The sequence below is a fragment of the Podarcis pityusensis genome (assembly GCF_964106645.2).
Source record: "Podarcis pityusensis genome assembly, chromosome: 14".
Taxonomy (NCBI): Eukaryota; Metazoa; Chordata; class Lepidosauria; order Squamata; family Lacertidae; genus Podarcis; species Podarcis pityusensis.
In genome coordinates this window covers 18,375,203-18,518,516 of record NC_138039.1, presented here as the reverse complement: position 1 = coordinate 18,518,516, position 143,314 = coordinate 18,375,203, and the positions used below count along the sequence as shown (strand labels likewise).

The 143,314-nt window shown below is 44.3% G+C and overlaps 3 protein-coding genes across 14 annotated transcripts; 2 read left to right on the top strand and 1 right to left on the bottom strand.

Moving 5' to 3' along the window:
* Positions 1–29,502: 29,502 nt before the first annotated feature.
* Positions 29,503–84,253, top strand: CLUAP1 (clusterin associated protein 1). Of its 3 annotated transcripts, none has more exons than XM_080982015.1 (13): positions 29,503–29,690; positions 33,748–33,859; positions 34,957–35,041; positions 39,534–39,713; positions 43,145–43,240; positions 52,549–52,632; positions 56,674–56,807; positions 58,994–59,135; positions 71,898–71,970; positions 77,218–77,325; positions 78,981–79,036; positions 81,989–82,045; positions 82,985–84,253. In XM_080982015.1, exons 1-13 carry the CDS (start codon positions 29,669–29,671, stop codon positions 83,135–83,137), a joined length of 1,302 nt encoding a protein of 433 aa, XP_080838141.1. In that variant the 5' UTR covers positions 29,503–29,668; the 3' UTR covers positions 83,138–84,253. The 3 variants fall into 3 exon arrangements, with proteins under 3 accessions (XP_080838141.1, XP_080838143.1, XP_080838142.1); XM_080982016.1 differs by lacking the exon at positions 29,503–29,690 and adding an exon at positions 29,795–29,850; XM_080982017.1 differs by lacking the exon at positions 81,989–82,045 and having other exon boundaries at positions 29,509–29,690.
* Positions 83,892–109,567, bottom strand: NLRC3 (NLR family CARD domain containing 3). 4 transcript variants are annotated; one of them, XM_080981941.1, is made up of 19 exons: positions 109,004–109,567; positions 105,769–105,830; positions 104,972–105,116; positions 102,645–104,385; positions 101,335–101,421; positions 99,302–99,385; positions 98,011–98,094; positions 97,304–97,387; positions 95,811–95,894; positions 95,170–95,253; positions 94,062–94,145; positions 93,257–93,340; positions 91,721–91,804; positions 91,264–91,347; positions 90,210–90,293; positions 88,166–88,249; positions 87,440–87,523; positions 86,092–86,175; positions 83,892–84,668 (listed from the first exon to the last, which is right to left on the bottom strand). In XM_080981941.1, the coding sequence occupies exons 3-19, from the start codon at positions 104,976–104,978 to the stop codon at positions 84,578–84,580; spliced, it is 3,018 nt and encodes a 1,005-aa protein (XP_080838067.1). In that variant the 5' UTR covers positions 104,979–105,116; positions 105,769–105,830; positions 109,004–109,567; the 3' UTR covers positions 83,892–84,577. The 4 variants fall into 4 exon arrangements, with proteins under 4 accessions (XP_080838067.1, XP_080838069.1, XP_080838068.1 ...); XM_080981943.1 differs by lacking the exon at positions 109,004–109,567 and adding an exon at positions 108,398–108,539; XM_080981942.1 differs by lacking the exon at positions 105,769–105,830.
* A 5,226-nt stretch (positions 109,568–114,793) lies between these two features.
* Positions 114,794–129,124, top strand: DECR2 (2,4-dienoyl-CoA reductase 2). 7 transcript variants are annotated; one of them, XR_013979609.1, is made up of 11 exons: positions 114,859–114,884; positions 118,911–119,024; positions 121,358–121,426; positions 122,098–122,149; positions 123,360–123,495; positions 124,362–124,486; positions 124,747–124,840; positions 126,107–126,211; positions 127,609–127,826; positions 128,379–128,428; positions 128,528–129,124. XR_013979609.1 is itself a non-coding variant. In XM_080982045.1 (10 exons), the coding sequence occupies exons 2-10, from the start codon at positions 118,927–118,929 to the stop codon at positions 128,560–128,562; spliced, it is 903 nt and encodes a 300-aa protein (XP_080838171.1). In that variant the 5' UTR covers positions 114,794–114,938; positions 118,911–118,926; the 3' UTR covers positions 128,563–129,124. The 7 variants fall into 7 exon arrangements, 6 of the variants coding, with proteins under 6 accessions (XP_080838171.1, XP_080838169.1, XP_080838170.1 ...); XM_080982045.1 differs by lacking the exon at positions 128,379–128,428 and having other exon boundaries at positions 114,794–114,938; positions 127,609–127,797; XM_080982043.1 differs by lacking the exon at positions 128,379–128,428 and having other exon boundaries at positions 127,609–127,797.
* The last annotated feature ends 14,190 nt before the right edge of the window (positions 129,125–143,314 follow it).

Sequence of the window (143,314 nt, the reverse complement as noted above, 5' to 3'; positions counted from 1 at the left end):
AGAAGAAGACTCTAGTTCTAGTAGGAGGTACAATCTGATTTCTTTTGTCAATGCATGCACACTCCTGTTCCTTCTGCCACTGTAGCCATGGCATTTGGCTCCACTTAACATTCTGCACCAGAGGTCATATTCAGTCTGTTACTTGTCCTGCCGCTACCCCGCATGCCCTTTGATAAATTAGTGTTCTTGGCTTATTAGGCAATTATTGAATTGAAACATTTAATCAGCAAAACCTATATTGCGTGTCTGAACGCTCCTGGATTGATGAGCTTGGACAGTATCCCTAGCCACCCGTGGACCAGGTCCTGTCTCCCCCTCGTTTCAGGGACGTTCCTCCCCATCTTGGCCCCATAAAACAGGTTAATGGTACAATGAAGCATTTAACAGTTACATTTGTCTGGAAGTAATTTAAATGAACTGCTTGTTCTTCCACTTTGGCCATATCTCCCTTCCTCCACTGAAGGATTTATGGTCCATTGCTGCCCATATGTAAAAGTTGCCAAGCTTTTTTATTTTTAAAAAAATTTAAAAATTTAAAAATTTTATTTTTTATTTTATTTTTTTAAAAATATATATATCGTTTTCTCCAAGGAGTTTGGAGTGGTTAGGAGATCTGGGCCATGGGCAGCATTCTGAGGTGAGTCAGGACCGAAAGCCAGGGCAAAAAGTAAGCTGGAACGAGGGATAGGGGCTAGATTGGATTCAGTTCACATTTACAGGTGAATCTGTCAAATCCACACTTTCACAAAAAAATAAATATGAAAACCAAAACACGGCTATCCTTCGAAATTCACACTTCTCTGAATCTTGAGATGCAGGTTTCCAACCAATGGTTTCCAAAATGCATCTATTATTGGGGAAAATGTGCCTACAAATTACCATACTAGTGGAAAAAACAGGAAAACATAATTGTTATTGTTATAATTTGGCTGTTATTGGGGGGGCTATATTGGAAAACTAATAAAAAAATACAAAAATGAAGAAAATAATATAGGAAAAATGCACTATATTAGGAGAAATTGCTTGCAAAAATGTGTGCTTTGATCAAAACTGCATACAAAAATGTATTAGGAGAAATTTGAACTAAAATGCTGAAGAATTTTCATAAAGATTTTAAAATTTTGTTTTCTATGTTCTATAGTATGATATAGTTATTAGTGACCTTCCTGTTATGGTTCAGCAAAAGGTTCAGTGGCTCACACAAACCCAAAGACCTCGGCAACTTTTCATAGGGGGTACACACCAAGCTAGCCTTGCTAATCTGCACAGCAGTTCCATGTAGTGGTTTTAAGCTGAGAGAGAATGAATTGAGAGAATGCTGTAACTTTTTATACCACAAATGTCCAGGGAGGAGGGGGGTAGCATTTGTGGCAGAGAACAACTAATGAAGCAGAATAAATGCACCACTGATACACTATTATTGTGTCAGAATAATATTGTGCAGAATACGCCCCTTTAGTCCAACCTCTGCATAAGCTTTGTGCAAGCAAATCAAGATGATTGCTTAATAATTTAGGTCTGGAGGAGCCCTTTGTTTTAACTGGAGGGGGGCAGGAGCAATAGAGTTCCCCCTGAAGCACAAACCTCCCCTTTAATCCTGCTTAAACCAGCTGAACTCCTGTTAAGAATGCAAAACAAAGGCTAGAGAGTCAGGCACAGAGGTCGTAGCTCAGCAGCAGCACACCTGCTTCGCAGCCTTAAGTTTCCAGCTTCATTCCTTGCCATCTCCATTTTAAAGCATCTCAGGGGCAGCAGCAGTGTCAGAGTGGCAATTTCAGAAGTGCAGGGTCCCTTCATGATAGTCGCAGGCATACTCACTCAAAGCCACACCCCTCTTCTAAGATATAATAATAATAATAATAATAATAATAATAATAATAATAATAATAATAGATGCATCACAATGATCAGTGCAGATCTCTGTGTGTTTCAGCTACATCTGCTCAACTGCCGGTTGGTGGTCCTCAGCTGGGATGCTCCAGGTTCTCTGCAGGACTTTGGACATGTGGATTGATCCTGGACTGGGGACTTGACATGTTGACTTGCCACCAGGATATCAACTGCTGCCTTCAGCAAGCCTATATGTTTCCTCTACTGAAGAATGAGATTCTGAACAATCTTTGGATCTAGAACTGTTAGGGGAGAGACTTCATCAGGCAAGGCCTTCTTCCACCTGCCTTGCCCCACCCTCCAGTCTCTGCTTCTCAATTTGTATTGTATTGTTTTATGCACTGTGACTTGCCGTTGTTTTATTGATTATAGTTTAGAAATTATTTATTATAATTGTTAAGAGCGGATTTCTGTTTAATTTTTATGGTGATATTTAATATTATTCTATGCTATTCTAATGGATTGCTGAATATTACTTTATTTGATATAAGTTGCTTATTTTAAAGTTATGTTTTATTATCACATTTTTGTATTGGGTTAGATTGTTATAAGGTGTACATTCTTTGTTTCTTCAGCTTGGAAACTGCCTTGGGTATAGTGAAATAGAAAGATGGTATACAAATTAAAAGTGAAATGAAATGAAAAATCTACGATTTTCTGTGCATGTACGCGGGCAAATGATTTGGAGTGTTCCGACATCTTCTTTCAGAGAGACTTAAGGTTTTTCTTTTCTTGAAGGCTGATTGTCTGGAACAGAACTTGCACACCATTTTCTCGAAACTGAAGCCCCTTGTGTTTTCAGTGTTCCTAAAAGCTGAGCTTTGGAGCACGCAGAGCAGCAACTCCTCCGTGTTCTTCCTGAGCACCCTCTCCAGAGTCACTCTGGGAGCCACTTCTCAGTGGCTGACTTACCACCTTTCGCCCTGGTTGGCTCCAGTCAGCACGAAGGGCAAGAAGACTTCTCAGTGCTTAAAAGCTCCACTTTCCTGCTTCTTGGCAGGCTCTAAGACATTGCAAGCGGAGACCCTGCTGCGACGCTGCTGCAGAAATAGTGAAACGTCTTCAAACCACTTCAAACCCCTGCAACTCCAAACTACTACGCCTATGGTAGCAGGGCTAAGAAAGACCCCCCACCCCTAAACCCTGGAGAGCTATTAACGTCCAGAGTAGACAAGGCTGGCTGGCTGAGCTATAGAGAGCAACTTCGTGTGCCTTATCTGCACAGTGCTGTGGGCAAAACTGATTCTAGTTCCCCCAAACTGCCACTTATTCAAACCCTCAGATGTACGTGCAGCGTCTAAGCCATGTAGGGCTTTTTTGGTCTAAATCAGTGCATTGCGTTGTGTTGAGAGAGGACAGAGGGAAAGGCCAGATGCCGAGGAATTGATCGTAACGGAGTAGCCTTTTCAAAGGCTTGAAGTGACAGCGTCTCACATGGCGTGTGAGCTCATCGCTCTGTCTCGATGTACCCTTGGGGTGGCACATAAAAAAATCTGCAGCTGATCAGAGCTGACAGTGCCCTGTAGTTAAGGATGCTGAGAGTTGTTAAAGGTAAAGGGACCCCTGACCGATAGGTCCAGTCGCAGACGACTCTGGGGTTGCGGCGCTCATCTCGCTTTATTGGCCGAGGGAGCCGGTGTACAGCTTATGGGTCATGTGGCCAGCATGACTAAGCTGCTTCTGGCGAACCAGAGCAGTGCACAGAAACGCCGTTTACCTTCCTGCCGGAGCGGTACCTATTTATCTACTTGCACTCTGACGTGCTTTCAACTGCTAGGTTGGGAGGAGCAGGGACCGAGCAACGGGAGCTCACCCCATAGCGGGAATTCGAACTGCCGACCTTTTGATCAGCAAGCACTAGGCTCTGTGGTTTAGAGACCACAGCGCCACCCGCATCCCATTGAGATTTGTTAGGTGACTCCTGTTCTCCTCACAGAGCTGCAATTCCCAGAGTGGCTTAACAGTCAATCCCATTTCTCAGGGAACTCTTGAGAATTGTAGTTCTGTGAAGTGAATAGATGGTCTCACAGCACTTTAAACTAATTACAGGTCCCTGCATGCTTTGGGGCAAGTCCTGACAGTTACAGAAGAAGAAGAGGAGGAGGAGGAGGAGTGTGGACTTGATATCCCGCCTTTCACTCCCCTTAAGGCAGCCTTTCTCAACCTGTGGGTCCCCAAATGTTGTTGAACTGAAACTCCCATCACCCGTAGCTAGCAAGGCTAGCTCAGGGATGATGGGAGTTGTAGTCCAACAACATCTGGAGACCCACAGGTTGAGAACCGCTGCCTTAAGGAATCTCAAAGCAGTTAACAATCTCCTTTCCCTTGTTCCCCCACAACAAATACCCTGTGAGGTGAGTGAGGCTGAGAGACTTCAAAGAAGTGTGACTAGCCCAAGGTCACCGAGCAGCTGCATGTGGATGAGCAGGGACGTGAACCCGGTTCACCAGATTACGAGTCCACTGCTCTTAACCACTACACCAAGCTAGCTCTCTCAAAGTGGGGCAATAGTGCATTACATCTATGGTGCAGTTGTGACTAGAGCACTTTAATTGCGCAAACCTAAATTTCCCAATATGTGCTTAAATCCCTGCCACAAAATCCTGGCAATCTAGAGATGCTGTAACCAGCTCTTTGTACCAAGGCCTCTTGCCCCAGCCTCCAATCAGAATTAAGAGAAGGGACATAGCTCAGTGGCAGAGGATCCATTCTGCAGGCAGAAGGTTCCTATTTCAGTTACTGGCATCTCCAGGTGGCACCAGGAAAGATGCCATACCAGGAACCATGGACTGCCTCTGCCAGTCAGTGTAGAGAATACTGAGCTAGATGGACTAAGGGTCTGATTTTATAAAAGGGAGCTTTCCTATGTTATATTATAATTTAGATGGCTTAAGGTAAACACTGAAATGGAGAGGCAAATTGACCTTATGTGAATATTATTTTGTAGCACCCCCATTTCCTGCACATTTAATTGACTTGACAGAATGCTAACAAGGGGGTGGGGGAGGTAATTTTTGCTCCCTCCCTGTGCTTTAATCTGTGCATATGACCTTAGCTGAGGTGACTGCACTTTGGAAGAGGTTGTGCACACACACACCCGTCATCTGACTTTGTGGTACATTTTGCATTTCCAATTGCCTCTCGCTCAGTATGCGCAAGTTCGATTTTGCAAAGCTCAGCCCTTGGGTGAGTTTGTGCTACTTAGAAGTGATTTTCAAGATAAGGGGAGATTAAGCAAGGTCTCTGGTGATGTGTCCAACAGGGTTCGTTAATGGCAGAGGCAGCAGTGGAAAATTAAAGTCCGCGTGGGGTTTAACCTTCTGTGTCTTGGCCCCGTCAGCTAACACTGCACTGCGGCTGTTTCTTCAGCTAGGAGTCACTGGCTGCTTTCTAGCAAAGCCCCCCCCCCCCAGCTCTGAATGGCAGCTGACCACCTTGGAGTTAAAAATATGAGTTGTGTCCACTCAAGAAGGAGGGGGGTGTGGCTTTCAGCCAAAATGTACTCCGTGGGCCCCCTCCCTGAAAAAGCCCCCCCACTCATCACTATTTTCACTGCTGCCCATTTAGTTATCTGTCTTCAATATTAGTCTTTCATATGAAATACAAATATGCAGTACACAATATTAAAGAGAAAGGAAAATAAAAAGTGAAGGAAAGAAAGAGCAATCATTTTTTTAAAAACCCCACACATATATAATTGTATTGCAGATTTTCCTTTTATCATTCTATACTAAATTCGCACTCAGCTCATTGGGCTGCCTCATAGTCTAACCTACCTGACAGGGTTGTGGTGAGGATAAAAAATGGACAGGGCAATTTGTGTTTGCCACCTTAAGCTTCTTGGAGGAAAGGTGGGATAAAGATCAAACAGCCAAGTTAATAAATCTCTATGTAATTTGTTCAAAGACAATACATAGATTACATTATACCTCTATATAAAGCATATGGATCTACGTTTTTCTACACTTTGCGGTACATTCTGAAGACACTCCACTTTTCCACGAAAATGGCCATAAGACTGTCTGTCCTCTCTGACTTTGACAAAAGTAGTCAATGGGATCATGGTAACTACGCCATTTATGTTCCTTCCTCCAAGGAGCTGAAGGCAATAAAGATGGCGTGCGCACACACGCACGCACACACACACTTTATCTTCACAACAACCCTGTGAGGGAAGTTAGACTGATAGTGATAAAAAGGTAAAGGACCCCTAACAGTTAAGTCCAGTAGCAGACGACTCTGGGGTTGTGGCGCTCATCTAACTTTACAGGCCGTTTGTCCGCAGACAGTTTTTCCGGGTCATGTGGCCAGCATGACTAAGCCGCTTCTGGCAAAACCAGACAGCGCACAGAAACGCCATTTACCTTCCCGCCTGAGCGATACCTATTTATCTACAGTGGTACCTTGGGTTACATACGCTTCAGGTTACAGACTCTGTTAACCCAGAAATAGTATCTCGGGTTAAGAACTTTGCTTCAAGATGAGAACAGAAATCGTGCTCCAGCGGCGCAGCGGCAGCAGGAGGCCCCATTAGCTAAAGTGGTGCTTCAGGTTAAGAACAGTTTCAGGTTAAGAACGGACCTCCGGAATGAATTAAGTACTTAACCCGAGGTACCACTGTACTTGCACTTTTTTGGCATGCTTTCGAACTGTTAGGTTGGCAGGAGCTGGGACTGAGCAATGGGAGCTCACCCTGCCACGGGGATTTGAACTGCCAACCTTCTGATCGGCAAGCCCAAGAGGATCAGTTGTTTAGACCACAGTGCCACCCGCATCCCAGTCACAGTCAATTTATTGATATACCACATTTCCCACAATTAAATCTGTGCTCAAAGTAGTTCATATAAAAATAGTCTAAATATTAGTATATTTAACAGCAATGAATAACAATGAGCAGTATAATATCACTACAACATAGCAGGAAAAGAAAGATCGAACTACAGGAGAAGCGGGTAGAATGATTGTGGCAGGTGTCATTGCTCAGTCTGAAGGCATCTGCTTGGTATGCCGAAGGTCCGTATTCAGTCCCTGGACCCTCCAGGCAGGACTGGTAATGTCCCACTGTTGTTGTTGTTTAGTCGTTTAGTCGTGTCCGACTCTTCGTGACCCCATGGACCAGAACACGCCAGGCACTCCTGTCTTCCACTGCCTCCCGCAGTTTGGTCAAACTCATGCTGGTAGCTTCGAGAACACTATCCAACCATCTCGTCCTCTGTCGTCCCCTTCTGCTTGTGCCCTCCATCTTTCCCAACATCAGGGTCTTTTCCAGGGAGTCTTCTCTTCTCATGAGGTGGCCAAAGTATTGGAGCCTCAGCTTCACGATCTGTCCTTCCAGTGAACACTCAGGGCTGATTTCCTTAAGAATGGTTAGGTTTGATCTTCTTGCAGTCCATGGGACTCTCAAGAGTCTCCTCCAGCACCATAATTCAAAAGCACTTTAAAAAAATGCTCCCGGTTGAGTGACTTGACAGGTAGAGCTCGATGGAAGTGCAAATCTTTGCAACAAAGGACAAGTTCAGGGTATAAATCACTCCTCTAAACAGAGTGTAATTATACCCCACTGCTCTGTTTTTGCAAACATGTAATCTGAGATTTCCATTTTTGGGTCTCTGTCTGCATCGAAAGGGAAAACAAGCTGTGGAAGAGTGATGCTCATATGTGTGGAAATAGAAGACATCTGTTTTCAAGTCTGCAAGGGCTTTTTTATTTTTCAATATTTCAGTTTCAGATACAGGAAGCACAAGAAACATCTTAAGCATCACTTGGAGAAACAGCCTCTGACTGTTGGCCATCCTACGCAAGGCTGGGGGAGGAATAATGTTCCAGCTAAAGCTGTCACCGAGGCGTCATGCAAATTTTATATGCAGATTTGCAAATGAGGACTTTCCCACAACGCCAGAGGACGACAAGCCATTCAGAGTCTCACCAGTCAACCCTTATACTACTGGGTTAGATTTCTGCTATGAGGACTTGCAGAATTGCAAGCTAGGACTCCCCACCAGTTGAGCTGCAGCACTTTCTCACTGTGCACCACCAGACGTATGCACAGGCTGAATTGCGCTCCTCAGTGGCGCCATCTAGGCTGCAATACCAGCCTTAAAAGGTAAAGGTAAAGGGACCCCTGACCATAGGTCCAGTCGTGACCGACTCTGAGGTTGCGGCGCTCATTTCGCTTTATTGGCTGAGGGAGCCGGCGTACAGCTTCTGGGTCATGTGGCCAGCATGACTAAGCCACTTCTGGCGAACCAGAGGAGCGCATGGAAACACCGTTTACCTTCCCGCCGGAGTGGTACCTATTTATCTACTTGCACTTTGACGTGCTTTCGAACTGCTAGGTTGGCAGGAGCAGGGACTGAGCAACGGAAGCTCACCCTGTCGCGGGGATTCGAACCGCCGACCTTCTGATTGGCAAGTCCTAGGTTCTGTGGTTTAACCCACAGCGCCACCCGCGTCCCATAATACCAGCCTTGCCACCTGCCAAAACTCAAGTCAGCTGACACCCCCCACCAAGGACCAATCCAGCTCCACCAGGCCTTATAAAAGCCACAACTCAACACTTGTTCTTTGGTCTGAATAGTGTGTCTTGTGCTACCTACTGCCAGGGAGGAGTCACAGCCCCCTTTATTGGGCAATGGAGGCAAGAATCTGAAGGGCACATAGGGGCACATTAGTGCTGCTGTTAGATGAACCTGCAGGGCCAATGCCCACACCCCTGGCCTGAGGATATAGCACAGCCGTCCTCAGTCCCAGAGGACTCTGCTTGAGAAGATCCTGGAAAACCAGAGCCTCCCCTTCTCTCTTGCAGAAGAAGCTTACTAGAGAAGACTGGGTCCCTTTAAGCAGAACAGCCTTATGAAGCACAGTAAGAATTGGGCTGCACCTGGTGCTGTTATGTTATACTACTATGTTATAGTACTGCAATGCACTCTACGTGGGGCTACCTTTGAAGGTGACCCAGAAACTGCAATTAATCCAGAATGCGGCAGCTAGACTGGTGACTGGGAGCGGCCGCCAGGACCACATAACACCATTCCTGAGAGATCTGCATTGGCTCCCAGTACGTTTCCGAGCACAGTTCAAAGTGTTGGTGCTGACATTTAAAGCCCTAAACAGCCTCGGTCCAGTATATCTGAAGGAGCGTCGCCACCCCCATCGTTCAGGCCGGACACTGAGATCCACCGCCGAGGGCCTTCTGGCGGTTCCCTCATTGCGAGAATTGAGTTTACAGGGAACCAGACAGAGGGCCTTCTCAGTAGTGGCGCCCACCCTGTGGAACGCCCTCCCTTCAGATGTGAAGGAAATAAGCACCTATCTTATCTTTAAAAGACATCTGAAGGCAGCCCTGTTTAGGGAAGTTTTTAATATTTAATGTTGCATTGTTTTTAACACTCGATTGGAAGCCGCCCAGAGTGGCTGGGGAAACTCAGCCAGATGGGTGAGGTATAAATAAATTATTATTATTATTATTATTATTATTATTATATGGTCCAGTAACAGATCCCACAAAGCAGCAGGGCTGGCTAGAGGTTGCAGGACCATGGACAGCTCCAAGAGAACCACTTGCTCAATGGTTGGGAGGAGGCTGACGCCTTTTAAGTTTCTGCCTCCAGACCACCTCTCCTAGGCTCCACCCCCTTAAAGAAAAAAAAATTAATGGCCCAACCCTTTGGCCAGAAGATGGACAAACCTTCTTTGTTGCATAGCCTGCTTCTTAGCGCGCTGCCTGTGCTGCCAGACTGATAATGGGTGAGGTGAGACATCTGGTTCCTCAGCTTCAGGGGCAGGTCCCTGTGAAGGTCTGGACTCTGGCCTTGGTGGTCCAGGAGGTTCTCCTGGGTGCTCTGTCTGACAGTTCTAGTTGCAGGGTTCTCCTGATCTCTGGCAGCTGGCTCAGAGCCCTGAACTTTAGCTGGTGCCTCTGCAGCCTCTGGCTATGTCAGAATTGTTGCTAGATTCAGGAGTTATGACATAAGGGCTTGGTTTTAGTATGTTCCTTCTTGGAGCAACCTGAACCCTGTCTTGTATCCTTCTTGAAATTCACCCCACCTTGCCTGGTGTCTAGCCTGAACCTTGCCTTGTCATACAACCCAACTGAGCTTTGCCTTGCTGCAGTGCACCACAGAGCAGGACGGGACCATCCAATGGAGGAGACCCCACTCCCAAACACACACTGGAGGGTGTTGTACTCAGGACCCACCCAGACTTGGAGCTGGCCCTGGCTGGATTAAACCCACCCAATGGATCCAGGCCACAGGCTGATCCACTAGACAGGCTGATCCGGCAATGCAGCCCATGTGTTCTAATGGAACAAATGGACAAAATTGTGAATGAAATCTTTGATTTCCTCTACAAATCCCGATGCTGGTATTGGTGTCGAGAAGATGTGTACATCAAATCTGGGAGCAGCCAGCTTGGACGCGAGTGGCTCACGTAGCGCACGTTAGAAAGCTCCTTGAACTCTGAACATTATAAATGACAGCAGGAAAAATTGCTGTGCTCCGGGTATACCTTTCTGATAATGTGATCAGAGAACAGTTTTGTGGGGGTGGGGGGGTGGGTTTAAGCGTAATGCTATTAAGAAGAGACATGGGTTGCACGAGGATGTGATGAAGGGTGATAAGAATCATGTTGTTTGGTCTACAGGACCAGAGAGAGATTATACGTGTTTTCTGTACTGAAAAATAAAAGTTCAGAAAATGGTATCAGTTTGTGAATTTCATGTCCTGCATCCCAGTGCGTACAAAACAAGACGGCTTCCTTGCAGGGCTCGCACGTATCTTTTTTGAATGACTTGATTGTGAACATCGTCAACTCTTGGTCACTGGTGACAGCTGAATGTCTGAACTGAGAGCAAGAGTGGTGGTGTGGCGAAGCACAATGGAGGCTGCTCCACTAGGATGAGTGAGGCACTGCCCCATCGACCTCCGTCTGCCCAGAACCAGACACCTGCCTGCCTGCCCTCAACCTTACAAGCAGTCCAGGAGTGGCCCTGACTGTCACTTTCCTCAGCCTTGGCTGCCCTTGTAGAACTCAGAAGGTACCTTTCATCATATGTGGTGGAACTGTAAGGTGATAAAAGCTTTCTGGGATATGATATATAACAAAATGAAAAAAAAATGTTTAAAATAACTTTTGTTAAAAAAACCAGAAGCTTTTTTTATTAGGAATTACAGGTACCGACATTCCAAAGGACCAGAAAAGATTCTTTATGTACGGAACAACAGCCACCCGAATGCTATTAGCCCAGAGATGGAAAGAAGACAAGGTTCCTACCAGAGAGGAATGGCAAACCAAGCTGATGGACTGTGCCAAAATGGCAAAGCTGACTGGCAAACTCAGAAACCAAGAGGACCAAAGCTTTACCAAAGAATGGGGGAAATTATAAGTTATCTAAGAGACCACTGTAAGCAGATGGAAACATTGGCAGGATTTTGATTTCACTTGTAGCGTAACAATTACCATCGACAATATGGATTGATACAAAACTGAGAGTTTGGAAGAAGATGCAGTTTTAAATGCTTAAAATGGAACTCTGTGGAGGGGGTGGGGAGGAGTCCTGAGATGTGAAGAAATCTCTGTATATGGATATATATTTGGATTTTTATAACTTTGTACACTATTGTTAAAATCAAATAAAAATGATTTTTAAAAAGAGAATTCAGTGGGGTAGGGGTGGGGGCAGAACTTGACTGAGTTGGCTCCACCTGTCATTGGCTCTGGCTGTGCCTGTCATTGGATTAAGCTCCGCCTACCCTTGGCCTTCCTGTCTTCCACCAGTTCCAATGGGCATCAGCCACCAGTGGTTGCAATGCATGTTCTCCTTCACCCATTGTTTGATTCCTGCGAGGTTTCACATGGTGTTGCTGCGTAGGGCATCACATTGCAAATGGCCCTAACTTAGCCATGTTTTGCCTTGTTGTGCTCACTTGGGAAAGTGTGTGCCGCACATGCAGAAGGCTTAATCCCTGGCACCTCTCTGGTTAGAAACTCTCCAACCGCGTGGCTAGGAAAGAACTTTTGCCCGTCATGTTGGAGAACTACTGTGAGCTGGAGCAGAAGGTCCTGGATTCACTCCTCAGCATCTCCAGCTAACAAGGGTCTCCCAGAAAGAGCTGCAGAATACATGATCTGGAGTCCTTAGAAAGCTGCTTTCAGCCAGACTAGAAAGTACTCTAATGGGAAATGAGCCTTTGATCGGCTTCACACTGTTAAATTCTCCCCACGTCTCCAAACAGTGAGATGTTCCAGGGGTTGATTTCCTTTGGAAGGAGGTCACTGGAGGCTTACAGGCATTTTCTAAAACTTGCATTAGTTATATACAGTATGTGAAGAGGTGACAAAGAGCAAACAGCGGAAATTTCCCCACCAGACAGCTAAAGTCCACTGCTCCATCAACAAGCTACTAGGGAGACAGACAGCCTACCCTGAGATGCCCACCCCTCTTGTTTCCATTGCAGCCTTTCCTTATAGAGTGACATCTGGAATACAGTGGTACCTTGGTACTTGAACAGCTTGGCTCCTGAATAAATCGACTTCCGAACGCCGCAAACCCAGAAGTAAGTGTTCTGGTTTGCAAACTATTTTTGGAAGCCGAACGTCCAAAGCAGCTTCTACTTGAGTGCAGGAAGCTCTTGCAGCCAATCAGAAGTCGCGCCTTGGTTTTCGCATGGTTTCAGGAGTTGAACAGACTGCCGGAACAGATTAAGTTCGAGAACCAAGGTACCACTGTACAGCATCCTTATCTGGGAGGGGTCAGGGTTTGCATTTTGCCCTGTTTTGGTTATTTCTTAGCTATTCAGAAAAAACGGTCTAACAATTAGCTCCCATTGCCAGGCTATTAACGTTACTTTGTCAAGTCTGGGTATTGCCTCATGATAATCCACCTTGAAATCTCATAGGAAACCCGTACCAATGTTTAAGCAGACCTCATTCTCACGACTATTTGCAACATTTATATCCTATAAATGAGTCCCCAGGGAACTCAGGGCATCCAACATGGCTGCCCCCCTGCCATCCTCCATTTTATCTTCACAATAACCCTGTGAGGTTGTTTCAGTTGCGAGTATGTGACTAGTTCAAGGATACCTTCTGAGCTTTGTGGCTGACTGAGTATTTGAACCTGGGTCTCCCTGGCCATAGTCCAGCCCTCTGACCATTACACCTCACTGCCTCACTCCTGAGTCTTGGGTTGATGAAGAAGACATCCTTTGAAAGTGTCCTTCTTCTACATTAGCTGGTCCTTTAAAGGGTTTTTCTTCCCTTGTTCAAATTTCCATCTGCTTTGCATCGCCCTTCAGGGCTCAAAACTTCTCCCCAGCTGATGCTTTACCTGCCCTTTATCTCATACCATTTTCGTGTACAGGATTAGTACCCCCCCCCAAGAATAATCAAATGTGTAACTGAACTCGGAGCTTTAAAAGTTTATCACAACCTCAATCATGATGTGTAAGTTAATGCTCCAATGCATGTGATAATGCTGCATCCTTCATGTGCATTGAGCAGAAAATGACATCTCCAAGGAGGCGATCCCAAGCTCTTCTGGATGCTTTGAACATTTTCTTTCCGCTGCTTGCAAAGTTTCCTTCAGGTGTTGTGATTGAAGCTGAGCTCCCAGCCCTCCCTGCTCTCATTTATTCAGAACACCTTTCACAAGATGCCAAAATGAATGCTGGTGGCGGGTGGTGCAGGGAAATCAGGTGGTGGAAGCAAATCAGGAGAAAATCAAAGCCGAAACATTTCAAAGATTCAAAAAGCTCACATGGAGAATTGCCAAAATAACGAACATAGAACCCTGTGAATTCTGGAGCAATAGTGGGGCACACGTAAAACTATTTAGGCAAATGGACAACGGAGAACTGTGGCTGGATTGCTTTACATTTTGGTAAGTAGCAGCTGGGGGTGCTACCTAGAATGGGACGCTGCTGCTTTAGGAGGGGAGCTTAACTCTTTCCATCCTGTGCTGCTTTCCTGATCACGGTCTTCCTCCATCACTCAAAGCTTGAAGTTAACACTTGTAGAGGAGGCTGAGGCGCAGGGCAAAAACAATGGTCAGAGAAAGGATTCAGCAGCCCCTTTGTGCCCATAGCATTGCTACTTGAAGTCACCTATCCCTCGCTTTTTACACATTTGATGGCAGCCGGGAATTTGGGAGGGGGAGCAGGGATTTGGTTCAGCTCACATTTACAGGTGAACCTACCAAATTTCACTTTCTGAAACAATATGTGAACCCAAACACAACCATCCTCTGAATTCTGCATTTCTCTGAATTTTGCAATGCAGTTCTTCAGTAATGTAATGTGTACAAAAATGCATATACAGTGGTACCTCAGGTTACATACGCTTCAGGTTACAGACCCCGCTAACCCAGAAATAGTGCTTCAGGTTAAGAACTTTGCTTCAGGATGAGAACAGAAATCGTGCTCTGGCGGCGCGGCGGCAGCAGGAGGTCCCATTAGCTAAAGTGGTGCTTCAGGTTAAGAACGGACCTCCGGAACGAATTAAGTACTTAACCCAAGGTACCACTGTACTAGGATAATGTGTGCATAGAAGGTGAAACCCAGAGTCAGGAGCTGCCTGAGTACTAAGGGAGCTGTCAGTACTGCAGATTTGGATACTGTATATTGGAACTTGAAACAATCTGAGGGTATTGAGACCTTTTAAATTTGAAACATTCTTTTTGGAGATAAATAAGCACTGTCTGCAACAAAGTGACCATTTATAAACTCTGCTAAACATTTGTATTTGAAGGTTCTTGGACATTAAATTAGACTCTGAAAGACAGATCAAGCTCCCTCTAGAGGATTGGATTATAACAGTGATTTTACATACACTTTTTACTTTCGATTCCCTTGCTGTTTGCTTGCTCTGGACCTTTCCATTCCCATGGGAACAACTCAGTGTGACCTTGACTGACAGATAACGTTGGAATGAGTGGCACAAGAAAAAGAGGGAGAGCTAAACAAACAACTCTAACAACTCTAACCTCAGCCTCACAGACACGCAGATCATCTGTGCCTGCTTTGCCCTCAGAAGTGGAGGGAGAGGGCGAAGCAGAGCAGTTACAACTGGAAGATATGGCCTCAGGAGCATCTGTTTCTGTACTAGACAAAATTTTTGAAAAATTGGAAGCTTTGGACAAGAAAGCAGATGCGCAATCAGCAAAGATTGATAAAAACACAGAATGTCTAAATAAATTAACCACACAAGTGGTACAGAATGCACAAGCAATTGGACAGCTAACGGAGGCCTCAGCAGAAAATCGGAAATTGACTGAGGACACCAGACAAAGATTTGAAAATTTAGAGCAAGAGGTAAGACCACTCACTAAACAAGTCGGGGAACACCAGATTTATCTCTCGATGATAGAACTGCGAAACCGTGAGAACAACTTAAGGATTAGATCACTACAAGAGGCAGAAGAAGGACATCTAACTGAGTTTTTGACCAAAGAATTCTCCAAGTTCTGGAACTTGGAAGAAAAGGACTTTAAAATTGTGTCAGCTTTCAGACTTGGAAGATTTATAAAGAAGGAGAGGCCCAGAGACTGTTTGATAACATTGAGATCAAAGGAGGAAAGGGATAAGATCTTGGGACTACACTTTGTAAAATCACTGGAGGTGTTGGATAGAAGAATTGAAATTTATAAAGATATCCCAAGACTACTGCTTGATCTTAGAGCCGCCTATTCTGAACTTGTTAAACTACTAAGGAGCAACGCAATTCCATTCAGGTGGGAATTTCCCCAAGGATTATCTTTTACCTTTAGAGGGAGAAAGGTCAAAGTGAGAACACTGGAAGAGAGAGACAAATTCCTGTCTACATACGGAGAGGACCTTCAAAAAAGAATTGAACTACCTTCTGGGCCTGAGGCAACGCCAGTACCAACATCAGCATCTGTGGAACCTGAAGACCCTGAGAAGATACCACCCCTTGAAAAATAACCAGATAGTTCAGGATGTCTCTGCAACTGTTGAGCTGGAATATTAATGGTTGTAACATTCCGGAAAAAAGGAAGAAAATATTTCATATATTAAAAAAAGAACAATTGGACATTATTTGTTTACAAGAAACACATGTGACGAGGCTCCACAGAAAAGTGTTAATAAATAAAAGATTGGGCCAGGAATTTGTATCTTCGGACAAAGTTAAGAAGAGAGGCGTAGTGATATATGCAAAAGAGAGCCTGTCACCTAAATTCCTATTTAAAGATGAACATGGAAGAATTTTGGCTATTGAGATACAATATCAAGGAGAGAAACTGCTGATATTAGGAATTTATGCACCTAATGAAGGGAAATCGGAATTTTACAAGAAGTTGCAGGAGACAATGCTGGACTATCTAGACTACAACAACATCATAATGATGGGAGATATGAATGGGGTCGTATCAACTAACATGGACAAGTCACAAAGTCAAAATGTTACAAAAGACGGCAGACTACCTAAAACCTTTTCTGAAATGATTGACAATATGGATTTGATTGACATTTGGAGGACAAAGAACCCACTAGGAAGAGAGGGAACATTCTTTTCTGAAGCCCAACTGACCTGGACAAGAATCGACCAAATATGGATTTCTAGAGGCCTGGCACCTAAGGTCAGAAAAGTGGAAATCTGCCCAAAGACCTGCTCCGACCACAATGCAGTAAAGATGGATATGACACTATTACCAACTGGATCCTTTAGATGGAAGATGAATGACAATTTGTTTAGAGATCAGGAAATTACCAAGAAGGCCCAAAAAGTTTTGAAGGACTATTTTGAGATAAACATGAATAATATGGTGGAAAAAAGAATAATCTGGGACGCAAGTAAAGCTGTAATGAGGGGATTCTTGATACAACAGAATGCAGTGAAGAAAAGAACACAAAATGAGAAAAAAGATAAGATCTTGGATAAAATAAAAGAATTAGAGAAGAAATTAAGAGTGAATCCGAAGTCACAGCCAACTCTGAGAGAAATTAAACTTTATCAAACACAATATTCTAAATTGATAAATCAGGAAATTGAATGGAAGGTTAAATTAATGAAACAAAAAACGTTTGAGTCGGCGAATAAATGTGGAAAACTGCTAGCTTGGCAGTTGAAGAGAAGACAAAGATTAAATACTGTTACAAACTTAGAGGTTGATGGAAAAAACATCCAGAATCCAGTGGACATTAGAAAGTGTTTCCAGAGATACTTCAAAAAATTATACACCCAAGGGCCGCAAGATGATGTTGAGATTAAACAATTTTTGGCAAAAAACGGACTATCTAAATTGTCACAAGAAAATAGGACAATCCTGAATTCTAAAATAACACGACAGGAGATCGAACAAGCTATCCAGAACATGCAACTTGGCAAATCTCCAGGACCAGATGGGCTGACCTCCAAGTACTATAAGACATTGAAAGACTATTTGATACAACCTTTGATGGAGGTCAGCAATGAAATTATGGAGGGGAGGAGGGCACCGGAGTCGTGGAAGGAAGCGTTTATCACATTAATACCAAAGTCGGAAGCTGAAAAGACACAACTTAAGAACTACCGTCCCATCTCTCTTTTAAATGTGGATTACAAAATATTTGCAGACATTTTGGCAAATAGATTTAAAAAAGTTTTAAATGAAGTAATTCATAAGGACCAGGCTGGCTTTCTCCCAGGAAGACATCTGTTTGCTAATACAAGGAACATTATTGACATTTTGGAACTTTTGCAAACAGACATAAATACAAAAGCAGTTTTAATTTTTATAGATGCGGAGAAGGCCTTTGACAATATCTCCTGGAAATTTATGATGGGAAATTTAAAAGAGATGGGAGTGGGACGGGGTTTTGAGAATGGGATTGAGGCGATATATTCAGAACAGAAAGCTAAACTGATAGTTAATAATGTGGTTACAGAAGAGTTTAAAATTGAAAAAGGGACACGACAAGGTTGCCCTATTTCCCCTTTGTTATTTATTTCGGTTCTGGAAGTGCTATTGAACATGATTAGAAGGGATCAGTTGGTGGAAGGAATTCAGGTCGGTCAGAAACAATATAAATTAAAAGCTTTCGCAGATGACCTGGTTTTGACCTTGCAGAAGCCAGAGCCCAGTACGAAAAGAGTATTACAACTGATTAATGACTTTGGTCGGGTGGCTGGATTTAAATTAAATAAACAGAAAACTAAGGTTTTGGGGAAAAACTTGACTAATACAGAGTCAGAACGGTTTCAGAATGAGACGGAACTTAATGTGGTTAAAAAAGTAAAATACCTAGGGGTAAACATAACAGCAAAAAATCTAAGTCTATTTAAGGACAATTATGAAAAATGTTGGACAGAAATTAAGAGAGACTTAGATAGTTGGTCAAAATTGAAACTTTCTTTGTTAGGCCAAATTGCTGCTATCAAGATGAATGTATTGCCAAGGATGTTGTTCTTATTTCAAACACTTCAGGTTTTGGACAAAACGGAGTGCTTTCAGAAGTGGCAGAGAGACATTTCTAAGTTTGTCTGGCAGGGCAAAAAGCCCAGAATTAAGTTTAAGATATTAACCGATGCAAAACAAAGAGGGGGCTTTGCCCTGCCAGACTTAAAGTTGTATTATGAAGCCGCAGCGTTCTGCTGGCTAAAAGACTGGCTACTTCTTGAAGACACTGATGTGTTAGATTTGGAAGGGTTTAACAATACCTTTGGATGGCATGCATATTTATGGTATGACAAGGTTAAAGCAAACAAGGCCTTTAAGAACCATATTGTCAGAAAATCATTGTTTAATGTCTGGACAAAATATAAAGACTTGCTGGAAAATAAAACACCAAGGTGGCTTTCACCTTTGGAAGCCAAGGCCCGAAAAAGACCCAATATGGAGGCTAAATGGCCAAAATATTGGGAAATATTAGAAAAGGATGGAGACAATTGGAAATTGCAGAGTCTGGAGAAAATGAAAGACAAAGTGCGAGATTGGTTACATTACGCTCAGATTAAAGAAGTTTTTAAAAATGATAAGAAACTAGGGTTCCAGGTGGAGAAATCGAAATTAGAAACAGAATTGTTAGAACCAAAGATCAAGGTACTTTCAAGGATGTATAACTTGCTGTTGAAATGGAATACACAAGACGAAACGGTTAAATCGGCTATGATAAGGTGGGCACAGGACATTGGGCATAATATCATGTTTGAGGACTGGGAGAGGTTGTGGAGTAATGGATTGAAATTTACTGCATGTAACGCCCTGAAAGAAAATGTAATGAAAATGATTCATAGATGGTATATGACCCCAGTCAAACTTGCTAAAATTTACCACCTGTCTGATAATAAGTGTTGGAAATGCAAAGAGTGTGAGGGAACATTCTTCCACCTCTGGTGGACTTGCCCTAAAGTGAAGGCGTTCTGGGAAATGATTTATAATGAACTGAAAAAGGTATTTAAATATACCTTCACTAAGAAACCAGAGGCTTTCCTTCTGGGTATTGTCGGCCAAGGGGTGGCAAAGAAGGACCAGACATTTTTTATGTATGCAACAACAGCAGCAAGGATACTACTCGCAAAACATTGGAAAACTCAAGATCTACCCACACTGGAAGAATGGCAGATACAACTGATAGACTACATGGAACTGGCTGAAATGACTGGCAGAATCCGTGACCTGGGAGAAGAGAGGATTGAGGAGGACTGGAAGAAATTTAAGAACTATTTACAAAAGTATTGCAATTTGAGTGAATGTTAAATAAGATGCTAGACCAAAATAACTGAGCACCACTAAATTTAGAAGTTTTTAAGAAAATAAGTAAGACTGTGAAATTTAGCTTATTCTGAGAATTATAAGATTAGGAAATATAGAAGGGATATAAGAATTTAAATAAGATGATAAATTGCTGACAAAATGTTTCAACGTTGAAAATGGGAGCGGGAGATGTGAGGAAGTCCAAAGAAAATGTGAAAATATGTTAAGATCAATGTTACATTGTTTATCATGTTTATTTTTATTGTAAAATTTAATAAATTGCTTTAAAAAAAAAAAGGATAATGTGTGCATAAAATGCATATATTAGTGAAAATAGCATACAAGAATGCATTAAATTTGGGGGAAGTACTTGCATATATTAGGAGAAATGTACGCTAAAATGCTGATGAATTTTCATGAGGACTGATTTTTGGTTTTTGGTTTTTAAATTGCACATTGCTATGGAAGTGTGGAGAACTAAACTTTAGACTGGAAAAGTAAGAAACTGAAATGGACAAATTTTTCCATCCCTCGTGGCAACCCGCATTTCAAGATCCTGGCCTGGCAACTTGATGTATTGTTCATCTCAAAAGTTAGCCAGGCAGTTGGGAAACTCAATTGTTCTTGTTCCTGTGGATAGGCTGACAAGACCATTGAGTGCAGAAAAGTTGACACTGCAATCCATGTAGCCACAGGCGCTTCTGAAAGAAAAGTGGAAAAAGCCCAGAAATGTCTGAGAAGCTCAGCAGACACAGAAGGGGAAAAAAATCCTATATATTGGGTTCACTTAAGCTCTCCTGCATAATGCAAAGTGTGTGTGTGTGTGTGTGTGTGTGTGTGTGTAAGTACTGAAACCCTATAAAAGTAGATACAGGGCCATTTTGGATGAAAATGCTGCATTAGGAAGTAGGGGCAAAAAAGTGAGATCTGGTCCCTAGTCCCCTCTGTGTAGGTATCATTGTACTTGTCATGTCACCTTAATAAGACTGAATAAGGTTAGGGGTCCACAGAGTAAGGAACAGAAATGTAGATTGGCATTTTGAAAAAATGGGAAATCAACTGAGCCGTTTCAGAATTAAGGAATTCATTTGTTAGGGACAACCTGGAAACATTCATTGGGCATAATAAAAACAGTAGCTTGGTTTACCCATGTTTAAACAAACCTTAGTTAAGAAACCACCATGGGGGAACCCAAACTGGCACCTAAAGTATGATTTGTTAGTGAAAATCACAGCCATGGCTTATTGTTGGCTTACCGATCTTTAACTATAATACCCCTTACATGTGAACCCAGACATTTTGGACTCTTGCCTGGTCAGAGTCAGTAATGCTTCTGAACAACAGGTGCTGGAAACTATAGAAGGGTGGAACTACGGTGGGGGGAAATAAGTCTCCATTTTATTCTAGAAAAAAATGCTGTAGCTGAGCTGAACTGATGCATCCCATGCTCCTGTAGTTTTCATGGCCAATTTGAGTGAGCATAACAGCTCCAATACTTTGGCCACCTCATGAGAAGAGAAGACTCCCTGGAAAAGACCCTGATGTTGGGAAAAACTGAGGCACAAGGAGAAGGGGACGACAGAGGACAAGACGGTTGGACAGTGTTCTCGAAGCTACCAACATGAGGTTGACTAAACTGCGTGAGGCAGTGGAAGACAGGAGGGCCTGGCTTGCTCTGGTCCACAGGGTCACGAAGAGTCGGATATGACTAAACAACTAAACAACAACAACAGTAGGCTCTTATTCAGCAACCTAAATACCACAATCTTCAGAATGCAGCTAACATGGGGATGAGTAATTGTATGTGAGCTTCCCTGCATGCAGATAATTCCAAGGCCAGGTTGTTTGGATTGTAATTTCCCTAAATGAAGACAAAAGGTTAGGGCTTCCATTATATGCAAAGCTATTCATCAATGTTTCATGTTCAGTAAGTTATTCTAAACAGAGGAGGCCCTCATTCAACAAGCTTCACATCCGCAGAAAAAGCAGCCCTCCCTACGCCTCTTTCACAGCTCAAGTGGAAATTTTCAGCTGAGGATAAACTCTTCAAAAAAGAAGACACCGTGGAGATTTGAATGCTCTTGAAAATCTTAATCCATTCTAACACCAAGAAGTCTTAACAATGAGCTATAGGCTGGGAACGCATGGGGGATGTGGGACAAGAAGGTAACCTTTGCTGCTCTTGGAAGTCAGAGCAACGTGATAGACTTCCATAATGAACTGAAGTTTCTCCAGCTTCTGAACTCTGAGCAAGGAAGAGGGCAGAGTCCCTCACAACTGGCTTGAACAGGGAAGAACAACACAACTGTTGTTTCCACCGTTGCAGGAAGAGTAACAAAACAGGGTTCACTGGGGAGAAAATGAATCACAGATTTGAAAAGTCCTTATAGGTATGGATGTTTAAAAAAACACCCCCCCCCCATTTTCCTTTCCACCCTGTCACAATGCAGCCGTGTTTTGATTCCACTGCAGTTTGTCTTCTGTCAGTGTGGCGTAGTGGTTAGAATGTCAGACTAGGACCTGAGAGAGACCAGGGTTCAAATCCCTACTTGGCCATGAAGCTCACTAGGTGACCTTGGGCTGGTGGTCACTTACTCTCAGCCTACCTCACAGGGTGGTTGTGCGGGTAAAATGAAGAGAACTACATATGCCATTTTGAGCTCCACAGAGGAAAAAGGTAGGATACAAATGCAATGAATGAGTGTTGTTTGCTGTAGTGAACTTACGTAACTTACATAATTTATGTAATTAATTACATAACTTACATTGCCATTGTGTTATTCTGTTGCCTTCATTTCACTACAAAGAAAACTGTGCAAATGGAGGTGTTGATTTAATCAGTTGTGGACTGAAAGTAACAACAACAACAGTAAATATGGATTGAATTCTCTGGATTGATTTCCACTGTGGACATAAACACCGGCAATTTCTGCTGCTGTTTCTGTTGGTGGGCTGGATCCTGGGTTCACCCAATCCTGACAGGCCACTTTGACAAGTAGGTTAAACACCTCACCTTCCCCACTGCTGCTTCGCTGCTGAAAAATGCCACCTTCCCATGTTGATATTATTTGGCAACCACAGGCTTCGGAACTTGTGTTTGCTGACGAAACATGTGCTTTTCACCCTTGGACCAGTATCCTGTTTCCAATCATGCCCAGTCAGATTCTTCTGGGAAACCCACAAGCCTTCCACTGTTGTCTGCCTAGCATTTGATATTCAGAGATGAACTGTCTGTGGGCAGGGAGATTCTGTGTTCTCTAGGCTTAGCTGCTTCCACGTAAAGCTCTGCAAATTCCTGGCTATTCTATATGCTAATAGCAAACTTGTTCTATGAGCGTGGTGCCTTATTTAGCAATGCACGCATGCATAAGAGGGAGATATTAGCAAGGTTGAGAGGAACCATGAGGTTTATAAAGTGCAAAAGATCATTGTTGCGGGTGAATGAAGGGGAGGGGATACTCTGGAAACACTGCAGTGAGAATGGAACATGCTGAAAGAATGTTGGAGGGGGTAAATAAGGAGGGACGTAGAATGGAATGGAGTAACCTGGAGAAGGTCGTGGCTGGCTGGCCAGAATCCAAAACAGGAGCACTCCATCCTGCTTGTCTTTCCTCTTACACAACCAACCCGCTTCCCCAAAATATCTGACCATTTTGTGATAAGGAAAGTGGACAGGGGAAATGCACTGGAAAGTATGACATAGCACTCGCTTTGATGCCACATCATCTACTCTCCCTGCAAACAAATCAGGATGAATGCTCATTAAGTGGCCAACATCATCTAACATCCCCCAAAATACATCAGGACAGTGGGTTGTCTGGAAGCGCCCCATGGTAGAATTAAACATATAGTAAAAGGGAACACTTGATCTATGCAACACATTCCTTGCACCACCCAGGCTGCATATACACCATATATTTAAAACACATTCAGAGCACACTCACAATGCTTTTAGAAATTGGGTGTTCAGGGCACATCGATGGACCAGGGCTGCATACAAGCCATACATTGAAAGCACATTTAAAGTTTATTCCACCACCACATTTCAAGAATACTGGGAACTGCAGTTTGTTAAGGCTGTTGGGAACTGTAGCTCTGAGTTCCCTAGACTACAGTTCCCTGGATTCGGGGAGGAGGGAGGGCTTTAATTGTGCACACAGCCCTAGTAGTCCATTGGTCTGCCTGGAACTGGAACATTTATTTCTTAAAAGCACTTTGAGAGGGAACTTCAGCCACAAAAGTCTCCCAGAGAGGCTTTCCACAATCAATAATAAACTCCTTGCCCTCAGGCTTCCAATCTAAAAGGCACAGCACAAAAGTGACTGGGAGGGGGCTGGAGGGAAGAAAAGCAAACTCAAGCACTTGCTCCTGCTATAAAGTTATTGTAATGTTGTTTCACACAGGGAAAGGGGAAGAAAGATCCCTGCTGCTGCTCGTTCTTTGGGCAAGAGCTGTAAGTCACAGTTAGTCTCCTCACACTCTTTGCCATGATGCTTTCCCTTAGAATCACAGAATTACGGTAGTAAAGTTACAGATAGGTAGCCGTGTTGGTCTGCCATAGTCAAAATAAAAAAAATCCTTCCAGTAGCACCTTTAAGACCAACTAAGTTAGTTCTTGGTATGAGCTTTCGTGTGCAAGCACACTTCTTCAGATATAGTAAAGTTGGAAGGGATCCCAAAGGCCATCCAATCCAACCCCCTGCAATGTAGGAATGATGATGATGATGACCAGATGCAGGAGTGGGAAACATTTGTCAGTCCGAGGGCCGTGTTCCATTTATAGCAGCTTTCTGGGGACCACATGCCAATGGTGGGTGGAGCTAGGGGCAAAAGTGGGTGGAGAAAAAGGTGTGTATTTTACATTTGTACAGTAAAGGTAAAAGGTAAAGGACCCCTGGATGGTTAAATCCAGTCAAAGGCGACTATGGGGTTGTGGCTCTCATCTCGCTTTTCAGGTTGAGGGAGCCGGCATTTGTCCACAGACAGCTTTATGGGTCACGTGGCCAGCATGACTAAACCACTTTTGGCGCATGAAGGACCATGACGGAAGCCAGAGCACACGAAAACGCCGTTTACCTTTCTGCCACAGTGGTACCTATTTATCTACTTGCACTGGTGTGCTTTCAAACTGCTAGGTTGGCAGGACCTGGGACAGAGCAGCGGGAGCTCACCCTGTCGCATGGATTTGAACCGCCGATCTTCCGATCAGCAAGCCCAAGAAGCTTGGTGGTTTAGACCACAGCGCCACCCACATCCCTATTTGTACGGTAGGCTGGCTTCTACACACACACACACACACACACACACACACACAAACACACACCTGTGTTCTCCATCCAGACAAGCAAGAGGCATCACCAGAGTTTAAAGATACACTCCAGCCTTGCAAAACCCCTCAATTAGGCTGCAAAGCAGGGTTGGTGAGGGGTGTGGCTTGGGAGGTTGTGTGACCTGGGGAGGGTCCCAAGGGCCAGACAGGGAGCCCTGGAGGGCCATGAGACTACCCATTTGTGGCCAAATATAAAGGAAGGCAGGACTCCTGTGTCTCTAACTGTTGTGTAGAATTTTAGCTGGTTTTCTTTGCAACCTTGTATGAAAAGCTGCATCTGCTGAAATTCTTTCACCTACATAATTATTAATTTTAAGAGTACACTACCTTTGCATCAGATCACCCCACCTAACAAATCTCTCTGCCAAGCAAAAGAATTCAGGGAAAGAGATTCCAGGGAAGGAGATTTATTTGTTGTTTTCTAGTGGCACAAGACCCCGTCCAGGCAGCTCCAAGAAGTCTTCCCCTCCTCCCTCCAAGGAACCACTCACGTAAATTGCCTATACTGTTCCTCCGGCCTCAGTTCCTTTGGGGTCCATCTGGCAATCTAAATAAGGTCAAGAAATGGCGAAGGGGTACATACTGCCCCCATTTCCCAGTTGTTCATTTGTGCCCTCCAGGCTCTTCACTTTATATAGACAGGACTTGGCACAAATAAGCAGAGAGCCAGGATGGGGAGAGGGTTCCCCTCTGGGCTCTATCCACACCACTGCCCAGAGAGGAGGAGGAGAGACAAGTGAAGGCCGCAAAGCAAGTGGACAGACAGGAGGAACTGTGGGGCAGGTGCCGGATGATGCAAACCTCTGATGACCAAATGGCCCCTCAGTTCGACTCATAACCGAAAAACCAGCCACTGATTGCCCCTCTAATGCCAGAATTTTGCAAGGCTTCCATGATGGAATTGCAGACAGGTTTAAGGTTGACAGCCAAAGCGCTCTGGAGGAAGACTTGGCAAACCAGTGCCTTCATTATATCTAGTTAGAGCTGCTGCTGACATGAGGAGGGAAATGTTTCATTTATGAGCAGAGGCTGCGGCGGCGCCTCACAACGAGCTCTTCTCTCCTTTAGTGTCAAGACGTAAATGCTGGGCAGGTGTTGATCATTATTTTGGTCCTGGCGGGGTGGGTGCATGGGTTTGAGGCCAGGATGAAAAAGGATCCCATCACTTCTTTCTTCTGCAAAGAGGGTTTTGGGGGGAAACGGAAATTGGACAATTGCATAATGTTAGTATAATTAAATAAATTAGTATAATTATATTAATTATAATAATAGCCCTCCCGCTTTCTCTGAGTAGTGATTTGTCCCTGAAGTGCCACATTTACCCAGGTTTGTCTTCCATGGGAAGAATGGTCACCGGAGGTCTATTGGTGTTTTATAAGATTTGCATTCATTTCCATTCACAGCCCCCTCACAGATTATGTCAAACTGTGTCTCCTCACAGGCCAATATTCAGTGTTAAGCACCCAGGCTAAGAAGTGGACCTAGTAACAAAAAAATTAAATAAGATAAATCTGAGGGGTTATGGAAGCTTTTGTACTCATACTTACTGTGATCCTATCCCATACATATCATCTCATAAGTCATGGGGTGGGGGGTTTCTATAGTATTTTTATTCTGAAATTGCATTTTCCTCATTTGTGAAATTGCTCGCTGGGTCTTTTCTGCTCCTGTTGCTGTTTAACACAATACAGTGGTATCTCAGGTTATATACGCTTCAGGTTACAGACTCCACTAACCCAGAAATAGTGCATCAGGTTAAGAACTTTGCTTCAGGATGAGAACAGAACTCGGTATCCGGCGGCGCGGCAGCAGCTGGAGGCCCCATTAGCTAAAGTGGTGCTTCAGGTTAAGAACAGTTTCAGGTTAAGTACGGACCTCCGGAACGAATTAAGTACTTAACCTGAGGTACCATTGTATATAGCCTTAAGAAAGTCATACAAAGCTTTAACATCCCAATTAAGATGTCACCTTATCAATGTTTCAATTTCTTTTTATTCTAGTATACCAAAATGGCCACCAAGCATTTTATACAGAATTCAGTAAGTAAAAGTTCAGTATGGAAGCCCAAGATAATAACTAGTTAGGCAATCCTCCTTTAAAATAAGTAGGTAGACTTCCTTGCTGCCGCCACACACACACCCCGACTTCCATCCTTTAAAATATCCCAACTGAGCATACTGTATGTGGAGGAATTGTGTACATCAGAGCTTCCCAAACTTTTCATGCTGGTGACACACTCCTTAGACATGCATCATTTCATGACACGGTAATTCAGTTTTACTAGCCAACCAGAGATTAAACTAACCCCTTTCCAGCCCTAGGAGGAGTGCGGGGAGCGTTCACATGACACACCTACACACTGCAGCCGACACACTAATGTGTTGTGGCACACAGTTTGGAAATAAATCATTGAAGAAATTCGGAAAGTATCCTGTCATCTTTCAGATTAGCAGCTTCCCTCCATCACTCCAACAAAAGTATCTCAGAAGAGGTTAGTCAAAGGCATCTGTTATGAAACTGTGATGATGTGAGCTGTCACTTTCATTAGATTACTGAAGATAAGGAGGAATGGTGTGCAGAGAAGCAGGGGACTAGGAACGTAATTTCTGGTGCTTAAGTACATAAATGCTTCTAATGATGAAGTGAAAGGCTGGGCTGGATGAATCCCTAGCCGGAATTAAGATTGCTGGAAGAAATATCAACAACCTCAGATATGCAGATGACACAACCTTGATGGCAGAAAGTGAGGAGGAATTAAAGAACCTTTTATTGAGGGTGAAAGAGGAGAGCGCAAAATATGGTCTGAAGCTCAACATCAAAAAACGAAGATCATGGCCACTGGTCCTGAAATATACTCGGAGTCGCAAAGTGATTTCATGCTCTTTATTCAGCTCATAGTGGTGAGGAGGAATGAATGAATGTCCCCTCAAAGTATCTGCTTTATATACATTATTTACACAATGGGCTGCACATGATTGGCTAATTCCGGAATTCTACTGTAAGCCAATCAGGTTGTGGATTCACTTCTATCTGGAGCATGATTGGGTGGTTCCTGCCAACCAATCATACTGCTGCATTGTTCTAGGACCAATCAGACTGCTGCATTCTGAATCCTATTGTTCTAGGACCAATCAGACTGCTGCATTTTGGATCCTATTGTTCTAGGACCAATCAGACTGCTGCAGTTTGGATCTTATTCAACTCAGTACATAACAGGTTCCATCACCTCCTGGCAAATAGAATGGGAAGAAATGGAGGCAATGAGAGATTTTACTTTCTTGGGCTCCATGATCACTGCAGATGGTGACAGCAGCCACGAAATTAAGAGACGCCTGCTTCTTGGGAGGAAAGCAATGACAAACCTAGACAGCATCTTAAAAAGTAGAGACATCACCTTGCCAACAAAGGTCTGTATAGTAAAAGCTATGGTTTTCCCAGTAGTGATGTATGGAAGTGAGAGCTGGACCATAAAGAAGGCTGATCGCCGAAGAATTGATGCTTTTGAATTATGGTGCTGGAGGAGACTCTTGAGAGTCCCATGGACTGCAAGAAGATCAAACGTATCCATTCTGAAGGAAATCAGCCCTGAGTGCTCACTGGAAGGACAGATCGTGAAGCTGAGGCTCCAATACTTTGGCCACCTCATGAGAAGAGAAGACTCCCTGGAAAAGCGCCTGATGTTGGGAAAGATGGAGGGCACAAGAAGAAGGGGACGACAGAGGACGAGATGGTTGGATAGTGTCTTCGAAGCTACCAGCATGAGTTTGACCAAACTGCGGGAGGCAGTGGAAGACAGAAGTGCCTGCCGTGCTCTGGTCCATGGGGTCACGAAGAGTCGGACACGACTAAACGACTAAACAACAACAACAACAACAATACAGTAGTGCAAGGCAGACACTTATTCCTTTGCAAAGATTACCATTAAGGCTACTCCGGCAGAAAACGAATGTGATTCATTCTATGTTGCATGTAGGTGTCAACGCGTACCTTCATAGTGAATGTGTCAGCAGCTGGGGCTCAGAATAAGGCTCCCATGCATTCAAAGTAGTATCATACCACTTTATAGCTTTATAGCTGCTGTCAAACAATGCTGGGAGTTTGTTATGGGTCCCCTCACGTGACTACAATTCCCAGAGTTCTGTAGGAAGAGGGATTGACTGGTAAAGTTTTTATAATTTTTTTTGAAAGGCAGCCAAGGAATATTGCACATAAAGTAAATATTGCAAATCTGGTAGAGATTAAAATAAATAAATGAATGAATGAATGAATGCAGATAAAACGTACGCCATGGCAATAGCCAGGATTTTGTTAGGGGGACAGGCCTTTTGTTAGTGAGGGCAGAACCTCAGTTTGCTATGTATATTTATTGATTTAGGGTTGGGCAGCTGCCCCCCCACCCGCCTACACTCATGACGTATGCAAATAAAAAACTCTGCTTGTATGGCTGTCTCCGACGACCAGCTAAGCCACGCCCCTCTCTTGTCACAGGGCCTCAGAAGCAGCTGCGATTCTAGGCTAGCCCCGCCCATTTCCGCGTCTGTGCCTGGCATTCGATTTATCGCTCGTTTCTTTCAAAGGCGTTTCTTCGTCTTCCTGCGCGGTTTGAGCCCGGCGGCGCGCCGTAGCCTTGTTGTCATAGCGACCAAAGCGCCGCGGCCTGGTCTCGAAAAGCTGCGCGGGGAAGCCTCGGCGAGTGTAGCGTTAGCCGAGTGAGTCAAAACAGCAGAGGATATTTCGCAGCGTTTCCTGGAGCCACCATGTCCTTTCGCGACCTCCGGAGTGAGTCGACTTGCCTTTGTTTCGTTTGGAGTCCCACCCGCCTCCCCGTCCTCTGTCTTCCCGATGTGCCTGAAGGAACGGCTGCCCGCTATATAGCTCCACAGAGATGCAGTGTCCAACATCCGATCTGTTCCCGGGCATCGCTGATCGTACCACCAATGTGGGAGTTAATTATTAATCATTGTTATGATTCCACCTTTCCTGAGGAGCTCAGGGCAGCCTACACGCCCCCATCCCGCGCTCTCGTTTCCTCATTGCAACAACCCTGTGAGGAAGGCTAGTTAGGCTGAGAGACTCTTGACTAGCCAGGGTCACCCAGTGAGCTTCATAGCTAAAGGGGGATTTGAATCTGGGTTTCCTGACCGTAGTCCAGCACGCGTCTGCTCACATTGGCTCGCAAAGTTGATCAGGCCTGTGGTTGACCATGTCTGTAATCCTCTTAGGTAAAGGTAAAGGGACCCCGAGCATTAGGTCCAATCACGGACGACTCTGGGGTTGTGGCGTTCATCTCGCTTTACTGGCCGAGGGAGCCAGCGTTAGTCCGCAGACTAAGCTGCTTCTGGCGAACCAGAGCAGCGCACGGAAACGCCGTTTACCTTCCCGCCGGAGCGGTACCTATTTATCTACTTTCACTTGACGTGCTTTTGAACTGCTAGGTGGGCAGGAGCTGGGACTGAACAACGGGAACTCACCCCGTCGCGGGGATTCGAACCACCGACCTTCCGATCCGCAAGCCCTAGGCTCAATGGTTTACACCACAGCGCCACCCACGTCCCTTGTAATCCTCTTAAATCTGCATAATTTTACACGTGATCCACCCCACTCCGAATTCAAAGCTTATGCTTGTGTCTATAGAATGCATGCTAAAAATTGCATCTTGTGCAGAAGGCTTGCAGAAATGTGGCTCTTATGGGGTCTTAAGTTACATGGGATGCGAACATACCTCAGGTATTATGGTAGTTCAGGAGGATCTGTATTAAATCCTATTGGGTCACACTTTTACCAGACCCTTCAAAACTCGCCTTTGCCATGAAGCCTATTGCTTAACCCAGTGGTTTTCAACCAGTGTGCCGTGGCACCCTGGGTGCCTTGAAGGATGGTCAGGGGTGCCCCCTTTGATGCCTTCTCACGTTTCTGCCACCCAAAGGCTTGCACAGCTGTTTGTTGCAGCAGCCCTGGCTACAAGTTCTGCAGGCAAATGGTGCCTCTGGGGCTGGCCAGGGGGTGCTGGTTGCCAGGAACTGAGGCAGCCTCGGAGTCAGCAAGCCAGTGGGTAAGGGAGCCCAGCCAGCCAGTCTGGACAGACAAGTGGGAGGCCGGGCAGGCACTGTGCTGGCTTTTCTTGTGCTTGCTGTGTACAATCCCTGCCTGGGAGCTGAGTGCCCGGCACTGAAAGGGAGCCTTTTTGCTATGCAGGCCTGGCGGTACCCGCTGCTGCCACTGCTGCCTCCCAAAGTAAGTCCTGGCCTCACATTCACCGGACTCCATTGGGGGCATCATCTTCCAAGGCATCTGTGGGGCAGTGTGAGGAGGCACCTCTCTTTGGGGTGTGTGGGGGAGGTGGCAGCTTAGAAACCAAGGGCGGTGGCAGCAGCTGCCCTGAGGACTCCCAAGATGAGGGGAAAGGAGAGGAGGCTGAGGGAACACTCCACAAGGGATGGTGTTTGAAAAAGAGTGAGAGGCTGCCAGCTCTGCAAGCAACGGGTGACATAACTGGGCTCCTGAGCCCCACAGGGGTGCTGCAGAAAAAATGTAGTTGGTCAAGGGAGCCGTGGATTCAAAAAGGTTGGAATCCTCTGGCTAAATCCACCAATACGCATCCTCAAATCTGTGCAAGCCTTAAAACATGTAATTGCATTTTTTACCCTTCCTTTCAAAACCTGGCCACAACTTACATTTAATGTTTCTGCCTGTCAAAGTTTAAATTGCAAAAGCTTTGTGTGCAGATCTCACATTGGCACAATAACCTCTGCAAAATGCCATGTATATTGAGGGTGATGTGTAAATAATAACGTGCATGGAACTTCCTACGTAATAAGAAGAGGATGGTGTCCTTGCCCCAAGGAGCTTACAAACTTAAGCACAACAGTTGCAAAATATGGAGGGAAAGAAGATTGACTGGAGCAGGGAAGTAAACAGGAGAAGCATATGGGTTTACTTATATCTTGCCCTTCCTCCTTGAAGGGTGGCTGCTTGCAACGTAAAATCCAATAAGGCCATAACCAAAAACAATAGCTAAAATGATAGTTTTAAAATCTGCAGTATTTTAGTCTTGGTTTCAGGTGCAGAGATCAAAGGCAGGGATTAAGAACCTGTGGCTATTCAGTTGTTCTTGGACCCCAGCCTCCATCACTCCCATCTGGCATGGCTGATGGTCAGTGATGATGGCAGGTTTTAGTTTAGCAAAATATGGAGGACCCATAGGTTTCACACTTCTGATTTGAGGCTGCAAGGAAAGACTGCAGGTAAAAGGTAGGTTCTGAGGAGAGATTTTTAAGAAGAGAGGGAGGTGATATTTTGAAGATGGCAGGTGGGCAGGAAGGTATTGTTTGAGTTATATGGGGAAAAGTGGGGCCTATGAAACCCACAAACCTCAACTCTGGTTTACCTCCAATGCCATGTCCTTTCCTCTTAGTCTTCTAAAAACAGTAGGTTACTGATAACCAGTGTGGTGCTTTGCAGATGTTTTGAACTACAACTCATCGACCAGCATTGTCAGTGGTGAGGGATTAAGGGAGCTGTAGTCCAGCATATCTGAAATGCTCAGCATTGGCTATCCCTGCATTTGATGAACAAGCTGGCACACAAAAATTACAGGGGCTGGTCCCTTTGGTAGTTTGAGCTCTGAAGAGAGGCAGTTCCAGGCACCATCATCATAGGTACACATAATTATTTATGGCTCATGTCTTAAAAAGCACATCAGAAATTATGCTGTAGTTCTCTTTGGTGGCTTTTTTTTAAAAAAAATTGATATCTATGCACAACTGAGAGGGACGTGGGTGGCGCTGTGGGTTAAACCACAGAGCCTAGGACTTGCCAATCAGAAGGTCGATGGTTCGAATCCCCATGATGGGGTGAGCTCCCGTTTCTCCTGCCAACCTAACAGTCTGAAAGCACATCAAAGTGCAAGTAGATACTGGTAAATAGGTACTGCTCCGGCGGGAAGGTAAACGGCGTTTCTGTGTGCTGCTCTGGTTCGCCAGAAGTGACTTAGTCATGCTGGCCGCATGACCCGGAAGCTGTACGCTGGCTCCCTTGGCCAATAAAGCGAGATGAGCACCGCAACCCCAGAGTCGGCCACGACTGGACCTAATGGTCAGGGGTCCCTTTACCTTTTATGCACAACTGAATTCAGTTTGTTCTTCTCAGACTTGTGACTGACTTGTTAACATCGGTTAGTTACTAATTTCCTGTCAAATTTCCCCAGTTGCCAAACAATAAACACTGTCCTTCTAGTTAATGAACTATGGAAAGCAACAGGATGACAGCCAATTCATTTTCATTTGCTGGCACTTCCTGCTCTGAAATGTGGTGCACAGATTCAGCAGCACCCTTGAAAACTCCTGTCCTTTGCCATTATGCATGTCCAGTGCCCATAAACTCAACTGGAATTAACCCTGTTTCTGAAATTGCTGCCCTGGCTTTGCTCACACTGGTAGTTCTCATAGGAAAGCCATGAGAGAAGATCAAGGAAGGGTTGACCATTGCAGGGTACAACTATTTGAGAAGAATAGTTCGCACTAGAAGAGCTTTAGTGCAGACTTCACAGACACTGGATCAACATTTAAATGCAGCCCAGAAGCCATTTTCTTTATCACAGTCTGCTGTTTTTCTCTTCTTAGAAAGAAAGTTGTGTTGTTGCTGCTACCCACCATAGGCCTAGTATTAGGTCATAATTCATTAGTTGATGACTAGTGAGTTAGAGAATATATGTATGATCTACAAGATACCTATCCCGTGTATAATTGGAAAAACTGTTTTGCCCTTGATATCGAGATGTAAGGACAGGAGATCACGATGCTGTATACATTAAAAAATTGCATATTTGTTTCTCAAGATTTTACTGAGATGATGAGGGCTCTAGGCTATCCCCGGCTCATCTCGATGGAGAACTTTCGCACTCCAAACTTCATGCTGGTTTCAGAGATACTCATTTGGCTGGTGAAAAGGTTGGTACTTTATCCTCATTTGAAAGCAAATATCAGATAAAATGTGATAATCACCAGAGGAATACTTGGATCTTTGGAAAAGAACAGGCTTATAGATGAACTTTAGATGCTGTTTTTTTCTACAAGATCTCAAGCCCACAAAAAATAGCATTGGTTCTGCTTCTAGAACATCTTTGAAGCTTTCTTTCATACTTGAGCAACTTAAACCCTTGGCTCTTCCTCAGTTCAAAGTCATACATGTTACTGAGATTAAAATAGCCTCACACTGTTTTCTCAAATCAAACACAATGTAAGTTTATTGTTCTAGCCAAAGGCCATGACAAACCTGCAGCAACAGTACCAATAGAACAATACAGATCATACATCCACCCTAGTGAGACACTACAGGTGAGCTACAGGAAAAGGGTGGTATACAAATTTAATTAATAATAATAATAATAATAATACATCAATAATATGAGCCAAGATCTATGATGTAAGAGAGAGGTTACCAGAGACACTAATAAACTCATATGCAGCTTGATTTCGAATTAAGCCTCCAAATCACCACAACAATTTATAACGATTTCATCTAAATCCCTTTTCCTGATTTTTCTTTTTGCGGCTAGTACATAGAAGACCACTTCTGTGTTACAAAACTATTGTTGTCATGCAAAAGAAACACGACCATTTCTGCTAGGGTATACATGCTTGCTTTTGTGAATGAAGGTTTCAGAATGTCTTCCACCTGAGGTTGACCACAAATACAAAGTTTGTCTTCATGTGGGACCTTATTGTAGTGGTCCTCCAAGACTGCAAAAAACTGGCTCTACAAATCCCTTATTGCTGCTGGTTTTCTAGGGTCAAGCTAGGACTGTCTTGTTTCAGAGGGCATTTGTACTTCCCAGTGAGTGGTTGCACTGGCCTGGGATCTGTTTCTTGCTTCTTGATGTATTGGGGCTCTTACTCTTGCCTTTTGTTGACTGCCTGTGTTGATTTTTAGGTATTCAGTATGTATTTTTCTTTTTAAAAGTTCTTTGTCAGTTTGAAACATTTGGGTAAAATAATATGTTCTATCAGCATACCTTTTAAACTGTTAGAGCTGTTTCATTTTGCAGGTATGAGCCTCAGACTGATATTCCTTCAGATGTTGATACGGAGCAGGATCGGGTCTTTTTCATTAAAGCAGTTGCTCAATTTATGGTGAGTCTATTTATTTTACGCTTTACCATGAAGTGAGGGGGAGAGACCAGCAGGTCTCCTCTTGCCTTGCCGAGTCTTGCTAGCATTTTATTGATTGACACATCCTTTCCACTGTGACTTTAATTCCAAATGAAAACAATGTAAAATAAGGTTCCTATAGGTTTAAAATAACTGCCCAGGAATACACTAAGGAGAATTGGTCTTGTGTTGCAAGTGGAGGCTAAATATAGATCCTGAGACTGAAAATATTAAAGACTTTCTTGACAGCGGATGATTCGGTCTTTATAAATATCCTTCTATTGGTGTAATGTGATGACTCACTCTTAACATAGAACTATGGCTTTGGCTCTGTAATGGATGGGTTTGTGAAGCGTTGTCTGGTTGATAAGGTTGGACTTGTGGTACACATCAGCGCCATTGGCATTGGGGAAATGTAGCTGTGGTCCTGGAAGAAGAAAAAATAAGTTACTAGGTACAATGTTGAAAAGCAGGGCAACTATTTCTTCAGCAGCATCCAAAATGGCTGCCAAAAGATCAGGCAGTCACACCATAGTCATGGTTTTGGTCCTTCATCTTGATTCAGAATGGTGGCCAGTGGCACATTGTCAACCAAAACTGCTGCCACCCCCTTCTTTCAGCCCCCCTTATGTCTCCCCCCCCCAACCTTATACTGTATACAATATTAAAGTCTAACATTGACTATAAATGATCTGAAAAAAGGACTTTATGATCTGAAAAGAGAGACGATGTATGTACTTTTGTAACCTAAGAAAATCTTCAATAAATACAAACACACACACCCCAAATAAAACTACTGCCCCACTACACGAACCCTCGTGCCAAGTTTGAAATCAGCCAAAAATGAGGTGAAGGCACACTAAAGTAATATTTCGGACTGCCGTCTTAATTCACAATGGTGTTTGGCACCCTCATGCTGAGCTTGGTGATGATCTTTCAAGAGACATCCGAATGCATAGAGAACCATATTCTAAAATATATAGTAGATGGTGATGGTGATGACTCAGGTAGACTGTGAAGAGCTCCTAAAGGATTTCTCCAACTGGGTGAATAGGCAGCAAAATGGCAAATGAGGTTCAGTATAATTAAGTGTAAAGTTATGCACAAACCACCATAACTTCACATATATGGTGACATGTTCAGCCATCCTCTGAACTGATGATGACTAACCAGGAAAGAGATCTTGGGGCTCAACAATATTGTCAACTCTGTGAGTATCAACTGTGAAAAAGGCATATTCCATATTGGGGATTACTAGTAAAGGGACAGAAAATTTAAAAATCCCAGTATTGTACTGAACCCAGTTCCAGTCATTTCATCTCAAAAAAGGAAACTGTAGAGATACAGAGGTACAGAAAATGGCAGCAAAATGATCAGGTTAATGGAGCATTTTTCCTGCAAGGAAAGGTGTGAGGCATTTGGAGCTTTTTATGTTAGAAAAAGATGACTAAGGGCAACATGATAAAAAGTTGTCAAATTATCCACTTTCTCCATATCATGCATCGATAGAAATTTCTCTGTCTTTTGTAACACTAGAACTGGGTCATCCAATGAAATTGGTTACTGTAGGGTCAGGACAGATCACAAAAAGTACATCCATACATCTAGCATAATTAAATTAATGGAATGATCTGCTGCAAGATGGGGTGATGGCCTCTGGCTGAGGTAACATTAAAAGAAGGATGTGCCTGTCACTGGCCATTAGCTAAATGAAACATTCCAATTAAGAGGCAGTTGATGGGCAGCAGGACCAGCAGAGCTCTGTGTTGCCTTAGATGTCCTGTTTGTGCACTTCTTGAACATTTCTCCCCGGCTACTTTCTTGGGTTCCATGATCACTGCAGATGGTAACAGCAGTCACGAAATTAAAAGACGTCTGCTTCTTGGGAGAAAGCAATGAGAAACCTAGACAGCATCTTAAAAAGCAGAGACATCACCAAGCAAGGTCAAGGCACTGATTTACTACTATTGAAAATAAATTTCCCTGGAAGTGAGTCTTACACACTGCTTCTGCTGTCCATATTGGATAGTTTTATTTTCCTGTTGTTCTGTGGAGCACATCCAGTAGAAATTAAAACGAACAAGAGTGGGTACCAGAATAAGATGAAGGTTCTGAAATGTTGCTGGTGTAATTGAGTCAATCTTAAAGCGATAGACTAGGAAGAACTGTTGACCTTTGCAAATGTTTTGCTGGTAGCAGATGTGAATATCGCTCAAGTGTTTGATTTCTAAACTTATAGGACTGGCACTTTTATTGCTATTTTGAGAAATACAGAAAGTACATTATTTTTCTCATTACTAACTTTGGTCTCTGTTTCCATAACAATTATTGATTTTTCCTCTTCGTTTTTTAAATGGATCTGTAGCACTTCAGTTTTTAACAATACCTTCAGATTGCTTTCCATCAGCCTCCCAGTGAAACTGACATTGTAGGTGCTACCAATATAGAAATTATTCTTTCAAAACTTTGCACTCAATGCTGTCATGAAGCAACACTTCACAATCTTCTGGCTGAAAGAAATAGAAGGAAAAACATTTTGCTTGTTGTTGTTTTTAAACAATTGCCCATGATACTTTTTCTTGCCAATGCGTGCTGACCACTTCTTCCTTTTCTGGGCTGCTCAAAAATTGCTTAGGTCTTTTCAGTGTCTATAAAGAATTGCCATTTTTAGTCTAGCAATTACATTTTCTCTATTCTTGCTGAGGTTGTTTCATGTAATCCTCACATCAGGCAATCACTTGATCTTTCCTCTTCTTCGGTTTCAGCATTTCTAAAGTAGCCATTCCTTGTTGTACCTTCCTGCTGAAGCTTTTATCACTGGGCTAAACTTCACCTGGGCTGTTGAAACCTCCTCCTTGCAGGTCTCCCCTCCTGCTGTGCACTTTCCCTGCTTTTTCTCCCTAGTGGTTTGTCCAAAGCAAATTGTGTTGTCTGCAGGCACTGATGTTTGCGGTGTGAAAATATTTCCATCTTGCTTAGCAGGGGGATATGTCACCTTTCTGCCAAGAGCCTCTCAAGGCAAACCTTTCTTCCACCACCCTGGCCCACACCATCCCCATCTATGATTTTAGTTCCTTGAGTATCCACTCATGTCATGGAGTGAACTATGAGTAGCTAAAAGACAAAGTCACAGGAACCCAAGTAACAAAACAGAAGTGATTATTGAAACATAAACATGTCAGCATATGCAAATATATGTGTACACAATACAAAATGCAAGTCACCCAAGCTGTGACCACTTGTATATACAGCAACAAAGTTGTGGAAATAAAATAGATGAAGATAGACAAGATCGCAGGATTGTATCTCACTTCATACTTGTTCAGAAACAAACTGGAGAATTATCCATAGATGGCAGCCCCAATATCCTCGCCTCTATTTTCTTCCTTTCATTAATTTGCTATTCCTGTAAACTGTGATTCTGCTACACGCACCCAGGCATTTGAGTAACAACCCTCTTGGTTAGAGGGTTGTTACTCCAAGAAGTGTGATCCAAAAGTGAAGAGTTTTCAGTTTTTTGGCAAGGGGTAAATATATTGAAATGCAAACCTGTTACTTTATTATTACTTGTTTTTCTATGCTTTCATTCTTTTGCTACTTATAAATATTTTCCATTTTGAAACCCCTCTGGCTTTTTTCCATGCTCTGAACTGCTACATACAGTTCCCTGCCAGCACCTTCCATTCTCCTGGTGATCCCCACTGTGGAACTCCCTCGCCTCCTCAACACCCTTCCTTTTAATTTCCAGATGGTAAATGTTTATGTGTGTTCACGGAGAAGTGTTGGATTGATTTCATGGCAAATACCAGGGAGAGAAATCAAAACAGAGTAATTTAATAGATAAATGTTGAATTGCCTGTCCACAAGAATCATTGAAAGGGAAGAATTCATTAAGGTAAATGATCTCATTACGGCAATTCACAGTGGGGTTGGGAAGCCACTGACCTCTGTGTGGAAGGTGGGCACGGGTGGGCAGCACTTAAGTGCCAATTAAGCAAAGGCTGATCAGCTGCAGTTCCACCCCTGGCGAAGTAGATTAACAAAGTTTGCTGTGCTGAGTTTTCTCTTTGGGCTAATTAAGGAACCACTTGATGCCAAGGGCGTTTGCTGTATAAGGGTCATTTTTATCCTGACAGCATCAGGGAACGGCTTGAGCTGTATTTTTGCAATCTGAATTACTGTGTTACAACTATTGCATGGGCAAAAGCGTCTTTTAAAAATGGAAACACTCGCTAAGATATATAAGTTGTGTTCTTGGAGAAGGTGTTTGAGATCTGCCTCTTCAGAGTCTGGCGATCCCAGAGCATGGCCAAAAACATGATGAAGCAGCTTTATGAAAGCCAAAGCAGATCCAGATCTGGATGGGAGACTGCTTGGGAACGCTATATATATCATCTTAAGTTCAGTCATGGAAGAAAGGTGGGACAGAAAATACAGTAAAACAAATCAGCATTTATTTTTGGTTTTCTAATAGGCGACAAAAGCTCACATCAAGCTCAACACCAAGAAGCTCTACCAAGCAGATGGCTATGCAGTGAAGGAACTCTTAAAGATCACCTCTGTTCTTTACAATGCTATGAAGACCAAAGGAATGGAAGCAACTGCCGTGGGTGAAGAAGACACGAGCAAATTCAAATTTGACCTTGGCTCAAAAGTAAGGAACTTTGTGCTTCTTTCTCTTTCATTTTCTTTTCAAGATTTATTACATTTGCGCCCTGTTCTTCTTTTCAGGAACGCTAGAGTATTATTTTAGCCTCACAACTTCTCTGTCAACCAGATTAAGTTGAGACAAAGGGCCACCTAGCCAATTCACACTAGCTGTAGAAGCCCTGTGTTGTTGTTTTGAAGTAATGTGTACAATCTAGAGATGTGTTAACCACACATTCAACCCTAGTTGATTAAAACAGTTGGCGTGGGGAATTCTGGGGACTGGTCCCTGATTTGATGCAAAGTTTGATTTGATCAGCAGTGGTTTGGAGCTAGTCCTTATGGAGGTGGTCTGCTTGTCTCTGGCCCGTACCACTGATGGGGGATCATATAATGGGGTGCTCCTCCGTACAGCATATAATATATTCCTGTATATAATAAACTAGCCTTCTTCCTGACATGCTATTTTTCCATATGCGATGATTTATTTTTATTTTTTTAATGGTATGGAGGAGCAGTCATTCCTTTGAAGCTCCCCTTATAGTCTGAAGTGGTATAGTCCGCTTTAGGCCTGGGATGTGTTATTGAAGACAATTGCAGTATTTCTCACACTATTCACTATTTTTTTAAAGTTTTTTCCTGTATTTGAGACTGGGAGCCAGTACTCATAAGAGAATCACAGATGAATATCCTTTGAGTATTGGCTCCAAGACCAATTCAGCAGTGGTTCTGGTGTTACGGAACTTTCTCTCCAGTGAGACCCACTGAGGTTTACAAGTGTATCTCAAACACCTACCGTATTTTTCGCCCTATAGGACGCACTTTTTCCCTCCAAAAATGAAGGGGAAATGTGTGTGCGTCCTATGGGGCGAATGCAGGCTTTCGCTGAAGCCTGGAGAGCGAGAGGGGTCAGTGCGCACGGACCCCTCTTGCTTTCCAGGCTTCAGAAAGCTATCCGCAAGCCTTGGGAGCCTGGCGGGAGTTCCCGCCGGGCTCCCAAGGCTTGCGGACAGAAAGCTTCGGGAGCGATGGCGAGGTTGTGCAACCTCGCCTTCGCTCCTGGACCCGTTCTGAGGACTGGGGTTGGGGGAAGCTCGGGCTTCCCCCACCCCCAGCCCGGCAAGCTCCAGGAGTGATGGTGAGGTTGCACAACCTCGCCTTTGCTCCCAGACTCCCAGCCCCGAGGCTAAAAACGAAGCCAGGACAGCTAGCGGGATCCATCCCGCTCGCTGTCATGGCTTCTTTGCTCTTTGGGGCTCGGGGGGGGGGGGAATAATTTTTTTTCTTTATTTCCTCCCCTCCCCCCAAAAAGTGCACCCTATGGGCCAGTGCGCCCTATAGGGCGAAAAATACGGTACATTTCACGGTGTTGGTTGCAAATTCTTTTTTGCTAGGTTTTTTGTTGAGGTTACTGTACTATATATATTTATTTATATTTTTATTTTTATTAATTTTGTTACTATTGTATGTGTTAACTATGGCTTCTTTCGTCACTGCCATCCTCTTCAGAAAAGATTTGGCAAAAACGCAAAGTATACATATAAATAATAAGCTGACTGCTTTGTTCCCTACATTCTTAGCATCTATCATCCATGGGCTTATCTGGAGGATGTGACCTGAGGATTACGGCCCAAATTTACTGTGAGATTGCCCCAATTTCCAACCCATTAGTCTTCCATCTCCCAGGTTTTCAGAAAAAGTATCACTATCACCAAGAATATGTTCACATTCTGGCTTCCAGCTGTTTTTATACTTTTCTGCCCTCCCATTACTTAGTGTGTCTGGCCTTTCTTCCTGGCCTGTCAATGAGTCTGCACATTGCATACAAAAAAAATGTTTTGTAAGAGTATTAGTAATTATGAATCTGTAAATGGATCAAGCCAACTGTGATGGAGCGGGGAGGTTGCCCACCCCCACTGTCTCTTCTCTTGCTTCGCCTTCTTCCACAGCTGTCGTTTCTCTCAGATGAATAAAAATCCAATGAAGCTGGATGCCAGAGGATTCAGGACAGATAAAAAGAAGTAACTTCTTCACACAGCACATAGTTGAACAATGGAATTTGCTCCCACAAGTGGTAGTGATAGCCACCTGTTTTGATTGCTTTAAGAGAGGACTAGACAGATTCATGTAGGATAAGGTTGTCAGTAGCTACTAGCCAGGATGACTACGTTCTACCTCCACTGTAAGAAGGAGTATGATTTTGAATACCAGTTGCTGGAAACTGCAGGAGGGGAGAATGCTGTTGTGCTCACGGCCTGCTTGCATCCTTCCCAGAAGAGGCATCTCATCGACCACTGTGTGAACAGGATGTTGGACAAGATGGGCCACCATCCTGATGCTTTGGCTGTGCTGATCTTCATCCAAGGTGACAGACCTTGTGTGTTTTGTTGCCCCACAGCAGGAAGGCTAATTTCCTTTGATGTGGAAGCCTTGTGGCTCTCCACCACCTCAGGCTGGCTCTCTACTCCTATAAAGGGCCAGGAGCCCCAAGGCAACAAAGAGACTAGAGTAGGTTGTGTGTACACCCCATCATGGCATATCTAGTCTTTGTACGATAATTGGTAGTTGCCATTGGAGACCAGAAGAACTGCAGGTTTTAAGGTTGTGCCAATCCGCTTAACTCATTTATCTCTCTCATCCTCTCCCAACTTTTGTGCGAAAATATACTAACTATAAGCGTCTTGAGAAAATGACTCTTTTGAATGGAAGCTGCAGCTCATTAATTTAAGATGACCTCCTCCTACTCAGGAAATGTTCTTTTTTGGCAATGTAAAAAATTCATTTACGGGTATGATTTCATTTACTTGCTTAAAAGTATCTTTGGGCTGGAATACACATTTCATATTGTTCACACTTATTTAAAAGTGTGCTTAAACTAACTGCTTTTTTTTAAAGGAAAAGTATCCATGGGAGGTCCTAATCCAAAATGTGCTCCCGATGCAGATTTCAGTTCCACATCAGTTTGTAGCTGAACATCACCCCCGCCCCGGTTGCTACTTGTTCACAGAGATGTTGTTCATGGCAAACAGCAGAGAGAAAATTGGAGGATTGTTGATGGGGAACAGTCAGATCTCCAATCTGGATTGGGGTCTCACATGGCTGCTCTTTTTTTCAGAATAAAAGTGGACGATGACAACAACAACAACAACAACAACAACAACAACAACAACAACAACATAATAATAATAATAAATATTGTATACCATCCTATACCCTCAGGTCTAAATAGCATGATATGCAGCTTGTCCCTTTAAAGCATGATTTGTTTCCACCATAATTGGTGTAGATATGATCTCTTCTTTTTATGTGTTTTGAGACATACCCTTCCAGTTGCAGAACTGACCAGATATGGTGGTTTCACTAGAAATATCCTTATCTTCCCCCCACCCCTTGAATTTTCATGAAGGTAAAGCTCTTCTTTTTCTGATGTTTATCTAGATCAGCGATTTGAAGACGGCCAGGCAGCTTGCTTCAGAAATCACTTCCAAAGGAGCATCTCTCTTTGATTTACTGGGCAAAGAAGTAGAGCTGAGGGTGAGTTGCTAAGAAGAACTTGCAGGCTCTGGAAAAAAACAATAGAATTCTTCAGCTAAAATACTTGAAGTAATCCATCTTTGTGCTGTAACATTTCTAGAATCCTGAAACCTAAAATTGGGTGATTTCAAATCAGCCAGTTGTGAATTTCAGCTGTCCTTTAGTTGTCAGTTCCTGGTCATGATAAGAGTTCTCCTCTGCTTAGTTTCTCACTCAGTTTTCTATCCCCTCTCAGATTTCTTCCTGTTCTCCTCCCTGCTTTCCATCTCAGGAATTGCTTCTTCCAGTCCTTTTCATCCACCTTCACTCTTTTCCTTTGGCCAATTGTCTTCTCTTTCTGTAGACCTGTCTGATCCACGCATAAAGACAGGTGCCACTGAAGGAAATTTAAGGTTCTGTGTAGTGTTAGTCCTACTTAGCATAGGCCCATTGAAATTCATGAGTAACTTAGAGCTGTTAATTTCAGTGGGTCTACTCTGACTAAAAGTTAATTTGGTGCAACTCTTAGAGAAGATGGAGCAGTCGGAGGAATTTAGTCTTTGGCATCTAGAGGCTTGTCTGCCTGGCTAGACCCGCTGGAATATTAGGATAGCTTAGCCAGCAACTGCACACATAGGGAATACTCTCCTGTTTTCTGTGTCAGAGTGTTCTCTGTGAGTAGCAGTTTCCTCGTTGTGTGCACAGAATATTCTTTGACATATGGCAAGGCACAAGGCAGCCCTGGGATGTGCAAGGCTCTATGTGTAGAGCTTTGGGATTGCAGCAATTTAATTATTTTTAACACTTGAGATAGTTTAGAAGGCAGTAGGCTGGTGTCTTTGTGACAGGTGCCAGCTATAATAATAATAATAATAATAATAATAATAATAATTCATTACAGTATTTATACCCTGCCCATCTGGTTGGGTTTCCCCAGCCACTCTGGGTGGCTCCCAGCAGAATATATAAAAAAGTGACAAAACGTCAAACATTAAAAACTTCCCTAAACAGGGCTGCCGTCAGATGTCTTCTAAAAGTCAGATAGTTGTTTATTTCCTTGACATTTGATGGGAGGGCATTCCACAGGGTGGGCGCCACTACCGAGAAGGCCCTCTGCCTGATTCCCTGTAGCTTCACTTTTCGCAGTGAGCTGAATGATGGGGGTGGAGATGCTCCTTCAGGTATACTGGGCTGAGGCCATTTAGGGCTTTAAAAGCACCAACACTTTGAATTGTGCTCGGAAACATACTGCTTGTTTCCCAATCCAGCCTTGTAAAGGCTTCTGTTTTGCAGTATTCTGATCAAATAATTTTGATCTTTCAGGCAAGGGGGGTGGAGATTTTCGGCCAAGCAGGGCAGATCTTTATCTCCACCCACCTGCCAATCATCTGGCATTATAATGACGCGCAAGCAGTTCCGTCCTGCTTGCTGCGGGGTTCAGGTACACCAGCGAGGTCATTGCTCATACACCCAAACTAAGCAGGATTGAACAGCTGTTGCATGGTTCAATCCTAGTTTCCATCCGTGGGATTCAGCTGTGCCTTTACTTGCCCTGCACCTGAAGTCATGTATGAGGTGTGGGGCAGGTGGGCATAGTTTGGTGAAAACATCGTTGTGGGCCACACAGGGAGGCCTGGTGGTCCAAATTCGGCCTGCAGGCTGGGGGTTCCCCATCCCTGTTTTTTAGAGATTTAGCAGGCTTGGTCAGCGCTGTATTGAGCAGTCCCTCAAAGGCAGTGCTCTAATGCATACATAATGTTAAGCCAAAAATAGTTATCAGATTTAACTTGCCATATCCTGTCTCGGGAGAAATGACTCTGCCTCATTAGAGTTGGCATGACATTGTTAGTGTAAGGTACAAAGCCTTTGCAAAAGACCAGTTGTGTGAAAAACCTTCAAGAAAGTAACAGGCCGCGCTTCCGGTATCTTTCCTAATGATATGTGTCTGGTTTTTTTGTTCTGAGCAATTAATTAAAACTGTGAAATGCAATTCCAGCCCAAGGCTGGATAGTTAAGCTGAACTCTCTCTGCTCTCTCTGGGATCTGGGCCCATGGCATGTTCTGAAATACATTAGCTTTAGTCTGTTATTGCAACAGTGTATTGATATCCATTTTTGCTGCTGGGAAGCTGAACTTTATGGTAATTACAGTGGTACTTCGGGTTACATACGCTTCAGGTTACATACGCTTCAGGTTACAGACTCCACTAACCCAGAAATAGTGCTTCAGGTTAAGAACTTTGCTTCAGGATGAGAACAGAAATCGCGCGGTGGCGGCACGGCAGCAGTGGGAGGCCCCCATTAGCTAAAGTGGTGCTTCAGGTTAAGAACAGTTTCAGGTTAAGAATGGACCTCCGGAACGAATTAAGTACGTAACCAGAGGTACCACTGTATACTGGTAAAATTCAAGCCATTAATTATGGGTGAACTTAATATTTACAGATCCTCCCTTAATATAAATATCAAGGGCTTCTGTAGTGCACCCTCCCTCCCCAGAATCTTTCTCTTTCCTTTGTTTCCTTTATCTGATTTTAATCCTGCCCTTCCTCCTCTAGGGAACTCAAGGTTACATGTAGTTTGCCTGTGCTTTGTTTATATGCCACTCACACCATAGTGTAAAGAAATGTTGCGGGGTCTACTTTTATATGTTTGCTAAATCTTAATAGCTAGGTTTTATGGGCAATAAATTACATTTATATATTTGAAATATTTCATCAAAACAGATGCCAGATCAGTATACAACAAAAAAGATTGAGGTGGGAAAATTTGTGTTTTATCTATGGGTGTTTTTGTATATATGTGCTGTTTTTAAAACTGATGCCAGGAAACCCTGTAACCAATAATTAGAAATTGCTGATAGTAAATACTTCATCACAGTTGCTTCCTTCCCTTCCTCAAAGGACTGTTTATGTGGCATTTCCTTATTTTGTTAGCATGGCAGCCCTGTGAAGCAGATGAGTGTGTGTCAGGCCTGAGGTCACCCCAAAAAATTAATGGTAGAATAGGGTTTTGTATCCAGATTTCCCTATTCAGATACAAACCTCTTGCCAACAACATCAGCATAGATTACCCTTTTTTGAGCTGTCAAAGTGTGTTTCATATGTTGCCTCAGTAACTCTTACAACCAACCCTGTAAGGTAGGTCTGTACCATTAACTCCTTATTACTGATAGGAATTTTGGCAGGCAAGGGTGGGGAACATATATTGAAAGTTCTCATATAACATATTTGTATACTTTTGCTAAAGAAAGATAGGCGTAAGTATTGCTCTCTCTTAAAAACTCGACTTGGTAGCTCTCTGACCTTATTATAACAAAAGGCACTTGGGTTTTATGAGATGCTTCTTTGAGTTTTAAATCTGTCTGTCTCTTTTCCATTATTTTCCCATTGTACAGGTTGAAGGTGTTCTTTTTCTTCTTAAGGATTATAGATTGCATACTTTAGACTTGCTATATTAGTTGAGAGCTGAAATGAAATTTCTTTTCCCATCATTGCAAGGCGGGTGTAAATGAGCCCTTTCAGTTAGGGGTCGAAATAGTTGTTATATAGGAAAAAAAACACTTTTTACCGTTTGAGCAATTTTGAAGTGGTGGAAATATGCCAATTATAGACCACTGGAAGAGCATCTTATAATACCCAACCTAGCAGGTGGGAGACAAGCTCCAGTGCTTACCTTCATTTGTGGGTGCTGTCAGTGCACTGAAGTTCCTATGGTGTGCATGGGATCTGTCAGAGGATGGTTCGAGGGAAAGGATCCAGGTCATTTAGAATAAGTACATTGCTACATTTTCCCCCATGTTAAAAGTGCTGAGATTTCATGAACACTGTTGATTTGCACGAAGTTTTAAAAACCCAGTACTTTCCTACTTCACTAAGAAGAGCCTTCTGGATCAGGCCAAAGTTCCATCTAGTCCAGCATCCTTTTCTTACAGTGGCCAACCAAATACCTATGGGAAGCCAGCAGGCAGGACCAAAGTGCAACAGTGCTTTTCTCGCTTGTGATTCCCAGAAACAGGCATTCAAAGGTATGTTGCCACCAGCAGAGAACAAAGTACATAGCCATTGGTAGTCTAATCATCATCTAATCCTTTTTAAAGCCATCCAAGTTGCTACCTATCTCTAAATTTTGGGGGAGCAAATTCCATAGTTTTAACAGGGCACTTTTGCCTGCCCTGAATTTTCCAACATTCAGCTTCACTGGATGGCTTCCATCTAGTATTATGAAAGAAGTAGAAAAACTTCCCACCCACTTTTTCTACAGTATGCATAATCTTATACACCTCTATCATGTCCCTTACTCATCTTTTGTTCTAAATTAAAGAGCTCCAAATGTTGTAACATTTCCTCATAGGGAAGTTGTGCAAACTCCTTGATCATTTTTGTTGCCCTGTTTTGAACGGCTTCCATCTCTGTGATATCCTTTTTGAAGTGAGGTGGTCAGACCTGTAAACCTGTAGGATTTATTCTGAACTAATTGATTGAAGTGTTGAGCAAAGACTCAGGTCCTTTGGGGGCTGGTGTCCTATAGCTCCCCCTCCCTGCTTTGGAAGTGTGTGTTTAAATGTCTCAAGCTCAGCTGGTTGTCTTTCACAGCTCTTCTTGGCGCTCTCCCATCTGTCAAGTCATAGATGGGTAAGCAGGAGCCTGTCAAGAAATGGCCTTGCTTAGACATGGCAAGATCTTACTCTCAGCAGGCATAAAAAGAAAATTCCCAAAACATCTTCTATAGTGGAATGACCTTTTAAAAAAACATGAAAAACATGCTTGACTGCATCTTTTTTGAACATCTTAATTAATGAGACTGAATTTTACAGTATATCAGAAAAGGTATTGGGAAAGCTCCTTTTGTTCCTGAAACAAATGTGTGAAATTAAGCGCACACATTGCATTCATTGGAGTATCCTTACAAGATCTTAGGTACATACATGTAAATTGGGGATGTGGTACCATCTTGGATGTTGTACAGTGTTAGGATGGAGCTATAGACAGCTGTCAAGAGGGGAGCCAGGAAGAGTTGTGCCAAGATAGCCTGACACCAAGCCAGGAAAATTTGGCTTAAATTTGGCTTATCCCCATGCCTGAGAATACCTCTCTTCCATGAAGATGCTCCAAGTTGCATTTCTGTTATATGGGATAAGCACACACATTTTGGTATGTTATTAACATATGCATTTTATATCACATACACAGACAGCTCCAGTATATGCATTTTACTTGGCTGGAAAGCTGCATTGCAATATATAGAGAAGTGCAATTTTTGAAGGAAAACTGTGTTTTGGTTCTCATATTGTTTTGGAAAGTGCAAATTTTGCCTTTAGATGCAAATTGAAATGAATTTCAGCCTCATCCCCACTCATCACTGAGTGACCATAAAATGTAAGATGACCGCTGCTGAAAGCAAATATATCTGCATCTCTAGCAATTTATCAAGGAGCAGAGAAACTGGATGTCTTATGCAACATCCTATTGTACTCTCAATTTGAGCTTTCTCCCCACCTTTTTTTGGTTATAGAAAAGATGTGAAATGACCCCCGTGCTTCACTTACAAAGGACGTCTGCAGTTATTCATTCTCTTGCTGTATGTCCATTCTTTCTGCAACAGCACAGATGCTCCCAAACCGAGCTGCTCGTTGCTGCTGTTTCTTTATCTTTGTCCAAAACTAAATCTGCAAGAAGCTCTTGGGTGTGTTTTCCAAATCGGAAAGCCCCAAATTAGTTAAGGAAGACAACAATGAACTACTTTGGTGTTAGTGCTTTATGCAAGATGTGGCCTTTGCTTCTGCAGGGTGTCGGGGGGTGGATGGAGTTCGTGGCATGTTTCTGTCAGGGTTCTCTCAGGTCTTTTTTTTTTAATCATGATGTTTTTACTTTTGAAAGGGGTGGTTTTCACATTAGTTTTATGGGCGGCAAAAATGAAGGGGGGGGGAAGGTTATAGTCCCTCCACGGAGGGGAAGATGATGGAAAACCCTCTTCCTTTCTGATTTGAAAACAAGGGTTAGGGGTGTTTTGTTTCTTTAGTATGCAGTGGACAAAAAATGTGGAGTGGAAAAACATGGTTTGCAGTTGGAAAGCTAATAACATGCATTCTGAGCAGTGGGGTGAAATTAGACACGTTAAGTGTATGTGTTTATTAAGCGCGTAAATGATAGGCAATGTCAGGGATAGCATGTACACCAGGGTCAGCAATTTTTTTTAGCAGTGGGCCAGTCCACTGTCCCTCAGACCTTGTGGCAGGCCAGAGAAGGGGCACCGGGGGGGGGCTGGAAGAAGAGGCGAGTCCTCCCCAGCCGCTGCGCTTACCTTCCCAGGAGCTGCCACAGCACCACTACCACCACTGCTGTTGCTTCTCATGGGTAGGCAGAGCGAGCTTGTCTGCTCCACTCTCTGGCCCACAGGAGCACCAGGGCGGCAACGGGAGGAAGAGGCCGAGCTGTGGTGGCTCTGCCGGCGGCGGGAGGAAGAGGCCGAGTGGCGACGGAAGAAGAGGCCGAGCGTTGGCGGCTCTGCCAGTGACGGGAAGAAGAGGCCGAGCACTCAAACGTCGCACCTGGTTTACCTCAGCGCAGCACGGGGATATCTCTGCCAATCAAACGCTGCTGAGGTAAACCAGGTCAGCATTTGAGTGGCAGAGCCGCCGGCTGCTCAGCCTCTTCCTCCTGTCGCCATCGCCAGGAGTCTCTGCTTCACGGCGCGGGCCGGATTTAGGACCCAGGTGGACCTGATCCGGCCCAGGGGCCGTAGTTTGCCGACCCCTGATGTACACAAATTATACAAGGGCAGAATGATTTCAGTTTGCACACTTAAGACAAACTGCCCCAACCATACTAAAACATCATACTTCTTTTAAGGCCAGGACCTCATCTTCTTAATCTCTAGGCAGGTAATGCTTCATCACATCCTTGTAAATATAGAAACCCAGCAACTTATGTGCTTTATGTTGCAGGCTTACTATACTCTTAAAGTGCTCCTTTTTCTTTCTTCTCCTCCTCCTCCCCCCCCCCCCCCTCCTTCTTCTTCTTCTTCTTCTTCTTCTTCTTCTTGGCACCTGATAGTTTCTGAACTGAGAGAGTTTCAGAAATGAAACATTATTTATATAGTAGATAATAGCTGCTTGCTCCTATGCAGAAACCACCCCTGACAGGGTGAAAAGCAAGGAGAAAGCATGCTTGAGACTCCATTTCTAATCACAGGACCTAAAGCTATGTTCCCTCCACTGGTCTCCTCGGGCAAGATGTAAAAAGAGATAAATCGGCTTAATTTTTGAATCTTTTCCCTTCAACTTTTGGGGGACTTCTTTGCTGTTGTATCCTTCCTTTGATTGCAGTGTGATTCAACACTGGCAGTATTAATCACACCTGCTAATAGCATCTCTGTGGGATTGTGTACATGTTAATTGTTTTAAAATGATTTTCCTCCTTCGCTCATCAGCGTTAATTTTACACTCTGCTCCCCCGATTTCTAATTAGCAGTTGTTTCACAACATCATGGTCCTAGTAAACAGTAAGCAACAATTTTTGCAAGTACTTCCTTTCTGTTAATCAATTTAATATTCATAAGATATATCTTTCAATTATAATATTCATAATTGTTCCCATCTCATAGCTGCTCTCCAGTTGTCATTCTCCCTTGTGTCTGATCTTGCAAGTCAGACCATATGTTCTTAAACTTCCCACACCAACCTTCTTCTTTATGATGTTAAACTACAAAAAGAAAGCTACAGTGTACTGTAAGACAAATCCAATGCACATTTTTGCAGAACTAAATTTTCATTCAGCAGAGGTTATTCCCAGGTAGGTTTGTGCATAGGACAACAGCTTTACAGCCTGTTCTTTTGCAGGCTTTCTCAAAAGTAAATCCTATCCCTTTGGTGCCACTTACATTTAAGTTTGTATATATAGCATTGCAGCCTTAGATTATGACAGCACAATTCGAAAGATGAATAATAGAATTGTAGAGTAGGAAGGGGTTCCAAGGGCCCTGCAGTCCAAGCCCCCGAAAGGAAGGAATCTCCACTCAAGCATCCCTGGCAGATGGCCACCCAACTTAGCTTAATTCTCACTTTGTTCATTAGAGTTTACTTCCTAGTAAGTGTGTTTTGAAACTGCAGCTTTAGGATTACATAACCTCAAACTGTGTTTAGCAGAAAAAACTGAATGTGATTAGTAGCTTGCCTTTAGCCTGGCCTTTTCTCTAGCAGACTGATGTTGCTGTGATGTCTTTACTTCAGTTGTTCCTTCCAATAATTAGTAATGCTACTGCTAGTATCCACAACTGCTGCGTGAAAGGAGGCTGAGTTTTAAACATGTTTTCTTAAATGTTATTCACTTATGTCTTAAACTCATCAAGTTTTGATTTATGATCATATTTCTAGGGTAACTTCATTGTACTGTCGTTTCTGTAATCTCCACAGAGGGTTCCGTCAAGACTTAATCACTATCCATCTAGTCTAGCATCCCCTTTTACACAGTGACTAATCAAAAGCCTCTAGGAACTCTCAAGCAGGGAATGAAGGGAACATTCCTTCCCTTCTATTGCCTCTTATCTGTTGGTATTCAAAGGTGAATTTCCCCTGGATTGTGAAGTTCTGTTTTAGCTATCCTGGCCAAAATAGACCTCTCTCCTCCATGACGCTTCAGGTTGCGTTTTTTCGGTTTACGGACGCGCCAAAACCTGGAAGTACCGGAACGGGTTCCTTCCGGGTTTCAGCGGTCGTGCATGTGCAGAAGCGCTAAATCGCACTTTGTGCATGCACAGAAGCGCCAAATTGCAACCCGTGCGTGCGCAAACATGCCGCTGCAGGTTGCAAACGTGCTTCCCACACAGATCACGTTCACAACCCAAGCGTCCACTGTACCAAGAACAAACTTAGTTGGTCTCTAAGGTGCTACTGTACAATTTATTATTATTATTTTATATTTTGATTGTGTTAGACCAACATGGCTACCTACCTGAATCTATTAAAAAGGAGTTAATGATAAGAAGACTACTGATCTAAGGGCTGTTGTCTGGGGCAGGAAGGGAGCTAAGAGGAGCTCTCAGCATCCAGTCAACATTTTGTCATAAATCCCCTTAATTTTAATGAAACTTGCTGCTTAGTTGGCAGCTTTAATGGCTGCCAAGCCAGAAAACATTTTAACACTGGACCTTTGTTAACCTTCTTAATGGGCTCCAGTTCTGTGAAGGCCTTTAAGCTGTTGGTGCATAAATATTAGACTACACTCCATTTGTTATGCAAATCACTTTGCCAAAGCAGTTCAGCTGCCTGCCATTCAATGAATATTAATGAGAGGCTCAAACTTGGAACTATTTCTTGTGGGTTTTGTCTTTCAGGAAATAAGAACAGAAGCAATTGCCAGACCTCTGGAGATAAATGAGACTGAAAAGGTGATGAGAGTTGCCATCAAAGACATTTTGGTAAGGATGGTGGTCTTTTTAAAAAAATGTTTTATTCTGTGGCTTTATTATGAATCGGTTATCTTGTTCAATACTATCTTACTCTGTTTTCAAGGTTTTTTTTTATTCCTGAAACTTCTTTAGATACTGTGTTCCACAGATCAGAACCTATGGCAGATATGTGTCTTGGAGGGTGTTTTGGAGCAGGGAAGGAGTGCATCAGCCTTTCCATACCTGCTTCTTCCAGTTCCACAGTTTCCCCTTTAAAATGTTTTTAAATCTGCTAGAGTCTGTTACATGCATTTGTATGTAATGTGTGGTTAGGTAAAGGTAAAGGGACCCCTGACCATTAGGTCCAGTCATGGACGACTCTGGGATTGCAGCGCTCATCTCACTTTACTGGTTGAGGGAGCTGGCGTACAGCATCTGGGTCATGTGGCCAGCATGAATAAGCCGCTTCTGGCGAACCAGAGCAGCACACGGAAACACCGTTTACCTTCCCACCGGAGTGGTACCTATTTATCTACTTGCACTTTGACTGCTAGGTTGGCAGGAGCAGGGACTGAGCAACGGGAGCTTACCCCGTCGCGGGGATTCGAACCGCCGACCTTCTGATCAGCAAGCCCTAGGCTCTGTGGTTTAACCCACAGCGCCACCCACATCCCACGTGTGGTTAGCCCCCAGTAATCTTTGCAACATCCCTGTGAAAATAGGCTAGCATATTCTTCTACCTATATTTTACAGGTGTTGACCTTTGGCTGAATGACAGTAGCTTGCCTAAAGCCACCTAGTGGACTATACATGTATAACTAGGAATAGAGGCCCTGTTTCATGACTATAACTTGATATATATTGTAATTAAAATTTGATATGTACATCAGAAGAGCTCTGCTGGATCAGGCCAGTGACCCACCTAGTGTAGCATCCAGTTCTCACAGTGGTCCACTAGGTGCCTGTGGGAAACCTGCAAACTGGACCTGAGCAGAACAGCACTGCTCTCTCTCTCTCTCTCTGTTCTTCCACCCCACACCCACCCCGCCATAAAGCACAGTTTCAAGAAACCACTCTGGCCCCATTTTTCAGAGTTCCCTGGGAAGAGGGATTGGCTGTTAAACCACTCTGGTTTAATTATAGCTCTGTGCAGACAATGGGGTCTCCAAACAACTCTCAGCACTCTTAACAACTACAGTCCTCAGGATTCTTTAGGGGACGTCGTAACTGCTTGAGTGGTATGATACTGCTTCAAATGCGTAGTGCAGATGGGGCCCTGCTTTCATAGCTGCCTAAACTAGTGAGTCCAATCAATAGTAGCCATCTGCTAGAGCAATCCCAATTGGTGCTTAAATGTCAAAATAGTCCTTCTTTGCCAATTAATAATTCTGAAAGAGCAAGGTTTTCAAGGTCATCAGTACTTTGATTCTGTGCAGCACATTTTTGTATTTCCTTTCTCCCCTTCCCTCCCTGTTTTCTTGATTTCCTTTCATCCTTTTGATTACATTTGGGTTTGTGTGGGAGAGAAATGGCTATAAGTGAGGCTTTTTAACAAGGCCCAAGCGGTCTGCATGTTCCCTTGCACGCAGCACTTCTGAATGAAGAGTTATCCTAAGCAGCTATAAACATTGGCAGAGGATTAAAACCTGCAAACAGTTGTTCCTTCGCTTTTGTATTTGCAGACAGCACTCCCCTGATCTTTCCTATTTTCCTTCTGAGGTATCCACCAGGGAGCTCTTGCTTCTTTGTATGTTTGGCAGAAAGCACATTATTAATCTGATAACAGGGTTGCACTTGGACAATGATGTCAATTTAATGTAAAAGTAATTATAAAATTTCCTTAAGCATTTTTGTTGATAGTACTGGGGTACAACTGTGCAGCGGTGAGATCAGGTTCCCTACAGCTCGTTGGTTAAACAAAAATAAAGCTGAATGGTTAGTACCACTGTGTTTTAGCAGCTGCATCAGTATAAAGTAGCTGGTGCATTGTTAAAAGGGGTTTTTTTTCCCATGTTGGGATCATTTAGGACCCAAGTATCTTGGATTTGTACCATCAACAATTTGCCTTTCTCACTTTAATGGGGGTCTAATTGATCCCAGCGGCCTCCACCTCAGATTAAAAATACATGCAGAGAATCGGGAGTTTGAGACAGAACCATCAAGCCTGTTTACGGTACATAAAGCATGAATTAGTACAGATAACAGAAAGAACTTGGGTCTGGGTATTCTCTTTGATTATAAAAGTCCTGGCTGCACAGCAGGTTTCCGAATCATGGTGTTACTAGTTGGCCAGCTTTTAGGGATGAAGCAGGGGTGAGGAACCTCCCAGATGTTGCTGGCCTCCAGTTCCCACTATCCCCAGCCAGCATAGCAAGTGTGCAGGAATGATGGGGTTGTCATCCAAAAACATCAGGAGGGCGACAAGTCCCCCATCCCTGGTGCAAAGACTCCAAACCAGGTGTCAGCCTGCACTTGGAAACAGGCATCAAGAGAGTCACAAGCAGACAAGGACCCGGTACAAAACAGGTGCATGATTGGATAGCCAGATGATTCTGGGAAGCTCACAAGGAAGGGATGAAGGTTACAACCCTCCCTATTAATTGCCTCCAGCATTTGGTATTCAGAGGTATACTGCCTCTGAACATATGAAGGTTCTGTTTTGCTAATATGCTTAGAACCAAAGAGCTGTGGAAAGTTTATTTGTGTGCAGTTCTAAGCAAGCAGAAGTGGACTCTGCCTTCCTTCTAAATGGGACTGGTCCTGCTCTGAAATATTCCACATCCAAGTCTGGCATGGTCCTTTGAATCATCCTGGCTATCACTTCTAGATTTTTAAGGCATTTGTGCGCTAGCCCAAACTTTTCTTAAAATTACTCATCCTTATCCTACTAAGTTCTTTTCCTGTTTGTGAGTTGTAACGTGCTCGCTCGCTCGCTCGCTCGCTCGCTCTCTCTCTCTCACACACACACACAACCCAAAAACAAAAACCCTCCAGCATGACTTGGAAAAAGTCAGAAGAGCACGGAAATGACTGGCAGAATCCGAGACCAGGGAGAAGAGTCGGTGGAAGAAGATTGGAAGAAATTTAAAGACTATTTACAGAAATATTGTAAAATTAATGAATGTTAGAATGATGTTGGATAGAAATTAAATGGTTTTTAGCTGAAATATTATAAGGGAATATGAAAAATGGATTACTAACAGGTAAAAATTTAATGTTACAATACTTTAAGATTAAAGATTAGGATAAACAAAGAGGGGAAGGATTTGCTGAATCAACAAACTGAACTGGAATACAAAAAAGGGAGGCGTGAGGAGGTCCGGGAAACAAGCTAATGAAAAATAAGTAATGGAAAGATTGAGTTGTTTTTAACTATTTTTATTTTGTATTTTTCTATTATTACTTTGTAATATTTTGAAAACCTTAATAAATATCTTATTAAAAAAAAAAGTCAGAAGAGCAGATGCATAAAATTTCCCCTCCTCATGACAAGAAAAATGAGAACAAATGCAGAATAAACTATGCAAACTGTTCCTGTTCTCATTGTTTATATGCCCTTATATTGGTGCAGAACGTGTGCTGCTTTGGTGTATAATTTTTATTTACAATTGTTTTACATTTTAATCCCACCTATCCTTCAAGCATCTGCTTTGCATGCAGAAGATCCCAAGTAGGACTGGGAAGGTCCCCTGCCTCAAAACCCAGAGAGCCACTGCCAATCAGTGTAGACATTATTGGGCCAGAATGACCAATGGTCTGACTCAGTATAAGGTTGCTTCCTAGGTGATATGCATGTTTTTCCACCCCCACCCCTACCTCACTTCTGTATTTCATGTTCGCAACAATTCTGTGAGGTAGGTGAAGAGCGGGAGAGTAGCTGTGCCTTACCCAGTGAGCTTAGTGGCTGAGTGGAGATTTGAACATGAATCTCCCTGGTCCTAGTCCAGTGGTTCTTTAGCACAGACAGCCAGACAGCATCAGAAAATGTGACCAGAACAGAGCTAGGAACTAAAAATGTCATCTGGTGATTCTGCCAGCAACTGTCACTCATCTTTGCAGTATCTCTTTTAGGAGCAGGTCCAGAAAACCAAAGACATGCTAAGCAACGTGGCATCAGATGAAACCAGTTTGGAGGCCAAGATTGAAAAGAGGAAATTGGAGCTGGAAAGAAACCGCAAGCGGTTACAGACCCTTCAGAGTGTTCGGTAACTACTGGCGTACTGTTTGTCCCATGAGAAATGAATATGCAGAGTGTTAATGTGCATGTTTAATGCCTAGTGCAGTGGAGAGTGAAGAGCCTGCAATGAGCCTAAGAAACTCTCTTGTCCAAGAAGTGCTATAAGTATTGAGGCCCCAAACACACAAGCAGAGGCTCTTACTTGTAAGTAAGAAACAGATATTTATTCAGGCAAGCAGAGGAACAGGGTCAGCAGCAGACACAGGGTGCAAGAGGCACGATTCAGGAGCAGCGCAAGAAGTTCAAAAGCGACAAAGATGTCTCGACAAGTTTCCATGTCCTTCCCACAAAGTTTTTAAAAAGAGGCGTGGTGCACTCACTCTCAAGATTCTCTTGCCTTGTTGGAATGTTGGCACTGCAAACGCACAGTCCGTCAGAGTAGGTGGGTTCTGCTCCCATGTGGTTCTAGGCAACAAGACTGCGCCCTGCTGTTCAGGCTCTTGTTCAGTCACTGCTGCCTCCTCTTTTGCTTCCTTCCCTTGGCTGATCAGAGCTTTTTCCATCTTCCACTGAGGCTCTTCTCTAAGGGAAGGTCAGTGGGGAAAGCCAGCATCCCTGCTCCCGTATCCAAAGTGGCTGATGTTCGGGCAGAAAGAGGAGATCTACTCCAGCCCAGTTTCTCCCCATTCAGTCCTCTCCCCTGTTTCCTCCTGCCTCTCCTGCATTAGAGCCTGCCAATCCAAGGGCATTCCCAACAGCACTCTCGGCATACTTGCTACCTGCTAATGTACACTCTCTAATTGCAATTACATAATTATCCATTTTCCAATCATTTGACCTTTTGAAAACGGCTCAACATTTTCCTACTCTGAGCATCACTTGATAATTGAATTTTTAAAAATGATTTGTTTTAAAAATGCACAAAAACAAAGTTGTTAAAATGAGATTGAATCTGTGACATTTGACTCTTTGTTTTTAAAAGAAATGGGTTCATATTGGAGAGGTCAGTCTGTATTGACCATATAGCTAATTTTAGTTTTTTTTAAATTGTGATCCTGCATGGTATATCCCAGATGCATATATAAGAGTGAAAAATCATAAAGAATGGAGGAAAGTGGTTTTGTTTTGTTTTTTGCTTGCTGTCTTTTTTCTGGGACTTTGAGTATTTGGGTGTTTTTGTGTTTTTGACTGTGACAAATGCAGCTGCAGACTCATGGGCTAGATATTTAAATCACAAAATGAAAGCTGGTTTCTAATGTGTTGTAGTCAAGGATCTGTGGGACTTTATGCAGGCCAATAAGGCTTTCCTATCAGGCTTCTTTGCCTGTGGATCATTAAAAGACAAGTGAGCCAGTTTCTCCTTTAAAAGTTTTATGCATGTTAGGATACCTTGAAGATTGCCTCCTCTCATACCATCCTGCCTACTTCTTAAGAACAGAAGAATCTACAGAAGGAAGGGTGATACTGTTCGAATTCTGCCAGATTATCATTCTGGCTGCAGTTAACAAATAAGCTGTCATTTCGAAATCATCTTCTGGTATACTGCCCTTTAGATAAGGAAATAATATTACCTTTGGATCTCTTGGGACATCCTAACCTAGAGGTTTTTATTTCTAATAATACTAGATTCCAAGATATCTGGATTTTTTTTATATAACCACATAATGTGGAATATATTTGCCTCAAGTGTTTTACATATCCAACAATCACCTGTAGTCTCTGGGTATATTTTGTTCAATCTCACTGGAGCCAAAAATCAATGAATTTATATTTTAAAAAAATTAAAGTGAAGCAAGAATTTTTTCCCCAAATCCATACTCATTTATCTTCTAGAATTATTATCAACATGCTTTGTTGCCAGTTAACTAGATATTCATGTCCAGATGGTTCAAAATCAATCAAAACTTACTTAGGACTCCCTTGACATAGTTTTCAGATGTAATTAGGACCTTAAATTTTGTTGGCTCTCTTAATGAACCATGAATCCATAATAATGGATTAACTGTATTTCTAACTTGGAAGATATTGGAAAAGAGTAGTTGAGCATATTCTAGAATTGGTTTAACCTGATAGAATGTTTTAAATGTTCCCAGAAAATATTTGGGAGCTGGGTGGGAGGTAAGGTCGTGCTTGAAATCCCTCAGTTCATCACACAGCTAAAAAAACAAAACTCACAGATTCTCCCATGTTCCTTTTTTCTTGTGTCCCCATCAGCCCAGCTTTTATGGATGAATATGAGAAGATTGAGGAGGAACTGCAGAAACAATATAGCTGTTACCTGGAAAAATTCCGTAACCTTACATATCTGGAACAGCAACTGGATGACCAGCACCGAATGGAGCAGGAGAGATTTGAGGTGAGGGTTCTCAAATATTGCATGAACTCCTTTAGTCTTTATTTCTACCCCACATGCTTCTGTATGCATTTCTGCAGTTTTGTCTATATTTATCCTCAAGTGTGCACCAACCCAGGTTCCAATACAGGCTTGCTTTCTTGTTTTCTGTCACTGTTTTGGGGGCTTGACCCATTTGCTTATGGTAGAATCCGACTGCTGTTACCCATCTGCTCAGAGTTGCTCTTTCTGAAAGGAGGTATACAAAGACCAAGAAAAATAAAACATAATTATAAATAAATAAATTTAAAACGCTGGGTGAAGACGGATGTAATTTTAAAAAGTTAAGTGGGTTGTTCAGTCATGTGCTGAGCACAGTTTCCTCCTGCCTGTGTAATTTGCATGAAAGGTATACATGGCAGTGCCTTGAATACTAGTTGAGTCATCTTACTTCCTTGCTTCAGATGGTCTGCCCAGTATGGTCTGCCACATGTATTTTGATTGACTTGTCTGTCATTTATTTATTTTATTTTAATAATAACTTCAAACATTTGTTTTAAAATTTCAGAAATGCTCAGGGGACACAAGTGTGTGTGTGTGGTTATAATGGGTTAATGACTTTGTATGGATGAGCCAATAGGCACTGTTCACAGGTAGCTCTTCCCCATTCAGGGTCTGCAACATTGAAAACCTGCCCATTGACAGGTGGTGTTGTTTTTAAGAAGTGTGTCATAACAGAAGAAGCACCATGGACTTCAAAAATCCTCGCCCTGTCTCACCCCGCTTTCTGAACCACTGCAGATTTATGATTTAGTGCTGTACACAATGGGAGATCAAGGCACAGTTCTAAAAGGGCTGTTTCTCTCTTCCTTTCCTCTTCTTCCTGACTGTCCTTTCATCACGTTTGCCAGGACACTTTGGTGTCAGATTAGCCCTGCCCCTTTGGAATATGTGCCGCTTGCTGGGAGTCAAAGAAAAATAGGACTTGAAATCATAAATAATTGAATTCCAATCTTTGCAACACCCACTCATCTAAATAATCAAATGGCTCATTGATCTTTGTATACTGACTTGCCTTTGTTCCAGTAAATATGTCTCTTGCAATTATTGTGCAGAGGAAATGGTATGCTTTGTGCCCCCTTTTTCAGAATTTCACTGAACAGCATGCTAAGACAATGGCAATGACTATGTGGTTAGGTTAATCTGCTTCCCTGGGTTCTTTGGGTATTGAGGAATGAGCTGGTGGACAAATGAATATTTATCAAGTGAAACTGTGTTCCAGCCTAAAGAGCATCATTGAGTAATTGGCCTGTAATCTCTGGAACACTTGGCAGATGCAGTGGCTTGTGTTCTCTGCTGTTGTTTCACAACTAATGACATCGGGTAGGTTGCGTTTCATAATTGGAAAAGTGATTTAAAGACTGAAGAAAGGTTTTCACATTTTAATTAGTGCAGCACTGTGGATGCCATGCTGCAGTCTCTTAAAACTCCCCCCTCTTCCCCACATCCCCAAAAGACGGAAGGCCTACAGGTCTATGTAATGTAGCAGATCTTTGTCCTCAAGATTCCTGCTCTTATACAAGCACTAGCATAGTCCTTGGAGGGAAATATGCATGTCTAACCACGTTGTTGTTGTTAAGAAAAACAAGAATAAAAACAACCTAAAATACAACAAAGGACGCGGCTGGCGCTGTGGTCTAAACCACTGAGCCTCTTTGGCTTGCCGATCAGAAGGTTGGCGGTTCGAATCCCCGCAACAGGGTGAGTTCCCGTTGCTCAGTCCCAGCTCCTGCCAATCTAGTAGTTCGAAAGCACTCCAAAAAGTGCAAGTAGATAAATAGGTACCGCTCCTGCGGGAAGGTAAACGGCGTTTCTGTGCGCTGCTCTGGTTTCGGTGTTCCGTTGCGCCAGAAGCGGCTTATTCATGCTGGCCACATGACCCGGAAAACTGTCTGCGGACAAACGCTCGGCCTGTAAAGCGAGATGAGCGTCGCAACCCCAGTGTCGTCTGCGACTGGACTTAACTGTCAGGGGTCCTTTACCTTTTTACCTTTAAAATACAACAATATGCATAAAAGTGCAAACCCAACTCAGTGCCACTCCACTGAAAATATGCAGAGAATTAAACTCCAAAAGCCTGGCTGAATAAAAGCAGATAGTGAAGGAGCCCAGCGTGCCTCTCTGGGGAAAGCATTTCACAACTGGGGAGCCGCTACTCAGACGTCCCATTCTCTTTTCACTACCCTCCTCACACACAGAGAGAAGGGCATCAGCTGAAGAGCACAGGGTAGTGCTGTGCTACCGTATCCCTTGAGAGGAAGTGGCAACCTAGCTTGCCCAATAGTAGTAAGCCTATCTCTAATAGCTAACTTGGGCCATGGAGCCAAAATGGAGGCAATGAAAATGAGGGTAGTATCTGCATGCTTGGGTGAAGCAAGAAGTAGGCAGAAGTACAAAAAGAAAATATCTCATGAAAACTCAAAAAAGCAGTCTAAGGGAGACTGAGGATGCCCGGTAGCTTCAGGATGTTGAATATCAACTGTAAAAGAAAATCGGAATAATAAGGAATGCCCTGCTTTGGAGGGAGTAAGTGGCTGGAAACCTGATTAGGAGCACTCCCTCTAGGAGAGGGAATACACTGCGACCCCCCCCCCCCCCAGATCCCACTCGGTTCTCTGAATCTCCATTTCTGGTGGTGAGGTGGGGGCAGGACACAGGGTTTGCAAGGGGGAGGCTCTGTGCCTTTCTGTGGGTTTCCCATAAGCATCTGGCTGGACACTTTTGGAAACAGGCTGCTGGGCCAGAAGACCTTTTGCTCTAGTCCAGCAGGACTCTTCTTAGGCTCCTGGGGACAACAGAGGCCCAGAAATGCCAGTCATCTCCCACATTTCCCTGAAGGCCCCTGACCATCTGCGATGCACGCCGAGCGCTGCCATTCTCCTTCAAGGAGGCAGCAGGAGCTGTAATTTAAATTTCCATGTAGCGCAATCAATCCTGAAATGATTAACTCTCCTTTGTGACGCTTCTATTGAGGAGAATTCATTACAATTAAATTCTTGTGTACAAATTGTTCCTGCAGAAGCTTGGCTTGGGAAAGCTTGCGTGTGCTGCCTATTGGTATCTGAGTTACCATTCATTATGCAATCGTGACATATCTTAACTGCTGAGAAGAGTTTAAATCCCAGCTCGTCATTATGGTCTGCTAGTGAAGCATTCTGATATCAAAGCAGCAGCTGGCATGCGGTCAAGTTAACAGAGACAGAGGAGGGGAAACAAAAACTTGTTAAGCCATGCTACACTCGCAATTATTTTTTATTGTGCTTGATTTCTGAGTGCTTTTATAAAGGTGGCCTCTTTCAGTCCTTGTTAAGGCTAACCGATGCTGTAGGTGTGAGCAGCCACCAGCACTGTCCCCTTAACACCATGTGAAGAGCTTCATTAACTACGGACCCTGAAATTTGGGGTCCCCTCCAAACCCCTGCTTTCAGTATAAATTACAGACATACTTCGGAAGCCAAACAGAATCCGTTCGACTTCTGAAAAGTTTGTAAACCAAGGTGCGGCTTCCGAATGCACAGGGGTGCCTTAAACAATAGCGGAATATTCAAGAGTAAATTGTGATACTCCTTGTTGGTAAAATATTTATTTATAAGGCTCTGAGAGGCCCCAGCTGCTCTAGTAATTTCTTCATCTGACATAATTTGACAAACTATGTACACTGATCATGGCGTTCACACCATGGACTCATCCACATATTTACATAAAGACCATGCATGGAAACCAACACACCAAATAAACTAATACAATAGAACTGTAATATGCCAAGAGAGTATCAAATGAACTTTTATTGAATCATTACAATTTGTACTTTCCCTAGGTCCAGAGAGAGAAGTAAGCAAATAAATATGAGAGCAGTTGAGGCAATTTCTATTACAATATAGGCACGGTTGAGTTAATTGGAGATGTCCCAGATTGGTGGCTTTGTTTTTTGGTCATTGAAAACGGGGGACTCATTGTTTGAAGAGTACTCTGTTAATACACCATGGTCTCTTGAGGGGCCTTTCTTTTCTTTTGCCCAATGTTGTCACTTTGTTTCTTCCTTCCTTAATCTCCCTCCCAGCCATAATTTTGAATTTCAGTCTCTTTCCTATTGAATGTGCATTGTGCTCAAGTGTGAAGATTTTGAGCTCCTGTTAGTAGGAAATTGGCATTTTCCCCTGGACATTGTGCTTATCTGCAAGCTGTTAGGACAAGATACCAGGCAGGATTAATGTCTCCTGCTCTGGAACTGCTGACATAAAGAAGGGACTGTTGAAACTTGAAGTTCCTGTTGATAGCATCATAAGGATACTGCACGGTCAAGGACTCTTCTTGCGCCATTGTGCCCAGGACCTTAGGGAATAAAAGGCTGCAAGAAACACATAGGTTTAGAGCTGAGATGGGGAACCTGTGGTCCTCCAGAAGTTGTTGTAATAAAACTCCAGCATCCCTGCTGGGATAACATGCTGGCTGGGCTTGGCAGGCATTGGAGTCCAACAATACTTGGAGGGTCACAGAGCTTCTGGCTCACCTGTCTTTCTGAATATAGCCTTGTGAAGATACCAAAGGCACACATCTTTGTTGCTGGGATTCAAGAAGCCTTTGCCCTTCTTTTCGGTTACTGTGCTCCACCTAGCTCAGGATCTCAGATTGATAACAGTTTTCATCACAATATTTTAAGTGAAGTGTGTACCCCCTCCTTAGAATGGGCAGACATTGTGACTTCCGTAACATGAAAGGGTGGGAGATCCAGTGTACAACATTATTAAGAATGAGGAATATAGATGCAGTTTAGACGAAAAACACAATGCTTTATTTAAGAGCATAAGAGGAACCCCTGCTGGATGAGACCAAAAGGACCACCTAGGTCAGCATCCTATTCTCAAAGTGGCCAGCCAGATGCCTATGGGAAGCTTGGAAACAGGGCAATTGGTATCAGATGCTCACTGGGTCAGCATTTTCATAATGAAACTGAAAATTCAGTGCAAAGCTGGAGAAGTGGGATTTGCTTCCCATCTTTCCCTCTTTATCTACTGCCTCACAGGAACTACAATGAGAGATATGGTGAGATTTGTCATCACTGGGGTGGCAGTGTTCTGGGACCGAAGTCAGTGGCTCACATTCCTAAACTTGAAAAAGCAAATGTTAAGGAACTGGCCACTAAGCTTAGATAGATGTATCAGATTTGCCTCAAATTCTTCTTTGCTTAAAAATAAAATACTGGAGGGTGGGGGTGGAGAAAGGCTTTTAAAATGTTGCTGTCAGGTTCTGAACCAATTCTCTTAAGGTAACACCTAGTCTTCATATTTATTTAAAACATTTTTATTTTGCTCCTCAGCTGAGAAATGCTCCCAGAGAACTAACTGAGTCCTTCAGACATACAATCTAAGAAAAAATATGATGCAATAGGAGCAGACATTAGGAAGGGAAAAGGAGAAAAAGAAACATAGACACAAACACTTAATCTTGTAATGATCACTGAAATGAAAAGATTTCAAGGAGATGAGGAGGCAAATGTTGCTGTTCTTTCAGCAGAGGGCAAGAAAATGCTCTGCAGTCCCATCTCTCTCCCTCTGCTATAGCCTGATGGGATGGCTGTAATGACATATTGCAATAACCAACAGCAATATTACCAGAGCATGAATAATTGCAGGAAGGTTTTTCTCTCTGGTGGATATGGCCTGATGCCTGAGGCAGATGATGCAAATAGGTTCCAAATGTTGGAAAATATAAGAATTAAATGAGAACTTGCTGCTTTTCTTAATGTGCTCTCAAATCTGCTGCCTGAGGTGGGCTGCCTTACCTTGGCTAATGGTGAAGAGACCTTGAAAATGGTTGCGCACCTGTGTTGGGAATTTCTCCAATATGTTACAGAAGTTTCACTTTTTTCTGCCAGCTGCTTGTCAAAATTCATTTAGTTATATATTTTAAAAAGTTGACAGGGTTGTTGACTACCAGATGAAGCAATCAGTCATGATGCTCATTAATTCTTTCAAGAACACGGGGGGAAAGAGTGTTCAACTACAGGCTAGGAAATATCATTTTAAAATTAAAGACTGATTTGTAATGATTTTTTTATAGCGTAAGTCATGATCAGTCAGAGGACAGGATGCTGTGCAAGTGTTGAGCCAGTTGTCTTTCTAAAAGCCCCTTTGCTGGGCAGGGATTGTAGTTTGGTGACAGAACAACTGCTTTGCACAGAGGAGGAGGACCCAGGGTCAGTTTCTGGCTTCTCCAGCTAAAACAGCGTTGCCCAACCTGGTGCCCTCCATATATTTTGGACTGCAACTCCCCATGAGTCATACATTTCCCTGTATCAGGAAAATTTTAACGTCTAACGTTTTGCAATTTTTATGTGCTGTAAGTCGCCCAGAGTGGCTGGGGAAACCCAGTCAGATGGGTAGGGTATAAATAATAAAATTATTATTATTATTTTATTATTGCCAGCAAAAAAGGTCCAGGGACATTTTCTTGGCAACTTAAAGTCATGTGTCATGTATGATTTGAGAAAACCCAGCTCCTCAGAAGCTACCTTTTACTAAGCCAAACTGTTGGTACATATAGCCAGGTATTTTTTTGAGGGGGAGAATCAATAGCTTCTCTGATGCCTTCTGAAAGGGTAGCTTTCTCTGACTTGTGAATATTGAGTTTGAAGTATTATTATTTATTTATTACATTTGTATACTGTACTTTATTCAAAGATTCCAGAGTGGTTCACAACAGAAAAATACAAAATAAAGCATACCAAATGCATAGTAAAACAAAAAATCCATAAAAACCCTTCCACAAACACAAGCCTGGATGGAGGCTAGGAAAGGATGTGTAGAAAATAGCCTACTGAGAAAAGATAAGATTTACATTTCTTGCTCCAAGAAATTTACAATTCTTTTTTTACTGCAGATTTATTAAAGAAAGCAAAAGTGCAATTGTCATCTCACATTCACAATAAAATAAACATCAATATGTCCATCTTAAGATACACATAAAGATTCATAAATGCCCTCCAAATGTCAAAACAGATATCCAAAGGAAGTTGGTGTTTCAAGAAAGTGCTTTCAACTGCAGCAAGGGCATTAAGGACTTCAAACCGTTGCATAATAGATGGTGAATATTTATCCTTCCATGCTCAAGGTATATGTCTCTTAGCAACTGCAAGGGCTCCTAAATTCCATTTTTGTTGTCCAGTTGTTAGTCCTTATTTTGCAGGAATATAACTTAAAGTACACAAACATCTGCAGATATTTTACCAGTACAAAACTGATACAGACAGCAACTTCATACCAAACAGGGCATTTCATGGGGAAGCCCACATCATATGCCTCAATGAGACATTTCTAGCATTACACCTCCAAAATGCATCTGGCTTAGACAACCCCTTCATACAGAGCTGCTGTGGAGTCCAGTATACCCAAAATAGGGTTTTTTTTGCTGAATCAGTCAAAAGAAACACGTCATATAGATTCTACAGCAGTTTTTACATCCAAGGATAGAGAAGACGCAGGGAAGGATAGAAAACTGGCATCCAAAGTCCTGCCGACAAGATAGAATTTGGAATAAAGGCTGTAAATGGTTTACATTCTAATTGTATTTTAATTCTGCCTATAGAAGTCAGATTGTGTTGTGGTAAGCAGAATGTTTTCAATGTGGACCTGAGCAGGTTGTGGATGTCCAAGGCAGCAGAGGCTTCACTGGGAATATCATTGGTTAAACAATGCTGTGCCTTGCAGAGCTTGTTTAGCAATAGATCATCAGCCTCCTGCTAACTGATGGCATGTTTTTCACAGTACCCTTCCGTAGCAGCTGCTATTAGACTCTTTGGAAATAGCTTTGCAGACGCTCAGTTCCGTTCTGCTTCTAAGATCAATACCCCCCTTTTATAGCTTTTTGCAAAATGATTAATTGCCTCTGGGTCCTGTACTCTCCCCACTCTGCCCCCAGGGGTGACATTTGGAAAACTATTAATTAGTATCTGTGACATGGGAAATAAATGGATGCATTTACCATTGTGGTAGACAGGGCTCCCAAATGCTATGTCTAACACTTTCTCGCTGGAGACTCTGTCTGTCATGATATTGGGCAATCTGTTGTGCCTGTTGGAGCAGGAGTGAGATACAAGGAAATCATCTTAAGATTTGCAATCAGTTCAGTTCGGTGCAGAGCAACTGTAGCTAGTGGGCTAGTGTAACTAGATGGATTTCTTTTGGTGGCTTTAAAAGAGGATTAGACAAATTCGTAGAGGCTGCCAACCATGATAGCTATGCTCTACCTCCACTGTTAGAGGCATTATGCATCTGGAAACCAGTTGCTGGGACTCACAAGTGGGGAGAGTGTTGTTGAACTCGGGTCCTGTTTGTGGGCTTCCTATAGGAGGGGGGCATCTGGTTGGCTACTGTGAGAACAGGAGACTGGAATCGATGTGCTGCTGGCTTGATCCAGCAAGCCCTTCTTATGTTGTCATTCCAGGATTGCTTGCAGAGGCAATACCCATGGATTCAGATTATAGAATTATGGAATTGCAGAGTTGGAAGGGACTTCAAGGGTCATCTAGTCCCACCCCGTGAACATTCCTCTTCCCTTTCCTCTCTCCCTCTGTGGCAGGGGTCAGCCATTGGTAGCTGCCCAAGTTGAGACGAGCCAAGGGATGCCAAGAAATGTCCCAAAGCCAAGAAGATTATGTGGCTTAGGCAAGGTCCTGGCCCCAAAGGGTACCTGTTGATAGCCCTTTCTGTCCAAGCTGGCCCAGTGGACAGGAAGGGTAGGCATATGAAGAGGCCTGCAGGATCAGGACAAAGACCCCTTTGGCATATAGCATTCTGTTCCCACAGTGGCCAATTAGATGCCCATAGGAAGCCTTTCTGCCCTCCTTTCCTATGTTGACTTTCCTTTTTATTTTTTGTTTGTTGCTTTAATTGTATTATACGATTCTAAAAGAAAACTTCTTTAAAAAAAACTATTTACGAAAACAAATACAATAAATTATGAAATCCATCCAATCTGTTTTGATGAGTGGTGGTTTATAAATCATCTAACAAGTAAATTGAGCCCTGGTGGGATCCTACGCAAGCTGGCAGGAGAAGGGTCTCGTCCTGTTGGGTCCCAGCCTCCTTCCTGTTTGTCACCCAGTGAGAGAGAAGAGGTGGCGGGCACAGAGGAAGCAGGAGGGTGGCAGATCTTGCACTCCTGTTCTCATTCGTTAATTGCACATCTCCCCCACCACCACACTCCCTCTGTATGTCAGTGAACTACCCGCAAGGTCCTGAACAGTATTTGTGGGCTAGAGCACACATAAGTTTGCTTCTCTCGACCGTAGTTGGAATCAAGGAGTAAGCAATGTAAGAAAATGTGTTATGGTAAGAAACATGAGCCTATGTGCATCACTCTGGAGCATGTATTCTACCCTAGGCAGAGAAAGCAGCGAAGTTCATAGAACTGGCTGCTTTGCCATATTGTTGTCGGCATAATAGTGATGAAATTGCTTTAAGTTTTTGACCTTTGAAGGATATTTCCCTTCCTAGATTAATTGCATAAACCCATGTGCAGGTGCTTTGAGTGTACAAGTAGTCACAGAAGCACTTGGAATACATTTCCAAGTGTTGTACATGGCTTTAGGGTATAGCTCTTTGTTTCGTTCTGCCACAGCAACTGTACAAAGAAGTGTAAAACCAACACAACTGGCAGTGCATATCTGAATTTTTACTTGCTGGCTTTAAAAAAGCAGACTAGTAAATAAAAATGGAGGCTAGAAGCACTTTCTCCTCTGCCCTTGTCATTCTGCTCTTCTCCCCCACTCCCTTTAGTGGGTGACAGCACTAAAAAGGGGTACTTACCCTTCCCTTTAAGGGGGACGCGGGTGGCGCTGTGGGTAAAACCTCAGTGCCTAGGACTTGCTGATTGTATGGTCAGCGGTTCGAATCCCCGCGGCGGGGTGAGCTCCTGTTGTTCGGTCCCAGCTCCTGCCCACCTAGCAGTTCGAAAGCACATCAAAGTGCAAGTAGATAAATAGGTACCGCTTTATAGCGGGAAGGTAAACGGTGTTTCCGTGTGCTGCGCTGGTGCTGGCTCATCAGTGCAGCTTCGTCACGCTGGCCACGTGACCCGGAAGTGTCTTCGGACGGCGCCGGCTCACGGCCTCTAGAGCGAGATGAGCACGCAACCCTAGAGTCGGACACGACTGGCCCATACGAGCAGGGGTACCTTTACCTTTACCACCCTTCCCTTTAACATTTACCATTTCGACCTATCAGCCTGCTAGACATATCATACAAGGTCTACTCTAGATTCTTGCTAGAGAAATTAATCGAGTGGGCAGAAGAAACAAAGCTATTCCACCCGGAACAGGCTGGCTTCCGTAAAGGTCACAGCACATCTGGCCAATGTCTTGTTCTATTTACCCTGATTGATAAATACCTAAACAGGTTCAACTGCAAACTACACGCGGCTTTTGTGGACCTGACCTCCGCCTTTGACTCCATCCCCAGAGATAGGCTATGGCAGAAGCTTAGTTACACTAACATAGATAAGAGACTCCTCCACCTTCTTATGGAAATTCATAATGACATATCGGCCAGAGTAAAATTCGGCCCTCTGGGAGCTCTATCTGATCCTTTCCCTCTGAATAAAGGGGTCAAACAGGGCTGCCTCTTGGCCCCTTTTCTATTCAATTTCTACATCAATGACATCGTTACAACCATGAAGGCCCTAAATCAATCTGCCCCCTCTTTACAACAGCTCAAGATCCCCATATTACTCTATGCGGACGACATGGTGATACTGTCTTTAACCAAGCAGGGCTTAAACAACATGCTCAGAGGGCTCATGACATATTGTGACACCAACTCCCTCAAAATCAATTTCGCCAAAACCAAAATTCTCACTTTTGGCATGAAAACTCGGAAGCCTTTCTGGAATTTTGAGGGCCACTCTATTGAATATTGTTCAGCATTCAAGTATTTGGGTATCACTTTTCAGCATGGGCTTAGCTGGTCAGCTCACCTAAATATGACCATCCTGGCTGCCCGTAGAACCATCAAAGCTTTGGAGAAATTCTTCTATGCAAAAGGCGGCCAGTTGGTTCCACCAATCAGAAAAGCATTTATCAGCAAAGTCCTCCCGATGTTACTGTATGGGGTTGAAATCTGGGGGTGGAATTTAAAAACACTACAACGGCTGGAGATTCTGCAAAACTCTTTTGCACGAAAGATACTGGGCCTCCCCAAGGGCTCAGTTGCTGCACAGTTAAGAACAGAACTGGGCCTCCCCTCCATTGTTGCGAGAGCCCACATTAGAATCATTAGTTTTTATTGTAAATTAATCAATGCCCCAGGTTCCCTACTAGCTAGGCAAGCCTTTTTAACCTGTTCTCATACCAACAAATGGTCCAAGGCCATGGAGACTATTACTGCACGCTACTCCCTCCCAGATCTCGACACGCTGTCATCTTGGGACCAACATAAAATCCGGGCCTGGATTCTTACAAGAGACGAGGCCATGGACCGGGCACAGTCCACTACAGCTCGCCTCTCCATGTGGCTCCCTAAAGTGAAAGTGGTAAGATCACTTGCCAACTACTTGATAGACCTGACAGAGCCCAATTTGAGAAGAGCGTTTACTATGGCCCGTTTCCATTCTATACCCACGGCCTTCCTGCAGGGGATTTACTCTTAAGACCCCTATTACTCAGCGTTTATGTCCATGCACAATGAATGAAGTAGAGGACTTCATACATTTCTTTTTCTACTGCCCTATTTATGAGCCAATAAGACCTAAGCTCCTCCTCTTGATCCCGTCCACCATTACATCTAAGGAAGACTGTTTGAAATCGCTTCTTGTGGACGCAAATCCCCAAATTTCACGTGGGGTGGCAATCTTTATAGTGCAGGCTCTGAAACTCAGGGCTACTCTGACTGGGTAGTGAGTCCTAGACCTGGACCTGTTTTAATTCTTTTTATTACTTTTTCAACCCAATGTGCCGAGCCTATTTTGGGGCCATTTTCTGCTTTATATACATCCGCACTTTAGATTCTTGGCGCTGGCAACTAAATCTTTACATTATTGTCTTAGGGTAATTTAAATGTCATTACGCCAGTAATAACGCTTTGAATTTTGTTTGGTTGCTTGTCTCTAGTATTTTTGTCTTATTTTGCTATGGCTGCATGCTAATGCAATAAAGGTTTTATTTATTATTATAACATTTACCATTGTGCTTTGCTGTGCCACAAGGCAGCACCTCTGAGCTGGCTCCAACTGCAAATGAAGTTGGCAGACGTGACTGGAACGAGCTCAGGAGGTGCTTCTTCTAAGCAGGCTAGGGATAAGGACCAAAGTTAGCCCAGTTAGCTTTCATACTGGTGGCAGGGAAAGTGGCTTTACTTCCCTCATGGCTAGCACACACAGAAATTGTATGGATTCTCATAGACAGTTGATTAACATTTGTAGATGTTCTTTTATTGAACCAACAAGTTACATAAAAAGCGTTTTAGTCTACTGAACCTCATGGAATAATCTTCTGGCACAAATCAAAGAGGAGTGTGCCCAGATTCAAAGGTTTGCAGCACTTTTGAACAGCTAGAGTTGATCTAATTTAGAGAGAAACTTATAGTCACTTTTTTTAAAGTCCCATTCTATGGAACTAAGCTGGCTGCAAAGCCTTTGATATTAACCCAAGAAACAGCTTATGTCTTGTTACCCTCCTGAGCGGAAGCATGGTGCAGCTGCCTTTCTGATTTTGATGTTTTCCCTTCCCTGCAGGAAGCAGAGAACACTTTGCGTTTGATGCAGAACAAGCTGAAGGAGGAAGAGAAGCGCTTGCTGAAGAGTGGAAGTGAGCTCCGTTTGTTATCTTTTCCGGGTGTCTGCAGACCCAGGGTCCCATGCAGTTTGACCCTTTCCGTTTGCATGTTACCATGGTCATTTGAGGTGGAAACTAAACACCAGGCAGGCAGAGAGGCATATGGAGCTACAGCAGTTTTCTCTTTCTGCTTGATTGTTCTGTCACTCAATTTACTATTTTCAAGGCAGAATGGGAAGTCAAGGTTGTATGTTGTCTGTTGCCCCCCGCCCCACCCCCTATTTCAATGATGGGAGCTTTGGGTAGGTCATGGCTGCTTACTGTCTAAATATCTATCTCTGAGCCCCAAATCAGCTGCATTATGGGTAGCATGGTGGGTAAGCACTATTATTGTTAGGAATAGAGGTGAGTCACTTTCACTTTAACAATGTAGTATCAAACCCATTAGCTGCAGGGGGGTTGGACTAGAGGACCCTCATGGTCCCTTCCAACTCTACAACTCTATGAAGCAGTTTTGCCTTGCTGTGTGCTAATAATAGGGGATTTGTTGTATTATTTATTGACCGCATTTATATTCCACTCCCCTCCCCATTTGCTCAAGACACTTTACTGTTTAAAATCATGGCCACCAATCCGTTGGCTACAAAAAGGAAAGGGTGATAATAGAAGGGGGTAAAGAGTAAATTCAGATCTGTAATAAGGTTATATAATTATTTGGGTGGAATGCACCTGGCACACATCATCTTGGAGGAACCAAACAGTAGTTGGTCCCATAGAAGGGGGCCTTACACTCTTACATTATTTTCTCTGATGTGGCCGGTGCATTGCCTGTTAGTGGAGTGGAAGAGCCAAATGGTAACTGGTCTGATGGAAGGGGCCTCACTGCCTCACCTCTCCAGCTCATGCAACTATGGGGAATGAATAGACACCAATGGAGTGAAAGAAATTGATGGATGGCCTATCCAACAAAAAACAGGTTTTGGTTTTTTTATTATCCACCTGACTATTAATTCAAAGCTGTAAATTGCAACTCACCTGGGCACCTGTACAAGCTAAGAAAACCTACAACCAGGCAAGGAGCAACAACATATTCCTCCTTTAGGGTATAAATGGCTAATATAAGTTACAGGCATGCAAGAGGCAAGCAGAAAACTTTCTATGAGCTAGTAACTTTTGCAGATGAATATGCAAAACTGGATTAATTCACTGATTTGCAGATTACATTGAACTAAAAACGGGTGTTATAGTATTGGGTCCTGTTTAAGCCATATGAAAATAAGTAACTCTATTTAATTAGCCAAAGATGCTGCTCTTCATCTGATAAGCAATTCCAGTCAATGTTTCCTCTCTTTTTACTCTAGGTCAAATCTATCCAGTGGGAGGGAGTATTTTGGCCTGCTTTTAATACCAAGGGAACTATAATTAATAAGGTTGCCCACATGCTACCTTTTGACAGAAAATTTGGATCAGTGACAGATTTGAAGGAGCAATTTTATCCTGATGTTATTTCAATTTTGGCTTATTCTTAACTAAGACGTCAGCAGAGACCCTTAGGTGAATCATCCCAGTTATTTTAATATTGCTTTGTATGTCTTGAACATTTATTGGGAGGCATGTGAAGGAGAAACCCAGAAGGTTTTCTCTTGTGGATCAGTTAAGGGAATTTTTGCTTTTGACGAGACTGGCTGAGGCTTTTCAAGTCGCATTTGATAGTTCCGGCTTGTTAATACTTTTATCTCAACCTTCCTTGTCTTTGTCCTTTTGTATGTGGCAGCAGGCTTTAAGTAGCAGAGCACTGTTGGTTCTGCTGAGGACTAGTGTTCTGGCTTGCTGGGTCTTTGTTGATCAGGCATGAGGAAACTTTGGTGCTCCAGAAGTTGATGAACTACAACTCCCATAATCCCTGCTCATTGGCCATTCTTGTTGGGGCTGATGGGAGTTGTAGTTAGCAGCATCTGGAGGGCCAAAGTTTCCCCATGCCTGTTGTAGATCCTGAATTTTTTTTCATCTTGCAGCTGTCTTCTAGAAGGAGACTTGAAAGGGCCTTTCCCCAGCTGATTTTTACCCTGGAACTTGATTCTGCATTGAGCAGGAGGTTGAACCAGATGATCTCCAAGGCCCCTTCCAACTCTACAATTAGATGGTTCTCTGAAAGGTTGGCTATGAGCAAAGCTGAGCATAATCAGACTTGAACATGAAGCCAAAGGACTTTAAAAAATGAATTTAGAGGAGTCTGAAGGAGAATAAATACACTTGCTCAGATACGTAATTCTTAGAACGTTCAGAGCAGTTCATGGACATACTCTCAGTGATCACCATATGCAGATGGCGGACTGAGGCTTTGAGATTTGCCTAAGGCCATCTCAGTGAGTGTATAGGTAAGATGAGATTTGAACCAGGATCCTCATCCCAGAGGCTTGTCTGCTGAAGTACACAAGACTGGACTTTCAATGACAGAGCTTTCCTCTGGAGCATAATTCCTTCTCAATCATAAAACTGCCTCTGTTTTACAAACTCAGTTGTTTGTTGTTACAGTATTGGCAAAATTCTGTTTGGGGAAGCAGTGGATGAGCTCCTGGGGCTTAGCTGCTCAAATGGAGTATATCACATATTTGCTTTTGTTTACAAAGATTTGAAGCAACTGGGGCAAACAAGAGCAGCTTTGATCCGTGGGGAAATCTGAGTTCCCAAAGTGAACATGAAGCACATATTGTTCTTGGCTTGAACAAAGCTTTATTGAGAAAGTGACACATCTCTTGGTGGGTTCTGCCTGCAGCTAAGGTGGAAACAAAGTTATTAAAAACCTTTGGGGTTTGGTGTGGGTCTTTCTTTCCTTCTTCAATTTTGGTTTACATCTGAAATTAGTGGCATACAAAGACACAATTTGTACTACCTTCTCATCTGATTCCATCTACATGTTAGGATCTTTTAGGGAAGTCATTTGTATTTTTAGTTAATAGCTGCTTTGTGGAACCACAGCATGGGTCTCTTTAAAGTGGTGGGGAGAGGCAATTTCAAATGGTACTTTGCTTTTTTAAAAAAGTGGATGGGTGGCAGCAGTGGCGTGAGGGAGTCCTCCATCTCCCAGCCACCATCCCTGCCCCCTTATAGGATAAGGCAGCTGGTGAGTTGAGATTAAATCCTGCTGCCTAGGCTGCATGAACCTGCTCCCTGCTGGGAATGGGGTGGTGCAGCCAATCATGGGCGTAGCCAGGATTTTTGTTGGCGGGGGCAGAACCTCAGTTAGCTATGTATTTTTATTGATTTTTATTGAGGGGAGGGCAGCTGCCCCTTCCTGCCCCCCCATTGGCTACGCCCATGCAGGATTAAGCTCTAACCTCCCAGCCATCAGCTGACATCACCTGTGACCTCAGCGGATGAGAGGATGGGTGTGGTTTGGGGGGAAATGGCCCGGTGGCCAATTGGATCCCCTGGTGGGCCAGGATTTGCCTGTGGGTTGGACGTCCCCCACTCCCTGCCTGGAGGAAAGAAGGTGGCAGTGGCAGCAGTATATCAGGCAGGCAACCATCACTCCAGCGCCACTGAGAGGAAGCCTTCCCCCTTAGAACTGCACCTCTCTGTTCCCACTTTGCATTATTGTAGGAAGGACAGATGAGATGCCACGGCTGATGGTGTGCAACACAGTTTCCTCCACCCCATTAACGTTCAGTTCTAAACTGATGAAATAGTCTGTCCTCTCTGCAGGGGACTTGGGTGAGGGTGCTGAGAGTCTTCTGTTAGAAGTTCCTGAACTACAATCCCCAAGATTCTCTGGGGGAAAGCCATAACCGTTGAACCAGGACTAATAGAAGTTTGGAATATAGAGAAGAACATTTTGTAATTAATCCGCAGCCCATTTTGTCCCTGTTGTTGTTGTTGTTGCTGTTGCTGTTGTTGTTGCTGTTGCTGTTGTTGTTACAATAATTATTACTACGTCAGTTTGTTAATTTCACTTGGGTGAGAGATCCTTAATTTTCTACAAATCTTCTTGAATTGAGAACATATTGATCTTTCTTTCCCCTAAGTGAGGCACCTCCCTACTTCCTGGTGGTTTTGGATGACGCTGATTCTCTTTAGAAAAGATCACAGTAAAAAGAAAAGAGAGAGAAACTTCCAAAACCTTGTTTGTGATGAATGTGTAGGCAACAATCAAATTTCAAAGTGTTCTCCACTCCTACATTTGTAACTTCTGAAACGCTCTGACTAGCCACTATCTTCCCCATGCAAGCCTATAGGTATTTGTGTTTCTATGTGTTCTGATAGGTGTCTGATTTCTCTGGACCTTTTAACTGTGTTTGAGAAGGGCATGGAAATCAATTGCGTCATTTATCTGCAGGAGATGAGATGGAAGGCAGCTCGGGGAGCTGTTTCTGGCATATTTCAAAGTCCGGCTAGCTCCATTGAACTGAGCTGCAGGTTCCAGTGTTATGAACAGGGGTAAATAGTTATCTGTGAGCGGGCTCACCCAGCTTGACAGCAAATGCACCCTATATTTATCACCGCTCATCTTGTGTTCTGTTGGGAATAACTGGCCAGCATGATAAGAAGGAATAAGCAATGTTATCAAATTTCCAAGCTGATTCTCTTAAGTGTGATCATTGCAGAGACCACAGGAAAAATCTAATGGCTGTGACCATGTAGCTACTCCTGACCTTCACACACTGTAGAATTAGATCTCTGAGAGTAAAAGATCTGAAATCAATAAATGGAGGGTCTCCTTTAGTGGACAGTCTTCTTTTGTTCCATTCATATCAATATGTGAGTTTTCTGGACAGAAGCAGTTCCATCTTCTTGCACTGCAATCCTGCACATTGTTCAGACTGCTTAAATGGCAGTAGGATTTAAACACCTACAGTGTGAGGGAGATGGCAACCAAGAGCCTATCCCCCTATCCTCTCCACCCCTATCAACCGATGCTAATAGTAGTCCCAGAAGGGAATAATTTTGACAGAAGCAGCAGCACTGAGGGGAAGCTTGAAGCACCTCTTCTTTGCCATCTCAATTAAAAAGTCATTCCTCACCTCGACTGTGTTTTTATTGTTATTATTATTTAAAGTTGTGTACTCTTGAGTGTGGATTCCCCTGTGCCATGCCTGAAGCAAAGTTCTTTCCCGAGTCTTAACCGGAGATCTCCCTTGCACACAGAGCAATTACTCTGTTGCTGAGCTGTGGTCTGCCTGTCAGCCCACAATCATTCCTTCAAGCTGAAGCAAAGAACAGAAAGAGATGGAGCTGATGTCCTAATAACAGTCTTTGGTGGGCATTCTTGTTTTTATTTAGACAATGATGACTCGGATATAGAGATCCATGAGGATGAGGGATCTGACAGTGACATGGAAGACAGGCAGCTAATGAAGCAGCATACGGCCATGGAGATGCTGATGCAAGGTACCTGTACCTATACACCTGGTGGACGCTCCATTGCAGATGAAAGGGACCCGAGGGGCTGAGTGGTTTGTCCTGCAGGGCGGTGGGAAACAGCAAGTGCCTAGAAACTTGATTGTGCCACCTACAATTTTGAAATGCTTGCTCAGCTCTGGGAAGGGCTGGCCAAAAAAATGAGGTTGGGAGTCTAAAATATATTCTTTCTCAAGCCGCTTTCTGGAGTTGCATTTCTGGCCAAGCTGCACATTTATAGGAATAATTATGTGTTTACTGAATAAGATACTGCCTCGGGCATTTAGAAGTCAGGAGCTATGAGGGGATGATTTTTTTTATGGCCAGCGGGTGAGCTGCATACTTTCTGTCTTGCAGTTCCTCTCCTGAAGAACTTCTCTCCATGTTGGTTCACTTTCAGAATTGGAAAAGCATCTCCCCATTGCAGGGAGCTAAGCTGTGGGTGGGCAGGAGAGATCCATGCATCCTGTTTGTTTTTCGAATCAAATCCTCCTCCCCCTGCCACATTTTCCACATAATTGGGGCCTTTTTATGTTTAAATACACAGAATTGTCCTGTCACTTCTAGCATGGCCCTTACAGTAAGTGGAGCTCTGGACTCATTTAAAAAATGGTTTCGCTCACAGGTGGGGAATATTTGTCCCTTCTGAAGTACGTAGCTGAACTACAACTCCCATCAGTTCCAGCAATCATGACCAATAGCCATAGATGATTCAGGAATGTCTGGAGGGCCAAGGATTCCCCACCTCTGCTATAACTGAACCCTGTGCGTGTGGCTCCATCCCCAGAACAGCTCCTCTAGTTCAACCAAGAGCAAGAGATGCAGTTGCTCTCCCACTCCTTCCCCAGATTCTCATATTATGATACCACAAGGATGGCAGCGCTTTGTGGAGCCTCTCTGGAGCCTCACATACAATGTTAAGCTGGAAGCGTTAATGCACAAAATGACTTAAGGAGCTCCTTGCATCTGTTTCCGAATGTCAGCTGTCTCCTGCTTTGGTCAAGCGCTCTCGGCTCCTCTTTGCAAAAGAGCTGTGACCTTTACTGGAATACAGAAAGCAGTCATTAGAGCAAAGCTGACATATTAGTTTAAGCTAATGTGCCTTTATTTAAGTTTGTGTCATCCTGTCAAAAGCAGGGGTAAGTGAAAAGGTGTTCCCTATAGATGGCATGTGGATTGTCCTACAGCTTTTGGAAGGACAGGAGCTCCATCAGGAAGGGGCCCGTTCTGACAGGCAGTGAACGTTTGCCTCTCTTGGCCTCTCAGGCAGAAAACAGATCACATATTTAGGGCTCTCTAGCACTTCATTTGATTTATTATTATTTATTATTTCTCTAAATCCAACATAGCCTTTCAAAGCATCTTCTTTCTAACACAATCAGAAAGGTGTGACCTGAGGCATTGTTGCTTGCTGGGTCCATGTTCACTTTCTCTTCTCCCTCTTGTCATTTCTGGTCAAAGAGACTATAACAAAAAAACAAACCCTACAACCACCCACCCCAAATCTGAGAACAGGGATAATGGCAGGATGAGTCTGAGTGTCAAGTGCCTCTTATATCACCTTTGGCTCCCTAGAAAGAAAGATGCCCAGCATTGTTGTGTATTCAGCCACATTCTCATTGATTCTGTCTCCTTCTCTGCTCCAGGGAGACCAAACAAACGGATTGTAGGAACGATGCAAGGTGGAGACACAGAGGACGATGTAAGTAGTCGCTAAAGACGCTATTGGCAAAAAGGTGCTTTTTCCATGGCATACCTTCTCATTCCGCAGCAGGTACCTGTCTCTTCAGTTTCCCCTGCCTTATTTCACTTTCTGTTTCTGTCTCCCCCACTTTCCTCAAAAGCTCTTGCATCTTCCTCATCTCATCTCTTCTCTTCGCTGTAGGTCTCTTTCTCTCCTTCCTAGTGCAGCCACTTCTTTGCCTTTTCCTGCTGTTCTTGCGATTAAGTTAGGTAAGCAGAGCAGCAGACTGGCAAGCGATGCTTCTCAGAGGTCTGTCTGTCTCTCCCCCCCCCTCCCTCCCCCCCCTCTCTCTGGGGACAGAGACTCCTTTTGTGAGCACGTCATCACTATCGTTTCTTTTGCCTTCAAAATTTATCATACGGCGCCTGGTAATTTTACTGTTACTAAAAGCATTAAGCACTTTACAATAGATAAAGACAGATCTTGATTGACGGGGATGCTAATTGGTCTTTGCAGAACCTGTGCTGCTACTACCCCAGTGGAACAGATGAAAGTGACGAGGAGCATGTGGCCGCCGGCAGCTCTGTTTTTTCTGTCTGTCCTCCTAGTAACATTTTGCTAAAGAAAATGACATCTAAGAAAATACATGACCGCACCATGCTCAATGCTTTTCTGCTTCCCTCCCCCCACTCACATGCCATGTCATTGGTGCAACTTGCAGAGGACAAGGAAGGCCTAGCTGCCTTGCTGATAGGTTCCAGGTCATTCATACCTAAGCATTACTGTGGTGATATCAGGGCCCACCATTAAGCCCCATCAGGATGGCAGGCACAAGAAACAGGACCTTTTCAGTGGTGGCTCTATCCCTGCTGAATTGCTCACCCTCTTTGCACAGGATCTCCCTCTAGTTATTTTCAAATGTGCTTTAAACTGCTTTCAAAAGAATTTGGTTGTTTGTCTATATCATGTAAACTGCTGCTCCTTTTATAACTTAAAATTAATTGCTTTGGGCTAGATATTTGTTTTTATTTTAGTTATGAACTGCCTTATGAGAGTCTTTGGCCTGGGACGGGGGCTAAAAATTAAATAATTTGTAGCTTAGGCCTGAGTCCCATTGAAATAAATAAATATCTAACTGCAATTTAACTCTCTTTTATGTCCCACTGCTTTCAGTGGGATTTGGCCATCCTAAGATCTGCAAGATTTCACTCTGTGTGTTTAATATCAGGGTGTTTCTTCCCAGCAGAATGTTTTTGAGTACTTTCTGACTAAGAAAACCTTTTGTCTCTAAAGCAATTTGCCACTAAAGCTTGGGCTTCTCTTAAGACTGTCATTTTTATTCATGTAGGAGCCAAACTCCTGGGCTCTTCCCCTTGGGACAGACTACCCTCCCTGGTTAGAAACTGCTGCTTGTGTTTTGAATATGCATTGTTCAGGTCAGCCTGAAGTCATTCCACGGATGCAGGAAATACTAAAGCATTTTCACTTCCTGTGTGAAAACCAGGTTTACTGAATTGGAGCTGCCACACGAAGGCCTCCTTTGAATGGCTCAGGGTGGCGACTCCTCACTTGAAGTAGACAAAGAAGCTGTGTTTGTTTGGATAGCTGTTTTAAATTGTGGTGTTAGGTTTAAAGTTGGTTGTTGTTTTTTTAATTATGACTACATCACGGTGGCAGAGAAGGCAGATATGAAATTGGTCTTGCATGTGCCAAGGCCAGCAGTGGACAGTGGCATACCCCACATAGGGGAGTGATTTTTCTCAGAATTCCATCAGTTCTCTTGTGGCACACTAATGTGCCCCTAACCCTGTTTGAACATTTCTGCCCTAGCCTCAGAATAAGCAGCTGCCCTTAAACAGTTTATGGCAGGATAACAGCCACACAGAGCTTGGGCTATAATTTGGAGCAGATTCCCTCAAAAAGTGGTGAACTCTCCTTTCTTGGAGGTCTTTAAGCAGAGATTGGATGGTCATCTGCCAGAGATTTTTTTAGCTGTGATTCTTGCATTGCTGGGGGCTCGACTAGATGACCCTTGGGATCCCTTCCAATCCTACAGTGATTCTAAACAAGCGATCAGCCCCTTCTCGCAGCCTGTATTGTGGTCAAGCAGATTCCTGGCACCTCTAAGGAAACTTGGGTCACATCAACACCACACATTTAAAGCACTCTCATACGACTTAAACAAACACGATTTTCTCCAAAAAAAAAAATTTGAAACTCGCAACTGCCTCATTGGGGCAAGACCTACTGGAAAGAGATGCTGTGATCACTAGACCTGAGCTGTTTGGGTTTCTTTGAATAAAGAGTTAACTTCACTGACACTTGGTGTTTTATTGCTGACCTGCTCCTGACACTTAACTACAGTGGTACCTCGGGTTACATACACTTCAGGTTACAGACTCCGCTAACCCAGAAATAGTGCTTCAGGTTAAGAACTTTGCTTCAGGATGAGCACAGAAATTGTGCTCCGGTGGCGCGGCGGCAGCGGGAGGCCCCATTAGCAAAAGTGGTGCTTCAGGTTAAGAGCAGTTTCAGGTTAAGAACAGGCCTCCAGAATGAATTAAGTTCTTAACCCGAGGTACCACTGTACTCTCAGCATAGACTACCATTCCCGGGATTCTTTGAGGAACGCCGTAGCTGTCAAAGTGGAATAAGTGCTTTAAATGTATGGTGTGGGTGTGGTCTCTTTGGTGCCACTGAGAGGGGGGCTGTACTCTGTCAACCTGCCCTGCTTAAATTCTCCGCAGGCAGGCAGGCAGGCAGCTGTCCCACCCCACCCAGTTGTGCCGCTCTCCTGTCGTCTTCTCCTCCCTCCTTCCCTTGGAGACTCTGCCCCCTCTCCCCAGTGCCTCTTTCACTCCCATTCATTTTTGCAGTATTGGCTGGTTTCATTTCTCTCTCTCTCCTAATTTTTCCCCTTTCTGCTTCCATCTCGCGTTGCCTCTGCGCGCTGCTGCTCCCTCTTCCAAGGTCGGGGCAGCCAGAGCCCAAGCCAGTAAGCGCAAAGTCTCCAGAGCCAAGGCTAAGGTGGGTGTGACTCCTGTCTGCAGTGCTTTTGCCTCCACTTGCCAGGTCCCACACACGCACAGCTCTGGTGGTGCACAGCCCTCCTTCCCTGCAGCTTCTTTAGCAGTTTTCAGCCATTGGTAGCACTCAGTGAAAAGAGGGAATAATGATGAGATGCATAGTGGCATATGGAGTTTACACAAACAGTCAGGAGAGGCCTCAAAAATGTTTTGGCCTGTGTTCTCAGATATCAAGGGAGAGGCAAGGGCAGTATTTTAAAAGACAGATCTTGGTTGGAAGCCATGCCAGAGCTATTTGTTTTGGGGAAAGCAAAACACTCTGCGCATGCTCAGCTATATACTTTATTGTACAATATTCCTATCTGTTACTTTAAAGGAGGGGCATGGTCAAAATGGAAAGGCAACTCATGCAAGCTGCTGCCACGTGATTTTCTTCAAATCTCTTTTCCCGCCACAGCTCCCCCTCATGGAACATGGAAGAGGCTTGTGTGGTGGAACGCAATAATTGATGTCCTTCCTCACACAGCACCTCATGGCAATTGCTCCAATAAGATGCTGTGAGGGCCATCCATGGCTATTAGCCCTGGTAGCTGGATGTTCCAGCTGCCGTGTCAGAGGCAGCATGTCTCTGAATACTGGTTACTGTTGCCCCCAGTTTCTGCTTGATGACTTCCCACTGGAGCATCTGACTGGCTACTGCGAGAGCAGGAGGACAGACTAGATGGGCCTTTGGCCTGACCCAGCAAGGCTCTTCTTGTGATCTTAACCATATCAATTTTAGCTGATTAATTGACAAATATTTTAAATTGAGTAACAGCCTTGTTATTAATAATGATAAGCTCTTTTAGTGGTTTGAGTCTAATAGTTTCTCACATTGAGCCTTCAAGACAGGGCAGATTTTTTTTTTAAAAAACAAATAATAAATTACATATTTTTACAGGAGGACACTGAAGATAGTGAAATTGATTTGGATGACGACGACGATGATGATGACGACGACCTGGAAGACGACAGCATGGATCTCTCTCCCAACAAGGCAAGTCGGAGGGTGAGGAAGCCCGAGCCCCTGGAGGAGAGTGATAATGACTTTTGAGCAGCCGGGTCATCTCCAGAGACAAACCTTGAGGAGCACAGAGAAGCTAAAATGTTGACCCACATGACTCTGACAGGATGTACTCTATAGAGTAAGGCAACCTTGATACCAGTGAAAAGAGTACCAAAGTAGTAATATATCTTGGAACTCAAAGTAGCTTAGCTGTTTTGCTGTTGTCAGTTCATGAGCAAGGAAAGAACACTTACATTCGGGGAGCTGTCATGTCACGCTCCATGGTGCCAAAGTTTTAAGAGACCCAGCAACACACATACACAATCCAGCACTACAAAGCAGTTTAGACTCCTGCAAGATTCCTGGTATCTTTTTGATACAAACATGAATCTGGAATTGTTTCAAAGGACAATTCATGATAAATTAACAGCTGGGCTTCAGATTGAATTCTGAACTATCATCCCAAGTGCCTCATTACCCTTGACAGAAGAAAATGAATTCTGTCTTTTGCCAAGAACAAAGGAATATTGGAGCTCCAGCAAATGTTTCCATCACTTTTACCAAAACTGACAAGGCAGGAAAGGAGCCCACAATTAGTTTGGGGCTCTGCTTCGTCTCTAATTTACCCCTTTGCTATATGAGCACATATAAAGCACTGTCATATTGGGATAAAAGAAGCTCTAAGAATGATAATATCTCCAGCCTCATTATTTAATACCAAGTCCTTGCCCACACATGTCCATGCAAATGTAAAACCAGGCATCAGTTTGGTTTTCCTAAGCAACTTTTCATTTTTTTAAAAAAAAACCTCATTTAGTAGAAATACAAGTTTTATTTTGTTTTTCTCCCCTTATTCTGGGCCAGTAAGTTTCTAGGCACTGAACAGGCTTGACTGAATACTTTCCTCTTGTCACAAGCCACACAGTGCTACCAGTCTCAAAATTCCTCTGTGTATAATTTTATTTTCAGAGGATAAATGAAAAATATTTTATAGATTCAGTCCCCTAACAGTGGCAGGTATCACCTGTTGTGCTAGTTCTGTGTTGAGGATTCCTCAGTTCCTTATGCCTTGCAAGTTGTATGTATTTTCCAGACTCGCTCTGAACCTCTTTGACTTTTACATTCATTCCCTCGTTTCACAAAATAAACGACTTTACAATCTGGTTTCTTCTTGTGGTGTCAACTGCTTTCAGTTTATCAGGAAGGCACAAACCACTGCTGCAGATGCCCCACAAAATGTCTGAAGCACCGAACCACCTTCACCAGCAGGAACAAATGTCCAGAATGAAAATGACAAGGTTTGTCATCCTCTTCCGCAACCGCCTTCAGCTCAGGCCACGTCCCCACTTAGTACCATCCATTGCAGCATCCTGGCGATCTGCCTTTGCACCACATCCTTGTCAGTGAGCCATTTGTGAGGAAGGGACATGTCTCCAGGGCGCAGGATGTCTGGAATCCCAGAGCACCTCCTCCAGGGAAGTTTCTCTTTCACATCTCCACAATGCAGCTGGGGGCATTTGTACGGATGGCATCAGCAATCACCTTGGCTCCTGATTCACCTATTTTGTTTCCCTGTAAGCTGAAGAGGGAAGACAAAGGGTTGACTCTTAATGCAGCATCACTGTCTGCGCACTGCTCACAGTCTGAGCAGTAATTGCAATTTTCTCACATGTCAGAATCACACAAAAAAAGAAGCTCTGAACAGGGGGAGGGGTTGAATGGCTTTCCCTGTTGCGCATGACTTTGTTAGGTTTCTTGAACCAGTTGGAGCTTTTGCTCAATGGGCAACTTAATCAAGTGGTGGCTGTTATGCTTGTGCCCTAAAGGTCTGGACAGTGGACGCTACGGAGGGTGGGCACTCCTGATTTGTGACAGATTTGGACCGGAGTGCTTTCCAACCAATTAATATCTAAAAGCTTGGATACAGGGAAGCAGTGGGGCTAGGGAAGACAGCTAATGCATTTTGGTTGCCAAGCCATGGTCAATATTTAGCCAGTCTCAACCCCACAGGAAAAGTTTTTAGGTTGGGATTGTCCTCCAGGCCCACAAAACAGCAGGTAACTCTTAACTCCTTTGCTGAATATTCAGGAGCTAATCACTATTACAACAAAGAAGTAAAATTAACTGCTTGGGTCCATCATACAGCTGTCAGCCTAGGATGCCTATCCCTCCTCCTGAAATCTGCCCTGGCTCCGACATCCAGCTTTATAAGTCCTTTGTGTTTTTCTTTCAGTAGGAAAAGAGGGAAGGGGCAGGTTGGCTCCTGCGGGAGAAGGGCCAAGGAGTGGTAGCTATAAAAGAAAAGTAACTAGGGCAGAGGGACGCGGGTGGCGCTGTGGTCTAAACCCCAAAGCCTAGGGCTTGCTGATCAGAAGGTCGGCGGTTCAAATCCCCATGACGGGGTGAGCTCCCATCGCTCGGTCCCTGCTCCTGCCCACCTAGCAGTTCGAAAGCACGTCAAAGTGCAAGTAGATAAATAGGTACTGCTCTGGCGGATGGTAAACGGCATTTCCGTGCGCTGCTCTGATTCGCCAGAAGCGGCTTAGTCATGCTGGCCACATGACCCAGAAGCTCTCTGCAGACAAATGCCGGCTCCCTTGGCCTATAGAGTGAGATGAGCACCCAACCCCAGAGTCGTTTGCGACTGGACCTAACGGTCAGGGGTACCTTTACCTAAGTAGGGCAGGGCACCCTCTCCTCACTGTGCTTCCTGCACATCTCCACTCTGGCTCCTGAGATTAAACCAGATACTGATCCATATGTTTTCAAGCTTCTCTGCCATAAATGGGCTGGAAACTTCTTTTCAAAAAAGCTTAGGATCTCAGGAAGGAGAGTTCTGCTTCCATGGTACATCCATTAATGTATGGAATGCAATGTTCGTGATTAAGTAGCAAGTTCTGTTGCACCCCGGCCAGCCATCCCTGCCAAATCCTGTGAGGTCTGGGTATGAAATGGCTTTGACACACACTTTTTTAGACCAAGAGCATTGAAAAGTAAGTTACTTGATGTAGGCGAGGCTGTGGCTTCCAGTCAGAGCTGTGGCAATGCAGATTGCTCCGTCCATGCCCAGGGAGTTCTCTTGGAGGCTGTGGGCAAGAGAACATGGGCATATGGAATCCATTATGCACAGGCACACACACACACAGTGTCTGCTCCAGCTTTGTTTCACTTCCCCCAGAAAAGTGTAAAGTAACATCTGCCTGGCCATTATCTACAATAGGGTAAGTTCCAGCCCACAGCCCAGATGAAGCCCACAAAGCCATTTCCTCTGCAGCCCACCCCCTCCTCCCAATATGCAGCCTTTAGGCTTGATTTTTTTATTTTTTTTAGGCAATAACTTCCATTAGTTTTTTAAAAAAATAAAACACTAATTGCCACATGGTATTTTTGGTGGGGTTCATAGCTGGGTCAAACCTCGTGAGCTCTGATTCCCCCTGTCAAAATGTAGCAGTCGGCCTTGGAAACATATCTCCTATTGGCTTCAAGGGGAGACCATTTTCTAGCCTAATCGTTTGGGCTATTCGTGGAGATCATGGCTGCCGATGGAAGGGCTCGCCGTCCCCTGCCTGTGTGCTGCAACACCTCCACCAGCACATTCCTCAGCCCCCACAATTAAACTTGACAAAAGTGCCACTCCTCCCTGCCCCAGCCAAGCCTAACTGCTTCTGTGTGGGGAAAGAATGAGTGAATGTGTTAAGTGTGCATGAATGCATATGGGTAGATTGGGAGGTGTCGTGCCCACCCAGTTTTGCACTGACCACCAGAAAGTCAGCCAGAAGAGATTGTAGCCCCCAAGCCGAAAAAGGTTCCCCACTCAAAAGCAGTGCTTAAAAGACTAGTTGTCCCCCCAAATACTGTTTTGTATTGCTAGCTTCCTCAAGCATTAGAAAGGTTCAGGAGAGCTTTTCACAGGGTCAGCTGTCTTACAGGAAGAAATGCCTGGAGATCTGTGGTGATGGCTTCACAATGCTGTATCTATTTATAAATACACTACACGAGCAGCCTGGCACCTAGTCAGGTGGTTCTAGCCTTGTATCAGTCACTCCAGTAGCAACAACAGACCTTTGCAGCTTTTCAAGGTGATTTTTGCCATCTGGGTGCAAAACCCAGGCTTTGGGGGAAGGGGGTGGTTTGCTCTGCCTGGAATTCCACTGCAAAACTCTTATTTCTTTTAGCCCTAACCCAAGCAGGATACATATAGCACACATTTTATTGGTTCAGAATTAGCCACCAACCACACATGACCATTAAACAAGCACTTTCAGCCATTATGCAAACCCAAAGGCCACCTCTTGACACTCTTGAATGACAGAATGACCCCATCTGTATCCTGTCCATTATTTTACTTACTTCAGCCTGCGGAGGGCGCCGTTAACTTTCAAGGCATTGGCCATTGCCTTGGCCCCTGCCAAACCGATGGCATTTCCTCTCAAGCTGTCAAAGAAACAAGGAAGATAAATTAAGGCCAGGTATTCAGTTTGATAGTTTTAAAGCTATGGTTTTCCCAGTAGTGATGTATGGAAGTGAGAGCTGGACCATAAAGAAGGCTGATTGCCGAAGAATTGTTGCTTTTGAATTATGGTGCTGGAGGAGACTCTTGAGAGTCCCATGGACCGCAAGAAGATCAAATCTATCCATTCTGAAGGAAATCAGCCCTGAGTGCTCACTGGAAGGACAGATTGTGAAGCTGAGGCTCCAATACTTTGGCCACCTCATGAGAAGAGAAGACTCCCTGGAAAAGACCCTGATGCTGGGAAAGATGGAGGGCACAAGGAGAAGGGGATGACAGAGGACGAGATGGTTGGGCAGTGTTCTCGAAGCTACCAGCATGAGTTTGACCAAACTGTGGGACGCAGTGGAAGACAGGAGTGCCTGGTGTGCTCTGGTCCATGGGGTCACGAAGAGTCGGACATGACTAAACGACTAAACAACAACATTCAGTTTGATGCTGAAATGAAGCCACAATTCCAGGTGGGCCACTGGCTGCACCAACTGGCCAAGTTCTGTGATGGCACCATTAAACTTATAATTCCCCCACCCCCTCCTGGATGAACATAGGGTCTGAGGAGTACTTACTCTAGTGTCGTGAGGCTCTTGTTAAGAACCAGGGCATCTCCTAGAGCTTTGGCCCCACTCTCGCCTATCAGCGCCACCTGGAGGCTGCAACAAAACAGGGCACATTTAGAACAAACTCAAGGTAGCACCACCAAGTTGTGCCAAGGACACTCAAGCAGTGCTGTAAGGGTCAGCCCTACCATTAGGCAAAGGGAGGCAACCACTTCAGGCAGCTCATGTCAGCTGTTCTGAAAGGACAGCAAATAGTTATTCAATTTATTATTGTTGCGTTTTTACAGCCAGGAAAGGGGGCAGATGCTAATGGGATTGTCTGCCTTAGATGCCAAAGAAACTCTGGCTGTGGATGTTGTGTTCTTCAGCGGCATAGCCAGTGTCGCATCCTCCGGATGTTGTTGGCTCCCATCAGTCCCAGCCAGCAATAAGTGGAGTTGTAATCCAACAGTAACTGGAGGACATCATGTTGGCTCTCCCTGATGTACCTTGACCAAGTGCTGCTGCTTTTTGCTTCTCTGCCTCAGGCTGAAATGTAGCTTGGGGCACCCTTGAGTGCTGAAAGGCCTCCCCCCGCCTTGCCTTGTGTTCGTTTCACCTGAAATGGCTGGTACAGTGGTACCTCGGGTTACTTACGCTTCAGGTTACACACTCCGCTAACCCAGAAATAGTGCTTCAGGTTAAGAACTTTGCTTCAGATGAGAACAGAAATCGTGCTCTGGCAGCGCGGCAGCAGCAGGAGGCCCCATTAGCTAAAGTGGTGCTTCAGGTTAAGAACAGTTTCAGGTTAAGTATGGACCTCCGGAACGAAATAAGTACTTAACCCGAGGTACCACTGTATATATAACTTCCTTCCGCAGGGCCTGTAAGACGGAGCTATTCCGCCTGGCTTTCAACTTGAGCTTAGTCTGATCTTTTATTCCCCTTCCTTCCCTCCCCCTCCCCTTTTTATGAAGATTACTCGCTCTGGGATCCCACAGCTAATTCTCCCCTGGTCTCCATGCTGGCCCAAATAGGACTAATTTAGCCCTGGTGATCATCTAATGTTTATTGGATTGATTTCCCCCCTAAATTAATTTTTGAATTCTGAATTTATTGTTATTCATGTTTTATACTGTATTTTATGCTGTTTTTTGTTGCATTAATTAAGTGTTTTAAGTTTGTTGTTAGCCGCCCTGAGCCCAGTTTTTGAACTGGGAAGGGCAGGGTATAAATAAAAAATTATTATTATTATTATTTATTTATTAATTAGTAGTAGTAGTAGTGGTGGTGGTGGTAGTAGTAGTAGTAAGTGCTTCTGAGAGGTAGGAGAAATGAAGGTGGGCTTGGGTTGGCTTTTAGTTTTAGGAAGTTCTGGCGGGGAACAGGCCTTGGACTCAGCTCCCATCTTAAGAACATCAGAAGAGCCTTCAGGATCAGGCCAGTGGTCCATCTAGTCCAGCATCCTGTTCTCACAGTGGCCAGCTAGATGCCTATGGGAAGTCCAAAAGCAGGAACCGAGCACAAGAGGACTTTCCTCCCCTGTAACTGGTATATTCACATTTTTGAAGGTGTCCTGCACCATTCAGCCACCCAAGCAGAAGGCAAGCAGGAAAGCAGGGCTGAGACCCTCTGAATGTTGCTGAACTCCAGCTCCCATCAGCCCCAGCCAGCATAGCCAATGGTCACAGATTATGAAAGTTGTAGTCCAACAATATACAGAGGGCTACAGCTCCCCCATCTCTTACATTCACAGTTTACCTTCTGGGTTTTTTAACCAATATCTTGGTTATTGAGCCTTTCCACATCATTCCTTCCTCTCTGCATGGTCATTCTGGATTCCATGGTGGCATCAGCCACTGAATGTGCTGTTCAGGAAGTCCCTTGTGCCCTCTGCAGCCCTCCTAGTCCATCCCTACATTCACTAAGGGCATGTGGCCCAAGCAGCCATACACACAACACTGGGCCAGATACAGCTTAAGAGGCCAGCAGTTGCTGACCCCCTCCATGAGTCTTGCCTCTTGATAAATCCCCTAACAGGTATTCCATCCTTGTGTATAACACGGAAACTTACTAGAGAGCAGTGAGTGTTGAGTTCACCCTCAGAGCAGAGGCCAGGGCAGCTGTTCCTTCGTCCCCAATTGCATTTTCCTGTAAACTGAAACACAGCAGAGGTAAGGCTTTTGGTGTGTGTTTTTAATACTCTTCCACATTTTTAACATTAAAAAACCTCCCCAACACTTTGAGAAGAAGAAAGAGTTTAGCAAGAGCTCCATGTTGGGAGTTTTTGATTATTTGCTCAGGGGTGTGTCGGCGGGAGATTAAAAAAATATGACAAACACACCCTACCTGCATTCTGAAGTGGCGTAGTCCTCATTCCATATAAGGTGCAGCTCTAAGAAGCCCTGAGAGAGCTAAATTTTTGTGGGCACCCCCCTGAAAATGCTTACAGAGCTCGACTCCAATGAACCATTTCTATAACTTCCCCGCCCTGAATCTTGAGGGTTATAGTTATGACAGGAACAGATTATTATTTATGGCAAATTCCCAGGGAACTGTTTCACAGAACTGTAATTCCCAGAGATCCAGGTTAAAAGCTATAGCAGCTAAACAGGTTTGAAATGAGTTTAGATTTGCAGAATGAATGTAACAAATGTGACACTTCTTAGAAGGAATTGATCAGAACATTGTATTATCCCTAACAATGTTACTCTCTTCAGTAGTTTTGTCTCCAGTAGCTTGAAATAAACACTTATTTACTTATTTACTTACTTACTTACTTACTTACTTACTTACTTAGGTACTTATTTTTACAAGCAGGAGGAATGTTACACTTATGTGCAAAAAGTTACACACACATACAACACACACACTCAGAAGCAGCAGGAGCCTCCCTTTTCCATCGCATGATAAAATTACCTGTGATCCTCGTACTAAATAAAACAAATGTTTATATGGGTGAACATACAATTCTGGTCACCCTACATGTTCTAAAGTGGTACTGACTGTCCCATCACCTCCAGTTTCTCATCCAGCTGCTTAAATGTGCCAAAAGTGATTTGTTTCCTTTAACGCAAAAACTGCTCACGCTATTGAGGCTGAGCGGGAGGCAAAAGTCAGGGACTTACTCCAAGATAGAAAGACTCTCGTTGACTTGCAGGGCTTGGCTCAGGGCCTTGGCTGCTTTGGACTGGATGAAATTCCACTGCAAGCTAGAAGGAGAGAGAAGGAGAAAAGGAATGAGGACCCAACCACACATTCCCGCATGGTACAGCCCTTCCTAGACTGTACCACTTCAGCATATAAGCAGGGAGGGGCCAACTTGGAACCAGTTTACCTACAAGATCACCTTGCCTAATATACACCCCTCTGACTGATTTGATTGGTGGAACTGGGGCTGTTACAGGTGCCAGCCACATAATGCTCATTCTGAAAAATAATGCCAACATCTAGGCAACAATCTCAGATTACAGCAGCCAGTTCCAAATCTTTGAGACACCGCTTTCCAAAAGCCTGAACAATCCTGTTTCAACTCTTTGGATGCATTTATGCTCGAGCAATGCAGACTAATCCGCTGAAACTCACTGCAGGGAAGTGAGCGCTTGGTTCTCCTTCAGCGCCAATGCAATGGCCTGGACACCTTCGTCATGCAGCAGGTTGGCAGCCAAGCTAGAAAAAAAAAGCCCAGGGAAAATGAGAGTTAAAGCAATGCAGAGCTGGTTGCAAGAGCTGGTTGGCTGGTTCCAATTAATACATGAAATCCAGGCCTTGCCGCTTTGGCCTCAACCCCATCAGTCCCCAAAAGTCTTGTCCTGCTTCTAGAGCAGGGGTAGGGAGCCTCAGCTTTGAGGTGGCCCTCCCGACCTCTCTATCTGGCCCTTGGGACTCTGACCAGGCCAAGCCCACAACTGGTCCTGCCATGCACCCTCCTTCGGTGTTTTTGCCAGGCTGGAATATGCCCTTGGACTATCACCATGTTTCCAGATTGCCTGGAGGTTGGAGAGAGATCGGGGGATGTGTGAGTGATGGGACAAGCTAGCTTACAGTACAAAAAGTCACATTTACTGTTTAATATTCTACAGCTTTTTAAATGTGTGTGGGGGAGGAGGGGTTATTGTTTTGTTGTTTGTGTTTTAACTCTTTATTTGTGCTTTCATCTCATGTTTTTAATCCATGAAGTGCCCTGAGATCTTTTGATGGAGGGCAGTATATAAATTGAATAAATAATCTGGAATGTGGCCCCAGGAAGGCTGGGAACACGACTCTCAGTCTGGGAAATGTTCTCTGCCCCTGCGTGGACCCTTCATGAGTTTTCTCCTTTTCTTCCCTCATTCCTCCTGCACTCACACACCTCCCTGAGAATGTTACAGCGCGTGACCCTGGAAGACAATAGCCACCATTCTGGGAGGAGTTTGACATCGCTCCGCCGAATGTTCCACATCAGCGTAAACATTTCAAGCTGGCTAGATGGGACAATGTGTCGCCTCCTAACCTTGCACACTTTTCTTTGGGGGTTCCCCCCCCCCCCAAGTCAATTCCAGGAGACCTGGGAGGCATGTGGAGAGAGGAGAGGAGGGAAAGCCCTGTTGTGCAAGTAGAGAAGAAGAGTTTGGATTTGATATCCCGCTTTATCACTACCCGAAGGAGTCTCAAAGCGGCTAACAATCTCCTTTCCCTTCCTCCCCCACAACAAACACTCTGTGAGGTGAGTGGGGCTGAGAGACTTCAAAGAAGTGTGACTAGCCCAAGGTCACCCAGCAGCTGTATGTGGAGGAGCAGAGACGCGAACCTGGTTCACCAGATTATGAGTCTACCGCTCTTAACCACTACACCACACTGGCTCTTTGCATAGGGCTTCTGCTGATGGTAGTCATAAGATGAATTGAAGAAGAAGAAGAAGAAGAAGAAGAAGAAGAAGAAGAAGAAGAAGAAGAAGAAGAAGAAGAAGAAGAAGAAGAAGAAGAAGAATTTGCTAAAGTTCTCCACTCCAGAATTCTATGATTCTATACTACCCTGAGCCCCAAAGCACCAAATTAAGGACATGCTGCCAGGCCATAAAGCCTTTTAGGGTGTGCAAAATATTTCTCAGAGCCCCTGTTTTCCAAAGGCCAAATGACTCACTCCAAATTCCTCAGGGTGCTGTTAGCTCGAAGGGCACTGGCAATCTCTTGAGCTCCGTCTTTGCTTATAGAGTTCTCCCGCAGGCTACAGGCATATGGAGAAAAGTCATTATTGCATCCTTATCAATGCCTTTGTTGTTTTTCACACACTGCTCTTCCCCAAGTGGATGGAAAATAGTGGGGAGGGGGGCAGACTTCCATAGTTCTGTTTCCTTGCCAGAGGACTTTATCCTAATCACATATGTGAAAGGGGGAAATACCAGCAGGCACCCAAAACAAGCAAAACCCGTTTTAATGAAAACCCAGAGTCTCAGCAACCTCATGTCAAGCCCACACAAACTAGTGCACCTGCCTCACCACAAAAATAAATCAAACATCTGGGGAAGTTTCATAAGAGCTCCAAATCAGGTTTAATTGCACAGTCTGATTTTGCTGGCACTGGTGGAGGAAGGAGGGCTTGCCCCGGGTGTCATCCCTGGGGGGGGGGGTGTGACGTCACTGCCCTGCCCCCCTAGGATGCTCGCCGTGGCCGGCACCCCCCTGGGATGCTTGCCCCGCCCCCGTGGGCAGCTCACCCTGCCCCCGGGTGCACAGCATGTGGGTGCTGGAGCAGCTAGCTCTGCCTCTGTTTGCTGGTATGTGATTCAACCAATCCCACCCCAAAATATTCAGTCTAGGAGTGCCCAGGGGTTCTTCTTGTGCTGTCTATAGCAGTGCAGCCACCATGCTCTCTTTCCCTGAATCTACTCCAAGAACTGTGGCAGGTGGTGGGGTTTGGAGGTGGCAAAGCATAGGCTAGGACTTACTTGAGGCTGGTGAGGCCTTGGTTAGAGCAGAGGGCTCGAGTGAGCGCAGTCACCCCTGTGTCGCTGATTGAATTGCTCTGGAGACTGGAGAGGCAAACACAGAAAAGTGGAAATGGGTGAGGGAGGGAGCCACGCTGGATTTCGTCTTAATTCTACTCTTACACGCAATCCGGGCTTGGCTTTCAGTTAACCCAAACAAACACCCTCAGGTATCTTCCCCTCAGAGGAGTGATGCCAGAGAACTCCAAATAAAACTAAAGGGAGCAGAATTTGCTGACATTCATTGATTTTTTTCCGTTGTCTGGAACAGAAATTAATCTCGCGAATATGATTGGTACAGTATTAATATTGCTGTTGTTTTCAGCAAACAACATGTGACTTACCATTTGAATTGTCTTCTTTCCTTTCTCTCCTTCCTATTTTTTTATTTTTATTTTACTTATGCGTTTTGCATACCTTAGTACATCAGTTATAGAATTGTCATCGGTTATCTTGCAGTCTTTGACTGTGTTTCATTTATATCAAAAGGAATGGGGCAGCATAAAGTTAACGATGACGCAACTTGCATAACTTTTGTATTTTTCTCCCAGCAGACAGTGAAACAAATGATGTCGGCTTGGGCAGAAGATGAACTGCAGCAGCACAGAAACAGCACCGCATGCAGCAAATACAGGGCAGAATGGACAACGATGCCTTCTTACATCCCTACCTTGTGTTGAGGGAGAGGAAAACCTAAAAGTGTGTGGGCTGTACCTGTTGAAAGAAAGGATGCTGGCACAGTCCTCCAAGCACAGCCTTGGAAACAAGCTTCAGGGGCTCATAAAAAAAAGTCTGCCTTGAAGGAGAGCTTTGTAAGCCCCAGGAGGACAAAGGCTGTGGGACTAGGGAAAGTTGCAGTTCCCTCGAGGGCTGCGGCATCCTCCCAGGGTCTCTCAGACTTTGTGCGCCACCACAGGCTCTCAGGGCAACAGAGATTGAGGAAGGGAAGCGGGGAACTCTGCTCTCCAGAATCACTTTGCTTTAGAGAACTCTCTCAATAGTCATTTTCAAGGAAAGGGGGGAGCAGCAAAATAAACACATGTGGGCAATGGAGGCGGAAGTCACTTACTCCAGGGTTAAAAGGGTGTGGTTCACCTTCAGTCCTTCTGCCAGGGCTGCAGCACCAGTGTCTCCAGCACAGTTACTGGACAATCTAGAATAGGAACAAAGAGAAACGTAATGTGTACCAGCAACTGCCCATTCACTAGACATTACTTTAACAGTAGGATTAGCAACCATGCCCAGGGCTTTAAAAAACTTTAATACTATGTGTGAGTGGCGTGTTGACTAACAGTCACATTTTGACCAAGCAATTTCCCCCAGTAGAATGCATTTTTTGCATGTGGTTTTTAAGGCATGCTTTACCCTAGCTTATTCATTTTTTGACTCATTACTCAGTTGGAGAACCGAACTGCAAGTTTGGGAGACGTGTGGGTTTCGATGGAACTGTGTTCCTGTACTGTGCCAGAAAGTGTGAATTAGGTAGGTTTGCCTTTAAATGCAAACTGAATCTGAAGTCTCCCCCACTCCCTGCTGCAGAGGCAGGATGGGGAGTCAACCCTCTGCTTTACCATGGTGTAGACGTCTGATGAGCAGCCTTTGCCTCCATGCTACTGGGCACTCTCTAAAGAGGTGCAGACCCCACAGTGAGGGCAATGCCACTGCCTCACAATCCATGCAAATCTGTGAGTCAATTCTCTCGGCTCTTACATCAGCTCCTTGAGGCCCCAGTTAGTCTTCAGTGCTTCTGCTATTTTCTTTGAACCTTGGGGTCCAACTGAGTTCTTCTGGAGGCTGCAAAGGAGACGACATCCTTAATGAGCAGTGAGCCGAGGGAGGTCGTCCCCCAGCCCTTTGATCAGCAGCTGCAGCGCTGCCACTTTAAGCAAACAAATATAATCCCTTATTGTCATCGCAAATATCCCTGTGAATCTGGAAATGTGGAATCAATAACTCATGTTCTTATGAACTGCTCCTTTTATCATTATAGACATAGGATTTTAATTGAGTGCTTTCATGGAGATTCCCAGGAAAAAGATGCCTTTTATGGTTTTTTTTATTATTCCTTTCAGACCCGAATGGACCCATCTTTTCCAAGGAGGAGGAAGAAGAAAAGCTTATGCATGTAAAACTTGCCAAGGACTAATTTTAGCAAAATTATAATTTTGTTCTCTATGCCGGTTCTCCATTACTGATACCGTTACTATTACTTTTATTGTTTATGGCTCTCTCGTTTAGTTTTGCTTGGTATTATTTTACATATTTGTACAAAGCTCTTTCTTTGAATACTGGTCTTTGATTATTATATCCCAGCTCGATCACTGATATCATATTCAGGAACACGGTTAAGCATCAGCAGAGTTGGCAAAGCTCATCTGACAGCAACAAGAAACCAAGTCTTTAGTGTCATCAGCCCAGTCCTATGGAATGCTCTGCCAACAGAGATTAAGCAGGTGCCTTTTAACCTTTGAATGCCTGCTGAAAACATTTCTATCCCACCAGGTTTGTGCAGGCAATAAAGCAGATATCTATCTGTTAGTTGAGCTCTGGCTCTAACTTTTGCATGGCTTTTATTGCATATATTATGTTTGTTCTAAACTTCTTTGAGATATCCATATCTACAGTATACCTATATTTATATCTATTTAAATAGCAGTATATAAATACTTTTATAAATAACTAAATAAGCCAATCACACCATTGCTAATTGCTCGTTTGGTGTTATACCTGTTCTTCCCAGAAACACAATCAAACAGGCTTTAGAAGGCAGTACGTACATCAGAAAAAAATCAAACGGCATAGTTTTTATTGGATTGTACTGCAGGTCTGATGGGCTGAATGTTAGGGGAGGGAAAACCTCTACAGACAGAAACCTAGCACATCAGAGAGAAGGCTTTTAACTGAGCCATGTCATTGACACTCCCCTTTTCTACATGCAGGGTTTGTTGCTTCCCAACAGCAGGGACACCTTCAACCATGCCAAACCACCCACCCCAATACCTTCAGCCCGCAGTGTAACAACCTGAGAAAAGTTTTTCTTGCTTAACTGCTAATTGCATACACAGGCCCTTATCTAGCTCTAGTTGAGATGTCAACCCAAACACAGTTTTAGCAGCCAACTGCACAGACTGTAAGAACAGGCACCCAGGAAGGAACAGGTGTGTAAACCATGATGCTGCTTAGCAAAGACCAGAGAGACGCACTGCAGAGTCCTCAGGCTGTGGTTGCTGGTGAGAGCCTCGGCCAGGCATTTGGCGCCTTCTTCCTTGATGGCGTTGTTCTGGAGGCTGAAAGAGGAAAATAAACTCCATTACTTTTTCCAGCCAGCGGTTGAGGGGAAGGAAGCAACAAATGTTCCGACCTTGCCACTGACAAGGGCTTTGGTAAATTTATGCCATTCCGCAATTTTCAGGTCTCTCGCCAACAGTTCACAATGGCCTGGCTTGAGTGTTTTGCTATAGTTGAGTGTGGCTCTCCAGATGCTTCAGGACTACAACTCCCATCCTCCTCCTCCTCCTCCTCTCTGTTCATTGGCCATGCTGATGGAGGCTGATGGGTCTCAAAAACATCTGGAGGGTGCCAGGCTTAGTCTGCATGAGCTAAACATAATCTTACTAAGGAGTCTGAAAGCTTTCACTTCTGCTTTGAGTTGGCAGTGTGCCATGTTGTCGAGTGCTGAAAATCCTGGGGTTTCCCTAATCATTCAGAGACCTTTATTTTCGTGCGTGTGGATGAGGCCCATCTGGGCATGCTTCATGATTGGCACAGCCAACTCAAGTTTGGTATTAGAGGGAGCCTTTGTATAGGCTAAGAAGCAGCAAACTACCAGACAGTGGCATGGTGCTATATTGAACGCCATGCACATCTGCCTTCCCCTGTCGGTTAGAGACCAAGAAAAGCAAGCACTTACTTGAGAGAAAGCAAGTACTGGTTGATTTTCAACGAGTCAGCCAGGGCCTTCGCTCCTTTGGGTCCTATGGAATTACTCCGAAGACTGAATCCGAAAAAAAGTAAAGAAAGGAGAGAGGACCAGGGTTACCTAGTGGTGGAGGAAGGGGGTGCGGGGTGTGTGACCACCCCAGGTGCCATCACTGGGGGGGGGGGGTGACAAAATGAGTTTTTTTAAAAAAATAATAATAATTGGGCTCACAAAACTTTTTAGGAGTGACTTGGTGGTTTAGGCACCTGCAGGTTCTGCGTTGCCTGAAATGGCAGTGTGGGACTTGCGTCTGCCTACTGCCCCTCACTCAGCCGCCCTACAGCTGAGGGGGAGGTGGCGGAGAGGCTCGTCCCACCCCATAGGCATGGATCGACACCCCCCCGGCTGCAGCACACGCCCCCGCACCAGGCACCCAAGCGGCTAGCTACACTGCTGGGGTTACCTATAGATTGCTCACCAAGGCCTTCTTTATACAGTGTCCCTTTCATTATGTTATTCACGATGACAGTATCAAGGCAGTCATACAGTGGTACCTTGGGATAAGTACTTAATTTGTTCTGGAGGTCAGTTCTTAACCTGAAACTGTTCTTAACCTGAAGCACCACTTTAGCTAATGGGACCTCCCGCTGCCACTGTGCCGCAGGAGCACGATTTCTGTTCTCATCCTGAAGCAAAGTTCTTAACCTGAGGTAATATTTCTGGGTTAGCGGAGTCTGCAACCTGAAGCGTCTGTAACCTGAAGCGTATGTAACCCGAGGTACCACTGTACATGATTCCCCCTTGGGCACAGGCAACAGGTCTCTCTGTGCACATCTCTTGTCCCTGGGCTGTCATCTGCTGTGCGTGGGATAAGAACATGAAAAGCCTTGCGAGATCTGGCAAATGGCCCACCTAGTCCAGCATCCTGTTCTCACAGTGGCTGCCTGCATCTGTGGGAAGCCTGCAAACAGGACCCAAGCACAAGAGCACTCTCCCCTTCTGTGGCTTCCAGCAACTGGTATTCAGAAGCATTGCTGCCTCTTGACTGTGGAAACAGAGCATAGCCACTGTGGCTAGTAGCTGTTGAGAGTCTTCCCCTCCATGAATTTGCCTAATCCCCTTTTCAAGCCATCCAAGCTGGTGGCCACCAGCCTTCCCAGTGGCAGTGAGTTCCACAGTTCCATCAGGGGCAGGTTCATCCCAGTGGCTGCTGGTTGCTGATCCCTATTGCAGTGCATGGCAAACGCCAAACCCTTTAAAGCAGAACTTCTGAGATACTTACTCCAGCGCCATCAGGCTCCTGTTGACCATCAAGGACCGGGCAAGAGCTTTAGCACCTTTGTCACCAATCTTGTTTTCCACCAAGCTGTCCAGGGATGTAAAACAAAGGTGGTTAAATGCATTTTCTAAGTAATATAACCCATTCCTTATTTACTGGACCTGTAACTCTATTGGAAGTTGCCTTAGCAGTAATTTAATAGTGCTCTCCTCTACGTCTGGTGTGGCCTGATAGTTATTGCAAAAACATATAGACTCTTGCTGAAATTTGAATCTGAAGAAGAAAAGGTTAAAGAAGGCATGATCAAATGGGCAAAAGGTTTTGGTTATAATGAACCTGAGACCCTCTGCAAGCAAAGCAAATATTCTGCCACTGATCTATGGCCTTCCCCACTTTCGTGGGCACCTATACATCTCTCTGTCTGGGGATCTGAGATCAGCAGGTTTGCTCCTTGTAGAAGCGCTTAAGCTGCTTTCCTCCACTGTGCTCTACTTTTATATTTGCAATTAATTCAAATGCAGCAAAATGCCACAAGATTCTGGTGATCTCTCCTACCACAGGAAGCAAAACCCTTGCAAGCACTACCCTTGGGGACCTCTCACTGCCTTGCAAAGGGGAGTGTGCACAGCATTTCCTTTGCAACTGTAGCTCCTTTTATTCCTAATCAGATTGCGAGCTCCTCCAGATGAGCTGTTTGTTTATCTTGATTTGCTAGCACAAAGCTCACACAGAGGTCAGACTTGGTCAAGTCTTTATTGAGTATTCATCCTGATTTGTTTGCAGGTGTTTTCACACCTGCCCATTAATCATTCATCCATCACACACCTTTCAGTACATTTCCCCTTCTCTTTCTCAAGCACAAAAAGTCAGTTTTGTCTTGGGTTTTTTTTTTAAAGTAGATTTGTGGGGCAGAGCGATTTAATACACTTAATACGATTTGCAAACCTCAATTTCCCAGTAAGCACTTGGATCCCTCCCACAAGAAACTGATGGCTTGGAGGTACCCTGCTGGATCTGGTCCCCAAGCAAGTGAAAATCACATACAAAGGCACAATACTAGTACAGTGGTACCTCAGGTTAAGTACTTAATTCATTCCGGAGGTCTGTTCTTAACCTGAAACTGTTCTTAACCTGAAGCACCACTTTGGCTAATGGGGCCTCCCGCTGCTGCCACGCCGCCGCCACGCGATTTCTGTTCTCATCCTGAAGCAAAGTTCTTAACCCGAGGTACTATTTCTGGGTTAGCAGAGTCTGTAACCTGAAGCGTATGTAACCTGAAGTGTATGTAACCTGAGGTACCACTGTACATAGCAACCACAAAAGTGCAGAAGGGCACATGACTGTAAAGACCATATACCCTCTGCAGTGCAGGAATCACAACTTTAAAAAATCAGTGACAGATAACCATTCATGACCATTCATGACAGAGAACCTTCCATGAAGGAGAGTCCACCACCATGTATTTTGAGGTGATGTGTCTTATTCACATGTGGATTGGTAATTATAACGGTAGCTTATGAATGTTTGGTAAACCCTTATGGGGATTTCCCCCCCCCCCCCAATTATCAGCTGAAGAAGATTTTCTGAAGCAGGGCTTTATCCAAAAGCCTGCTGTCAGCTCCTTACAGCTTTCTCCAACACAATAACAATATCTTTTGCAACTGCTTTTGAAAGCTTTGCTGAAATCCACACTTTGCAATTGTAATAATATTTTGTCTTTCTATTGTAACTTCTTATCAATATATGCTTGCTCATGGGCGTAGCCAGGATTTTTGTTGGAGGGGGCAGAACCTCAGATTCATATTGATTTTTATTGATTATCGGGGGGGAGATCCCCCCCGCACCCCTTGGCTATGCCCATATGCTTGCTACAGTCGTGTGCCCTTCAGCCTTTTTTGTGGTTGTTTCCAAGCAAATCAAGCATGAATGTAACCGCCAACCTAGGTAGAGGCAACCACAGTTGTCCCACAATAAGCCATAAATCTGTACACATTGTGCAGAAAATAAGTACTGCACACTTAGCTATTCTGCATCACCTGATTTTCTGAATCTGGCAGTCCTTTCCACTCAGCACACTGCCCAGCAGGTCCATAGCACTGTCTTTAAACTGGTTGTAGTCTAGCCTGGGCCAAATTATGGCCGGGGGGGTGGGGAGGGGCAGGAGGAGAGAGAACAAAGCATATTCTTAGCACATACAACCAGAGGAGAGAGAAAAGGTGGGCGAGTCATGTGAGTGTGGCTGAGAAACAGGCCATTTCTAGGGATGTAAGAGGAAACAGTTTTCCATTCTGCCCTGTATTCCTCACACGCAGCACTGTTTCCGCTCCACTGCAATTTGTCTTCCTCCCAAAGCCAATGTTATTTGTTGCACTGTCTGCTATGGCGAATTTACGCAATTAGCTAATTAATTAACTGTGTAAATTACGTTTTCATTAAGCTATTCCACCCAGTTCGTTTCATCACGAAGAAAACACAATGTGAATGGGAAAGGGAGGAACCCCATAATAGATCAAGTAATCTTTGCAGCCTGAAAGCAGCAACAACTGTGAATACCAATCACATTCTCTGGGTCCACTTCCCATTCTGGATAAATAAGCAAACATCTGCAACTTCCACTCCTGTTTCCATTTCCATCCCCCCCCCTTTTAAAATTCATTCTTTTATTTATATTTTAAACATTTATTTACATTTTATATATTTTTTGACAAAGTAATAATCATGAATAAAAATACGCACCCCACCAGCGAGACCATTCCATTGTAACTATCCAACATCCCAAAATTGCAATACCTCTTTCAATGGTTTGACCCCTTTCCATTTTAACAGTACAAATTCTACAAACACCCTCCATATCTCCTCAGAATCATTTCTCTTGCATATTCCCCGTCTTACCTTAATAGCACATGTTAATTTATCATTAATAGCTATATCCCACACCTCTTTATACTATTCTTCCATTTTATATTCAGCTTGCCCCTTCCACATCCTAGCTATAATACTTCGTGCAGCTGTCAATAAATTTGTGAGCAAGTCCTTCATAGCCTATGAACCTTCCACCTCATCGTAAATTGATAATAGCGCTACCTCTGGACTTTTGGTCAGCTTTAACCCAGTGATTTCTGTTATCTTTCCATTTCCATCTGAATTCTCTCACATTCCTAGTCAACCTGTTTTTTGAGCCGCCATCCTGATTTGTTGGCTATGGCCCTTCCCCTCCGTAACCGTTATTCAGAGAGGCAGTCCAGCAACACCTACGCAGAGGATCACAGGTAGCTCTCCTCACCCTCACCCTCTCCTTCCTGTCCTGACGAGTCCTGGCTCCCATCAAGCACCGAATGTGACCTACCTGAGATTACTACAGTAGTGGAGCTGAGAGAGAAGGCTCTGGAAAGCATGGTAGGTGAGGCAGTTGGAGAAGTTTGCCTCTTCCACACAAACCTCTGAGGTCTGCAGGAGATAAGCCAAGGCAGAGCAGTTGACCGGCGTCAACATCCCAGCCAGAGCCTCGCTCTTCATTGCCTCCTCGAGGCTCGCGACAACTTCCATGTGCTGAATCTCATGTAAACACCGCATGAGGTTGACGGACCTACAAGAGACGGCTTGGTCTGCTCCCAGGAGGTTTTGCAGGAGGCCAACCACATGACTTCGGTAACCGTGGTGCTCGTCTCTCACCAAGAACCAATCAGACAGGACTTTGTTCACCTGTGGGGCGAGGAGGCCTGAGAGGAAGCGCACAAAGATGTCCAGGTGCCCATCCTCAGACTGCAGAGATCTTTGGAAGGCGTTTTTAAAGTGGTTGAGGAAGCCAAACTTTGGCCAGGACATGCCACTCTCCACAAAGAGGTCAAAAAGAGCCCGCTTTGCGGCAGTGTAATAATAGGTGGCTGCCAGGAATTCTTGAACTGTTAAGTGGGGGAAGTAGTAAATGGTGGAAAATGGAGTCTCTTCCTTAAGCAAGAGCCTATTGCACAAGCTAACTTGGAGAGAAGAGAGGTCTACGCCATAGGCTTTCATGTCCTGTTCGTGGAACATATATTTCCTCTTGATTAGGCTGTAAAACGCCAAGCGGCCTAGGCAGTTCATCATTTTCTTGCCATTGTTCAGCAGCTGGTCTATTTTGAGGGCTTCCTTCTGTTTCCCTGGCCAGTCACTACACAGCGCCATTTTAAAGTAACAGGAATAGATTTCTGACAAAGTTTTAGGAGCAGCCAATGCTTCTGGAGATTGATTGGCGCTCCTTAGAAAGTACCCCATGGAGGACCCGCAGGTCTGGCAGAAAGCTGGCACTGTGCACAGTATGTACAAAGACCTGCTGGCCTTGAGATGCCGCAAGACACTATCGGATAAGCCCTGGTTCTCAGCAAACATGTGATCTAAATGGTCTTTGATCTCTGCATCTCCAAAGCCCTGCACTTCAGTCATCCGGTCCACTAGACCTCCTGGGATCTGCGTGGTTGCCGTCGGCCGCGAGGTGATCCAGACAGAAACCTCTTGCAACAGATTGCCTCGGATGATGTTGGTGATCAAGTTATCCACCTGGACCTCCTTTCGGAGGTCTGTGCAAACGACGGCATTGGAGAAATCCAGCAGAGTTTTAAACTGATCCAGACCATCCAGGATCAGGAGAGTCTTGGCCGTGTCGATGGAAAGAAAGCTGGGCTCAGCTAACTGGGGGGTTGCCAGCCGGATCAGCTTCTCTGCAGAGAGTTTGTCATAAGCATTCAGTTCCCGGAAGGTGAGAGGCAAGACAAAGGTAAAATCCTTGCCAATCTCTCCCTTTGCCCAGGTGTGGACAAACAGCTTGACCAAAGTGCTCTTGCCAATGCCGGCAACTCCAATGGTCACCGAAATTCGCGGGGGGATGGTGAATTTGGACAAAGGCAGGAAGAGTTTCTCCAAGGGGATCTTCTTGGAGATGTTCCTCACTCCTTTGATCGTTTCAATCTGTACAAAATCATGTTGCTTCTGCTGGAGATCGGTCAGCCCTTCCACCAGGAGGAGATCAGTCAGTCTCTCTAAGGAGGTTCCTCCTGTGCTGGTGCCACACCAGCTCTGCAGAGTCTCCATATGTTTTTGCACCATCAGCTCTGCGGCGGAAGAAGTCGGAAGAGGCATTAGAACGGGACGCAAACACCTTCAATCATGTATATATTTATTGTGTTCACATCCTACCTTTTCCCCACCCAAGGAGCTCAAGGTTCTCCTCCTCATTTAATCTCCACAACAACCCTGTGAGGTAGGTTAGGCTGAGTGGGGATCTGAGCCCTGGTCTCCCAGGTGCAACTCACTAACCACTATACCACACTGGGCAGGCTAGGACCCACCACTGGCACCACAACTGGGCAGAAACTCATCAGAACCCCCAAAGGTCAAATCAGTGGTGCCAGCACAGGCTTTTGTGGGGAAATGCAGGTTTTTGTTACAGTTCTGTTGACATAATTAGGGGGACCAAATTTCAAAGGAGGAACCTGAATCCATGTCATTGTTCACACAGGCATGGATCCCCAGGATGTTGGCAGTAGAGAAATCAAGTCTTTTTCTATCATTGAGTTGGTGAGCAAAACCCTCCTCAAAAATAATGAGCAGGAGGAGGGGAAATAAATTCCTCCAAATCTGGGGGAAAGGTGTTTCTGCCTACCTTACTTATCCTAGCAGGACCGACTGCCCACTTACCATCCATCGGGGGTTTGCTCTGACCATCACCTGGAGCACCTGAACGAGCACCTGCACGTGGGGGATACAGGTCAGAGATTCTATTTCACCCTGCTCTGTCCATGCTGCATGTGGAGATTCCCTGGGCTAGCCTTTCTCCATGGTTCTGATGGAGAAAAAAGGGAGGCCATAGTTTGCAAGTGATGGATAGAGAGACAGAAAGCAGAAGTGGACTGGGTACCTTCAGACAATGGTTTGATATTGCAATTGGATCACGAAAGTTTCACAAGCGGATCGTTGCAACTGGGTTTTCCCCACTTATCAGATTTCCCTCAGAAAGGCTAAATCTGTATTAAATGGGGGGATTTGGCAATAGTAGTTAGGTGGATGAAGTCTGCTCTGAGTAGCATTAGCATTGGATACAAACCAAAGACTTTTCAAGGAACAGGGAAGATGCAATGATAGCTGCTGTTGGTTTTTGTTTGCTTAGTTTTCCTGGTTTGTTTGTTTTTTATTTTCATTTTATTCTTTAAAAAATCTGATATATTCTTTTTTTCCTTTTTCCTTTTAAACTATCTTCGGTTTCAGATGGAGGGAAAAGCAGGGTTAAAAAGAAAATCCTTTTAAATAAATACAGAGTAATCCAGCTTCGGCTCATAATGGCATTTTACAAGTTGCATAGCTGAGTCATTCAGATACACATAGCTTAGATAATATATATTCCGTAACCTGCAGGGAGTCTGCTATGGATGCACAAGGCTGGCATCCCTCCCAGCTTATGACTCAGGAACTTATCACACTTGACTCGGCTGAATTACCTGCCACGGACGCTGCCCCACTGCTTATAAATAATTCCTTCAAGTGTTCGTGTGATTGGCCTCTGAAATGAGAATAGGTTATGCAGTTCAAGGCATCACCTAACTAAATAATCAGACACCTTAACACTTTCTTATAAATACCACTGGCTTGGAAATGCAGCTGAACTTTCCTGCAAAGTAGTTTGAAGTTGTGGGTTTTCTTGGCATGTGATTAACTTGCCTTATCACATCCCATGCACCCTATGATCTCATCTAAGTCCAGCAGTTCACATTATCAACCTCACCCTGCAGCTAGCCCAGTGATGAGAAAATGGGTTGAGGGGGAAAGTGGTTGTTGGGCAATCTCTCTCCCCAACAGATTTTTCCCTTTAAATGCCAAACCAAAAAAAAAAAAAAAACACAGTGGGGGTTGGGAATAAAAAAAATTGTAGAGTTGGAAGGGACCCTGAGGATCATCTAGTCCAACCCCCTGCAGTGCAAGAATCTGCAGCTGCCCCATACGGGGATCGAACCTGCAACCTTGGCGTTATCAGCACCACGCTCTAACCAGAGCCATCTTTCCCATAGGGCTTAGTGGTGCGTTGCACCAGGGCGCCGGCCTCTCAGGGGTGCCCCAGCAAGTGGGGGATCTGCGCAGATTTGCCGGCGACCTCCCCTTTCCCTGCACGCCCGCCAGCTGTGCCCCACCAGCCATAAGGCTGGCGGGCATGCAGCTTCCCTCCCAAGCCTCTTCAGGGATTGCTCTCCCGCAGCGACATGGGGGAGAGTTGCGCCCCCCAATGGCTGGCAGTGCGCAGCTACGGCCACCCCAACACTAGCCGTGGTAATTTGGGGGCGCTGGGCGGATATTTGTGTTAGTTTCTGTTTGCCACTGAGCAGCTGCTTAGAGTCACAGGACTCTGTTTACATTCCAGACACATTCCATACTGTTGGAAGTTTCACAGGAGACGAGAGACGGATGTGACGTTACTGGTTTCCTGTTCCTTTGTTCCTTTGTTGTTCAGTTGCTCTCTGCTTTCATAGAGAGAGGATGTATATTTCTTTGCTGTCTGCGTAGTAAGAAATAAAGCATAGCGATGTAGCCATAAATCTCATCACTTCTGCTGCTTTGATTCTCTGCTGAATGGGGGAACGTGTCTTGGAGCCTTATCAGAGGCTCAGGTCGTTAATTATTCGTCGGAGGCGATTCCGGAGGACTTGGCCGGAAGATGAGCTTTATCAGCTTGGCCGAGTGGAGATTCCGACAATTTGCACCCCGGCGCCACATCTGCTAAAGTCAGCCCTGGCTCTAACCGACTGAGCTGTCCAGGCTTTGAGCCCCATTATGCCTCATTATGTGCTCCCGACTATCTAGCTCAAGGGAGCGCCTGCCCCCTACAGAACAGCATCTGCTTTGAATGAAGAAGGCCCCAGGTTCAATCCGTGGAATCTTTGGGAAAAGTAGGAGAAGCCCCAGTTTCAGAACCCTGGAAAGGCACCATGTGCACATCAAGTGAGCAAAATTTTGACATACTCATCCAGACTCATTCTTAAAACACAGAAATGTGTGTGTCTTTACATAGGTTCTATATATAATTTGTTCCTATTACTCATTCAGGGAAAGTACAGTTTCACTTTGTTTTTACATATTTCAGACTCAATTCCTAATTGCAACTGGCTGTGTGGATGGCTCTGCAAAAACGTGGCTAAGAACAGGCGGCTCCAATGTTTCAGGCTGCATTTAGAAAGTGGCTCCTTTGGCAACGATCCTGACGTGTTCCCTGCTTTCTTTACACAGTTTATGGAGAGGAGTTCAACAGAGCAGGAGCTGTGTGGGGAATCGCTTCTCACAAAGGGTGAGAAGCCTTGTGGATGCCAGTGAACTACTAGGACAAATTCAAGGTGTTAGTACTAGCATAGAAAGCCCGAAATGGCTTGCAATTGAAGTATCTAGAAGAGTGAACAAATTAAGTGAATTTGGATACGCAGAAGATATTTAAAATAAATTTAAGGAACCACAGTAAGAGGGGGAAGGAAGTCAAGTTTTGAAATGCTAAAATTACTGTAAAATTATTGAAATGTATAAATCTGAAAATAATAAATAAAATAAGAGTGACAGGGCCTTTTCAGTGCTGGTTTGCCAGTGGTAGTAGTGGCTGCTGTTATTATTATATTTATTTATATACGCCGCAGACTGGGAACCAATTTGGCTTACACAAATTAAAACACAGATTCCTGCATTGCAAGGTGTTGGAGCATATGACCCCTGGAATTTACTGACCCCTTGATCAGCTTATTAAGCTAACAAAGCTTGAGTATCCCCCAACCCAAATTCTTGTAATTGAAATAAAGTGAAGAAATATCAATATATAATCAACATTTGTTAATCATCCACCACTGTGATTAATGTGAATCATAAAATATAAAAAAGAAGGAAGTAAAACAAGTATTCCATCAATAATGATACCATGCATTTTATCATTTCTAATGAGATGGAATTCAGAGCTTCCTCACTGGCAAGGAAAGTGAATCAATATTGTCTGTCTGTCTGTTTATTACCTGCCTTTCACCATAAGGCCCCAGGGAGGGCTACAACATTTAAATAACATTTAAAACAATCTGAAGCTCATAAAAAAAATTCCCACCATACCTTATAAATTTCTTTTCCACCCCAGGCTCTTTCAAACTGCCCTTTTGACCCCATTGTCTTTATTCACCCCCTGCACAGATCCATCAACCCAGGGGCAGGCTTTGGTAATCTTTCGTAATATGGCGCCCTGTGCAAGGCCAAAATTTGGTGACCCCAAACGGATCACCTCGATTTTGGGCCCCCTCAGCTCAGCACTCTGTGCAAGGGAAGCATCAGCACTGCCCTAAATTTGGTGCTGCATCAACCACTTTGGGAAAACCCAGGTATAAATAGACAGCTGTGGGGGAAGAGGTGGAGGAGGGATGGAAGAAAAGGTCAGTGTAAAAAAACAAAAAACAAAGCAAGCATCATGTAAATGAAAAAATGCAACAATACATACGTGCATTCTTAGGTCTGTTGTTTATAGAAAAAGTTTCAACATTTATAATCCCTGCATGAGAAGCTGAAGGCTGCATCTCTTAAGTGCAACTTTCAAGGAAATGTAAGAATGAACCCCAACCAAGGACCTGAGAAGGATTTTTCTTTCTTTTCCCCTTAATAAATTGGCAAGAGCCCATTCCAACCCTATGAAAATCAATCACACCATTCCCCCCCCCCCCATCTTACCTTCTCCACAAATACAGCAGGACTTAGAAACTTTAGGGAGCCATGGAAGGATAGAAGGAAAGTCGGTGGAATAGAATTATGGATTGATGTAATGTTTCCCTTTTCCCCCTTCCTTTTCTTTCAGTTTGTTCCTCTTTATTCTTCAGTTCTGTATTTTGTACTCTTATAAATTCATAAATACATATATTTTTAATGCCTCCGTTTCTTGCAGACTCCCCGGGGTTTTCTGTTAAGACAGATGACACATTATGAGCCTGCCAGCAAAGGCCACTGCAACCTGCTTCAAAGTTACCTTGTCAGAACCAGGAGGCTTCCTGGGTAACTTGAATGCACTTGTCTTGATGGCCTGAATCGAAAGAGAACGTGTCGTTTCCAGTAAGACCTTCTATCTATTAGGATTCCTTCCAAACATTTTGCAGTTTGCGTAAGGCAAAGATGAATTTTAGCCTCTTTTGAACGCCCTCGGTTCAAGGAAAGTAGAATTATAAAGAAGACTGAGCCACGCAGATAACTACAGATTTCCTTGTCTCTGTATTGCTGCCGCTGCTGCTGTTTCAGTTGAGTTGCTTTCTTTCCGTCTCATTCTTTTTTAAATAAATTAAAAAATGCTACTCACCTCTTCCTGTGCTGTGGGTCTCTTTTGATCTTCCTTCCTGTTCATTTCAAAAGCTGCAAGACAACCCAGTGCACAAGGGTGACCACTACAGGAAAAAAAGACCTAGCCCACACTTGCCAGGAACTAGCAAAGCTATGAGTGACTGGCATTGTGCTACCAGGCACAGAGAAAACAATCTCCCATGCTTGCTCAACAGGGCATTTTGGTACCCAAAGAGGAAAATCCACCCCACCCCCACCCTATGATTAATTCACATGGCGCAGGGCTGGTCCAAGACATTTTGCTGCCTGGTGTCCTCCCTATCCCCAACTCAAGATGCAATATATCAACAGACCAAAATAAATACATAAATATCACAAACAACTCTCTCTGTACCTGCTACAGAAATACAGGGGCGTGGTATTATCTGCATCAGGGGTAGCCAACATGGTGCCCTCTCGTTGTTGTTGGGACTACAATTCCCATCATCTTTAACCAGAGGCCTGGCTAGCAGAGGCTGATGGGAGTTGTTGTCCAACATCATTTGAAGGGCATCAACATTGACTGGCAGCAGGTCTCCAGGTTTCAGACAGTGAGTCTTTCCCAGCCTTACCTGGGCATTCTGGGCATAGCTGTCAACTGTCCCTTATTTGGCGGGAAAGTCCCTTATCCCAGCGCCGTGTCCCACTGCTGTCCCTTATTGATGATGTTCCTTAAATTTCCCGGGTTTCAAAGGAAGCAGCTTCTCTCCCTCCCTCCCTGCCGGCCAGGGAGGAGGGAGGCTCCAACTGTGTTGCTTGGCTGCATTGCTCACCCAATAAGGAGTCTAAGAACGACTGTGGGGTGGAGCTTGCATGCCTTGTGTGTGTTGCCTGGGGACTCGCCTTTGCTCAGCGCTTCCCAGCGGAGAGGTGACAGTGGTTTTGCCGGGTTGCTGTGCTGTGGGAACCACCACTTGAGGCTTTGTTTGGCTGCTGGCTGGGCTTTCTGCCTTTGGCTCGGGAGCTGGTTGACTAAAATCCCTTATTTTGGCTGCTGATCCCTTATTTTTGAGGCCGCTGGTCCCTTATTTTCAAATCTGTAAGTTGACAGCTATAATTCTGGGGGTGGAACCTGGGACCTCTGACATGCAAAGCAGATGCTACATAACTAACAAGTTGCTGTCTTTTCCTGGCACCTAAGATCTGCTGCCCTACTCTGCCTAATGGTAGGGACGAGACACAGTACATGAAGGAGATCTCCTGCACAATCCTCATCCATGTCTTTAATGATCGGTTTCATTATATTGGGGAAGTGCATTCTATTAGGAGGGAATGTTTTGCAAAAAAATGTGTATATTAGGCAAGATTGTATACAATAACGTGTGTAATAGGATAAATGCACACTAAAATATAGGTGCAGTTGCATAAGGACTTTGAAAAATATACTATCACAAACAGATTTTGAGATGTGGACTACTAAACATAAGACTGGAAAAAATGAGACAGACTTGCCCATTTCTAGTAATCACTGAACTTTAAAAACAACCTACTGTTTTGAGCTGAGTGGAATTGAATTTTGCAAACAATGCCGAATTTTGCATTTGTAAAATTCATACATACATAAATTTGTGGAGCACACACAGCCTGGCCTCCCCATCACATTGTCTGGACCAAGAATTCTAGATCATCATTTTTTTCTAAGGCACTGTCGCGCTGCACAGGCTATGGCATGACACCAAACCAACCTGCAGACAGGATGTTAAGAACCACATATTTGTCGGGAGGTTGGGTGGGAGGACTCTCTGTTCACCACTTGTTACAAAAGGTTCAATTGACAGAAAACAAATTAGCATGTGTTTTTCATGAGACCCTCCAGAAGCAGCTGTTTCCTCCCCTGAAGTTGAATGGGTTATAGATGGAACAGCAATCAATATGAAATACGGGGGGGGGGGAGCCCCAACTGACCCAGATAGAGCTGAAACTCAGCATTCCAAATTTGTACCTGCAAATTTGGAATGCTAAATTTAAAAGCTGACTTCGCACGTTGAATGTGAAATCATTTGCCTTAATGTTTGAAATGAAAACAGTGCTGCCATTTCTTGACTGTTTCCAGTCTAACATGTATCAGAAATAAAATGCCGTTATAGTCTAAATTATAAATAACCAGGAAAACAATGTAATTTATTTATTGCATTGAGACCCCACCTTTTTCTCAAAGGAGGTCAAGGGTGGAGTACATGGTTCCACCCCCCTTCATTTAATCCCCTGTGAGGTAGGCTAGGCTGAGAGGCCCTGTGAGGTAGGCTAGGCTGAGAACAGTGACTGGTCCAAGGCCATCCAGTGAGCATCATGGCTGAGTGAGGATTTGAGAAAACAATAATTTCTCATTCTTGATCCACAAATTGCCGAGTCAGTAACTCCTTTAAATTAAGAAGATTCTGCACTTGTTAATGGATTAGAATCAACTTACATAAATGCAGCTATTTTTGCTTCTCCGGTTTAGAGACCTTGACACACATATAAGCTCAATGCAGCAGATCATAATTAAAAATGAGATGTGCAGGAAAGGGGATTCATTATTTCCTGGTATGAATGTACTGCTTAAGAGCCTCTTACCTGAAGAGGTTTTGTACCTAACTTGAATGTCTTTTACTCAAGTGAAATAATTGGGAACCATTTTCAGCCATAACAAAGACACAGGTAGAATTGAGGGTTGATCTACAGATGACAAAATATCAAGTACCACTTGAAAGTTACTTAATGGGCAAAAATTGAGGCTTCTGTAGCAGCTTGGAGAAGTCCAATTTTAATACATTTTGAGACTAGGTGATTACAGACAGATTACTTTCATTCTTGTTGTCCTTATCCTCTTATCTCCAATCCACTGTCAACATTTAGGGTTTAAATTCATTGGGCAGTGAGTGGTCTTTCTGCGTGCGTCACTGTGTTTTCACGCCTGTATGCTTATGTTACTCTCTACTTTATAAAATTACACCTAAAAGCATCAAAACTCTTTCTACACTGTCAAGGTGGTGTTTTTCCTCTCGTATTTGTTTCTCACAATTACCAAATGTTGCCTACCACCCTTGCATTTTTTGTTGAGTCACAGACCCCATCTGCATTCTGCATTTATGGCAGTATGATACCACTTTAAACAGTGATGCCATTCACAGAACAAAACCTCTAATTTTTCAGGCTGTGTGTACGCAGAATATATCTAAAGCTCACCCCACAAAGAATCCTAGGAACTCTAGTTTACCCCTCACAAAGCTACAATTCCCAGCACCTTTAACGAACTACAGTTCTCATGATTCTTTAAATGCATTGTGTGTTTGCAGCCTTATTTACAGCCAACCTATTCTGAATGTAGCCAGGTGGGAGTGGTTTTGGTTTTCAAATACGTTTTGCGTATACCTCTGTGCATCCTTAGGCAGACTCGTCATTTTGATTACCTTTTTAAAAGCATGCGTGAGAGAGGCACTCTTCACATACTCAGAGGCATTCTAGTCTAGAATTCATAGAATTGTAGAGTTTGAAGGGATCCCAAGAGCCATCTTGTCCAAAGCCCTGCAATGCAGGAATCTCAATTCAAAACATCCATGACAGATGGTCATCCAACATCTGCTTAAGAACCTCCAGGGAACGAGAGTCCACAACCTCCTGAGTCCTGAGGGAGTTTGTTCCACTGTCTAACAGCTCTTACAGTCAGAAAGTTCCCCCTGATGTTGAGTCAGAATCTCCTTTCTTGGAACTTGAAGGCATTGGTTTTGGTCCTACCCTCCGGAGCAGGAGAAAACAAGCATGCTCCCTCCCTTCAGATATTTGAAGATGGCTATCATATCTCCTAAGGGATGCGGATGGCGCTGTGGGTTAAACCACAGAGCCTAGGACTCAGAAGGTTGGTGGTTCGAATCCCAGCAACGGGGTGAGCTCCTGTTGCTCGGTCCCTGCTCCTGCAATCTAGCAGTTGGAAAGCACGTCAAAAGTGCAAGTAGATAAATAGGTACCGCTCTGGCGGGAAGGTAAACGACATTTCCGTGCGCTGCTCTGGTTTGCCAGAAGCGGCTTAGTCATGCTGGCCACATGACCCGGAAGCTGTACGTCGGTTCCCTCGGCCACTAAAGCGAGATGAGTGCCGCAACCCCAGAGTCGGTCACGACTGGACCTAATGGTCAGGGGTCCCTTTACCCCTTTACCTTTACCTATCATATCTCCTCTCCATCTCCTCTTAACATACTCAGCTGCCTCAACCATTCCTCATAAGGAATTCCTTTATTAATTCCTTTATTATCTTGGCCGCCCTCCTCTGCACACGTTCCAGCTTGTCAACATCTTTTAATTGTAGTGCCCAGAACTGGATGCAGGACTCCATTCGGGGTCTGACCAAGGCAGAAAACATACTTCTAGAATTGCTAGAATTTATAAAAGTAAAGTGGCTACCCTCTATCAGCCACAAGCACCCCACTGTTTCCTTCTAAAAGGATTCCTTAATTCCTAAGCGCCCAATACGTTTCTTCACATGGCTGAGCCGTTGCCAATGTAGACAACATTAAACTAGTTGGGCTATGGTTCACACTATATGAAATATACTCAGAGTCGAGAGTGGATTTCATGCTCTTTATTCAGCTCATAGTGGTGAGGAGGAATGGAAGCACCCCCAGAATGTCTGCTTTATATACATTATTTACACAATGGGCCCCACTGATTGGCTAATTCTGGGATTCTCCTGTAGGCCAATCAGGTTGTGGATTCACTTCCACCTGGAGCTGGATTGGGTGGCTCCTGTGAACCAATCAGCCTGCTGCATTCTGGATCCTATTGTTCTAGGACCAATCAGACTGCTGCATTCTGAATCCTATTGTTCTAGGACCAATCAGACTGCTGCATTTTGGATCCTATTCAACTCAGTACATAACACTATACCTTTAAAGCACCATTTCCCCCCTCAAAGAATCCTGGGCACCGCAGTTTCTTAAGAGTTGCTCAGAATTGTACCTCTGAGAAGGATAAACTACATTGCCCAGAATTCTTTGAGGGGGCGGCGGGAAATATGCTTCTCCGTTTACAGCGGTCTTTATGCAGGGTTGGGGGCTTTTAAAACAAAGGGGGGAAACGGCCGAGGCCTAGAAGTCCTGCCACAGCTGTGTGGAAGGACCACGCCAAGGCAGAAAAGCTTTACCAGGATGGGGACGACGAGCGGCTTTGCTGCTGCTGCTGCTGGGTAAGAGAACTACGCATCCCACAATGCCCTTGGGTGGCCGAGCGCCTCCTGGCCGGGAACTACAATTCCCAGCATGCTTTGCGGGTGAGTCGTGCGCGCAGGTATACTGTTGTTCTTACGAAGTCCGCGGCTGGCCAGGTAAGTGAGAGGCGAGCCGCCTGAGGGGATTCGGCAGCGGCGGCGTTAGGACAGCCCTGAGCCCCCGAAAATAGAGAGAGAAAGAAGAAGTTAAGTAAAGGAAGGCGAAGAGGCCGCCCCTGCAGCGTTTCGGGGGGGGGGCGGATTCCCAAATTTGAGAAAGCTATTCAGCTCCCTTCCCCCCACAACATGTGGGGCTCCAGCGTCAATACTCTGTAATCCTGGAGCATTAATCCTAAAGCAGTAACACTTAAAGGCATTGTCACTGTTTGGTTTATAGACTTCCCCCACCACACATCCTTAGAAAGGCTTCTCAAAAGGTGATTTGCATTGTTTAACATGTGCAGAAAAACAGTAGCATGCTAAAAACAGCAGAGTAAAAAAGAAAAAAAATTCTGATAAAAGCCAAACTGTATTAATATTTTTATTCTTATTTTATGGACCTAGATACCCCAGCCTTCTAGAAAGCCTTCCCAGAAAGTGATTCACAAATTATTTACCCAGGTATCTAGATAAAATAACAATATAATGTCCACGGTATAACGATAAAATGTGCACAGTAGAAAGGGTTTGTTATAGAAGCCAGCAAGCATGCATGTTTTTTTAAAAATTAAAAGTTAAAGTACAGTGGTGCCTCTGGTTATGTACTTAATTCGTTCCGGAGGTCCGTTCTTAACCTGAAACTGTTCTTAACCTGAAGCACCACTTTAACTAATGGGGCCTCCTGCTGCTGCCACGCTGCTGCCACACGATTTCTGTTCTCATCCGAAAAGTTCTTAACCCGAGGTGCTATTTCTGGGTTAGCGGAGTCTGTAACCTGAAGCATATGTAACCCGAGGTACCACTGTAATCCTAAATAGCCTTGCTGAAAGGAAATGTTTTAAAAGCACTCTTAAAAGCAGAAAGGTTTTGATGGGTTTGCTTAGGCAGCGTTGCTGCACATGGGTGCCTTACGAAGTTTATAAAGCAGGCAGAATACTTAGAGCCTCAAAGAGCTTATAGACTGACATTGAAGGGGAAAGACTAATGGGGGAGTTACGCATTCTTAAAACCTGGTTACATCTGCTGGAGTAGCATAGAAGCTGAGAGACTGAGCAATGAATCTATGAGTTTGAATTTCTTCTGTGCTATGAATTGACTACTAGGCAGCCCATTTGCAGTATGTGGGGGAAGAATACTGACTTGCCCTTACTGGATTGTTGTGTAAGGATTGCACAACTAGATGAAGCCTGTGAAGTGCTTCAGATGTGATATAAAGGTTAAGCTGGATAATTCATTAACTATCTACTATTAGTTAAGCAACGCCATCCTTAAGGATGAGGATTGCCTGAGTCCTTCTAACCCAGCTGGATTGCTTAGATCAGTAGTCTTCAACGTTTTCAGACCCAAGATCTGCTTGGCAGGGGGTTGGACTCGATGGCCCTTGTGGTCTCTTCCAACTCTATGATTCTATGATCCACTTTTAACCCAAACATGCATTTGGGAACTCCTTTCTTAATATCTTACCATATATTTGCATGATGGTAGTGCTCCTGCTGTGACCCACCTTGCATCAGGCTGTGACCCAGTAGAAGACCAGTGGCTTGAATTGCCTGGAGTAAAACTATGGGTTGACCCTTGTGTTGCAGAGCTAACTGGCCTCTGCTAGAAGTTCGGCTGCTGGTCCCAATCTGTAGTACATTCTTCCAGTAAATATTTGGCAGGTATCCTTGCTTTTGTTTTTTTAATCTATAGTTTATTAGATATTTTCACTTTATTGAGGTAAAACAGTACAGTCTCATATTCTCTCCCCAACTTCCTTCTGGTTATAGCATTTTCTTTTTTAATGTTCCGTTGTTTGGCAAGTAGTACAGGGTTCAGGCTCACATGCTCAGATAATAATTAGGATAAATGAGTGTCAATGCTCAGCTTTAGTCCCAGATTAAAAATTGCTATATTGGAGAAGTTTCCACCTCCGTTGTGCCTTCAACTTCTAGATATGATTATTGCTTGGTGGGGAGTTCCATAAATGCACTGGAAGTTAGTCTTCTTATGTAATTTGTAGAGCAGGATTTTCTCATGGGCTGGTAGGTGTAGTTTTGACTTCCAGTATTTTTGAAAGAGTGTTTTTTTACACCAAGGGGCCTATGCAATTGTTTATTTTTATTTTTGAGTAGCCAGTAATATTAGAGGTTGTTTTGGATGTTTCTTATATTTCTGTGTTGCTGCACACCACCCTGAATTTTATGAGAGGGTAGTATATAAATTAAATAATTTGGTGGTGGAGGAAGACAAATAAACCAAAAAGGATGCTAGAGATATACCTGCCACTGCTTTCTGGAATGCATTATTTGCTAATATCCAACCATTTTCTGATAAGCTTGGCAGGGAAAGCTTGTTAGAGCTGAGGGAGCTGAAAATGTTTAGCCAGGGGAAGAGATAATTAAGAGTTGATACATTAGCTGCCTTCAAATATTTGAATGGCTGTCACATATCTGATGAAGCAAATTCGTCCTCTGTTTATTAATTTAAAGCATTTCTACCCAACTCTTCAGCCAAAATGGTTCCCAGAGCAGCTTATACTTCAGTAAAGGAAACCAAGACAGTAACTCCCTTTCAGACCTGCGGTCTAGAAGGCATGACACAAAAAGCACTCCTAAATTTTAAAAACGTATGTGTGGGGTTGGTGCAAGAGTCAATTGGGGGCGGGGAGAGAATGTGTATAGCAGCAGTTGCCACAAGTGAAAATTGTGTAAATGGGGGGCCACGGCACGAGACTAGGGGGCCACAGAGGGACATGAGAAGTGAAGAGAACAGAGAAGTGACGGAGAAAAGAAAGAAGAAAAAAAGAAGTTGATGTTTCTTTGCAAGAAGTGCTCATAGAGCGACATAGCAGCCAAAGTAACTTTCAGTCAAGAAAAACACCATTTTTGGATAAAGAGTATAATATCTAAAAAGTTTCCATAACTTTGGGATAAAGCAAAATTGTTTTCCATGGCATTTCCTACTTTGTATTTGGTAGAATAAGGGTTCAGTAGTGTGAATTATTTACTCAGCCTAACGCAGAATCACCTTAACATAACGGACAGAGATGATCTTTGGTTATCCCTCCCGGCAATAGAACTGGATATAAAAAAGCCTTTTTTGTGTGTCATCAAGCACAAGGATCACATTGATACAGAAATGGTATAAATTTTTATTTACAGATAGGTAGCCGTGTTGGTCTGCCATAGTCAAAATAAAAAAAATCCTTCCAGTAGCACCTTTAAGACCAACTAAGTTAGTTCTTGGTATGAGCTTTCGTGTGCAAGCTTTTCGTGTGGTATCTGAAGAAGTGTGCTTGCACACGAAAGCTCATACCAAGAACTAACTTAGTTGGTCTTAAAGGTGCTACTGGAAGGATTTTTTTTATATAAATTTTTATGTAATTGTATTTGTATACATTATAAAAAATTATAAATAAAACATGCTCTATTTACAAACAAAACATTTAGATAGCTACCTTTCTACTGGTAGGATGGGGGGGGGCGGTCACAGGAAGGAAACAAGGTCGGAAGGGGGGCACAGTTGCAAAAAGATTGAGAAACACCGGTATATAGTATTGAGTGTTTTATCCATGCACATGGTTTTTATTACAGTTTATTAAGAGCATTTTTGTATAAGAAACTAAGTGCATAACATTAAGTTCCAATCTTTTCATTAACAAACTCACATTTCCCCCTAATTATTTGGAGGGTATGTGTGCATGTTAGACTAGAAATGATAATTTGAAGTTGTCTTCAGTTCTATCAGTCAAGAATGAAGCTGCTTGGCCATGGGTAATCTTGGATATGAAGTACACCTCTTTGCCTCCCAGCTGTTTCTTCGTAGATCAGGTCTGCTGGCAGCATGTGCTGGGCATAGTGATCATTATGTAATTTGGGGCTGTATGGAAATATTGCTGGTTCTTTCTCCCTCTCAGGACTTGTGATGGCTGTGTCTTGTTTTCTGCAGAACTGTCTTGGAAGTCATGTCCCAGCTAGGCTTTGCTTGCCAGCCTCCTCCTGATGTTGACACTGATGACTGTCTTCCGGAATACTCCTACCTCTTCAGTCCAGACATTCTCAAGTGAGTACTACCAAGTGCTCAAACACTGCTTTGAAACCTTTATCTAGATTAATTTACCCTGTGCAATTTTCATTCCTCACCTCTGCTATGTCTACCTCCTCATCTGCTCCTCTTGATCTTTGGTGTTAGTCAATTTATACTTGGTGTTGGTATATTAATAGTGATGTGTTGCTTATTTTAACTTGTGTTCTTTTAAAAAAAAGTGAGTAGGAGTGGGAGTAGCCACAAAACAGTGTGTTTTGTAAAAAAATAAAATATTAGGAAGATGTGAGGTGCATCTTCAGAGCTCAGGAAATCATCTTTACTGAGCCCTCCTTTCAGATTTTGTACCAACAGTTTACATGTTGTCAAAGATAGGGAAATGTAACATTTTTAAAATACTGTCAGAGACATATTTAAACTAGAATAAGGTACACGTGGCATAAAAGATGAAGGGCTCAAATATCTCCCCCAGAGGCAAAACCGATGCATCATAAGATGGATTTCGTGCAGTTTCAGTTTATCTTTTTATACTATCCTCTTCATTCCCTGCTAGTATAAGCCTCCTTCAATCTTGGAATGACTGTTTGCTTTGTAGAAATATGTCCATGTCTTAGGCCTGCTTGGAAGTACATTGCTCTCATCTCTAAAGATTTCTAAAGGTGCAATTTCTAGTCACTGCCTCTTTACCAGCAGCAGATACAGTGTGCTTTTTATTTACTTCTGAGAATTCATATTTTTCCACTCAAACAGAATTCCTTATTAGGTATGTGTTTATGCCACTACTTGCAGCAAAACAGGTATTCTGTAGCAGCTGAAAATGTTGGATGGTTTTGCCTTTTGAGGGCTCATGCAGCTGAATTGGGCAAGTGGTTATCTTTTTGCCTAATCTACTTCACGAGACTCCCGTGAGGCCTCAATTACTTTCAGTACAAGCGTGACAAATCAAGACTGACTCTTAGCATATTAGTAAACTGTCTTCCTTTTTTTAAAAAAATAATTTTTATTAACCGACCTATCAAATCACATCACATAAATTCCGAATTACAAAGCCGAATTTTAAATTTTTGTTGAGGGGACCCATATTTCAAGTTCCAAAAGGGGATTCCGATCATCTTCTTGCTGCTGCGTTAATATCCACAAATCTGTCCAAATAATGTTCATAATTCTATCCAGTCCTATCTTGCTGTTTCCACATCTCATCTTGTTCGTATATTTTTCTTTTTTTCTTTATGATCTCTTCTGATAATCTCCTTAAGCAGGTAAACACCAATTATAATCTTGTGTGAATTTTTCCGTTTGTCCAATCATCATATCAAGATGGTTTCCATATATCATCACTTTCATAAATAACAGCACTCTTTCCATCATTAGTCTCGCAAAACTGTCGCCTTCTTTTGTCCCTCTGAGGAGGCTCACCCACAATATGAAAACAGATCTGTTCCTCCTCCCAGACATAAGTCTTTCGACAGAACTTGCCAATATGGCGACGCTATTTTTTGCTGCGTCATTCCAATGCTCTTATGCTTTCCACGATCTTCTTGAAACATGCTTTGGTTAGAAAATTATCTCCACACAGTCTTAAATCCACAGCTTAAGTCATTTAAATGGCATTTCTGACTTGTGACTTGTGGGGGGAGGATTCTTGGTTAATCACATAGAGAAAAGAAAGGAAAGTTCCCCCCCCATCCAGTCCCGTTGCCAAACATACCGAGCCTTGGTGTGTCTTCTCATGATTTATTCCTGTTCCTCCGACCCGTCTTATTTATCAGAGATCTCTTCAGTTAGCAGTCTTTACTCCCCCTTCTTCCTTGAAATATGTGCATTAGCTTCCACCTAATTGTTTCTTTTGAAGTTGCTGCAGCTAGAGGCGCGAATCAGAGACAGCGTCCAGGAGCGCCGAGATCCGCACAAGGGCTTTCTGCCTAGTGCCCCCACCCACTCAAATTCGGGGGTGGTATAGGGCACAGCAGGCAAGGGCAGTCCCCACCCACCCACTTGGGGGCGGGGCGGGAGGCTGTTTACTCCCATCACAGTCTCTTAATTACCTCGTGTGGGTCGGAGAGATGTTATTGTCAGCCATCTTCCGATGCGCCCCTAGTGGCCCCTCAGTAAACTGTCTTCCTATTTCAGACATGCATTTCATAGTACAAGTGGCATCTGCTAAGTGGAGGATGCAGGAAACCTCTGGTCTGCCTGGGACTGATGTGGTCTGACCTGACTGAATTTCCCTCATTCCTCCTTTTTTTGTATGTGTCACGATCTTCACTGATGCTGCTCTTTCTGAACGTGCATTATGAAAAGTCTATATGGATCCCACTTGCCATGGTTTCAGACGTCTTCTTTCTTTCTAGGGGCAAAGTTGCATTCATCACTGGCGGCAGCTCCGGCATTGGATTCCGCACAGCTGAGATTCTGATGAGGTATGGACACTCTGGTGCGGGAGCAGCTTGGCTTTACTTAAGCTTGCAATGCTTTTGGTCTCTGCTGTATTCTCCTGCAGCAGCCACCAGCCTGTTCCTAGGAAGCAAGTCCTTCCTTCCCTTTGCAGCTGCATCCTGCTTCATGCCATTTGTGTTTTCTGCAGCTTTTCTGCAGATATGTGTCCTGTGGTGAGATGTGCCATGGAACTGCAGCCATTTGGGGTTCTCTACTGCATATATCGGGACGTATCTCTGCATTTTGCATGATCACTGCAGGAACGCCCAGTTGCCATGTAGCAGCCTGGTTGGAAGGAAAGGTGACAGGATGTTATCAAGGAGAGTTGCCCCTCCCCAACACACACACACACACACACACTTGTGAAAAATCTGAATGCACAGCTCCACATCCGCCCACTAAGCATAACCAAATTAAATATACAAATGACTATATCTAAAACCTATCCAAACTGCACAAGTATTGGCCAGTGTTAATACCTGAGCTTTATGGTTTCTGGGTTATCCAATCTGATGGCAGGTTGCAGACACACATGGAGACCACACAAGCATACTGAATCCCCACGGCTGGTAGCAGAGGTGTGTCTGAGTAGACAAGCGAGTGATGAGCACAAGGTGTTCTGTGTCACCCTCACCATCTAAGGTTTTGCTTGCAGGCATGGCTGTCATACTATCATTGCCAGCAGGAACCTTCAGAGGCTAACAGAGGTGAGTGGACAGGAGACTGTTATCCCTTTCAGATCCCTTTCAAATCAAGGCCTTTGCAGAGGCACTTCTGCTGGAGTCACCTGTCTCAAGCAACAGATTGGGGAGGTGTTGAGGATGGTATAGACCAGCGGTTCTCAAAACTTTTTTCTCTGGGCCACACTTTCAGAATAAAAATTTGCTCGCTCAACACCAAATTTCTTATTGATGAGAAATACATTGGAAAACAACACTGGAAAGTTTAAACACACCTCACTGAAATGCTTAAATGTTTCTTTGATTGCCCTTGAATCTTCCTGCCACACTTGCCACCCTCTCCAATGTGGCCTCACCCTTGACAACCACTGGCATACACGGAAGACAGATGGATCTGATCTGTGGGCACTCCTGTGCAAGGTCTGTTCAAAGGAAGAAAAGTTTCACAAGACAATGGATTCCTTCTTTAAGTTAAGAAAAAGGTGGTAGATAAGAGAACTCGTGAGTGAGGCCTGAAGAAAACTTGGAAGCTGGGTATGGAGGGGAGAGCATCCTAAACTGTGTTTCTCTCTTAGGACAAACTGCCCCACTAACCTCCGTCTGCCACCAGCCAGCCCCTACTTACCTGCCTTCTTACATTCAGTCTAGGGATGAAACAGCCAATCAGCTTCCTTCTCCTTAGTCTCAGGGTTGGCCTGGTAGAACTGAGCAGGGGGGAGAAGGACAAAACTAAAACTAGTTGGCTCTGTCACAGACTGTGATGCCACCTACTGTTGGTCTCCCCATCTTCCACCCAAATCGTTGCAGAAATGCAGAGAATTGAGATTGGGGGAAATAAGAAATGTAGGGAACAAAAACTCCATTATTGTCTATCTACAACTGAGATGTGGTCCCTCCCGTGAATATTCGTTGTCATCTTAAATGCTGCTGGGTGCACAGCCCTTAACATACCACATCATAGATTCTCAGAGGTGAGCCTGTGTTTCCACGTAAGAGGTACCTGAAACATTTCACAGAAGCCTTTTGAGAACCTTCCTAAACAATGCAGTATGTTGATGAAACCAGGAAGGGTTTCCCCATCCAACAGCACAGCAGGTGCTTAACATGGAAATCTTGCACTAATTCTTGACACAAATCCCTTTTCCCAGTCTGTCATGCGTCCAGCTCGCCATGCTGCGGCAGGAAGACAGAAGAAGGTGGTCATTTATTACCGAATATTCTTTTCCTTTTTTTATAGGCTGCCAAGAAACTGTCAGCAGCCACTGGCCAGCGATGCCTGCCCCTCACGCTGGATGTCAGGCAGCCACAGATGATCATGGCAGCCGTGGATGAGGCCCTCAAGGAATTTGAGAGGATTGATATCCTTGTCAACAGTAAGTTATTTGCGTCAGCAGAGGACATTCATGGGGCGTACTGCTAGCCACCTGTCTGCAAGCTGGGAAAAACTGCTCACTGTTGCATGCTCTGGGAGGGTGATCTTTGAGGGTGCTGGCAGGGCTGTTTTAGTAGTAGGCCAGGGATAGGAAACATTTTTCAGCCCAAGGGCCACATGACCTTCTGAGAAACCTTCTGAGGGCCATATTCCAGGGGTGTTTTGCAGGGGGGCAGGGACAAAAGTGGGCAGAGCAATGAACGTAAACTAGATGCTCTGCAAACATACACTCTCCCCAGCTGCGCCCCCCCCCCCCCGGTAAATCAAGTAAATAAATAAAAAATACTTAACTAAAAGTAGAAAAAAACCCAGAACATTTGAAATTGAAAGGCTCACTGAGGTCACTTGAATGATGTTGTGGCGCATTCTAGCAATGCAACTGGGAAACTGACTGAGCAATAAGCGTGGCTTCCGCAAGCGGGCCAATCACGTCGCAGATAGCTCGGTTCTGGAACAGGACAGGTGGTTGTCCTTCCCCTTCACCGCCCCCCCCCCCCCAAATCCTGGCTACACCGATGCACATACCCCTCTCTTGCTTGTCCAGGCAAGCAAGAGGCATCCTCGAAGTTCAAGTTCAACCCAGCCAGGCAAAAGCAGGGTCATTGAGGGGTGTGGCTTGGGGCCAGATAAAGGGGTCCTGGAGGGTTGCATCACGAACCTAGGCTGGATGTTCCCCACCCCTGTAGTAAGCAGTGAAATGGGGTGGTTTCTGATGCCACAGTGGGCCCATGGCATGCCCTTGTACCAGCCACGCCTGCCTTGCCATGCTGATTCAGTCTCCAACTTCTCTCTCTCCCTTGTCCCCAGATGCTGCTGGAAACTTCCTGTGCCCAGCCAGTGCCCTGTCCTTCAATGCCTACAAAACCGTGATTGAGATTGACACCTTGGGAACATTCAACGTCTCCAAAGTGCTGTATGAGAAGTGTCTCCGTGTAAGTTTCTCTCCTCCATCAGAGGCTTTTCTCCCTGCGGACAGACTTTCCTCAGCTCCTGTGCTCTAGGGTCAATTGCCCTGGGCAGGGGTGGGGGGAGCTTTTTTTTAACACCTGAGGGACACGTTCCCTTCAAGAAAAGAATGTGGGGAAAGGTTTCTATTTATGCCAGCTATGTTCATTTTGGTTTGTGTCTCCTGCACTTGCTGTTAATCCTTTCTGTCATTGTTCCCAGAGCTGACTTTATTTTGTTGATCTAGGACCATGGCGGAGTCATTGTCAATATCTCGGCAACCCTAAGCTACAGAGGTCAGGCTCTCCAGGTGCATGCGGGGACAGCTAAGGCAGCCATAGGTACCGTAAGCAATTTGGCTCCACTTCTCAACTACACCCTTAATCGAGTTTTATTCCTCTCCCTGTCCCTCCCACCCAAGTGGAAGTCATGGTGTTCTGGCACCACCTACAGTCTGGAAGAGATGTTGCAGCTTCCAGATTGAGCAACAGAGAAGCCTTCTGGCCCACAGTGATAAGACCACTTCTAGGACATGGGTGCCCTCCCTGTCTGAATTTTTAAAAGAAGAGTTGCCATCTGCAAATGCATATAGTTTTATCATATTGACTGTGTCTGGATGTAATGCTAAGCCATGGTTTGCTGTGTTTTTATTATGTTGGAAGCCACTCAAAGTGGCTGGAGCAACACAGTCAGATGGGCGGGGTATAAGTAATGAAAGTATTATTATTACTACTACGGTGAGCCTACAGCAGTGATTCCCCTCCCTGGCATGGCAACAATGAAGTTATGGGAAAGTTCTGCTCTAGATTAATTGCAGTTCAGCATGTTGTCTGAACTCCAAACAGTGGTTCACCTTAACTTCAGTTAGTGAAAACAAGTTTGACATTAGCTCATTTCGACAGTTTGTCCAGGTTGAACCAAAATGGTTAATCAAAAACAGAAGCAAAAGCTCAAGTCAAACTTGCTCAAGTCAAACTTGTAGCTGTGCTGGAGGAGGAAGGGAAAGTGTATGAGTGCTTGGCTCGTGCTCCTGGCACTAAACCAGGCTTCCTCAACCTCGGCCCTCCAGATGTTTTGAGACTACAATTCCCACCATCCCTGACCATGGTCCTGCTAGCTAGGGATCATGGGAGTTGTAGGCCAAAAACATCTGGAGGGCCGAGGTTGAGGAAGCCTGCACTAAACCATTAACATCTGAATCAGCCGAATGTCTTGTCAAGGGTTTTGCAAATTCAGCTGGCTTTCATTCATTGTTTTCTGTGTGGTGGGTTTCACTATTTCTTTTCTTCTTGTGAAGTGCTGAATGTCTTGAGAAATTCTGTTTCTTTTGCTTCTGTTTATTGTCCTAATAATATATATATTTTTAACACACATACATGCAATGTAATTCTTCCCTGTGCAAAAGGAGAATTCCATTCCAGCTTGTTGTGAATAGGGTCTCTTTCAATCACCAAGAGACTGGCAGAGTTGATGCGGGGAGGATTGTGCCTTGTGAATGGGCAAGAACCAGATTTAGATTTGATGACTTTCCAGTTCTTTCTAGTGCTGTAATTCTTAGCTTTTCAATATTTGTTCTTGATCCTCTCTGACTGTCTTCTCCCTTACAGATTCAATGACAAAACACCTGGCTGTGGAATGGGGTCCTAATGGAATCAGAGTGAATAGCTTGGCGCCAGGTCCTATTTCGGGTACAGAGGGTCACCGCCGCTTAGGTAAAGCATTAAATATAATTTGAAGTGCTGTCTGTGTGATTTACCTGGAAAAGAAACAACTGGGGAGACCACCCAGCTATGAAGGTCACTGGGCAACCTTGGACCAGTCACCTCTCTCACAAGGTTGTTGTAGGAGTAAAGTGTGGGAGAATGCATGCCATCTTTACCTCTTTGGGGGAAGAGCACAGCGTAAATAAATTAAAGTAAATAGGCATGCCTATACTATCCATTAGAATTTCCAGGGTGGATCGTTCATAAGAATTAATAAAATTCAGTAGATGACTTGAATCAAGACTTGTTAGACTGAGACTCGATGAACTTGCAGTGAAACACTTCCAGCAATCTTCTGTGCCAAGCAGGGAATCGGACAATATGTTATTTATACTCAAACATCATGGAGCATTCGGAGTTGCTTTTACAACAGGGGTGGCTAAGAGGGGTGCAGACCACATGCATACATTCGGACTGCCCCCTCTCTGCTTGTAAGCCAATCAGCTGAGGAGAATGGGGGTTCTCCCCCATTGCAGCTAAGCAATGGGGTACAAAAGGGAGGGAGAGAAAAGAAAGGCCATTTTTAAAGGGGGGGGGGGCTCTCCTCCTTTTGAGGCACCACCATTGGAATAAGGTCTTAGTGCTTAGGAAACGGGAAGAAGTTCTTCAGGAGATGTTGGGCTTTGTTCTTTTTTCGTGGGCTTCCCAGAGTAATTTGGTTTGCCACTGTGAAAACAGAATCTTGGTTTAGATGGCACATCTGTACTGAGGGACCTGCAACAACAAGGCCTTACTGTTAACGTTTAAAGCTCTGAACAACTTGGGACCAGGTTTCAATTTGTATTCTTCTACAGTGGTACCTCGGGTTACATACGCTTCAGGTTACAGACTCCACTAACCCAGAAATAGTGCTTCAGGTTAAGAACTTTGCTTCAGGAAGAGAACAGAAATCATGCTCCGGCGGCGCAGCAGCAGCAGGAGGCCCCATTAGCTAAAATGGTGCTTCAGGTTAAGAACAGTTTCAGGTTAAGAATGGACCTCCGGAACGAATTAAGTACTTAACCTGAGGTACCACTGTATGCTGGTTTTCATGTTGCATTTTTTGTTTTAACGATACTGTTTACGATGTACACCACTTAGAGCCAGTGTGGCGCAGTGGTTGGAGTGTTGGAGTAGGACCTAGCAGTCCCCACTCGGCCTTGAAGCTCCCTGGGTGATCTTGGGCCATTCGCTCACTCTCAGCCTAACCTGCCTCACAGGGCTGTTGTGAAGATAAAATGGGGAGGGGGGAGAACTACATAGGCCACTTTGAGCTCCTTGGAGGAGAGGTGCACTACAAATACAATAAATAAAAACTATGTGCCATTTTGAAGCAAAGACATTGCTTTCCTCCTTCTTGTTTTTAGTTCAGCCTCACCCGGAAGCACAAAACCTCTTTCGGAATATCCCCCTCCAGCGGGTGGGGAACAAGACGGAGATTGCCCATAGCGTCCTGTACCTGGCCAGCCCCCTCGCCTCGTACGTGAGCGGCACAACCCTGGTGGTGGACGGTGGGGCCTGGATGACCTCCGAGAACAACTTCCCCGCACTGTTGGGTATTGCCTCACACTCTGCTAAGCTCTAGGTGACGTTTCTTTCCCCCTCTGTGGGACTGGAAGCAGGGGCGTTGCTAGGTACTCAAATAAAATAAAATAAAAATAAAGAGGCTGCAGGGCCATGGCGGGGTGGGGGGGAGTGCATGTGCTGCGGTGCGCACATTTGCACTGAATTAGTACATGCTCATGTGTCTGTATGGATGCAAACACACTTTGCAGCATGCTCAACAGCCCATTAAGAATTGGAGAGAAAAGAAAAGAAATAGTCCTTTAATAATAGGGGAGGGAGGAGCAGGGTTATCCAGAGAGCCCAGCACAGAAGACCTGGGGCCTGGCTACCCCCTAGCAACGTCCCTGATTAGATAGTTATAAAGCAGGCTTTGGGGAACCTTTGGCCCTCGAGATGTTGTCAGACCACTACTCCCATCAGCCTCAGCAAGCATGGCCACTGGCCAGGGATGATGGGAGTTGTAGTTCAGCAACATCTGGAGAACCAGAGGTCCCCCACACCTGCTGTAAAGGTCCATGTGTCAAGGAAGCCACAGTCTTCAGGTGAGAATTTTTGTCGTGTGCCCCTCCAGTGCAGGGGGAAGCAGAAGATAAATTGGAGGAATGACAGTAGATCCACAAGGTATTCTGATTCTCAAGTTATTTTAACATTTGCAACAATTTCAGCCGCTTGCTTTGGATTCCATCTCAGTTTTTCTCCAACCTCCTTTCTCTCTTACAGGCGTCTGGGCTACAGAATTAAAGAAAGAGAAATGAAACATGACCCTGGGAACCTGACGGATGGGACACTGCAACTTCAACGCTACTCTCCGCAGAGCCAAAGGAGTCAGCCACTTGCCTCCTCTAGCAACAAGATAACTTTTAGACAACAGTGGTAATGGTGCTGTTTGAGATTGATGCTGGGTGCAGAGGCTAGGAGGTTGCAGCCTATTTTATTCTCACCTAAAAGCTTTCTCTTGAATGCCCATGAATGCCTTGGGTGGCACAAAACCGTTGTCTGGAGTGGCAGCCTGGAAGAACAGAGATTTGGCTTGATTTACATTTAAACCTTGGCATCCTTTGCTTTGCCTGTGCTCTTTACCATCTGAGCCTTTTCGTCAAGGAAAGGGAGGAGTGTGTCCGTCCGTCTGTGTTGTGTATCTGCCCCTCCAGCCTGAATCCTCTCCACCTCTAATCTTCATGATTCTGGACCAAACAGGGTGATTCTGCACTTTTTTGCCAATGCTCTTTATTTTTCTGTTAGGGGAAATACCTCTCTCCCCATCAAAAAACCCCAACATTCATCTTTTTTATCTAATAAATTCCATATGCAATCTTTGCTTCTTGCTAAGCTTGTACTTTCAGTATTGGTCTGGTTCCTAATGCAGCATGCTTTTCCTATGAGACTCTCTGCTCCTTGAAGGAAGAATTCATTATTCCTCTCGACAATATTGTACCGCCTTATGCTGTGCTCCCTAAAATGGCACTTTATGAGTTGCAGTCAGCACTCAAAACATGAGCTGCATTTGGGTGATCACATCTTGGTTTAATAAGCTGAGACATGCACAAGCTTCATGAACCCACATGCAAACCCTTTGCTCCAGCTCCACTGCCCTTTGCATGAGAGGGGAGAAGGCTTCGGCTAACCATGGTTTCCTGTTACATCCAAACCCAGTTAGTGACTCTCAAACAAGCTGGAATACAAAACCATGGTATAAAGTTGCCTTCTAGATCCTGGCTGTTTTGGAAGCCGCCAACCACAGTCTCCTTGTTTGGGTGTAACAGGAAGCCGTGGTTACCTTCAGCTTCCTGTCTTGTCCACTCATAAAAAGGGGGAGTAAAATGGGATCAAAGGGGCTGTATATGGGTGCATGAAGTTCATTTTTACCTCATCATATCAAGCTGAGATTTGATCATTGGAATAGGGCCTGTGTTGGATAAATGTGCTACATGAACTTTATTAGCATTTATTAATCGCCTTCCACACATGTCTCAAGACATATGAACAGCGAATTAAGTCCATTTTACATACTTAGAAAGTAATACTACAGGTATTTGTGTTTTAAACTTAGTACATTTCTTATAAAAACAATCCACACACACACAAGGAACTGCAGATCATAAAAAATAAGCGGAGCAGGCTCTGTTCTTGGTAAAGCCCATATCATAGCTGTCAACTTTTCCCTTTTCTTATGAGGAATCCTATTCGGAACAAGGGAATTTCCCTTTAAAAAGGGAAACATTGACAGCTATGGCCCATATATTGCCTCAAAAAAATCCATGAAGGCAGCTTTGCTTCCTTTGGAGTCAGCCGTAAATCCCCCATCCTTGGAGTAAAAGCCATCTGAGCTCAGGGGCCACATTATCTCATGCACAGCCTTCCAGGGAGCTGTCACACGTGAATGGTGGGTGGGAGCAGAAAGTTTCTAATCACATGGAGGTCTCCCTTGCTTGCCACTGAATGAACTCAAAAAACCCCGATCCCTTTTCTCCCCTTCATGCCCTCCTACAATGGAGAGGGACAGGGTGCTTGCACTGTGTGTTTGTTCTTTGCTGTGATGCTGATTCTCACCAGCATTTCTGCTCCTGCCCACCACCCGCAGGCAAGTGAGGAAATTATGCAATTGCTATTGATTTCGGAGATTGCTGAGCAAAGTGGCAGAGAGAGGGAAGTGCACACGGATCTTAAGCTCCCTTAAGTGTGTCCTTTAACTGCAGTTTCCTCAATGAGCCCTGTGGAGCGGGGGAAAGGGAAAGCTGCTGGTTAAAAACTGATTCCTACTAACGCTACACCACACACACACACACACACACACACACACACACACACACCAAGAAAACACTACTTAATAACTTAAAAGGCCCCCAGCTACCTTGTCAGGCAGTCATATTTTTATTGCTTGTAGCCAATAGTCATTCCAATATGGGCTGTCGCGTGGAAGATGGAGCAAGCACATAGTTGAACGACGGAAAACACAGGAAGCAGCAACAGCCACTGACTTAGATGGCTTCAAAAGAGGATTGGGCAAATCCATGGAGAGGGCAATTGATGGCTGCTAACCATGATGGCTATTCACTGCCTCCACGGTTGGAGGCAGCAGCACTACTGAATGCCAGATGCAAGAAACCACAGGAAGGGGAAAGGCTCTGGCTTGCTGGTTTGAGAACAGGATGCTGGACTAGATGAGCCATTGGCCTGATCCTGCAGGCTCTTCCTTTGTTCTTAAGCTTGTTTTCTGCTGCTCCAGAAGGTAGGACCCAAACCAATGGGTTCAAATTACAAGAAAGGGGCCAACTAGACATTTGAAAGAACTTTCTGATGGTAAGAGGTGTTTTGACAGTGGAACGGACCACGTGGGAAGGTAGTGAACTCTCCTTCGCTGGAGGTTTTTATGCAGAGGTTGGGTGGCCATCTGTCAGGGGTTCTTCCGCTGTGATTCCTGCATTGCTGGAGGTGGACTGCACAACCCCTGGGTGTACCTTTCAACTCGACAGTTCTAGGATTCTATGAATATTAATAACAAAAAAACCAATCCAAAAGTAAGTTAAAACATATCAATTTTTGGAACTGCAAAATATCGTGGGTGGCACTGTGGACTTGCTGATCAGAAGGTCGTGGTTCGAATCCCCATGATGGGGTGAGCTCCCGTTGCTCGGTCCCTGCTCCTGCCAACCTAGCAGTTTGAAAGCACGTCAAAGTGCAAGTAGATAAATAGGTACTGCTCCGGCGGGAAGGTAAACGGCGTTTCCGTGTGCTGCTCTGGTTCGCCAGAAGTGGCTTAGTCATGCTGGCCACATGACCCGGAAGCTGTACACCGGCTCCCTCGGCCAATAAAGCGAGATGAGCGCTGCAACCCCAGAGTCAGTCACGACTGGACCTAATGGTCGGGGGTCCCTTTACCTTTTAATTATTGTCATGGGGCAATGGAACTGCAATGGCTCAGCTGGTAGACCATTAATCTCAGGGTCATAGATTCAAGCCCCATGTTGGGCAAAGCATTCCTGCTCTACAGTGCTATGATTCACAAACATACCATGAAAATAGTTCTAAAAACAGTACCAAAAGAGCAACTAATAAAAGGATTAAAAACAATACAGAATGAACCCGAATCATTTAGATTAAAAAGAGATTTCCTTGACGCTTAACTTGATTTGAATCAAAACAGCAGCAATAGCTTTTGTCACTGTGTTCAAACCTATTGTATAGGTCAGAGGTTTTCAACCTTCTTGAGCCCACAGCTCCCTTGACCAACTACACTCTTTCTATGGCACCCCTGTGGGGCTCAGGAGCCCAGTTATGTCACCCCTTGCCGGCAGATTCTCACCCTTTTTTGAACATCCTCCCTTGTGGAGTGTTCCCTCAGCCTCCTCTCCCCTCTCCTTGGAGTCCTCTGGGCAGCCATGGAGCTGCCTTGTCCCACCCCAAAGAGAGGGGACTATAGCCAGGGTTGCTGCAACAAACAGCTGTACAAGCCATTGGGAGGCAGAGACACAAGAGGGCATCAGAGGAGTGAGGGAAGGAAAGAAGGACAGAGGCCAGTGTTGCCTGCGTGCCCCTGACCAACATTCAAGGCACCCCAGGGTACCATGGCACTCGGGTTGAAAACCACTGGTATAGGTCATAAACTTGTCTATGATTGTTCAGCAACCATCTAATTTTGAAATCATCAGATTGACCCGGAAAATTATGAAATGAGTTAAGAAATTCTATCCCTGGGTGAGTTGTGTAAAAGGCCAAACAAGATATAGTGCACAATGTATTTGATCCGGCCTGATCTGTGCACACAAAGGCCTGTTCAATAATTTACTCCTCAGGTATTGTATGGACATAGTTTGGAATCTAAGCAAAGTAAATGCATCTCTAACGGGGGGAAACAAGTTAATCCCCACAGATAAGCAGCCCTTTTATAGCTTTGTTAATAGACCTGTTTACTAGGCACTCGCTTCATTTCCAGGGCTGGATTTTTAATCTCTGTTCACATTACATTTATCCCAAATGCACATTTATCCTTGACTTCTTTTTAAAAATACTGGTGTTCGCTGCATTGTTTCTCACACTTGGATAGCTCAGTCAGTAGAGCATGAGGCTCTTAATCTCAGGGTCATGGTTTGGAACCCCATGTTGGGCAAAAGATTCCCACATTGCAGGGGGTTGGACTAGATGACCCTCTTGGTCCCTTCCAACCCTACAATTCTCTGATTCTATTATTCTAAATCTGTTTCACACCGACTGGAGTCCTTAAGCTATCCCTAATCCATATCTAGGCAAGGTACATAGGGTAAAGACACCCCCATCCCCTCTGGTATGTACACAAACAGAAACAAATCTGACACTGATGAATGTTTTGCTAGAGGGCACAATGACCAGAAGCTATGTGTGGTACTGTGGTCCTGCCCACAACCAGTGGGAATGTCGGTTAACCTTCAGCAGTTGTTGCCCACACCCTTTCACACATACCTTTACTTCCATGAGGACCAGGAACTTAAAGTGTTCTTTTCCTCTTAAAATATAGTTGAGGGTTTTTTTGTTGTTGTTGTTGTTAAGAATCTGAATTCTCTCTCCAGCACTGCTTCTGAAGAATTAGGGCATGCAGATAGTCGTGTTCATGAGGCAAGAGCTCATTTACATGAAGAGCCATACTTGAGCCTACCCCTCCCCCCCCCCGCTCTCTTCGTCATCCTCATGTAACTCCCGAGGGAAGGAGAATGAGGCTTAAAAATAGTTTTTGTCCTGTAACCTCCTGTATATTATATCTTTGTTGAATTCCTGCCTCCTCTTTTCTTGCGGCTTTCACACATCCATCAGTGAATGTTTAATCTTCTTGCTCTCAGTAAAGAGACCTGCTTTCTTCCTTGTTCTCTGTGTTGTCTTCTATTTACCGTACTTTTGGTTTTTAATATTCGCATTTATTCTTAGGACTAAATGACGTCAACAAACAGGACTTGCCTGGTGCCAATGTCATTGGCCTTTAATCATGCCTGTTCATCCAGGCATTTGGGTCTTCATTTAACCCTAATGTAGAATGATTCTGGCCTGACTTGGGGCTCACCTCTTTAGGAAATTTCCCTGTTTATGCTTGCTGATGGATGGAAACTTGATGATGATGGAGGGGTTTTATTCTCCCCTCTGGAAGGATGGCGAGATATGAGCCCATCAGTTATGCCAAATGTGTCCCTCCAGGTCTCTCTCTCTCTGGGGTCATGGACTGGCAGGATGCAGAGGGATGGTGGAAGGAACCAGCTGGGGATCCCCCAAGGGAATAAGGCTCAGAGCCAGGGGATTGGTGGTGGGGGGACGACGAGGCGTCAGGGTTTAGTGAGCAGGAAGAGGCTGGGGCAGAGGGCAGTCCAGACTCAGAGGCAGGAGAGGAGTGGGGCCAGGAGACAGAGATAAGATAAGCTGCTGAAGAACCCAGGGAGTCCCCCTCCTGCTTCAACCAGCTCTCGTCCCCCTGGTGTCCCAGAATATGCAAAGAAATGAAGAGGGCGGAGCAACGAAAGACAAGGTGACATAGCTTAGACTACTGGGGAAGGAACCAGGGGTAGAGCCTTAGGGAGCAGTGGGAAAGTGGAGACCTCAGTCCTTACAACTGCCTCATTAGGGCAAGACGTGCTGGAAAGAGTTGCTGGGGTCACGAGGCCTGAGCTGTTTTGTTTTCTTTGAATAAAGAGTTAACTTCACTGATGCCAGGTACTTTTTATGCTGACCTATGCCTGACTCCGGGGACGTGGGTGGCGCTGTGGGTTAAACCACAGAGCCTAGGACTTGCTGATCAGAAGCTTGGTGGTTCAAATCCCTGTGACAGGGTGTGCTACCGTTGCTCGGTCCCTGCTCCTGCCAACCTAGCAGTTTGAAAGCATATCAAAGTACAAGTAGATAAATCAGTATCGCTCCGACGGGAAGGTAAACAGCGTTTCCGTGCGCTGCTCTGGTTCGCCAGAAGCGGCTTAGTCATCCTGGCCACATGACCCAGAAGCTGTACGCCGGTTCCCTCGACCAATAAAGCGAGATGAGCACCGCAACCCCAGAGTCAGTCACGACGGGACCTAATGGTCGGGGTCCCTTTACCTTTATGCCTGACTCCAGCTCCTGACAGCTGGACCTTGGAACACCCCTTCTGCAGCCCCCCCCCCCGCCCCTCACCTGCTCTGCTTTGCACCCTCTTTGAGTGTTTTTACCTGGCCAGAAAGTGCCCTTGAACTGAGATAATCCCTCTCGCTTGCCCTGATGGACAAGCGAGTGGGCAAGTGGGTACAGAAAACGGCCTACTGTACAAAGGTAAAATTCACATTTGTTGCTCCACCCACTTTTGCCTCTAGGCCCACCCACCACTGGCCTGCGGCCCCCCCAGGGAATGTGGCCTTCAGACTGAAAAATGCTTCCTCCCTCCCCACCTCCCACCCCCGACTTAAGCCATGCTTGTTGTAGGCAAGCAATGCAGTTGCTGCTTAGGACTGCGTAGTGAGTGGGCAGGTTTCTGCCTGTCATTCTTCCTTCCTTCGCATGGAAGGTTGTCAAGTGAACCGTTGCTAGGCAATTAATCCATCCTCCCCTCTGTGGCCAATGGGATTTCTCAAGCTGGCACCCTGCAGCACTTCCTACTACTGTACAGAAGCCCTTGTAGCTATAGCAACCAGCAGGTGATATGATAGCATCATCCCCATCAGTGCTTTCAGGATGACTAGGCTTGGGTGGCAGATTTTCAAAGCATGTCTTTGGGTGGCACCTGAAGTCTCTGGCAATGCAGGTGCAGGAGCCCACACGGCCACAATCAATCCTCAGAACATGCAGTATGAGTTCAGGTGGTTTCTGCACAATCCTGCAAACCTTTGCTTGTCAGTGGTTTTCATTAAAAGTAATAATTTAAGAAGCCAAGGCAAATGTAGTGGCTGTTTTACACACAGATTTGGACTTCAGCATCTCCAATGAGAACGATCAGGCAGCATGGCAAGAAAGCTCTGCTGGAAAGATGCTCCCAGGAGAGTGTTTAAAAACAAGCTAATGAGGACTTAGCAAGGCAGATAGATCTATCAAATTTGATTCTCTCATTTTATCATTTTTCCAGTCACAAATTCAGTTCTGCAGCAATTTGCAATCCTCATGGAGATTCACCAGCATTTTAGTGTGACTTTCTCCTAATAAACACATTGTCATATGAAATATTCCCTAATAAACACATTTTGGCCAGACAATTACCTCTACTATAGCATCTTTTATGTCATTTTCACTAATACGTGATTTTTTATATGCACATATTAGTGAAAATGCATTTTAGCATATGCATATATATATATTTTGCATACTGCATCGCAAAATCCAAAGAAGTGTGAACTTTCAGCCAGCAGGTTCTCCTTTAAATGAAAACCGAACCAAATTTGTCCTTCATCTCTAGTCACAGAATACTGAGTGTCTGTTGGTGGAGGGGTGCTGGAATGGAGAGTTCAGGAAAAGGGCATGGCTGGCTGGCTGGGAGACTGGCTGGGACCTTGAAGAGGCGCATTCCCTGTGAACCGCCCTGAGACCTCTGGGTATAGGGTGGTATATAAATTCAAACAATAATAATAATACTGCAACAACCTGCTACAGGTCCCACTTGTGCAAATTGAAGGCAAACTTTGCCTGGAGTACTCTCTGGAGCATGGGTAGGCAAACTAAGGCCTGGGGGCCAGATCCGGCCCAATCACCTTCTAAATTTGGCCCGCGGACGGTCTAGGAATCAGCATGTTTTTACATGAGTAGAATGTGTCCTTTTATTTAAAATGCATCTCTGGGTTATTTGTGGGGCATAGGAATTCATTCCCTCCCCCAAAAAAACATAGTCCAGCCCCCCACAAGGTCTGAGGGATGGTGGACCGGCCCCCTGCTGAAAAAGTTTGCTGACCCCTGCTCTGGAAGTTCCATCTGCTGGAGCTGACTCAGTGCAGCTGCTGCCCCTCACCAAAAAAGCTCATCTGCTCTCCCCCCCCCTTATCCCACCCCCAAGGGGAAGGTGGGCTTTCAAGACAAAGCCAAGTCTGCTTCCATTCCTCTGCAGTTTGAGTGCTTCTTCAGTGGAGGAGAGAGGAATGACCCACGTATTTGACTTAGAAGAACTTCTTATAAATGACAATGATTTTGTTCATCACTGTTTGCTGTGCAAATACAGTACCACTTTGCTGGTTAAAGAGGGACCCTAGTTGAACTTTAAGCAGGATGGATGCCTGAAGAACAGCTATATTGCTATGCTCATCCCATTTCTCTGTTCAGTGAGGAGCTCACGAGGTGAGAAACTTACCTGGGTTTCACTTCCCTTGGAAGGGGTGGTGGTGTCACCGGGAGTTTGTATTATTTTTCAATGTTTTCGTTTCTTTTCAGGTGTGCTGCTTAAACACAGGTGGGAGCACAGCTAAAACCCAATGACAGATAGCCAAATCCACTGTTGGATTTTCAGAGAGGGCATCTCTGCATCTCCAATGCCGTTAGCTTCCCAAAATTGAGCTTGCTGTGTAGTCTATGATTCTTTGCAATCTCAGATACCTAGGTTATAATATCCCCAGTCATGGGAGTGGCAAAAGAGAGAGAGAGAGAGGCACACCCTCTTTCAGGTACTCCCTAGCTATGCAGATACTTCAGAAACATGTTTCAGCAACCAAATTTATTTACTAACCAACTTGATAAATTGTCTATTGCATTAGTAATCTCAGGGTGGCTTCCAACTAATGTAGAAAGCATAGCATAAAAGATTGTTGTAACAATTAGTGCCCATGGAAACACAATGCCTATAGTTTCCCTAACAAATTAGGCACTTGATCATTTTGCCAGGGTCATTGAGGAAGTCTCCAGAAATAATACTGGGTCCATTAACTCCCTCCTGTGACAGACTCCCAGTCCTTAAAAATGGGAGGTGAGGGGAGGGAAGATGGGAACGGAACCGTATATTCTGAAACAGGGTGCGTCTGACTAGTTGCAACCCTGAACCAGAATGCTCCACAATGCAACGTTTTGTTCCCAGGTTTGTTTCTGGCAGGCAGAAAGACAGGATATGGATCAGAGATGGGGAACTGGATCTGGTCCACACTTCTTCACGGGTCACTTTTGGCAGGTTGACAGGGCTGTCCACCTGTCAATCACCAGACACCATACAAGGTCCAGTGTCAAACTTCAAGGGAAGAATCAGCAGTATTTGCTAGTGCACACCCAGCCCTCCCAACCTTGTTTCTACACACTCTCATGCACCCCTCTCTGCCCTCCATCCAGGCCAGCAACAGAGATTATCAAAGTTCAAGGGGGTATTCAGACCAGGCAAAAGCACTCGGAGTGGGTGGGAATTGGAGCTCGTAAGAGGTGCAGTCCAGAAGGGTGAGCGGAGCCTGGGAAGAACTCCAACCACCAGCCAGTGAGCTCTGGAGGCCGGTGTTTGGCTCCCAGGCCTGAGGCTCGCCTGCCCTATGTTGGGCACTCGGGGCCATTATGGGAGATTTGAAACAGTGCATTGTGCTCTACTGGAGAGCTGAGACCAGGCCTGCTCTGAGACGGCAAATTTCACAAAGCAGCAACAGGAGCTGGGGAGAAGTGGCTCAACCCTCTCTCTTCCAGCTCCGTTTCCATTCAAAACAACCCACCTAGCTGCTTTTTGCCTCATGGGGCAAATCCAGGGACCTGGATCATTTCCTCTCCACGGATTGCAAAGTGTCTGGGAATTACTTTAAAGGGAATATGGTAACAAAAGTGTAGAGGAGCCCTTTCCAGCAGCATTCCTCCACCCAAAATCAGATCAAAGCATCAGAAACTGCTGGGGTTTTGTTTTGTTTTTTAAAGCACCTTTGGAGAAAACCATGCCTGCCCATAATGCATAGTTTGAACCTCTTCTCGCTGGCTGTAAGATCTCATCAGCAACCGACACAAGCTTGCATATGCTCTCCTCCCGATCCTTGGTGTTATGTAATTAAATTCATCCCTTTCTATTTACTTCAAGTGACAGATTTCGCTTCCCATATTTGGACCTGAGTGAGTTTCTGCTGCAGGCTAAATAAAGGCATGATAAATAGCCCCAGTGTGCAATAATGACACCTTCTGTGGTGGTGTATTACAGCCCAGAAATGCTGTGTGATTCAGTGATAGGAACAGCTTTCTTCTTTTTGTCTTAATTTGGCACAGAGAGCTTATTTTAACAACAATGAATTCCTAAAATTGGGGGGGGGGGGCTGGCAGCCTTCTCAGGAGAAAACAGTAGTATGCCCTCAGCAATTGGGAAGCCTGTCTTATTTTGGAAAACACAGAAGCATTTTTCTCTGAAATAGTGGTGCAGATAGGTAATTTAAGAGCACAGGGCTTTATTAATGCAGATTTTCCAGCAGTACAAACTATCTGTCAGATACCCCACACTAAAAAAGAAAAAAGTTGAATACATGCCAAGTGTATGGACAATGATTCTCCAGACGTCTAGACAGGGTCTTCCCTCAACCCTACCTAGAAATGCCAGGGATTGAACCTGGAACCTTCTGCATGCCAGTCAGGTCAGCCACTGAGCTTTGGTTGTTCTGAAGTTTTGGTCTGAGCCCACAGGGCTCTTAGGCTCTGTTGCGGACAAGAGCCTGCACTCAACATTAAGGACTAGGGAGCTGGCATGGCTGCACAAAGTGGAGGAAGGCAGTGCAGGCTGAAAAGAGAAGGGGCAAAGTCATGAGATTCTTGCTTTCTTTGCTGTTTGTTCTTTGATTTCTTTCTTTTGAAGTTGGTGAAGTGGAGGGGGGGAACGTGTTGAGCTGTGCAATGAATAGTTGTGGCGGTGGGAAAATAAACAAAGCAGTGACATTTACAGGCTGCGGAGCATAACATCCAATGGAGCGAAGCCTCCGCTATTAATGCACGAGGCGGAACAGTTCACTGGGCAAATCTCCCATGCAGACGCCTTTGCCCCAAGGCCTGAGGTTCTCCACGCCTGCCATAAAGCATCTGAAGGAATCCTGGGGTGGTGATGATGCGGATTCATCTTGCAACCATTGACAAGGCCGGTTCAGCACCTGCAATTTCCACAGAAAAAAGGTCGCCCTTCGCATCGTCTTCAGACTCGGGTCGAAAAGGCTGAGCACAGGGTGTCTAGGATCGCAGGAGTTAACTTTTACCCTGAGCTGCGTGCAAAACCAGTTTTCCACGATGGTGACACCGGAATGCAAACTTCATAGGTTTAAAATGAGCTGTTGGCCCTTTAAATCAACCCTCTCTGTGCGCGTGCGCGACAAGCGGCATTGGCGGGGGCTGGGAAAGTGACTTAAGCCGCCTCCCCGCTTGCGGGTGTGACGTCATCGCCGAAACTGCTGCAGCGGCGGCGGTCGGAGCCAGAAAGACAATAAATATTGTGGTTCATAGATAGCATTTCCAGAAAAAAAAGCGGCGCGGGCACTTGTTTTAGGCAACCCACCTCGCTTTAGGAGAGTTTTTCATTTATGCAGGCCTGCCTAATGAATGGAATGGCATGTGAATATAGCGAAAACCGGTGCCTAATCTGAGCTTGCCGTTGACAGCGGAGGTCAGCCAACATCTACAATTTAAAATCTCAGCCTAAATAAATGGTACAAAATATTCTCAGGTCTACTTCACGACCTGATGGAACCAGTTTCCCCAGGTTGTGAAATAAAGACAGAAGAGCATAGCTAAGCATGCACAGAGTGCTGCCCCTCAACACTGGCTAACCACAAAGAGTTACCTAGGTGGTAGTGGCAGTTGGGACTTCATATTGCAAATGGGCTGTTGGCATTGTTTTTAAATCATATTTTCGTGGAAAATGGGGCAGAAATAGGGGCTGGTATTGATGCTGATGTTTTGTGGACTGCAAAAAAAGCCTGCATGGGTGTGAACAGGCCCCATTCGATGATAAACACCCATCTGGAAGCAGTCTTAGTTACACTAACCATCTGATATATTTCAGAAGGCTGCTATTTTTGTAAAGCATGTGGGCCAGCCACCAGCCTCAGTCCAACTCATTGGTAACCCTCAATGGTTCCCCTTGCACAACAATTCCCATTAATCGAAGCCAGCATAGCCAATGGTCAGGGATAACAGGAGATGGAGCTCAATACATCTCAAGGGCACCAAATTGGCCATCCCTGATCTAACCTACCTCTTGGGCTGTTGTGAAGATAAAATGGGAACATTCCCCATATAAGTCGTTCTGAGCTCTTTGGAGAAATGGGAAGGACTCTCATTTGAGGAGTGTGCTTCAGACTGTGGTGCAGATAGGAGTCATTTTAGACTCTACATTAGCTCATGGGGAACCCAGTGGGCCATGTCTTTATATCACCCTACCCTGTGGGACAACTTTGACAATAATTGCATCAGGTGATTGACAAGTGCCCGCTGGCAAAAGTTGGCCCATGGGGGTGGGGAGAGTGACCAAGGAGGATCAAGCTTGCTTTCTGTAGGAATCAGCTGCACAATTTTACCTGCTCAATGCCTGATGACACTTATGACATCAGATGTGGACAAGTGGGTGGGGTTTGTTTGTGTTTTTTTTTAAAAGGTCTTGCAGGCCAAATGGGGACGACTCACGGGCCAAATCTGGCCTGTGAGTCGAAGGTTCCCTATCCCGGTTCTGGACAGGGGAAGAGCAATGTGTATTGGCACCACTTCCTTCAACATATGTTAAGCCAGCCTGGCTGCTGCATTAGAGGTCACCTCCTGAACCGTGTTGCATATTAAAGAGTGGCGACGCAGGGAAGACTAGAGAAGCAGCAGTGTCTGGCATCCTTGGACAGTCCAGATCCCCAGCTGGTTGCTGAAGTCCACTGCTGACATCTGCTTTTGAACCACCCTTTTAAAAAATTCTGGCCCGGTGCTCCGAAGAGCCACTATTTTCGAGTGGGATTCAATTATGTGCCAGCAAATTCAGCTTGCACATTTAGTTGATTGAGAGGTTTTCTGCAACAAAGGTTTCCCAAAGGTTGGACTTTTTGTGATAAAGTTAAGTGGTGAGGAAAGGCACTGGAAAATGTGGGATAAACACCTGCTTGAAGAAGCAATGTCATCTAACTGCCCCACAAACAAGTCCAAATGAACATTCAATGAACAGGTTGTCTGAACAAAATATAAAAAATTCCTTCCAGTAGCACCTTGGAGACCAACTAAGTTAATTATTGGTATGAGCTTTTGTGTGCATGCACACTTCTTCAGATAGGTTGTCTGAAAGCTACCTGAGTTAAATTTCCCATAATGCCCTAGAGCAAAACTATGTCACAGGCATTGTGGGAAATTAAAAGGATGGCTAGAGTCAGCTGTCTGCTGCTGCCTTGAGTGCTGTTGCTTCCACCATTAGGTAAACCCACCAGGACCTACCAATGGACATGGGGGGAGGGCTCATGACATGATGCTTTGCGCAGAGACTCCTCAAACCTGGAGGAGACCCCATACATGGGCCATTTGGGGCATACTTTGTGCAATAAAAGATAACTACATTAAATAATATTGCACGATCCAAGCAAATAAAAGGTTGCAGATAATGGGAAACACAAAGCATTTCTTCTGAGTAACAAAACACACTAATTAAAACTGGCAGATACAACAAAACAGATTCAAACAACCATCTATTAAGTAAAAACAACAACAACAACTGCAGAATCACATACACAGATTCAGATCTAAAATGCTTATGTTCCCCCAAGGCTAGATGTATGAATGAATATAAAATTATATACTAAAACAATTAAAAATAAGTACAGAAGGTTCAAGTCACAAATAAAATATACTGCAGGGGGTTTGGGTTTTCATTTGGGGGTTACTGGGGGCTATTCAAGTTTGTATAACTATCCGGCTATGGTACATTAGAGAAAAGTGATTAGAGCCTGTGTGGCTTAGGGCTTAGAGCATTGGACTAGGATGTGGGAGAACAGGGTTCAAGGGCTCACTCAGCTAGGAAGCTTAGGGTTGTTATGAGGATAAAATGAGAAGGGGGGAAACCATGTACACCACCTAGACCTAGAGCTCCTTGGAGAAAAGGGTGGGGCACAAGTGCAATAAATATAATAAAAAATGATGCTCCACAAAAATATTTTCTGGTCTATGTGTTTAATTCAGCTTCCACCTGATATGGTATCTGTGGCGTGTCTGAAGAACAGCAGGAGCAGTGGTTGTTAATGGCAGGCACAGCGCATCAAATATATTTGTAACTGGATTTTATTACTACTTTTTATTTCTGTCAAAGATGTCAAAGAGGAAAACAACTACCAGACTTTTAGAAGACATCTGAAGGCAGCCCTGTTTAGGGAAGCTTTTAATGTTTAATAGATTATTGTATTTTAATATTCTGTTGGAAGCCGCCCAGAGTGGCTGGGGAAACCCAACCAGATGGGCGGGGTATAAATAATAAATTTATTATTATTATATTATTATTATTATTATTATTATTATTATTATTATTATTATTATATTGTATTTTCTACTGTGATTTCTATTGTATTTTATGGAACTCAAATTGTAATACAATAAAATGCAACATTACAATGAAAAACCATACAGCATCTGACACAGTGCACTACAATGGCTACAACAGGTAGA

Excerpts from the sequence above, each read along its gene's own strand:
- CLUAP1 (XM_080982015.1), top strand. The coding sequence starts at position 29,669 with ATGTCCTTTCGCGACCTCCGGA. Across the intron at positions 35,042-39,533 it reads AAGCAGTTGCTCAATTTATG|GCGACAAAAGCTCACATCAA; the intron begins GTGAGTCTATTT and ends GTTTTCTAATAG. Across the intron at positions 77,326-78,980 it reads CATGGAGATGCTGATGCAAG|GGAGACCAAACAAACGGATT; the intron begins GTACCTGTACCT and ends TCTCTGCTCCAG.
- NLRC3 (XM_080981941.1), bottom strand. Across the intron at positions 97,388-98,010 it reads CAGTACTTGCTTTCTCTCAA|CCTCCAGAACAACGCCATCA; the intron begins GTAAGTGCTTGC and ends TTCCTCTTTCAG. Across the intron at positions 94,146-95,169 it reads CACACCCTTTTAACCCTGGA|TCTCCAGAGCAATTCAATCA; the intron begins GTAAGTGACTTC and ends TTGCCTCTCCAG.
- DECR2 (XM_080982043.1), top strand. Across the intron at positions 123,496-124,361 it reads GATTGATATCCTTGTCAACA|ATGCTGCTGGAAACTTCCTG; the intron begins GTAAGTTATTTG and ends CCTTGTCCCCAG. Across the intron at positions 124,487-124,746 it reads TGTATGAGAAGTGTCTCCGT|GACCATGGCGGAGTCATTGT; the intron begins GTAAGTTTCTCT and ends TTGTTGATCTAG.